Source organism: Podarcis liolepis (genome assembly GCF_965112155.1).
Source record: "Podarcis liolepis genome assembly, chromosome: 14".
NCBI classification, from domain to species: domain Eukaryota; kingdom Metazoa; phylum Chordata; class Lepidosauria; order Squamata; family Lacertidae; genus Podarcis; species Podarcis liolepis.
In genome coordinates, this window is record NC_139569.1 from 43134892 (window position 1) to 43278497 (window position 143606).

Here is a 143606-nt window from a genome sequence, read left to right on the forward strand (position 1 = left end):
CTCGACGGAGCATCATTGCATAGTACATCTTTAGGAGGTGTAATGCAAGCAGCGGGCAACGCGGGGACCATTCTGTCCCCTCCGCGGCTCAAATATAGGAGTGGCTTCACCCCCAGGCAGATCCAGGAGAGGTGGGGTGAGAACGCACCATTGCACCCCATTAGGGGTGCCAACCTGAATAAAATATTGGTGGGGGGAAGGAAGCCCCGCATAATCGATCACAAGATGCGGGGCGCACATACCATTTGGATGGCAATGCCCATCAACTTTGGAGATCTCTTGACCCCTCAAATATTTTATGGGGGGGCCAAGGGACCTCGGCTCCCAGGAATTGGCTGCTATGTACCCCATGCCATCATCTCCGGACTCTCCTTGCAGAAGGGATTTTGGCTGGTGAAGGATGCTCGGCTCCATCCTTTCAGGGCAGGGCGGGTGGGGTGGCAGCGAGCGAGCGTGCATGCATGCACGCATCCCGAGATGGGAGAGATCCGGGGGTCGGGATCGGGATGGGGGGGGTGACGACCGCAGGCTTACCAGCTGCTGCGCCGTTGCCCGCTGCTCCTTGGGCGGACGCACGATTTATCCCGTCCGCCTGCCGGCCTTTCTTTGCAGGGTGCGCTCCTCTCTCGCCCGCGCGCTCCCACCCACCCACCCACCAAAAAAGAGAAAAGCCCACCCCAGAGGGCTGTCAACAGGCAAGGCGCTCCCTCCTTCTCTGCAGCCAAGCCAGGCAAGGCGGTTGCGCAGCCTCCACGCCGCTGCTGAGCACTCTGGGACTCGTAGTTCTTGGGACTCCGACGCATCCCTTGCCTGGCCGGGGTCTGCCCGGTCCAGAACCGCACCTAATGCATTTTTTTGGAAAAAAGGCAATGCAGGAGTCTATTTCTCTATTGCATTTGCACCCCAGCTTTTCCTCCAAGGAGCTGAAGGTGGGTCGCACAGCCATAGGCTGTCAACTTTTCCCTTTTTTGAAGGGAAATTCCCTTATTCCGAATAGGATTCCTTGCAAGAAAAGGGAAAGGTTGACAGTTATGCGCACAGCACAGGCATCTTTCCCCACTCTCCATTTCATCATCACAGCTTCTTTGGAGATCACTTGTAGCCGAGTAAGATTGTCTTCCATAAACAGGGTTTTAACAATGGTCCATAAGTGACTGTGGAGGCCAATTCTGGATCCACACGTCCTTCCACAGTGGGGACATAAGTTTCTGGGCGGGAGTTGATCATAGTGAGAGTTTGCCAAATATGCCTTCCTCTTAGTATGTTTCTCCTTTTTGTCCTGAGTTCCAGTATCTTCAAAACCCACATTACCTTTGATAAAGGCTGTTCTCCAATTGGAGCACTCGCAGGCCAGTGTTTCCCAGTTGTCGGTGTTTATACTATTTTTTTTTAGATTTGCCTGGAGAGAGTCTTTGAACCTCTTTTGTTGACCACCAGCATTACGCTTTCCATTTTTAAGTTTGGAATAGAGTACAGTGTACCTTGGGTTACGGACGCTTCAGATTACAGACGCTTCAGGTTACAGACTCCGCTAACCCAGAAATAGTACCTTGGGTTAGGAACTTTGTTTCAGGATGAGAACAGAAATTGTGCTCTGGCAGCACGGCGGCGGCAGGAGGCCCCATTAGCTAAAGTGGTGCTTCAGGTTAAGAACAGTGTCAGGTTAAGAACAGACCTCCGGAACGAATTAAGTTCTTAACCTGAGGTACCACTGTAGTTGCTTTGGAAGACGATAATCAGGCATCCGCACAACATGACCAGTCCAATGAAGTTGATGTGGAAGAATCATTGCTTCGACACTGGTGATCTTTGCTTCTTCCAGTACACTGGCATTAGTTCGCCTGTCTATCTCACTCTGTGAGATAGGTTGAGGTGGCCAACTTTGTCTGGCTCCCCAAGCTCCTTTGCCTTTGGTAGCTGCATCAAAGGCAGGGCAGGTGTGGGTGTCCACATTGCTACCTCTATATACCTGATGGGCTGGGGAAGTGCACCTAATGGGTTTTTTAATGTTTGTTTTAGTTGTATAGAAAAATCATAGGATTGGAAGGGACCCAAAGAGGTATCTAGTCCAATACCCTGCAATGCAGCAGTATATTTATTTACTTCATTTGCATGACACCTTTTGCTCCAAGGAGTGTACAGGCTTCCTCCCACCTCTCCGTTTCATCCTTATAACAATATAAAAACACCTTGTGAGGTAGGTTAAGGTCAATGGCCCATGGTCATCTGGTTACCTTCCCTGGCTGAGAAGGGATTTGAACCCTTGCCTCCTAGCTCCTAATCTTGACAGTGAATCCCAGGGGCAGCCAACTTGGTGAACTCAGCATGTTGGTAGTCAACAACTCCCATCATCCCTGACCATTGGTCCAGGGCCAGATTAAGGCCTTTAGAGGCCCCAAGCACTGAAAAGATTATGGTACCTCCCCCCCCCCCCGGTATGTAATTCAAAATCAAAACAATAAACCACAACATAAACTTTTAAAATAATAAAACATAGATTTACTGCAACACGTAACAGAATCTGATTTCCTCGCGTTATTTCAATTTGTGTTAACAGGTCAGGATGCCTCCATTTCCACCTATTTGTAGCCTTGCAACTGGGGATTATTTTCCGGTGGTTAGCGGAACAACATTCTGCATATGCTCAGAGGCATGTGCCCAAATTCTGGCACACAAGTTCCGAGGTTGACTCTGATGTTCAGGAGGACGAGGCATGGCTCTCATTGAGCCCATCATGATTCGGGCTGAAGGTCACATTGGGAAATTGCCAGCCCTACTTGGAGCTGCCAGGGCACTCCTGCTAGTAGGGGGTTGGACTAGATGACCCTTTGGGTCCCAATTCTACACTTCTAGAGTTGAACCTGGCGCCTTCTGTGTGCAGAGCAGATGCTCGACTGCTAAGCTATGGCTCTTCCCCTACAGTAAGTCAAAATCCAGACCTCATGCCTACAACATCCAGCCTAATTTTTGTTGCTGTTCCCTTCCCCTCAGTCCCTTGGTTTGTTGCCTGGCAAGAGTTACGGAAAACTCAGAAAGCTTACTCACTCTTTTGTGACATTCTGGTTAGCCCCAATATCAAAGTATTGCCCAACTGTGGGTTTTTGCAGGGGGACGGTGGTTCCTAATGGGGGAACCTATCTTTGAGTTTTAAAACAGAATGTTTAGCAGATCCTTCACTGGGCAGAAGGAACCATAAGCTTAGATCATGTAGATAAATCTCAGTCCTCCTAGCTCCCAGAAGAGTGGTCTCGAGTGGGAGTGGGGCAGATTACTTACAAGTAAGGTTATAACACACTCTTGCACGCATTCAAGGTTAAATTCCCATAAAGCACCGTAGATTTCCCCTGCCTCAGAGAATTTTTGATTGTTAACTTTTTATTATCTCATCATAACCAGAGAACTGGGTCCTTCTGGAGGAATAAAGGTAAAGGTAAAGGGACCCCTGACCATTAGGTCCAGTCGTGGCAGACTCTGGGGTTGTGGCGCTCATCTCGCTTCATTGGCCAAGGGAGCCGGCATACAGCTTCCGGGTCATGTGGCCAGCATGACTAAGCCGCTTCTGGCAAACCAGTGCATCGCACGGAAACACCATTTACCTTCCCGCCGGATTGGTACTTATTTATCTACTTGCACTTTGATGTGCTTTTGAACTGCTAGGTTGGCAGGAGCAGGGATCGAGCAATGGGAGTTCACCCTGTCACAGGGATTCAAACTGCCGACCTTCTGATCGGCAAGTCCTAGGCTCTGTGGTTTAACCCACAGTAATGTTTAATGTCCTAACTCACTGAGACTGAAGGGTGGGGACTGCCTCTCTTCCTCCCTGAACGACACACCTGTCTGTCCCAGCCTTTCCTTGGGGGCAATCTTAGAAATTATCTTGATCACAAGTTCTAATTATAGCAGAGCACCATCCTTCCAGGTTCATGTGGAAGCGCTTGTTAAAGAGGAACGTAACCATAAGCTGCAATCTTGATTCCTAAACTGGAACCACCAGAAAAGCCAGTCTGGTAAGCATCAAAGAAATCTTCCCCTATCATTGATGTATAATGAACCATGCGCTCATTTAATTAAACAGTGTGCCTCTTTGCAGTGACACAATATAGATGACTTAATTATGAGGAAGGAATTGGAACATGTCATCCCAAGATGCTTAGCTCATTTCTGTCACCACCCGTGAATATATGCACTCATCAAAGGACATGCATGTATGGGGCTGGCTCCCCACTCAAAAATGCACTCTTTCAGTGCACCTTATTCCTGATACTGAAACGGCACCAAGATTGTGATTGTGCATCTGTTCACCTAGCAAAGCCATTGAAGTGTTTTTAACATTGTTTGGTTGATATTTTATTTCTCCCAGGCCTTTGGCTAATTAAACAATCAATGGCCTTTTAAACTGGAGGTGGGGGTATTGTGGGGTTTTTTGTTACTATGGTATGTATTTTCTGTACTTGTATATTGTAAAATACCCTGTGATATAATAATAATAATAATAATAATAATAATAATAATAATAATAATAATAATAATAATAATAATTCCCAGGAAGGGTGCAAGTGTACTCCAACAAATGTAGGTTTGCACACTTAGTGGATTAAAACACTGTGTTGATTGCTGTAGTTTAACAAGTCCATCTTTAAAAAGAAACAGACTTTTTGCAGTTAGGAAAGAGATGGGGAAGAAGAAGAAGAAGGAGAGTTTGGATTTGATATCCCGCTTTATCACTACCCTAAGGAGTCTCAAAGCAGCTAACCATCTCCTTTCCCTTCCTCCCCCACAACAAACACTCTGTGAGGTGAGTGGGGCTGAGAGACTTCAAAGAAGTGTGACTGGCCCAAGGTCACACATCAGCTGCATGTGGAGGAGCGGGGAATCGAACCCGGTTCACCAGATTACAAGTCTACTGCTCTTAACCACTACACCACACTGGGGAAATTAATTCAAACATGAAGGATGAGCTAATGATTAATAGGAAGACATCTAAACAACACACAGGCAAATCGGGATGAATGTTCTTTGTTGTATAAGTTCCCACAAATAAATTGGGATGAATGCTCAGCAAAGACCAGGCGTAGTCTAACCTCTGCATAAGCTTTGTGCAAGCAAACCAGGATGAATGCTCAATGACATATGAGGAAGCTGTAGACCTACATCTGCCAAGGCATACTATTATTTTCTCTTTTCCTCTCCCAAGCTCAAGCCATTCTATGATGGGAATTCCAGGTTAGACAAACAGGGCTAGTTCAAGACATGTGGAGGCCAAGGATGAGGTCGTTCCTCCCCACCAACTGCCATAAATAGAAGCCTACTGGATTGACAGCTGACTCTTCAACTTTGTGATATCCTCCACTACACCTGAGAGCAGTAGCCCAGGTAAGGGGATGCTGTCACAGCTCTGTGGAGCAAACACTTCTGTCCTCCTAAAAAGGAAAATGGCCCAGAGATATTGGAAGCAATGGCAAGGATGGGATAGGACTGCTGCTGCACACACACTTATTGTGTCAACCAAACAATTTATTGGATCAATGTGGACTCCTCCCCCCCCCCCATTTACAGAAATCTTAGTCAATTAATCCTATGCAACTTTATTCATCTGTTAAACCTGCACAAATGTGAGTTGACAATTAAAAGTATTGGGGGAAATGACAGGGGGGAACATGTACTGTACTCCACCTTGAGCTCTATGGAGGAATGGTGGGATATAAATCTAGTAAATAAATAAATGGTGGAATGGAGTATTCTGGAAAGGGGTGTGACTTGCTGGCTGGAATGTGAACAGGAACACTGTGCACCGCTGTGTTTTGTTGCAGCAGGTCCCGCTTGTTCCAATTAACAAATCACAGATTCCCTCTTGCAATGTTTCATTGGGCTCTTTACTTGAGTTTCTGCAAAAAGAGCTTCTTTCTGGTCTTTGTTCGTCTTTCTTTCTTTCTCTCTTTCTATTTCTTAAAGACATAAGCACTGCCAACTACTCATCTCTTCTGTGTGTCTTTTAAACATTTTGTGTTTCCCCGAGAGCTGGTACAGTTTAAATTTCTGTTTCATGGTAGATGTCAGAAGTTAGGCTACTCCTCTGAAAAGGAAGTTTTACTATTACTATATATTTTTTTAAAAATCTCCCTTGCTCAAGCATGTAGTTGCAAGTTTGGGAAAAGACTCGCCTTCTAAGGAGCACTGGAGAATTATAATAGACCTCTGCTCAATGGCAGGCATACTCTTGAGCATACAAAAGCCTCTCTTCATCCAAACTATGGGCAGGGTGCCAGAAGTACTCAACTTGGCTTGGTGGCATCTCTCAGCGCCACCCCCCTTCCCGCCTATCACACTCAGAGGAAACTGTCACAGCCATTATACAACTCAAGCAGATCAGTAGCAGAAAACTCCCGGTTTAGCATAGAGGGTGCTTTTCATGGGATGGAACAAAGAGCTCTAAGATAGCATTGTCTTTCATGTGGGACTCTCCCATCCCAAGCCCCCAAGAAGTGGGGAAACGACAATGGACCATATGTATTGTTAAGGCAAGCGGTAAAAGCAAGGCTACGTCATGGAAAAGCCTTGTAAGATTCTGCAGTTTACAAAAACGACATTAGTTGGGCTAATGACACGAAATGCGGCGTATGTGAACTACCCGATGTTCACATGAGGTCTGAGAAAGTGCCAGATCCGATAATAATTGCCACCGAAGCGACAAGTGACACTTTGGCCTTGTTTTCCCTATTAAGAAAGCATATCATTTATTTAGGGGACGCGGGTGGCACTGTGGTCTAAACCACAGAGTCTCTTGGGCTTGCCGATCTGAAGGTCGGCGGTTCAAATCCCTGCAGTGGGGTGAGCTCCCATTGCTCTGTCCCAGCTCCTGCCAACCTAGCAGTTTGAAAGCATGCCAAAAAAAAAGTGCAAGTAGATAAATAGGTACTGCTCTGGCGGGAGGGTAAATGGCGTTTCCGTGCACTGCTCTGGTTTTGGTGTTCCGTTGCGCCAGAAGCAGCTTAGTCATGCTGGCCACATAACCCGGAAAAACTGTCTGTGGACAAACGCCGGCTCTCTCGGCCTGTAAAGTGAGATGAGCGCTGCAACCCCAGAGTCGCCTGCGACTGGATTTAACTGTCAGGGGTCCTTTACCTTTTTTACCTTTATCATTTATTTATTTCCAATTGGGGGGGGGGGGCACTGGTGCATTTTATTCAGGCTTGTAGTCGACCTGACCTTTTCATTGGCCTGATGAAGTTCTGATCAGCAGTTTGAAAGTTATTAAGGTTTTTCCTCCCCATGTTAAGACCTATGGCAAAATAGGTTGTGCCCTGCTGTCTTGGCAATGGACCACCTAGGTATGCAGAACTCTGTTTCCCATGTGATGCTTCTGCTCATTCTGGGCACCATTCTCTATCAAAAATGTAATAGACTCTCCCCTGCATTATGCAGTTCTTAGTACTTTGGGATCAGAGCTTTTCCTTTATGCATCCTTGAACAAGTCTTGCAGGTGTGCCTTCCTGATCATCCTGTGCTTTGATGGCAAATGATATCAAAGGCCGTCCATCTCTGGTCAAACTCTCTCTTGTCCTGCCACCACTATAAACATATTGATTCATGTGCTAAGGTGAGTGATTGCTCAAAACTGAACCTGGTTTGAGAGAGGTAGTAAAAATGATGATCCTGTTTTTGTCCACTGTTGTGGATGGTGGTGGTGTGAACTGAAGTTGGCAGTGCTCTGGGTGGATACAGAAGACCTGGCATTTCAGTGGCAGAGGCATTTCTGACTGTTAAGTCGAAGGTGCTGCTTTATTGCTTTGCTACACGAGTTCCAAAATTTCTGTTTCTAACTTGCAAAGCTAAGCAAAAGGGGTGGGGGATGATGGCTTGCTTCTTTTTAGAGCATAGTATGAGTACTAAGGGACGCGGGTAGCGCTGTGGGTTAAACCACAGAACGTAGGGCTTGCCGATCAGAAGGTCGGCGGTTTGAATCCCCGCGACGGGGTGAGCTCCCGTTGCTCGGTCCCTGCTCCTGCCAACCTAGCAGTTCAAAGTACAAGTAGATAAATAGGTACCGCTCTGGAGGGAAGGTAAATGGCATTTCTGAGTGCTGCTCTGGTTCGCCAGAAGCGGCTTAGTCAAGCTGGCCACATAACCCAGAAGTTGTACGCCGGCTCCCTCGGCCAGTAAAGCAAGATGAGCACCGCAACCCCAGAGTCGGCCACGACTAGACCTAATGGTCAGGTGTCCCTTTACCCTTTACTAAGCTGAAACTATTATTTTTCTTTTCTTTTTTAAATTTTAATTTTTTATTGGAATTTTATTTACAACATAACACAACCCCCAGCCCCCAATACACATTAAACGTGAACATAACATACAGTGAACATAACATACAACAATACAAACAACCAAATAAAAGACTTCCTTTATCCTGTATCTGGCCTCCTTATTTACTTCTTATAAACTGTGTCCTTTATGAATAATTATTAAGATTTTTCTAATTATAACTTAAATATCCACACAGTCTCCTGCAGACATTAATCGAAACAAGTCCAGGTTAGGGCACGGTTTTGTGAAGTATTCTCTGCATTTCCCTCATGCTTTTTGAAACTCTTGTCTAGTGTGATCTCTAATTGCCTCTGTTAATCTAGCCAGTTCAATATATTCTAACAGTTTATCTTGCCATTCCTTTTTTGTTGGCACAGTTTCTTTTTTTCCAGTTTTTAGCAGTTAGGATCCTTGCCGCTCCTGTGGCATAGAGGAATATTTTCTGATCTTCTCTTGCTATGCCTGTGTCCGTTATCCCTAGTAGAAAAGCTTCTGTATTTTTCATAAATTTATACTTAAACATCTTTTTAAGCTCGTCATACACTGTGTTCCAGAAGCTTTTGATTTTTTCACAAGTCCACCAAACAGGTATAAATGTCCCCTCTGTTTTACCACACCTCCTGCACAGATTTGTTTTTCTCTTCTACATTTTAGCTATTTTGGTAGGTGTTAAGTACCATCTATAAAACATCTTGATTAGGTTTTCCCTCAGTACTTCACAGGCTGTAAATTTCCAGTTCTTTCTCCATAGTTCTTCTTCCCATGCTGTTAATTAATGGTTTTCCCAATATCTAAAGCCCACTTGATCATTAGAAACTATTTATTTTTCTTTAAGAAACATGCATGTTGAAATGTATGTTTCCTCCCTGTTCCCCTTATGTCAGCTCAGATAGTCAGTAGAGCATGAGACACTTAATCTCAGGCTCATGAGTTTGAGCTCTAGGTTAGGTAAGTTTCCTGCATTGTGGAGTTGGGACTAGATCAGTGTTTCCCAACCGGTGTTCCGCGGCACACTAGTGTGCCGCGAGACGTTGCCTGGTGTGCCGTGGGAGGGAGGCGGGCGAGTCGGGCGGCGAGAGGCGGGGCGGCGGCGGCGAGGAGAGGCCGCCCAGCGCGGGGCTCTCGCCGTCTGCCTGCCTGGCTGCCTGCGTGGCGCTGACGTCACGGGGCTGTAACATGCCCCACATAGGCACACGCGGGGCGGCGAGCGAGCTCCCTCCCACATCCCATCGCCGCTCGCTTCGGCCGGCCTACTGGGCTGTCGCAGGCGGAAGGCCTGCGCATGCGCGAGGTTTTCGCGCCTTCGGGATTCCCTTCACGCCTTCCTCCTCCCAGGTCCTTGAGAGCGTGGGAAGCGGCAGCGCGAGACCGGCGTTGAGCCTGGTAGGTATTGCGCTTGCCAAGGCAGTCATTTGGGAAATGAAAACTTGCAAAGCAAGCAACCAGTTCAATCTGAAGTACGTGTATGCTTAATATCCTGTATCTGAAACCTGTTCTGCCCCCTCCCCCACACTTGGTGCCATTTTCATCTACACATGCAGCAGAGTAAGTTGACCCAGAATAGTACCAATTCAGATGGCAGATGGGAGAATGACAGTGCTGAATGCTTTCCCATGTAGAACAGTCCCTGCAAATAAAAACCTAGCATATTTGGAAGAGGGATGCTAGCCTAACCATTACCTTCTATGCTGTTACTATTTTTTTATTTTTTTTTACATAAGTAAAAAGTGACCTTTCCCCATCTGGCATGGTGGTGTGCCTCGAGATTTTTTTCATGAAACAAGTGTGCCTTTGCCCAAAAAAGGTTGGGAAACACTGGACTAGATGACTTGCATGGTCTCCCTTCCAACTCTACAATTCTGATTCTATGAACTTTAATTCGGAGAAAGGGCTGTAAAAGTCACTGCTTTGTAGGTTACAAGGGCAAGGGTCCTGTCCCCCCCATCCCTGCCACTCAAAAAACCTTTGTTTACACCCCCACCCCAACCCTGGATGAATTGGTGGGAGAATGTGGAAAAGAAATTACTGGCCTCTGGGTGGAGTCAGTGCCCATGATAAGAGTGTCCATAAGGCCGCTCTGGGTAAGATCTGGAATGGGAGTGTCTGCAGTACCCTAGGTGAGACATGGGTGCTTGAAGGTTGAGTCTTGGATCCAAATTACTGGAAATAAGATATAGTACATCATCTGGAGCATGTTGATATTTTGCATACTACTTTTTAATTTCTGCATCAGGCAGTATTTTCTCTCCCATCTAGTTTTAAGCTGTTAAATTGTTTTATTTTTATTGTTTTATACAAACACATGGATTGTGTGTTTTTTACATATATCGGTTGACGACGTTGTTGTAGTTGCTGCTGCTATTTATTTTGAATTGACCAGATTACACCAACACCTTCCCAGTGTTGGTGAAGAATGCACCCCCCTCTAATCAATTTCATGAAACAATTTATTTTAAAAATAACAATACAGGCACTCAAAATTTGCAGACAAAATGTCAGTATTATTATCATTAATAAATTATGTTATGAATCCGCTTTAGTGGTTTATTTTTAATGGAGCAAGCAAATTATAATATAATATAATATAATATATAATATAATATAATATAATATAATATAATTATATTATAAGTGGAATGCCATTCGGTGGAGTGCGAGACCCTTAATGTCAGGGTCGCGGGTTCGAGCCCCACGTTGTGCAAAAGATTCCTGCATCGCAGGGGGTTGGACTAGATGACCCCCGTGGTCCCTTCCAACGCTACAATTCTATTATTCCTTCTTTGGGGGAATCCCAGGTCTGTATGTGCAACGGAAGATAGGGCGGCGGCGTCATCCCCGGGATTCTCCGCTCCCGCTCCATCCCTCGAGCGAGAGGCATCCGGACTACAGCCCGAATCAATGGCGGACTACGCCTCCCATGATCCCACGCGAGCACCGCCTCGGAGCCCGTCCTGGGAGGGGCGCGCAGGCGCAGGGGCCGGGCGGAGACTCGGCAGCCGCAGCCTTGTACGTTTCCTCTCCTTCTTCGAAAAGGCTGGGAGAAGTTCGCTGCCTGGCTGGGTGAGTCCTCCGGGGGCGACGAGGGTGGTCGGGGCGGGAAGGGCGGGGTGGAACTAGCCGGGCCCGGGTGGGGCTCTTGCATCTGGAGGGAACTTCTGTCATTTTGGCCGCACTTTGGGAAAAGTTGGGGGGAAAGATTCCTGCCTTGCCGGGGTTGGACTGGATGACCGCGGGGGACCCCTTCCAACTGCATAGGAGAGGCGGAAAGAGGAGGGAGCTAGCTGCCGTTGTGGGAAAGCAGGCGTAGCTGCTGCTTCTTATTATTATTTATTATTATTTATTATTTAAAAGGGTGGTATGCACAAGGACAAAGAGTCAGTTGAAGCTTTCTTTTGTGGGAGCAATTTGCTCTGCAGATCCAGCAACGCGGAGTAGGATCCGGAGTCGCTCCACTTCCACACCCGCTTCAGTTCTTCCCCCGTGCCTCCCTTCCCCACAGCTCTTTTCCTCTGCAAACTTGACAAACTCACACCCAGGAAGCTCAACTCCACCCCTTGTCGCATCGTGAATCTTATCCACCCCCCCCTTCTCCGTCTCATCTGCAAGGATTCCCTCTCTCTCTGACTACATGCCGGCTCCCCAACTCAAGGAAACTTCCTTCCTCTCTGTCTCTCTCTCTCTGAGGGGAAGAAAGGGGGAAAAATGTTTTGCAAGTGGGGTTTGGTGTTCTGTTGGATGCTTTTGTCTCCCCAACCCACCTTGGGCTTTTCTGCTCAGGACTGCAGCGTGCAGAGCTTAGGGGGGTGTGTGGTTTTTTGTCACCAATATGATTTCCCCATAAAGAGGACAGATGTGTCACTTTTGTTCCGCAGCTGATTAAAAAATGGCCAAGAGTTTAATGGCAGGTGAGAGAGAGCCTTGTTTTGCCAAGGTGCCTGCCTCCCCTTGGCTGTGGAACATTTTGTACTACGCCCAACATCTTGGTACAAGCGAGTCCTCTTTTGCTTTTCGGTGTTTCCATTCCTGTTGCATGCAACAAAAGATCGCTCTTTGCTTTACATCTGTTCTAGGTGTGCAGGGTGAATGGAAAGGGAATCCTTTCTCACTGAGGTCCAGAGTGAGCAACTTTTAATTTAGACTCTGGACTTGCTAACCTTAATGCCCTTCCTGTTTCCCCAGTGCCGGCTGAGGTGGTAATGTAGGAACTAGGAAGTGACTCACACTATATCTTTGAAACACATTCTTTCCCTCGAAGAATTCTGGGCACTGCAGTTCGCAAAGGGCTGCTGGGAACTGTAATTCTGCGAGGGGTAAACTACAGGGCCCAGAATCCTTTAAGGGAAAGCATGTGCTCCGATTGTGCTTTAAAGGTACGGTGTCTTCATAGCCTTGTTTTGGAACACCTTGTGCAATTGATGCTCCTATATTTCCACCCTATAATGGTCATTGGGATTCCACCAAATTTTCTGGGCACATCTGTAGGCGTGGATTGACATGCCCATCTGGGGGTGTGAGGTTAAAGACGAGGAGCTGTCCCTGCCCCTCTCAAAGAAGTACATTATTTATATTTTTACAGTGGTACCTCGGGTTAAGAACTGGAGGTCTGTTCTTAACCTGAAACTGTTCTTAACCTGAAGCACCACTTTAACTAATGGGGCCTCCTGCTGCCGCTGTGCCGCCGTCGCACGATTTCTGTTCTCACCCTGAAGCAAAGTTCTTAACCCGAGGTACTATTTCTGGGTTAACGGAGTCTGTAACCTGAAGCGTATGTAACCTGAAGCGCACGTAACCCGAGGTACCACAGTATTTCATTTCCCGTTGGGTGGAGGGCTGTCCTACATTCCTGTCAGATTGGCTTTGTGCTGGTATGCTGTTGAAAATGCTTTCAGGAGAGTAGGGTGCTAGAAATGAAAATAGTACCGATGTTCCATGATAATCTGCGTAAAGAAGGTGGTCTTAAAGGGAAATGTGCCGTGGAAGCCCATCATGTATGCCTCGTTGGCACCAGACCTTTCTCAAGCAGCTCACCAGGCTGAGGAAGGCTAGAGGCTCATTGTATGAGGCGACTGAAAAATACAGCAAATAAACAATCCAAGCCTATGGCTAACGGGCCTGTGCTTAAATAAAAGACTGGTCTATCATGGTGGCAGTTAAACAAACAAACAAACAAACATCCTAGAATCATAAAATCATAAAATTCTGGAGTTGGAAGGGACCTTGTGGGTCATCTAATCCAACCCCCTGCAGTGCAGGCTTCTTTTGCCCAAGCCGTGCCTCGAACTCGCAACCCTGAGATTAAGAGTCTCACGCTGTGCTGATGGAGTTGTCATTGGCATCCATTTAGCGGACTAGAAGAGTTCAAAGAATGTCAACAGTGTCTATTGAAGTATTCCCATGTTTGTAAGGTGTTGCTTTCAGAAGTTGGGGTTATATCCAATGCTAGTCCAGACCCCATCCGCACTAAACATTTAAAGCCGTATCATGCTGCTTGAAACAGTCATGGCTTCCTCTAGTCTTGGGAACTGTGGTTTGTTATGGGTGATGAGAGCTGCTAGGAGACCCCGATTCTCCTCACAGAGCTGTAACTCCGAGGGGTTTAACAGTCTGTCCCTCTTCCCAGGGAACTCTGGGGATTGTAGCTCCTTGAGGGGAAAAGGAGTCTCCTAACTCTCAGCACCTTTGACAAACTAAATTTGAAGTGCTGTGACACTCCTTCAAGTGTATTGTACAGATGGGACCAAAGTTAATGAACATGACTAATTTGTGTTTAAGCAGATGACTAACTTACGTCCAGGAATTTCACTGAGCAGAACTTGGTTTGATACAACCTCGAGATCTCCTACTTATCCTTTTCTTCTGCTTGTATTATTGTGCTACAGTTTCAAATGAGGTGTTTTACCTTCCATGGGACTTTTTAAAAAGCTGCACAGGTATGTGTCCGTCCCCCCCAGGTATCTTGACTCAGGAATGCTCACCTGATGTGGTGTGCCTAATAAAATGTTAGGTGTGCGCCGTCACTCTTATTAATGCAAAGCAGTTCCGGTGCTGAGTGGCGTAGCTGAGTAGAAACAGGAAATAAGAGCATTTGAAAGGTATGTTTGGCTTCTAGAAATGGTACTTTGAATGGCAGGGCTCCCTCCTGTCTCTAGGCTCTGTTTGCTATGTAAATGTGTACATACTCGAAATGTTTCCATAATGCTTGGGGCATCTCCTAGACCAGTTTGTTTGCTTTGGCCTCCGGGATATAAAGTTCAGCAGTGGGACGGTTGTGGAAACAAACAGAGCAATTGTCTTTCTTCTTTTAAAGATAAACAAACAGTGGGAAGAGAACGGGGTGGCAGGCAAAGCACCCCAACCTTAGTCCTCGTGATGCTGGGTGTGTCCCTCACGAGACTTTTTTTGAGTGGTGCGTGCTTGGGAAATCTTATAGCAAAAGCAGATGTGAGGAGTTGCGAGCTGATTCCCAAAGGGGACAAGTTGTCGCTGCTGGAGGAAAGGGAAGAGGGAAAAATTGGTTCAGGCCAAAATACAAATTAAAAAATAAATAAATCTCTTTTTTTTATAAAATTTTATTGGTTTTTCACAGTTTTTCTAAACACAGACAATACACAAAACAAACAAACAAACACACAAACAAACATGTATAATTTCATATCCTTTTTTTCTTAAACTTACTTCGCCGACTTCCCCATACCTCCCCTTTCTACATCCCAATTTCCGAACCTATTTCAGCAAATCCTACCCCTTGGTTTTATCAGATTTTCCCTTATTCTTTTCTTTTACTTAATCTTTTATAGCTGTAATCCCTCTTTTTCTAAAACCTCAACATTTTAACATTCATTAATTTTATAATACTTCTTAAGATAAATTTTGAATTTCTTCCAATCTTCATCCGCCGTCTCTTTCCCCTGGTCACGGATTCTGCCAGTCATTTCAGTAAAAAATAAATAAATCTGGCTTGGGATACCTAGAATCGCTGAGTTGAGAGGGAACCATGATCAACCAGAAATATCAGTTAGGCTTACACTCTCCCCCAATCTACTGATAGCTCAGCCCACACCACAGATGTGGCACCTCAAGTTCAGGGACCAAGTGTTTCCCTCAAGCCCTTTCAGCCTGCCCTTTGTGACCAGGGGTCGGCAATCTAAGGCCCATGGGCCACAAGCGGCCCATGGGGGTCGTTTAACTGGCCCATGGACCTCCACCGTCCACTCAGTCGGCTCTTGTGCGCTGGGCTAAACCGACGCGGAGTAGAGCAGGGACTGCCTTCCGCGATGCTGGCCGGCTTCCCATTGGCTGCAGGAAGCTCCTGCAGCCAATGGGAAGCTGCATATGCCTCCTCCTTGCTGGAAGGAGCACAGGAAATAGTGTTTGCGCATGCGTGCGCGCGCACTCCGGGACCGTGAACCGGCCCAAGCTACAAAAACTTTGCCGTTCCCTGTTCGTGACTCTCCCTGGACCTGTCACGCACCTGTTTGCACACTCAGCAAATGTTTTCCCTCTAGCTGGAAGGCATCTCTGAACCCTGATAATACTTCACTTTATTTTATTATTGAAGTTTCCACAGTACAATTAGAAAGAACAAACCAATCTACAAAAAGAAAATAAACCATGGAAAGAAGAAATGGAAAAAGAAACTACAAAATCCTCTTTCACCCCTATATCTTAACTTTCATCCCCTGCAGAGGAAGGTGTGCTCTCCCCTGAGCTCCTCCCTCTCTTGTCACAGTCTCCCACCCTTTGAGATCTTCCCTTACCTGCCTCTCACACGGGGTCCTCAAACTCCTCCTCCTTCATCTGTATACAGTTTTTACCAAAATACGAGAGAGACAACAACAGCAACAAACAAACAACTACCAAGGGAAAGGAAAATAGAGGGGAAAAGGTAGGACGTCCAGCTAGAGCCATCTGTCAGTTGTGTATGCAGTATTTCTTCCAAATCGTCAAATGCTCAATCTAGGTTATTTGATTGTTCCTTCCTTTGCTGGAAGTTGTTTTTTCAGCCTTCTACCCGGTACAGTGGTACCTCGGGTTACATATGCTTCAGGTTACAGACGCTTCAAGTTACACACTCTGCTAACCCAGAAATCATCAAATGCTCAATCTAGGTTATTTGATTGTTCCTTCCTTTGCTGGAAGTTGTTTTTTCAGCCTTCTACCCGGTACAGTGGTACCTCGGGTGACATATGCTTCAGGTTACAGACGCTTCAGGTTACAGACTCCTTTAAGCCAGAAATAGTGCTTCAGGTTAAGAACTTTGCTTGAGGATAAGAACAGAAATCGGGCTCCGGCAGCGCGGCAGCAGCAGGACGCACCATTAGCTAAAGTGGTGCTTCAGGTTAAGAATAGTTTCAGGTTAAGAACGGACCTCTGGAACGAATTAAGTACTTAACTTGAGGTACCACTGTACTGTCCAGTTCGTTTACGAAAGTGTAAAGAAAATTCTCCAGTTACTGTCTTCACCATTATAAAACATTCCCTCTTTATTCTTTTATCTCCTCCAAAAGAGAAGCTGGGGTTTTTAAAATCTGTGTTGGTATATTAACACATAGTAGTTCAGTCGCTTTATGAGCTTCGTTTGCGTCCCAGTCCATTTCCTGTGTCATTTCCATCCGAATATCAGTTCTGTACCTGATAATGCCTTCTGATGGGTGGCTGTGCATAGAAACCAGCCAGCTCTACCAAGATAAAATATCTTCCTTCACCCACTTTTGCCCGAGCCCCCAACCACCACTGGCAGGCATCCCCCAGAAGAGAACATGGCCCCCAGGTTGAAAAGCGTTCCCCATTCCTAGCCTGCGCAAACCAAAATTGAGCAGAGAACAATTGCATTACAACAGGATTAGGCCATCTCCGGGCCTTCCAGTGTTGCTGGACTACAACTTTTTATGGCTCCAGACTACGTAGACCAGCTTCTTGGACCTGGGGAGGGGCAGGGGAGGGTACAAAATGTGTCCGTGTCTGGAATAGAGAGTCGTGAAAGAATGCTGGCAGACTGTGGTTGGAGAGAGGAAATGGAAAATCACTGTGGGTGGGTGGGAAGATGCAATGGAGTGTCCTGGGAAGGGGATGGCTGGCTGGCTGGAAGACTGAACAGGAGAACGTTTTTGCTGAATCCATAAGGCAGATTTTTATGGCACAACTGGAGCAGGGATGTCCGAACTGGTTTCCCGGCTGTTGAAGAGTTAACGCTGCTGCCAATGTGAGGGTTCTCTGGTGAGAAGGTTGGAAATGGTCTGCCTTAAGCAGCTGGAACCTTTTCAAGCCTGTGATTGATGGTGGAAAACTGATAAACTTTGCCTACAAAAGACCCTCCCTTCTCCTGTTGAGGTTCATCCAGAGGCTGATTGGAATAAGAGGTGGACCAAAAATAAGGACCATGTTTTAAGGCTTCTTAGTTCCAAACCAGCTCTTGTTTATTTTCCTCTGATGTCATTTTCTATTTTAAAACTTCAGCAATGGGGCTTTGTTTCGCAAAGATCCTCAGTAAATTTGGAAGCCCTGCCCGCCTTCTAAAGAGAAAACAATTAGGACTCTGTAGCTTTGCAGGTCACTCGTCTCCAGTAACCTCTTTGTAGCCTTGTTAGTGCCTGAGGTCAAGGGGTCCTGAGTGCATGTATTTTGCATGCCTCTACTAAAACATTTATTTAGGTCTTAATTCAGGACAAATAGCAGCAGTTCCGTTGCTGCGGGTAGATAGCTCCAAAGTTTTCAGGCAGGGGACCGAGAAACTCTGGAACATTACTGCCAGTCCAAGTTCACTCTACATGAGTTAGATGGACTAATGACTCAGGCCTGGTATAAGACAAATATGTTTATCTAAAGCAAGTTTCTATCCCTCATCGTTGCAGAGGAAAAACTTGAATATGCTATGCATACAGGCCGCCGTTTGAATCCCTGGTATCTTCAGCTTTTGGATGAAAATCCACAGGTGAATCACATGCTTTTCACGCCAGGGGCCCTAGGTTCGAATCCTGGCATACTTGGTCATTATTCCAGTAGTAGATAGGTAGCCGTGTTGGTCTGCCATAGTCAAAATAAAAAAAATCCTTCCAGTAGCACCTTAAAGACCAACTAAGTTAGTTCTTGGTATGAGCTTTCGTGTGCATGCACACTTCTTCAGATACACTGTGTATCTGAAGAAGTGTGCATGCACACGAAAGCTCATACCAAGAACTAACTTAGTTGGTCTTTAAGGTGCTACTGGAAGGAATTTTTTTATTTTGGTCATTATTATTAGCATTTTCATTGATGCATTGCTTCCCATAGTGTTTTAACAATGAAGTCACTGATGCTAAAAGCACATTAAAAAAAAATATCAAGTCTGGTACAGATAGTACTGTAGGATTTGGAAAGATCACAGAGCCGCTTCCTGGGAAAGTGTAGTTTACTAAGGCTGCTAAGAGATGTTAGGTCACCTCTTTCCCTATCACAGAGGTTCAATTCCTAGAGTGGTTTAACAGTCAGTCCCTTTCTTGCTAAATGTAGGTCCCTGGATTCTTGGGGGTGGGGAAGCCATGACTATTTTTTTATATATATAAATATTTTTATTGGTTTTTGCCATACAAAATTATAAAACATACCACACAATTTATCACCAATACAATCTTATTGGACTTCCATCAGCACCTCTGATAATCCTCCGTCTTAATCACTTCTTATGCATTTCCTAACTTAATATTGCCTTTACATCTCTTAACATATCATCTCTCCTTTTCCATTTTTTACAATATTTCTAATATTAGCCCTCACAGAACTTCTTGTAAACCTACAAACGTAGTCTGATCGTCACAAATACTTTTCAAATAATCCATAAATTTACTCCAGTCTTCGGTAAATTTCTGGTCCCACCGGTTTCGGATCCTTCCTGTTAGTTTGTCAAGTTCCGCATAGTCCATTAATTTCATCCTCCATTCTTCCATCGTTGGTAGTTCTTCTTGCTTCCATTTTTGGGCCAATGGGGAAGCCATGACTAATACAGTGGTACCTTGGGTTAAGTACTTAATTCGTTCCGGAGGTCCGTTCTTAACCCGAAGCACCACTTTAGCTAATGGGGCCTCCTGCTGCTGCCGCGCCGCTGGAGCACGATTTCTGTTCTCATCCTGAAGCAAAGTTCTTAACCTGAAGCACTATTTCTGGGTTAGTGGAGTCTGTAACCTGAAGCGTATGTAACCCGACGTACCACTGTACTGCCTATAGTACAGAGGAGCCCTAAGTTCCTGTAAGAGAACATTGTAAGCAAAGCATCACCTGATCAGGGTTTTTTTGGGGGGAGTGGGGGGTGCTGTTGGCTGCATCTCAGTGTGACATGCATCCTGAACCAGTCTAGCGTTTGCAGTGTGTTCAAACTGCTCAAAATGGGCATCTCATAGGATAGGGGATGCTGACAGACGAGGAGCAAAAATGATGGCAGCACTGATAACCAGATCACATTGTAGCGCAAGAGATGCTGTTATTCCATCTGTTTCCAGATATTAAAAAAAATGGGGTCCATTACTCACTTTGGGACGTTTAGTGATTCTTTGGAATAGAATGATGCAGGTGTAAGATTGTGATGGAGCTCAGAAACAAACTAGGTCCTCCTGTGACAGTTTGGCCAGCTGTACCAATGCTTGATAAGAGAGAATAAGGAGGCCATTGTGCCAGCCTTCCTTTAAAAATAAAATGTTGGCTGTTTGTCTCTAGTCCCCAGCACTCCTATTGGAAAAGGTTCCCTTCTCCTCCCAGAGTATTGTGGTCTGCTCTGATTATAAACAGATTTGCACTACGCTGGGAGAAGGAACAAAAACAGAGCCTAGTGTTGACTTGGCAAATGGATAGGCGGCTTGGCAGTCGGCAGTTCTGTGGTCATTAGCTGCAGGAAACCATTTCCCTTTTAAGATGCTGGCTCACATTGGAATGGGGGTTTGGGAGGTGGGGAGAGGCCCTTCCTCTGATGGGAGCAGCAACTTTTGTTTGCTTTCTAAGCTTTTCTCCCCCACCCCACCCAAAAAACACAACAGGGATGTTGCAATGGCAGCAGTACCACAGTGTTGCAGCGCTCATGGAGAACCACCGTGGCCCAGTGGTTAGTGCATCTGCTTTGCATGCAGAAAGTCCCAGAAATCTGGAGGCAACTGCTATCTGTCAGTCTAGACCAGGGGTCAGCAAACTTTTTCAGCAGGGGGCTGGTCCACTGTCCCTCAGACCTTGTGGGGAGGCAGGACTAGAATTGAGGGGGGGGGGTGAACAAATTCCTATGATCCACAAATAACCCAGAGATGCTTTTTAAATAAAAGGACACATTCTAAAAAACCTGCTCAGAGCTTATGGTGAAAGGCGGGTAATTAATAATAATAATAATAATAATAATAATAATAATAATAATAATATTGCACTCTCCATCCTTCACGAGGCGCACCATTCCAGACTAACCTGGCCCAATTCAATCCCATTTCTAATACAGAATAAAATTTCCATTCCTCCCACAATATCTTATTATATTTCTATCCTTTGCATCCAGGGGGCTTTGGGTGGTTTGGGGGGATTTCCCCCGCTCCCACTGTTATCCTCACAACAATCCTGCGAGGTCGGTCAGTTAGGCTGGGTAAAAGTCACCATGCAGCAGTGTTACTCCTATGCAATCCTGCTGATGTAAACAAGGCTTCCAAGGAACTCTACAAACACCCTCAGTGAGGATTCAGGCCAGGATCCTGGCTCCCCAGCTTGCACCCAGCTCAGAAGCCTGCAAATGGGTGCCTTCCAGTGTGGCATCCTGGAGAGGGAGACAAAGTAAGGTGGCGTGGGACTCGGTGGCGATGTTTAAGTGTATAACCCACTCTCCACGGCCGCAAAGCTTTAAGAAGGTGGTGGGAAGGAATGCAGGGAGATCGAAAGAAATAATTCCGAGTCTCACGAATCTGAAAAAGAGATTGTGTGTTCCTAAGAGAGGAATCACGTGGATGCCTTGACTTTAAACCTGTCGTTCATCTCAGAATCTCCACTGGGTGGAAAGAGGCGATACCTGGCGAACATGGAAGGTGATGAAATGCAAAGCAGGGATGGGCGACCTGTGGCCCTGTGGATAATTAATGTTTGTCTACAGTTCCCTTTAGCCCCGGGCATCATGGTCAGTGGTAAAGGATGATGGGAGCCATAGTCCCAACGGTCATCAAGGTCCCTTGTTGGCTACTTCTGGGTTGAGGTATCTCCAAAGGCAGTAAAGGATTGAGGTTGAATCCTGACAAGGCAGAAGTACTGTTCTTGGGGGACAGGGGGCGGGCGGGTGTGAAGGACTCCCTGGTCCTGAATGGGGTAACTGTGCCCCTGAAGGACCAGGTGTGCAACCGACTCACAACTGTCCATAGAGGCGCAGGTTAAATCCATGTCCAGGGCAGCTGTGTACCAGCTCCATCTGGTGCGCAGGCTGAGACCCTCCCTGCCTGAGGACTGTCTTGCCAGAGTGGTGCATGCTCTGGTTATCTCCCACTTGGACTAATGCAATGCGCTCTATGTGGGGCTACCTTTGAAGGTGACTCAGAAACTGCAATTAATCCAAAGTGCGGCAGCTAGATTGGTGACTGGGAGTGGCCGCCGAGACCATATAACACCGGTCCTGAGAGATCTGCATTGGCTCCCAGTACGTTTCTGAGCACGATTCAAGGTGTTGGTGCTGACCTTTAAAGCCCTAAATGGCCTCGGTCCAGTATACCTGAAGGAGCGTCTCCACCCCCATCGTTCAGCTCGGACACTGAGGTCCAGCTCCGAGGGCCTTCTGGCAGTTCCCTCGCTGTGAGAAGTGAGGTTACGGGGAACCAGGCAGAGGGCCTTCCTGGTAGTGGCGCCCACGCTGTGGAACGCCCTCCCATCAGATGTCAAGGCAATAAGCAACAATTTTACTTTAAAAAGACAACTAAAGGTGGTCCTGGTTAGGGAAGTTTTTAATGTCTGATGCTGTATTGTTTTTAATGTTCGGTTGGAAGCCGCCCAGAGTGGCTGGGGTAAATAAATTGTTGTTGTTGTTGTTGTTGTTGTTGTTGTTGTTATTCTCAGCTGCTGAAGTGACTCTGCCCAACCACACTGGCCATTGGTTCTCCCTAACAGGAAATGCTGTAACAGCTTCCTGTTCAGGTTAGGGTGTTGCCTGAGCAATTATCACTTTGCTTTGACTGGCCATGCTCACAGCTCTTTCTCCCTGCCTAGACCTCTGCTTCCCACTCAACAGCTGTCTCTGGTTTCAGACCTGTTTGTATGCCAGCGCCACTCAAATTCTTGTTTGTATACCTGACACCTTATTTAGAGAGCTGCCGACTTTCACTTTGTATAGAAGTTGGACCGCAGCAGTGTTTTATTTTTGCTGCTAATGGAAAAATAGCAGGATGTGAGTAAGCACATGTCTGTAACATAGATGTTAGGTTAATGCTGATCGTTGGCTTACGTTCTTAACTGGTCCTTGACTTGCAAGCAGATGTCACAATCTTGATATTTCCTGCCCCCTTCCCAAAAAATACAGAATTTACCGGCAACCGACGCAGTTTTTGATATTTACTTTATGTATGATACGCTGATATGAAATCTTACGTTTTGGAGCAAGCGAATGAAAGCTCCGACATTTGATCCCTGGAGTCAAAGAGAACATGGCCCAGTGGGTGACATATTGCCAAGATCAAATAGTTAGGCACTTCCTTTAAAGTAAACAATGACGTTCAAAGAAATCTGTAAGCCGAGCTCTAATGGAATCGAGTAAGAAAGTAGCTTTAGACTTGAGTGAGCAGGGATGTAAGGGAAACTGTGTAATCAAATAAGAGCAAAGTGATAAAATGATGAAATCCTCCCAGATTCACATTCAGGCAATGCCTTCATTAGGCCAATCAAAATACCACAGAATGATTTGCAAACTTTTGAGTTCTCCAGGACTCTTAATCAAGAGTAATTAAAACGGGTGGGATTAGAGCAATGGAGTCTTGCCCGTAGCACTATTAAGTGCTGTTCAAGTTTCAGGTTGTACCTGGGATGTCTGGGGAGGAGAAACACGCAGTGCTGGATCCACCATCTTTGAACATATAATAAATTCCAGGTGTTGTACCCAAACTAAGTCCTACTTGGAGCAGACCCACTGAAATGAATGGGTCTTAGTTAGTTGTGTCCACTCATTTCAGTGGGTCTGTTCCGAGCAGGACTAGCATTGGGGACAAGCACCGCTAGCTGTTACCCAGATTCATCTCCATCCTTAGGTTAAATGCACAGGTTCTTTTGTAGGTGAAAAACAGGAATAAAAAGAAGGCAGGCAGCTTTTAATGAAGCTGGAGGTTATTTACAGCAGGTATGTTGAGTTTTGTTTTGTTTTAAAAAAGTCAAGTGAAGTCAAATTGGGTAACTTATCTATGGTGGTGGTGAGCTTTTGGCCTACCAGATGTTGCAACAGCACCATCAAGCATGACCAATGGCCAGGGAGGATGGGAGTTGTTGTTCAGCAGCGCCTGGCAGGCCAGAGATTCCCCACATCCTGAAATAGATGGAAGGAATATGCTTTCCGAATGAAGACTCCTTGTCTGGTGGCTTAAGATCCCCTTCCTTTAGTTTAGGATCCTGTTTCTGAATGGCTTGAATTCTGCATTCTCCAAGTCACCCCAAAATCAAAGGGATCCATCTTGGCAGATAAGGGAAACTATGATAAAGTGTGCTTGCTCTTGATAGCTGAATTGACTCTTTGGGTTGCAAAGGAAAACAGTGGAAGGGAAAGAGAAGTGTCTACTCCTACTCTGTGTCATGCAAGAAACCACTCCTTGTTTCAGCTGCAGCGAGAAAAGGGTTGTCGTAGAAAAAGATTTGGAACCTGGTGCAGAAAAGAATAAGTGTGTTTATTTCAAATAGGCAACACATTTTATGAAAAAGTTCTTGAGGGCCATAAAAAGAACATGGCTGTATTGTCTACTACTGAGCTGAGGAACATCCCCCCAGATGTGTTTTGGAGACCACATCTAACCCCGAGTTCTCAGCCGTCCATCCTTGTCATAAGGCAGACATGGAGAACCAGTTATCCTACGAGTGCTGTTGGGACTCGGATTCCCATCAGCCACAGCCAGCAAGGCATGTGATCAGGCAGGATGGGAGAAGTAGACCGGCAGCATTGGGAGGCCCATAGATCTCCCCACCTCTCCCTATAAAGGTTTCTAGGATCATAGAAGTGTAGAATGGGAAGGGGCCTCCAGAGTCATCTACTCCAACCTCCTGCCATGCAGAAATCCTTTGCCCAGTGGCCCATGATCCTGAGATTAAGATGCTCTAGTGACTGAGCTGTCTCTGGGGAGTAGTTCATCTCTTCCCTCCCTTGGTTAGCAGTAGAGACTGGTCCTTTTGGACAAAGGGGGGCACTGCTCCACCAACCTCCCTTTGCCCCCAGCCAGCTGCCACCTGCCTGCCATCTTACAGCCAACCTGCCGCCCTCCAAACGTTGGGCTACAACTTCCATCATCCTGGGTATTGGCCATGCTGGCTGTAGCTGATGGCAGTTGAAGTCCAAAACATACAGGAGTTGGGAGAGGCTGATAGAACCAGTAGCTAGCACTGGGATGCAAGCGACTCAGCGGGGGAAATGTTTTGCTGTTTTTGCTGACTCGTGCACCTGTGCTTATGTGTGATCCGCTTTGAATGCAGCCAAGGTTTCCTTTGTGCGCCTTCCAGATTCAGACTGTGAAGGTGACCTTGAGCGGGAACAAAATTAATAAATGGTTTCACAAAGTTTCTGTATGCGCAGCTGACTCCAAGGTCCTGGGATTTGTAACTAGTGTTTGAAGAGTAGATAAATTATCTCCTCCCTGTTTTTGCCTAGTATAGCGTCTCTGGAGTTTCCATTGTTGTTTTAACAATGAAAGTTGTGTACTCAGTTAAGCCAAAGGTTTTCTTCTTCTTCTTCTTAAATGCAGCAGTATGATATGGTAGGGGAAAGGGGTTTGTGCATTTTCTGGGCAATGCATGCCCAGCAATGCAGATAGGCGCTAGATTTTAAACAGAAATCTGAGATGCGACCTGACTTAAACTTGGACAGCAGATCTCAAACTTTACCCTTAAGCTTCCTTAGGGTCATATCTCACTTGACCTTCTGCACTTGAGAGTATGGATGTCTGAATACAAAATGCATGAGCCTCTCAAGCAAAATGTGCACTTCTTGCTGGCGTTTTATCAGTACACAAACAGTATACTACTTTTCCTTGTATATCATCCTGTTCAAATAAACTTACTGCAAAGCAGGATGAACGTAACATCAGTTTGTTGAGTTTTGCATTTATTAGATTTTTAAAAAATAACTTGCTCTTCCTCCCAAAGGATCATTGGATGGCAAAGAACAATCAGTAAAGCAAACAGATCCTAAACAACATGTGAAAATACTTACAAATGGGCACATTTAAATACATGTCTTTAAAGTGCGTGGATTTAAAATATTACGACATCGTAGTTGGGAAGGGATTGGACACCCCCACCTTCTTAATCCCTGGGACAAGTGTCAATAGAATAAGAATAATAACCATAACAATAACGTTGCTGATGAAAACTATTACTCTTTATTTCCCCCCAGTTCTGATTTGAAATTAAAGGGCAAAAGGCAGTAGGCGAGAGAGGAGGCAGAGGTGTGGATTTAAAATAAAACGTAATATGCTGTAAGAGAGCTGTGTTTGGGGTCTCCCCTGGCACTTTCAAGCAGCATTAATAGCAGGTGCATTGATGTGCAGAAGGTGGTGGGAGGGCGCGCGCATGCACACCAGACTATGGAGGTCCTGATTCTCCCCCTGCCCTGGGCCTTGTTTTGCTGCTTGAAGCTGCCCCTCTCAAGCTTCTGTTTGCACCACGAAGCAGAAAGTGCAGATATCAAGCCTGAACCAGCATCTTTCAGGTTCACAGCTTGGGGGATGTAGAGAGGTTTCAGCTAGGACAGTGATGTACAAAGAAAGGTCTAATTGCCTCTCCTAGTGCTGCAGTCCAGATCTAACTTCGGAGGAGGGTACATGGCAGTACAGTGGTGCCTCGCAAGACGAAAAGAATCTGTTCTGTGATTCTCTTCGTCTAGCGGTTTTTTTGTCTTGCGAAGCAAGCCCATTGACAGATTAGCGGATTAGCGCTATTAGCGGCTTTTAGCGGCTTATCTGCTGATCGGATCAGCTGATAAGCGGCTTAGCGGCTTAGAAAAAGGGGGGGGGGAAAGGAAAAAACCAGCAGGAACTCGCAAGACATTGTCGTCTTGCGAAGCAAGCCCATAGGAAATTCGTTTTGCGAAGCACCTCCAAAACGGAAAACTCTTTCGTCTAGCGAGTTTTCCGTCTTGCGAGGCATTCGTCTTGCGGGGCACCACTGTAATTCATCTTTTTAAATAATGATGATGATGCGGAGGTCTAAACAGGTCTTCAGCATCACCTCCTGTAAAGTTGTTGACTGACTCTGAATTTCCTTGTTCAGGTTGTCCTCCCCAGCGGAATGTAGGACCTGAGAAGGTTGATATTTGGGTGGTGCGGCGGCACATTTTTCGGTGCTTGGGTCTCAAGCCATTTAGGGCTTTGCATGCTAGCGCTAACACCTGAATTTGCCCCTGTATCTCACTGGCAGCCAGTGCAGCAGCAGCAGCAATAACAACAACAACAATAATAGGTATTAGTAACAGCAATACGTGAGGGACGCGGGTGGCGCTGTGGGTTAAACCACAGAGCCTAGGACTTGCCGATCAGAAGGTCGGTAGTGCGAATCCTCACAACGGGGTGAGCTCCCGTTGCTCAGTCCCTGCTCCTGCCAACCTAGCAGTTTGAAAGCACGTCAAAGTGCAAGTAGATAAATAGGTACCGCTCCAGCGGGAAGGTAAATGTTGTTTCCGTGTGCTGCTCTGGTTTGCCAGAAGCAGCTTAGTCATGCTAGCTACATGACCCAGAAGCTGTACGCCGGCTCCCTCGGCCAATAAAGCGAGATGAGCGCCGCAACCCCAGAGTCGGTCACAACTGGACCTAATGGTCAGGGGTCCCTTTACCTAACAGCAATACAGGCAATGCTCTTTTTGCACAGGGGTTATGTTCCGGACTCCCTCGCTCATTGGCATAAGAGTGCGCATAAGCCTGCCCGGTTCCGTGCCTGCCACGCCCCCGTTCTGCCCTGTTCCGCCCTTTTTCCTAAAGTATTTATGACGTTTGGGGGCTACTTCTGGGTTAAGCTCATGTGCACCATTTGGATGTGCCTAAATTGCTCCTTGCCTGTAGTTTATATTCTGCCATTGCAGTTGGAACGGCTGCTCTGCACCTTCCTAACTCTCTTGAACTTCCTTCTGTTTGCACACACCGCTACACAGCAAAGTGCCCTTGTTGATGAGTTCTTTGTCCCTCTTTCCACAGTTCCTGTTAAAAGTAAAACCCAGGTTGCCAGCCTTGCTGTACACTTGACAAAGCTGCTTGCCCCCCTCGCAAGCTGAAGCGATGGCTCTCCCCTTCCGAAAAGACTTGGACAAATACAAGGACCTCGATGAGGATGAAATCCTGGGCAAGTTATCGGAAGAGGAGTTGAAACAACTGGAAATGGTCCTGGATGATCTGGATCCAGAGGTGTGTTTTGGGTCAGCGGGACGATTCCCTCTGTTTAAAAAAGTGCTTATCCTGCTTTCTCTTGTACAAACACCATTTACCTTCCTGCCGGAGCGGTACTAATGCTGCAAGAGAGTGCAAAAAACAGTGGCTTGAGACCACAAGAAGCCTGAATGGAATGAGTCCATGTGTTAGTGCTGCTGCACGAACTGCAAGTCCCAATAATAATAATAATAATGATGATGATGATGATTTATTATTTATACCCCACCCATCTGGCTGGGTTTCCCCAGCCACTCTGGGTGGCTTCCAACAAAACACTAAAATACAATAACCTATTAAACATTAAAAGCTTCCCTAAACAGGGCTGCTTTTAGATGTCTTCTAAAAGTTTGGTAGTTATTTTTTCTCTTTGACATCTGGTGGGAGGGCGTTCCACAGGGCGGGTGCCACTACCGAGAAGGCCCTCTGCCTGGTTCCCTGTAACTTGGCTTCTCGCAGGGAGGGAACTGCCAGAAGGCCCTCAGTGCTGGACCTCAGTGTCCGGGCAGAATGATGGAGGTGGAGACGCTCCTTCAGGTATACTGGACCGAGGCCGTTTAGGGCTTTAAAGGTCAGCACCAACGCTTTGAATTGTGCTCAGAAACGTACTGGGAGCCAGTGTAGGTCTTTCAAGATTGGTGTTATATGGTCTCAGTGGCTGCTCCCAGTCACCAGTCTAGCTGCCGCATTCTGGATTAGTTGTAGTTTCCGGGTCACCTTCAAAGGTAGCCCCACATAGAGCACATTGCAGTAGTCCAAGTGGGAGATAACTAGAGCATGTACCACTCTGGTGAGACAGTCTGCAGGCAGGTAGGGTCTCAGCCTGTGTACCAGATGGAGCTGATAAACAGCTGCCCTGGGTACAGAATTGACCTGCGCCTTCATGGACAGCTGTGAGTCCGGAATGACTCCCAGGCTGCGCACCTGGTCCTTCAGGGGCACAGTTACCCCATTTAGGACCAGGGAGTCCTCCACACCTGCCTCCTGTCCCCCAAAAACAGTATTTCTGACTTGTCAGGATTCAGCCTCAATCTGTTAGCCGCCATCCATCCTCCAACCGCCTCCAGACAGTCAGTGACTAGAGTGCAAACATCTTTTCAATGGAAAGCGAATCCTGGGGGAGCCTGGGGCATCTTGGCTGTTGTTGGATTCTCAGCTTCCATCAGCCCCAGGCAGCATGGCCAATGGTCAGGGATAAGTGCCATGTGGACAACCCTGCCAGATCATCTGGTCCAGCATCTCACAGTGGCCAACTAAATGCCTCTGGGAAGTCTTTAAGCAGAGCATGAATTCAACCGTGCTCTCCCCACTTCGTGATTCCCAGCAACCAGTATACAGAAAAGGAGGTAGAGCAGGGTTTCCTAAATTTGGGTATCCAGCTATTTTTTGTACTACAATTCCCATCATCCCCGACCACTGGTCCTGCTAGCTAGGGATGATGGGAGTTGTAGTCCAACAACAGTTTGGCGATACAAGTTTGGGAGAAACTGAAGTACAGCATGGTGAGAGTGACATCTGGATGGCCACATCTGGAATGGCACGTGCCTTGGGTGTGCAGGCGCAATGAATTTTAAGCTATAAACGTTAACAGGTGTGGATTCCAGAGGGAAAAGTCAGCGGATTGTGTGCTGCAACATCATCTCTGGTTCACTCTCCACACGTGGCACTCTTTTCACACCCAGAAATGGCCTGTCCGTGAGCAAGAAATAGGGTGCTCGCAGAATGGATCTGGTTCAGTAGAAAAATGCCAAAATAAAAACAGTTTTGTTTCAGAATAAATCCAGCACAAAATATTATACATGTATGCACATTGCAGCCTAGGACCCTTGTACCTACAGGACCGCCTCTCCTGGTATGTCCCATTGAGGACCTTAAGATCCACAAATAGCAACACCCTAGAGGTCCCAGGCCATAAGGCAGGCAGATTAGCCTCAACCAGAGCCAGGACCTTTCAACACTGGCTACGGCCTGGTGGAGCGCTCTGTCTCATGAGACCAGGGCCCTGCGGGATCTGATTTCTTTCCACAGGGCCTGTAAGACAAAGGTGTTCGGCCTAGCCTTTGACTTTGAACCAGCCTGATCCCCTCCCTCTTTTTCCTTTTCCTTCTGTGATGGAACCCCTATTTGGGGACTTCCCTGGCTTTTCTAGAAGGGATGCGGGTAGCGCTGTGGGTTAAACCACAGAGCCTAGGGCTTGCCGATCAGAAGGTCGGCGGCTCGAATCCCCGTGACGGGTGAGCTCCTGTTGCTCGGTCCCTGCTCCTGCCAACCTAGCAGTTCGAAAGCACACCAGTGCAAGTAGATAAATAGGTACCGCTCCGGCGGGAAGGTAAACGGCATTTCCGTGCGCTGTTCTGGTTCGCCAGAAGTGGCTTAGTCATGCCGTCCACATGACCCAGAAGCTGTACGCCGGCTCCCTCAGCCAATAAAGCAAGATGAGTGCCGCAACCCCAGAGTCGGTCACGACTGGACCTAATGGTCAGGGGTCCCTTTACCTTTACTGGCTTTTCTGGCCCACGTAGGACCAGTCTGGATAGTTGGCCTTCGTGAAGATTTGACGTTTTCTCCCCCCAAGTTTTTGATCTGGGCTTCCACTGAAATGAGGCTGCATTTTAAGTTGTACTTTAACCCTGTTTTTAAGTTGTATTTTGGTCAATTGTTTTTATACGTGATGTTAACCGCCCTGAGCCCGGTCTTGGCCAGGGAGGGCGGGGTATAAATAAAATAAAATTAATTAATTAATTAATTAATATCAGCATCGGGGTGTATCCCAGTTCCTGCCAAGTGGAAGAGAGCCTTACTTCTGTGTGCACAGGGAGGGATCTAAAAGTACTTGCACCAGAAGTAGGATGTGATGAATAAATGCAGATATTATCATTGTGTTAAAACTGTCCTCAAACTTGCAAGTCTCATCCTGTCCCAGGAGATAGGGCTGATGGAAGGAAACATGATAGTGGTGATGGCTGTGCTCCTGAGACAGGATCCAGGAGGATTTGGCCTTTTCGACCCCTTCCTAGATACCTGCGTGTATTTTAGTGCACCGCTTCGGCGGTTTGTTGTTTCTTGACGAATAAGAGTGGTAGAAGTCATGTCGTTTTCGTTTTGCAGAATGCACTGTTGCCCGCGGGGTTCCGGCAAAAGGACCAGACTTCCAAAAAGCCCTCCGGTGCTTTCGACAGGGAGAAACTCCTTTCGTATCTGGAGAAGCAAGCGCTGGAACATAAAGACGTTGAAGATTTTGTCCCGTTCACGGGAGAAAAGAAAGGTAAGGGCGCCTCTCCCCAGCCCCACTGCCACACCAGGCACAATGGTTTGCGCAAACTCGCCCTGAAAACTAACTGACGTGAGTTTACTTCCTCACCTTTCTTCCTTGCTTCTGCTGTAACTGGTAATGCTTGGCTTGGTAGTTGTACGTAAAGATCCAGTTTATTTACTTTTATATTTAAAATAAATTTATTTATTAGGTTTCTCAAATTAAAATTTTACAATCCCGTATCAACATACAATATAAAAACAAGAATCCTCAGAATCTCCTGGACTCCCTCCTCCTCCCCTTTGTGGGTCCTGTTGTTATTCCTTTCCTCCTGCATCTTTTATAATACAGTGGTGCCTCGCAAGACGAAATTAATTCGTTCCGCAAGTCTCTTCGTCTTGCGAGTTTTTCGTCTTGTGATGCACGGTTTCCCATAGGAATGCATTGAAAATCAATTAATGCGTTCCTAGGGAAACCGCCTTCAGACCAGGTCTGGGGACAGTCTGTCCCCGACCTCTTCTGAAGGCTGGGGGGGGGGGGGACAAGGGCTTTTCTTCCCACCCCCAGCATTTTAAAAAACCCCGGGACAGCGGAGGACTTCTCCGCTGTCCGGGGCGATTTAAAAGCCCCTGGGAAGGCAGGCAGGGGGGACAAAGACTTTTGCCCCCCGCCAGCCTTCAGAAGAGGTCCAGGACCTCTTCTGAAGGCGGGGGGGGGGCGAAAGTCTCCCCCCCCCGCCTGCCTTCAAAAGCTGTCGGCGACAGCGGAGAAAGGCGCTGCCTTTCTCCGCTCTCCCGGGAAGGCAGGCGGGGGGGGGGCGAAAGTCTCCCCCCCCCGCCTGCCTTCAAAAGCCGTCCGCGATAGCGGGAAGCGCTTCCCTGCTATGCCGGACTGCTTTTAAAATGCTGGCGGTGGGGAGCAAAGCCTTTCGGCCCCCGCCGGCCTTCCTGGACCTCTTCTGAAGGCCGGAGGGGGGGAAAGGCTTTGCTCCCCACCACCAGCATTTTAAAAGCAGTCCGGCATTCTTCAAGGGACCTTATCTTCTTTCCATCTCTGGGCTAGGAGCATCCGCGCAGCCATACTCACGTATGTAAATAGTATTTTCTGCTCCCTTGGGATTTCAGCACCTAGAAGTCCTTTAAAAAAAGGCTTCTGGGTTTTGTTTTTAGAAAAAGTTATTTTAAACATTTGTAAAGATCCAGTTTAAACCTTATAGCCCCATCTGTCTTCCGAGGAATGAGACAGAGAGGAAGTTGTGTGTGTGTGTGTGTGTGTGTGTGTGTGTGTGTTGACTCCTTCACATGTATGAACTGGGCCTCGGATGTGCACTTGCCTGTGTGAATCTGAGGTCCTCGGAAAATTCTGCTTTTCAGTATCAAAGCGTAGAGGGCTGCTTCTCCCAAATGAATAGAGCACTCCCCTGCCCCTGTCGTAAGCGGTTGCTAAAACTTGAAAGCCTCACCCTGTCCCAGCTGTTGGCGAACATACAATGAGCCACTGTTGCTGGTGGAGAGGGCTGATGCAAGAAAACTTTCTTTCGCGGAATGACATTTGGATAGAAAATACAGATTTCATCCACGTAACAATGGGAGCTTTGTGGCAAAAAGCATTGTGACTATCAAGAAGGCATGCAAACAATCGTTGTCTGCTGCAAGCATACAGCTCGAGGACCCAGAAGGGTTGGGGAATTGATTCCCTACTTCAGAGGTGGTGAGCTTGGGCCAAGCGGGAGTCCTAAATTGACCTGCAAGCCTGTTTTCCTGAAGACACACCCACCTTTCCTCTCTCTCTCTCTCTATATATATATATGCCGTCAGGTGTAAGCAGTGCCACATGTATGTATAAGCTAAACAAGCTATAGCTTAGGGCCCTACTCTCTTGGGGGTCCCCCAAAAAATGTAAAGGAAAAAAATCCTGGATGTACATTTCCAAAATAAAAAAATTCCTTCCAGTAGCACCTTAAAGACCAACTAAGTTAGTTCTTGGTATGAGCTTTCGTGTGCATGCACACTTCTTCAGATACACTTCTTCAGATACATTTCCAAAATATAAGATAAGTTCAACAATCACTTTGATAAAATACATTTTGTTATGTGCAAATGGCTTTAGATACCTAATAGGTCCATAAAGTACCATATAGCATATATTCAACACAAAGAACAGCGGCAATTTGTTGTTGACAAAGGACAGCTGGACATATAAAGGGCCCCATTACTTTCAGTAGCTCAGGGCCTCATCAAACCTAAATCCGGCCCTGGGTGTAAGGCAGATAAAGATGCGACTCCTTTCCAGAAGCAGGCTTTGCAGGCACCGCTTATCATCTGTCCCTTTGCTTGTGTGGCTTGAGTTCACATCACTGCTGGTAAAGGAAGTGTGGTTTTGCAGCTGACTGTCAGCGCTTGCAAACCGTTCTTCGTTTGCCCACATGATTTGATTCATCTGATTTCACCTGCCTGAGAACCCCAAGCCTTTGTGGCTTGAAGTCTACTTGGCCAGTTTTTCTGGCTTCCTATGCTACCTTAGGGACATGGATGGCGCTGTGGGTCAAACCAACACAGCCTAGGACTTGCCAATCAGAAGGTCGGCGGTTTGATTCCCCGCGACGGCGTGCGCTCCCGTTGCTCGGTCCCTGCTCCTGCCAACCTAGCAGTTCGAAAGCACGTCAAAGTGCAAGTAGATAAATAGGTACCGCTCCAGCGGGAAGGTAAACGGCGTTTCTGTGTGCTGCTCTGGTTCGCCAGAAGTGGCTTAGTTATGCTGGCCACACGACCCAGAAGCTGTCTGCGGACAAATGCCAGCTCCCTCGGCCTATAGAACGAGATGAGTGGCGCAACCCCAGAGTCGTCCGCAACTGGACCTAACGGTCAGGGGTCCCTTTACTTTTAGAATAGAAATCACCCATGGACATCCACAGGGCAATGCAGTGCATTTTGCATTGATTGCCTTGTTTCGCAACCCAGGATTGCTCAGCTGCAAGCCAGTCTGTTGTAAGCCAGAATCTAGGCAGTGGGTTCCTAGACTTTTCCCCTGCACAGCCCAGTCGAAAACTGCTGAGGGTCATGAAGAACCACTTAATGATTCTTGCCTGTTGTAGCAAATGTAATGCACTGTGCTAGATGCTATATGATTCTCTATTGCCTCTGTTATTTTGGATCTGTTGTATTTTATTGCAATACAATTCCATATAATTCAATTAGCTACCAGATGTTGTGTTTGATTTTTGGCACAGGTTTTTTTCCCCCTTGCACAAGTATGTGAAATAAGTTGATTGAGCTGATTGTGTTTATATTCTGCCTTTTCTCCAAGGACCTCAAGGTGGTTTCCCCTCCCCTCAGTTAATCCCCACAGCAACCCTGTGAGGAAGGTTAGACTGAGAAGCCGTGACTGGGCCCAAGGTCACCCAATGAGTGTCATGGCTGATTGGGGATTTGAACTCTCCCAGGTCCTAGCCCAACATTCTAACCACTGCACCACAACGGCTCTCTATGATTTCTGATGCATAAATGCATCATGTTCATCTTAGCCTTGATTTCATTCAGCTTTTTGTATCAGAGCTGGAGTCTACCAGTGCTTGGAAAACCATAGTTTTCCCACCCTGGTTTGTACACACTTCAGTGATACTCAGCACACATAACCATTCTGACACACTTATGCCAAGCTGTTGGGTGTGGAAGTGTTTTGATTTGTGCATTCCTGCCCCCCCCCCAAAAAAAATCACTCCACCGTGTGATCTCCTCCTTAACTAAATGTTCCCAGATTGTCAGCAGAAACACTCCTGTGGCCCTTGCAAAGTCAAGTGCAGATGTGTCCTTTCGACAACGTTTGTGTTGGTGTGTGTCGGGCAAGAGGAATCTCGAAAAGCTCTCACTTGGCTCCCTGCCTGTATAGTTATGTCATTGTTTCCAAAGGCTGTGCAGAGTTTTGCCCTCACAGTGACTGAACAATGAGCTTGAGTTTTGAGCGTATTTGCTCATTACCTGGAAAGGAATCTTGGAAGTTTTCTCAGAACAGAAATAAGGGTGGGTCTGCACAAGACGAGACTCGCTGCGAGCTCCAGTGAGACCAAGTTTGCATTTGTGTGACGGTCTTTTTTGTTGTTGTTGATTGCACGAGGGAGCAGCTAAACTGTGGCATTGATCGCACAGCAGTGTTTAAATTTGGGTCGGTTATGGGGACTCCCTCAGCCTCAGCCAACACAGCCAATGGTCTATGGGGAGTTGACGTCCCGTCACTCTCACACTCCTTATCTTTGAGTACTTCAAAAGTTCTTCAGAGCTGTGTGAGAAAGTTTCTGTCTGTGTGCTTTGGCCAAAGTGCACCCCTGGAGCTGCAATGGAAGGGGAATAGCACAAACTGTGCTCTGCTCCAGTGGCTCAGGACCGCCATACCTCAAGGACCACCTCTTTCCATATGAACCTACCTGGACCCTGAGATCACCTTCTGAAGGCCTTCTTCGTGTGCCGCCTCCTTGAGAGGTCCGGAGGGTGGCAACACGAGAACGGGGCCTTCTCTGCAGTGGCTCCCCATTGTGGAATGCTCTCTCCCTGGAGAAGTTCGCCTGGCACCTTCATTATACGCCTTTAGGTGCCAGGCAAACGTTCCTTTTTAACCAGGCCTTTGGTTGATCTGTTTGACATCCTGTGCCCTTTTAAAATGTGACTCTTTTCTTTGGGGGTGTTATTGGGTTGTTGTTTTTATTCCAATTATATATGTTGTGATCTTTTCTGTGAACTGCCCCGAGACCTCCAGGTATAGGGTGGTATAAAGGTAAAAGGTAAAGGGACCCCTGACCATTAGGTCCAGTCGTGGCCGACTCTGGGGTTGCGGCGCTCATCTCGCTTTATTGGCCGAGGGAGCCGGCGTACAGCTTCCGGGTCATGTGGCCAGCATGACTAAGCCGCTTCTGGTGAACCGGAGCAGCACACGGAAACACCATTTACCTTCCCGCCGGAGCGGTACCGATTTATCTACTTGCACTTTGACGTGCTTTCGAACTGCTAGGTTGGCAGGAGCAGGGACCGAGCAACGGGAGCTCACTCCGTCGCGGGGATTCAAACCACCGACCTTCTGATCGGCAAGTCCTAGGCTCTGTGGTTTAACCCTCAGCGCCACCCGCACCCCTTATACAGTGGTATATAAACTCAGAAAATAAAAAGAAGGCCATTGCCTGGCCGTCCAGGCTTCCTCTGTCACAAGTATGCTATTATTCATAGTCTACCTCCACTCTCAGAGGCGGTGTTGAACTACAGGTAGATGGCTTGGACCAGCAGGGCTTTCCTTTACATTCTCAAAGGGGTACGTTTATGGCTGTTCTGCAGAGTCTGCCAAGGGAATCCAGGTTAGGTGCTCACAGTGAATTTTGGACAGTACCCATTTTGTGCTTTTCATAGAGATTTCATTGCCTCTGTAGTGTTGCAGCCTTTGCAGAACCCAGAATGCTTTGCAGCTGTGGGAGACGGCTGAGCCGCCTCAGTTCTTAACGTGCAGCTCTGCAGTGCTAGGTTTAATAATGGAAACAAATGGACAGGAAAGGCACAAGAATGGGAACTGGCAGCTTTTCCCCTGGAAAAAAACCAGGAGGGAGGTGCTTTTCCCCAGTTGTGCGCTTGCCGTGTTGCCGAGGGGGGTGGCAGCTTGCGCGTTTTCGGCAGATTGCCTCAGAGCCCTCTTTTGTGAAGCCAATTCTGTTTTTAATAACTGGGTTCTTTTCCTGTTGCATACCATGAAGAATAATGCTAATCAGAAGGAACAGAAATGCAATTGTGAAGGCTATAGCAGGCAGAGAAAAGTAAAAGAGAGAAGGCAGCATGTAATGTGTATCCATTGCTTTCAGCTTTTTCAGACTTGCTATATAATTGGGGAGCATTCATAACTCTGTTGTAGAGCATTGTCCTTGTGTGCAGAAACTCCCAAATTCAGTCCTAAGCATGGGAGACTGTAATGGCCACTAACTTGGAAGGCTTCAAAAGAGGGTGAGAGAATTTCTTAGAGGGGAAGGCTGTCAACGGCTGCTAGCTGTGATGTTCTACCTCAGAGGTCAGCAACCTTTTTCAGCTGTGGGCTGGTCTACCGTCCCTCAGACCATGTGGTGGGCCGGACTACAGTGGTACATTGGGTTCCATACGCTTCAGGTTACAGACTCCGCTAACCCAGAAATAGTACCTCAGGTTAAGAACTTTGCTTCAGGATGAGAACAGAAATTGCGCGGCGGCGGCAGCGGAAGGCCCCTTTAGCTAAAGTCATGCTTCAGGTTAAGAACTGTTTCAGGTTATGAACGGACCTCCAGAGCGAATTAAGTTCTTAAACCAACGTACCACTGTATATGAAGAAAGCAGCTCTCAATTAGTTGTGATAAATCTTCTGTCTCCCATTTTGGTTCTGAAAACTTTTGGTTCATAGGATTGGACCCATTGTCAGGCCTATTTGGAGCACACCCATTGCAATTAATAGGCACAACTGGCTATTGTCCGTTGATTTCAGTGTGCTTACCCTTAAGGTAGGATTTAATAGGCTGCAACGTACAGGCCGTATTGTACATGGTGTCTTGGAGGCCTTGCAGAATCAAGTTCAATATCAGTCGTATTTTTTTTGACATGGACCTCTAAAGACTATAAAACGAGTCCAGGGCAAAAGTGGGTCTTGAGTCATCCCATCAGATCTACGTCCAAGTTTTCTGTGCCGTGAAACTCCGACCCTTTAGTCTTCCATTGCTTGTAATATTGCTAAGATGGATTCCAGACATATTTGATTCCCCCCACCCCGTTTCGTTTCCTTTTATCTTGAAGATCAGAGTTGGCTCTTGCCAAGACTTGTGACAACGTGAAAGTGAATTCAAGGAAAACGGAACCAGATGGTGATGAGCTGGAAAGGGAGGCTTGACACTGTTTGGCGAGATTCACTTTTCAGCAAAAGATGCTCCCCTTTCTTGCTTCGTTATTATGCCTGTATCCCAGCCTTTCTCAGCCTTGGGTCCACAGATGTTGTTGGACAACAACTCCCATCATTCCTGACCACTCGTCCTGCAAGCTAGGGATAATGGGAGTTGTAGTCCAACAACAGCTACAGACCCAAGATTGAGAAAGGCTGCTGTATCTTGTTCTCTGTCTTGTTTTTTTTTTTAATATACAGAATCCACAACGTAAAATAAAAGCACTTGGTCCAAGTAAAATGGCTAGGAGAAGGAGAAATTACTTATCTATGTTTACTTATAAGATTTCTGGCCTGCCCTCCATATGGTGTCAGGACGGGTTGTAGCACGGTAACCATACAGTAATTTTAAAAAATTAGAACTATTTTAAAAAGTCAAATTGTTCCAGCCAAGTTGATGATGAAGAATAAGATGATGATGATAATTATATGTCACTCATCTGACTGAGTTGCCCCAGCCACTCTGGGTGGCTTCCTACAAATTAAAAACATGAATAAGTATCAAACATACAGTGGTGCCTCGCAAGACGAAAAGAATCCGTTCTGTGATTCTCTTCGTCTAGCAGTTTTTTCGTCTTGCGAAGCAAGCCCATTGAAGGATTAGCGGATTAGCGCTATTAGCGGCTTTTAGCGGCTTATCTGCTGATCGGATCAGCTGATAAGCAGCTTAGCGGCTTAGAAAAAAGGGGGGAGGGGAAAAAACCAGCAGGAACTCGCAAGACATTGTCGTCTTGCGAAGCAAGCCCATAGGAAATTCGTTTTGCGAAGCACCTCCAAAACGGAAAACTCTTTCATCTAGCGAGTTTTGCGTCTTGCGAGGCATTCGTCTTGCGGGGCACCACTGTATTAAGTGTAGATTCATCAAAAAGGATTGGTCCCACAAAACAAAATACCTTAACTCTCAAGTAAATAAATAAGTGTTTCTTCAGCTTATAGGGGAATATGCAGTGAAGATGCCTCTGTGAAGAGGGATTTCTACAAATTAGGGGCTGCCACAGAGAAAACCCTTTCCCATACCGCCATTCCTCACACTTATGGGAGTGGTGGAACTACTGACAGAGCCCCCTCTGATGACCTTGACACCCAAGAGGGTCTCTAGGGGTGGAGACAGGCTTTCAGAACCTTCTGGAGTCTCCTTCAGGGTCTGCAGAAGCCCTCAGAATCACAGCTTTTTCTGGGATCTGAAAGCCAAGAAGGGATGGAGCAGAGTATTGGTCCCATAGCAAGGGAGTCCCGTAATCTCAGTGCCTGGGTTGCCACTCTCTGTATCTCAGATGGTGGGCAAACACAGAGTAAGAGCCCTGACTATGGTCTGGAGGTATGGTCCAGTTTGCTCCAGAGCAGTGTCCTACAACTCCCATCATCATGGCAACTGGGCCTGATGGGAATTGGAGTTTGAAGCTCCTGGTATTATTATTATTATTATTATTATTATTATTATTATTATTATATTTATTAAAGTTTCATAAACAATCAAAAACTTCAAAATTTAAACATAGAGTACAAAAACCAAAAAAAGCTACAAAAATGAGAAAATACAAAACAAAACACACAGCGGTACACAATAAAGAACAGTTAACAGAATAGAAAAAGAAAAAAAAGAAGAAGAAAAAACACCAAAAAAACACAACAGAAAAATGATTAGTATTTTCATATCATATACTTCATTCACTAGTTTCTTGACCTCCTCACACCTCCCTTTTTGTATTCCAGTTCAGATATTTAGTTCAGCAAATCCTTACCCTCTATCATTTATCCTTACTCAACATCTTAACCTATAATAAATATATATTTTCCACCATTATCAATCCATATTTACATATTCTTACTGATCTTTTAACCAACACCACATGTTTTCATTCCAACGTCCCTTTAACACTCATTAATTTTACAGTATTTCTGTAGATAGTCTTTAAATTTTTTCCATTCTTCTTCCACCGCCTCTTCTCCCTGGTCTCGGATTCTGCCAGTCATTGCTGCCAATTCCATGTACTCTATCACCTTCATCTGCCATTCTTCCAGAGTGGGTAGATCTTGTGTCTTCCAATACTTTGCGATGAGTATTCTTGCTGCTGTTGTAGCATACTGAAGCTCTTGTTTCGATAGCTCATTGGTAGAATATGTGCTTTGCATGCAGACGGTTCAAGGCTTCATTCGACAGTAATGGGGATCAGGTAGCAGGGCGAAGGGAAAGAAGACCCTTTCTGCCAGGAGAGCTGTTGCCAGTCAGAGTCTGCGATATTAGGCTGGATGGGCATTAGTCTGAGCTGACTTAAGGCTTCTTCCTTAGGTTCTTGCACATCTCTCAATCCTCTAGCTCAAGGGTAGGGAAACTTCGGCCCTCCAGATGTTGCTGAACTACAGCTCCCATCGCCATTGACCATGCTTGCTGGGGATGATGGAAGTTGTAGTTCAGCAACGTTTGGAGAGCCAAAGGTTGCCCACCCCTCCTCTGGGTTTTCCTGTTGTACAGGTTGGTTGCATCTATGTGCATTCACAACTTTCTCATACGGAACACATATATTCAGCTCCTGTGTTTGCTCTCAGAGGAAGCAGCAAATTGGGATAGGAGGAGTGCCATCTACTGAATTACTCACAATGCCTTAGCAGAGAAATATTTCACGTACTGCTGTCAGGCATCCATCAGAGAGATGTCTGAAGCACCATTTCCAGCAGCCTTTCCCAACCTGACGTCCTGGAATTTGACAACCCATCAGCCCCCATCAAGCCTGGCTGTGCCAACCTGGTGCCATCAGGCATCCATACAGAACATCTGGCAAATGCTGATTTCAGCTTTTGCCTGCAATTTAAAGTGGGCCGGAAATCACTCAGACGCATTGCAATCAAAAGACTGAAGCCAATCATGTTGTCGGATTACTGAGCTACTCACTGATCTCTATCTCGAGGTAATAGCTGAATTTTTATGTTCAATTTGGCAAATGCAGTCTATATCAAACTGGCAGACAGGCTGACATGTTTGTTGTGGAGTGCAGCCTTTATGATGCACGGTAACGGTGATCATGATCTAGGCCAAGATCCAAGGAAATACCTTTGGGGTAGTTCCTGAGGGCTTGGATATGCTCATTAGGTGCTGTGATTAGAATTATAGAATCGTAGAGTTGGAAGGGACCATGAGGGTCATCTAGACCAACCCCCTGCAACACAGGGATCTTTTGCCCAACATGAGACTCGAACCCACAACCCTGAGATTAGGAGTCTTGTACTTTACTGACTGAGCTATCCCAGTAATTTAAATAGATAAATAAAGCCATTTTTGAGTGGCAGGTGCCCATGCTGTATATTAGTAGTGGGGAATCTCTGGCCTGGGGTGGGGGTGTTTAATGTGACCCTCTAGGCTTCTCTGTATGTGCCCTTGGGACTCTCTCAGAGCCACACACGCTCCTCATTCTTTCATCCTCCTTTAGCGCCTACCCTCCAACATTCCTCTGATGAAAATAGGGACGTCCTATTCAATAATAAGGGACGCGGGTGGTGCTGTGGGTTAAACCACAGAGCCTAGGACTTGCTGATCAGAAGGTCGGCGGTTCGAATCCCCACGACAGGGTGAGCTCCCGTTGCTCGGTCTCTGCTCCTGCCAACCTAGCAGTTCGAAAGCACGAACTGCAAGTAGATAAATAGGTACCGTTCCAGCGGGAAGGTAAACGGCATTTCCATGCACTGCTCTGGTTCGCCAGAATTGGCTTAGTCATGCTGGCCACATGACCCGGAAGCTGTACGCCGGCTCCCTCGGCCAATAAAGCGAGATGAGCACCGCAACCCCAGAGTCGGCCACGACTGGACCTAATGGTCAGGGGTCCCTTTGCCTTTACCTTATTCAATAATAATCATTACAATAATTTTGTTGTTTGTATCCTTCCCATTAGGCTGGGTCGCCACAGCCACTCTGGGTGGCTTCCAGCACATATAAAACATAACAAAACAAAACATCAAACATTAAAAACTTCCCTACAGAGGGCTGCCTTCAGATGTCTTCTAAAAGCCGAATACAGTGGTGCCTCGCAAGACGAAAAGAATCCGTTCTGTGATTCTCTTCGTCTAGCGGTTTTTTCGTCTTGCGAAGCAAGCCCATTGACGGATTAGCGCTATTAGCGGCTTTTAGCGGCTTTTAGCGGCTTATCTGCTGATCAGATCAGCTGATAAGCGGCTTAGCGGCTTAGAAAAAGGGGGGAGGGGGAAAAACCAGCAGGAACTCGCAAGACATTGTCGTCTTGCGAAGCAAGCCCATAGGAAATTCGTTTTGCGAAGCACCTCCAAAATGGAAAACTCTTTCATCTAGCGAGTTTTCTGTCTTGCGAGGCATTCGTCTTGCGGGGCACCACTGTACTTGTTTATTTCCTTGCCATCTGATGGGAGGGCGTTCCACAAGGCGGGCGCCACTACCAAGAAGGCCCTCTGCCTGGTTCCCTGTAACCTTGCGTCTCTCAGTTAGGGAACCGCCAGAAGGCCCTGCATGCTATATCTCAGTGTCTGGGCTGAGTGATGGGGGTGGAGACACTCCAGGTATACAGGACTGAGGCATTACCCCTTTAGCGATGTGGTTTGGTTTGGTGAGTACAGTGGTACCTTGGATTAAGAACTTAATTCGTTCCGGAGGTCTGTTCTTAACCTGAAACTGTTCTTAACCTGAAGCACCACTTTAGCTAATGGGGCCTCCTGCTGCTGCTGCTGCGCCGTCGCTGCACAATTTCTGTTCTCATCCTGAAGCAAAGTTCTTAACCCAAGGTAATATTTCTGGGTTGGCGGAGTCTGTAACTTGAAGCGTCTGTAACCTGAGGTACCACTGTATTGACTTTGTAAGCTACTGATCATCATGCAATGTGATTTCAGGATCCTGCAAGGTTGTCGAAAGCTGAGCACTGATAATATCCTAAAACGACTGTCCTCCTCTTTTGAACAGGGAAAGTATTTATTCCAAAGCCAAAGCCAGTACAGTCTTACACAGAAGAAAAAGTGAGTCTTGATCCGGAACTGGAGGAAGCATTGACAAGTGCTACAGACACTGAACTATGTGACATTGCAGGTTGGTTGGTGTGTATGTGTGCGTTGAGTTTGATTTAGCTTTTCTAAAAGCATGCTCCTGCATATAAGTATTCTTAAGGCTTCTTCCTACAGCCGGGATGGGAAGCCACAAATGGTTGGACTACAACTCCCATCATCCCTAACCATCCGCCATGTTGGCTGGGGCTGGTGGGAGTGGGGAGTCCCAACAATATCAGGAGAGCTACAGGTTCCAATCTCTGGCATAGATGATGATGGTGTGAGCCATATCTCAGAAGCAGTGCATGCATGTTAGTGGCGCTGTACAAGGAGTCATAAGAATGACTGGTCTTTGGGAAATTCTGCTGCAGATTCATGTTTTGGTCACATTAAGTTCCCAGCTGCAAAACCTAACTGCTGTTTCTCCTTTCTCCTGAACAGCTATCCTGGGAATGCACAACTTGATAAGCAACTCTCAGTTTTGCGATATTGTGGGAAGTAGCAACGGTGTCGCCAATGAAAGTTTCTCAAGTGAGTTTCATGCTGAAAGTCCAGAAATGCAACATTGTGGGTTCGACTGAAAGTGAGCCTCGCTGAGATGGGTTTCCCAATGCAATTGAGCACTTGCAGACACACGGTGGATTACCTATGTTTGCCATTTTTATTTTTATTTTAAAGTGTCCTAAGCTATTGTCCTGGACAAGGCAGCAGCTTAATAGGATTCCTTCGGAGTGCCAAGGCTACTCTGTTGTGAGAGGTGACTTGGTGGGTCTTTTATGCCTTTGTTAAGGAGGTCCAAGAGACTCTTCTCGTCATAATATTCCTGTGAGGCTTAATTGCACAGTTTTATGCCCCATCTGCACAACAACAACTATTTATTATTTATATCCTGCCCATCTGGCTGGGTTTCCCCAGCCACCCTGGGCGGCTCCCAACAGAATTTTAATAATAATAATAAATTAAAGTGATAAAACATTAACATTGGTCCAAGGAGCATCTTTAAAAACTGGGCATGTGGTGCGGACATGAATCTTCAGGGTGTCTCCCCTCTTTCCCATGACTTTATCTTCTGCACAACAGCGGCACATTGTGCCATTGGGGTAGAAAACTGAAAAGGTCCAGAAAGTCAGTCAATCCATCTGAACAGCTTTCAAGACAAGACAAGAACAGAAGAAGGGATCTGAATGGCTGCTAACTGGTCCAACTGACTGGGCTTTCATCCAGGGATCCTTTCAAAGAACTCACCTGGCCTCCTAGGAAACAAAACATTCCCCGGGATTCCACAGCTGTAAGGCGGCTGAGGCAGAGGCAGTAGGCAGACGCAAGTCCCACCGCTGCCATTTCAGGCAGACGGAACCTGCAGGCAGCTAAGCCACCATGTCACTCCTAAAATGTTTCGTGAGCCCTTTAAAAAAAATAAAATCGTTTTGTCCCGTCCGCCCAGTGATGACCTGGGGCGGGGCACCCCCTTCCTCCGCCACTGTGCCTCCCATCTTTCCCATGACTTTACCTTCTACACCACCAGTGGCACAAAGATCTTCAGAACCAAAAAGGTCCAGAAAGTCAGTCAAACAACTTCCAAGACCACAAAAGAAGAATCACTGCTTTATGGGCTACTAACTGATCCAACTGTCTTTCAACTGACCCAGGGATTCTTTCAAGCAACTCACCTGGTTTCCTAGGAAACAAAACATTCCCCAGGATTCCACAGCTGGTTGTGAGGTCAGAGCCTGGCCAAGAACTGGAGCCAATGGGCTCTGGGCTCTAGGAACGCTCTCTCTGCCAGGCCCAGGGCACCACTGGGCAACTTCAGGAAGCTGCCCAACGTCTGACCCTCCTTCTTTCCCTCAGAGAATCCTGGGCACTGAAGTTTACCTCTCACAGAGTTACAATTCCCAGCAACTGAACAAGAACAAGAATAAGAATAGTTTACTTATACCCTGCCCATCAGGCTGGGTTTCCCCAGCCACTCTGGGCGGCTCCCAACAGAACATTAAAACACAATAAAACAGGCTTCCTCAACCTTGGCCCTCCAGATGTTTTTGGCCTACAACTCACATGATCCCTAGCTAGCAAGACCAGTGATCAGGGATGATGGGAATTGTAGTCTCAAAAACATCTGGAGGGCCGAGGTTTAAAAAGCCTGGAATAAAACATCAAACATTTAAAAACTTTCCTAAACAAGGCAGCCTTCAGATGTCTTCTAAAAGACATCTTCAGATGTCTTCTAAAACTATCTTCAGCCTTCAGATGTCTTCTAAAACTATCTAACTTCTAAAAGTTAGATGATAGTTTTATTTCTTTCACATCGGATGGGAGGGCGTTCCACAGGGCAGGCACCACTACCGAGAAGGCCCTCTGCCTGGTTCCCTCAACCTCACCTCTCGCAGTGAGGGAACCACCAGAAGGCCCTGATTTCTAGATCTCAGTGTCCGGGCTGAACAATGGGGGTGGAAACGCTCCTTCAGGGATATTGGGCTGAGACCATTTAGGGCTTTAAAGGTCAGCACCGACACTGGTTTTTTTCCAATCACCCCTCCCTCCCACAAACACTATACATTTAAAGCAGTGTCATACCACTTTACATAGTCATGGCTTCCCCACCACAATGCAACAGAGCTCATCATGATTTAACAGTCAGTCCTTCTTTCCAGGGAACTCTCCTCAAGATCCTTTCTGCTGGAGGAAGGATTTTTTGGGAGCGCCAACCCATTGGCGGCCCAACACAATACTCATAAAGGGATGTAATGATTTGTTTGTATGGCTGTATCAGACTCATTCAGAGCAGACCCCCTAATTTCAGCTGGTCTACTCTTGAGTACAATTTTGTGGGATACAACCTGTAATCTATCTTTTTACCATTCCAGATTTTTCATTTAAAGTTCTCCCAATATCAGTAACACATGACATCTTGAGGAAGCGGTGGGGCATTGTAAAGAATTTTGTTTTCCAGTGAAGGGTTTCCATTACTATTATTATTAAAATTTATATACCGTCCTATATCCACAGGTCTCAGGGCGGTTCACAAGATAAAATCACAATATTAAAACACAAAGTACATAATCAAAATAAAAACATGAACGACTCAATAACCTCCCACAAATAGTCAGAGAAGGAAAATTTAAAACACACACACAGTATTTGTAATAAAACATATAAAAATAAGCAACCATCCGATACCATCATGGAGTAAATTAAAAGATCAATGTAACTGTCTTTCAAATTAAAACATTTTAAACATTAGTTTTTTACAATTAAATTGGAATAGAATTGAGTTTCCTTCTGCATTGCATTGGCATGGGCTCTGGCAATATATTTTTTAAAGAACTCAAGATATGGGAGGTTGTGCTGTGTACTTTGGTTTATCCCTATGTTTCCATACTACAGACTTCTCCCTGTGGAATTTTGTTGATGGTAGTTGACAGTTTGCCCTGACAAAAAAATGTTGCAACACCTGAACCTGCATTTTAAAACTAGTACCGGCACCGTTTGGGTGTGTGATTGAAAAATTCAGTGTTCGTGTTTCTCACATTCCCTGTCTCTCGATTCAGATGTGGTCAAAGGCGAAAAGATGATGCCCGTCTTCAATGAGCCACCAAATCCCACAAACGTAGAGGAGAGTTTGCAAAGGATTAAAGAGAACGATTCGCGCCTTGTTGAAGTCAACTTGAACAACATAAAGGTAACTGTGAAGCATACAGAGAACAGCAGGGATGGAAAGCCAGTGGCTCTCCAGATGTTACTGGACTACAGCTCCCATGATCCCTGACTCAACCATGTTGGCCAAGGCTGATGAGAGTCCAACAGCATCCGGCGGGGTACAGGTGCCTGTTCCTGGAGTCCAGAAATGTAGCTTTCAAAATGACTGGCATTTCTGTGTCCATGGCAATGTGGCTCCAGTGTTTTATGATGGCAAATAGTGTGCTTAACTTACTACAATGCAAATTGTTATTTAATTAGTCGTACCTTGGATTCCGTTCGACTTCCGAAACCAAATTGCGGCTTCTGATTGGCTGCAGGAAGTTCCTGCAACCAATCAGAAGCTGCGGAATACTCGTCGGATGTTTGAGTTCCAAAAGAACATTTGCAAACCGGAACAATCACTTCCGGGTTCGCGGCATTTGGGAGCCAAAGCGTACGAGTTCCAGGGCATTTGGGATCCAAGGTACGACTGTATTGTTTTTATTTTGGTTTCTTGATCTGTGGATATTTACAGTGGCACTTGCTGTCCTTGCTGAGAGTTTTTAGGAAATCCCTGTTCCCAGAGTTCCCTGGATTCACTGTGAACCACTCTGGGAATTTTAGCTCTCTCAAAGGGAAAAGGAACCCCGTAACAACTCTCAGCACCCTTAACAAAACTACAGCTCCCAAGATTACTTGCTGGAGGCCATGACTGTTTAAAGTGGTATGATACTGCTTTAAATGTTTAGGTCAGGTGGGGCATGTATCTGCCCACCCACTTTCCTCCCTCGTGAAAATAGACCGAGGGCCCCACTGCTCCCAAGTTGAAGGAAGGAGGGAACTGCCGTCATAATATTAATTGTGTCTTATTCTCTTTTAATTTTGATTGAAGAACATTCCCATTCCAACACTGAAAGAATTTGCCAAGGCATTGGAAACAAATACTTACGTGAAGAGCTTCAGCCTTGCGGCTACTCGGAGCAACGACCCTGTTGCTGTCGTAAGTGAGATTCCAGGGTTCGCTAATCTAGGGTGTTGTCTTGACACGAGGTACTCAAAACAATTGAGTTAAGGTAAAAGGTGGTGCATGAGGGAGAGATGCTTTCAAAACCTGTCGTGCTTTGGATAAGCTCAGACTAAGGCTGATGCTAGGGGTCTCATTCTGGTGCAAGAGCCAGAGGACATAGTCAGAAGGGTCAGGGGCACGACAGGGTTGCTTTATTGATGATAGTTTAGATATTATTGTAACTGTTGAGTGGATTTCTGTTTAACTTTTACATGTTGATATTATTATTTTATACTATTCCAATGATTGTTGAGTGTTACTTTTTTGATGGAGGTTGCCTATTTTAAAGTTATGGTTTATTATCACATTTTTGTATTGCATTAGATTGTTATAAGATGTACATTTTTTGTTTCTTCAGCTTGTAAACCGCCTTGAGTATTGTAAGATAGAAAGGCGGTATACAAATGAAAAATGATAATGAGGGGGAGATGAGGCAAGACTAGTCCCTTCAGCAGCTTTTCACAATAATGAGTTGTTCAAACTGAGAAATTGACTTGGATGTTTGGGTTTTTATAGGGCCTGGTGGGCTCTGATTGGCCAGGGGTTGGTCAGCTGACAGTGTTCCGGTAGTTTCTGAAGCCTAGGTGATACTGTTGCGCTGGAGAATTTAGCCAGGTTTGCAGGATGAGGCAAGACTGAAAGCGTTGTAAGATGTTGGTGGAAGGGAAGTTCTTGAACCAGGACACTGTCACTCTCATCGCCTTTTGGGTATTGACCATTATGGTGTAGGCTTTCATTCATGCCTGACATGGTCGCACTCTGCTTTGGTTTTCCATATGGGCTGATTTCATTGACACCTCTTTGTATTTCAAGGCTTTTGCCGACATGCTGAGGGTGAACAAAACACTGAAGAGTCTAAACATTGAATCCAACTTCGTCACCGGTGTGGGCATATTGGCATTGGTCGAAGCTCTCAAAGAGAATGAAACCCTGACCGAAATAAAGATCGATAACCAGGTAACGTCAGCTGCTTCTTATGCAAAGTTAACTGTCAAAGTGCAGGCTAGCCAGGATCCAAAGCTTTGCTGTGAAAAATAAATAAATCTAGTTTGGTGGGGGTGAGGCTGAAGGTTGAGCTATTGGTCCACCTCTCAAATGACACTGTTTGGTGGAAGCTGTAACTGCATAGATTCTGCATTCAGACCTTCTACCGAACACTCAGAGGGCTGAGAGATTGAAAGTGAGAGCCTGTTGGCCGCATTACACATTTCAAATGTCTCTTCTCAGCCTGAATGTTGTAGTGGGACAAATTAGGCAAATTTATTCTTCAGAGGAGTGATGCCTTTGGAGTAATTAATCCTTTCCTGAAGCATTTTTTAAATTAAAAAATTCCTTCCAGTAGCACCTTAGAGACCAACTAAGTTTGTTATTGGTATGAGCTTTCATGTGCATACACACTTATTCAGATTCTTCGTGCATGCACACGAAAGCTCATACCAAGAACAAACTTAGTTGGTCTCTAAGGTGCTACTGGAAGGAATTTTTTTTATTTTGTTTCGACTACAGCAGACCAACACGGCTAACTACCTGTAACATATTTTAATCTACAGCATGAATTTAACTCTCCCTCACTTGGTTCTGTGTTGGTCTTGAACAGCCGCCTTCCAATGACAGTAATTGCCCTGTAACTTTAATTGCTGAGACTAAAAATAGCTGTGTTTGGGTTTTTTTAATGTTAGCTACTACTTACATACTAGTTATTAAACAAATAAGTTTTGACAGTTGAGACAGGGATGTTGAGGTTATTGTTTTTAACATGCGGTTTGCAATCTCTGCACACACGTAGTCCATATTTGTCCTGTGCTTACAATTTTTTTTTTTTTTAATAATTAGATATGCTCTGATATCTTATATTTTACAAAATGGTCTGTCAGTTCTTCTCTCTGTGCATTTGGACACCTCTTAAGATACCGTAGCCAAATACGCACGATGGTTTCTGAAAGCTGGTTTTCACCTATGTTTGGATAAAACTGAGTAACATTCTGAATCAAGATGACAGACTGAACCTTTCAAAATGGCACTGACTTCTTAAAATCACTGGAGTTTTTATTAGTTTCTTAAAATTCCCAAGCAGTGTCAGTTCATAGAATGATAGAATTGGAAGGGACCCAAGGGTCATCTAGTCCAACCTTCTGCAGTGCAAGAATCTCAGCTAAAGCATCCATGACATATGGCCATCCAATATCTGCTGAAAAACCTCCTAGGAAGAAGAGTCCACCACCTCTCATGAGAATCTATTCTACTGCCAAGCAGCTCTTAACTGTCAGTTGCGAGGCTGCCAGTGCAGGATCAAAGCATTAATAAGCATCATCATCATAGAATCATAGAGTTGGAAGAGGCCACAAGGGCCATCGAGTCCAACCCCCTGCCAAGCAGGAAACACCATCAGAGCACTCCTGACATATGGTTGTCAAGCCTCTGCTTAAAGACCTCCAAAGAAGGAGACTCCACCACACTCCTTGGCAGCAAATTCCACTGTCGAACAGCTCTTACTGTCAGGAAGTTCTTCCTAATGTTTAGGTGGAATCTTCTTTCTTGTAGTTTGGCTCCATTGCTCCGTGTCCGCTTCTCTGGAGCAGCAGAAAACTACCTTTCTCCCTCCTCTATGTGACATCCTTTTATATATTTGAACATGGCTATCATATCACCCCTTAACCTCCTCTTCTCCAGGCTAAACATGCCCAGCTCCCTTAGCCGTTCCTCATAAGGCATCGTTTAATAATTTTATTTTTACTGTATCTGACTCTTAATGAAAGCAGGAGACTATTTGCCTCGAGGTTTAATTTGGTGCCTGAAAGTTTAATCGTTTCTGAATTCGAAACATAACTCCTCTTACCTGAGAGATGGGAGAGAGCGTCGCCACATATGCCGTGCTGTGCCTTACTCTTGTAGAGTCAAATCACCCATCTCCGTGTTCCCACTACTGATCTAAAAATCCCAAGGTGCTTAGGAGACTTTATTTTGGGCAAGCCTGGACCGACGTTGGCTGATTTCCCAATGCTTTGCTGATTCCACCAGAGGCAGCAGTTGGGGACCCCTGTAGAAACGGAGATGGTGAACATGCTTGAGGAGAACACAAAGATCCTCAAGTTCGGATATCACTTCACGCAGCAGGGACCGCGAGCCAGAGCAGCGGATGCAATTACGAAAAACAACGATTTGGGTAAGGCGTTTTCTGCCGCAGAATGAGCAGGCCTCAGTCCCACTGAGCGTGGTGGCAGCTACCTGGCATAATTTGTGTAAGAATGTGTCTGTAAGGAAAATTCAGCTCCTCCAGCTGGTATGCTCCCCCTACACATTGATTCCTCTTCAAGAGCCTCGTTGGATCAGGCCTAAGGCCTGTCTCAGGAGTGGGGAACCTCAAACTAAATGCAGCCCCCTAGCTTGCTCTTATCTTGCCTCCTGGTGCTTTTGCCTGACTGGAAAGTGTCCTTCAGCTCTGATCATTCATCTTACTTTACTGGATGAAGGTGGGTGTGAAACTGCTGGATTTGTATAATTGGAATACAGTGGTGCCTCGCAAGACGAAAAGAATCCGTTCTGTGATTCTCTTCGTCTAGCGGTTTTTTCGTCTTGCGAAGCAAGCCCATTGACGGATTAGCGGATTAGCGCTATTAGCGGCTTTTAGCGGCTTATCGGCTGATCGGATCAGCTGATAAGCGGCTTAGCGGCTTAGAAAAGGGGGGGGGGAGGAAAAAACCCCAGCAGGAACTCGCAAGACATTTTCGTCTTGCAAAGCAAGCCCATAGGAGATTCGTTTTGTGAAGCACCTCCAAAATGGAAAACTCTTTCGTCTAGCGAGTTTTCCGTCTTGCGAGGCATTCGTCTTGCGGGGCACCACTGTATAACCTGCCGAACAAAGGTTAATAGTCACGTGCATTGCTCCATCCTTCAGGTGCCTTAGGACCCCACATACTACTCGTGTGTAGTCCTCAGAAGGTTGCCTGCTGTGGAATGTGGCCTTCTGCCTGCAAAATGTTCCCCACCTCTGGCCTATTTAATCCCGCATCTAGTTTCTCATCATGGCCAACCAGATTGATTTACTTAGTCAAGGGATAATAATAATAATAATATATTCTGCCCTTCATCCAAAGACCCCAAGGCATTCACAACAGAAAAATACAAAAAGCGAACACAAAATACAGTGGTACTTCGGTTCTCGAACGTCTGCATTGACGAACGTTTCGGAACCTGAACACAGAAAACCCAGAAGTAAATGCTTCCATTTTCGAACACACCTCAGAAGTTAAACAGCTTCCTCTGCGTGTTTTTCAATTTTCTCTCTTTTTTAAAAAAACAATGCTTTATTAGTTAACAAAATAAATACAGTTAACAAGCAGTAATGCAGTTCTTGTTACTTGTACAACGAGCACAGGAAGAGCATAAAATAATACAAAAAAAAAATTCAATCATGTAGTGAGAATTAACTACATGTAACCCTAAATGCTGTTTGTTACTGTACGAATGAAATATGATTGTCGTATTTAAATTCCAGGGTTGGTTGTTTTCAATTTTCTCAATGCAATTTGCAGACTGCCCTTTGCGCCTCGATTTTTGAACGTTATGGAAGTCAAACGGTTTTCCGGAACAGATTATGTTCGAGAACCGAGGTACCACTGTATGTAATAAAACAGAACTGAACAAGTAATGCCTCCTTCCACAAAATGCTGCTATTTAACTGTAAAGTTTTCCAGAGTGGCTCCCCTGAGACTTATAACAAACCCAAGGGAAGAGGAATTGGAGGGAATGGGGAGGAAAGCAAGCAGGTTTAACCACAAGTGTCCTGGGTAGTAGATGCTGCCCATTGGGAGTGGCAGGGCCAAAGGCCAAACAGTCTGTTGTGCCTGAGCCACTGACAGGGAGAGCCAACCCCATTCTATTTTTGGCCCCATCCTCTTCCCCACTGAGTTCTACAAAGGGCAGCACTGACCAGCTGTTTATAAATAGGAAGGTGGTTGGGTAGAGAGCTGGCTGAGCGCATTTTGCAATGCGAGAACCCATGACCCTGTACTGAGATGAAGTGTCTCATGCTCTACTGACTGAGCTTAAGAGTTGCTTCAACAGCTACTAACAAAGAGTACAGTGGTACCTCGGGTTAAGTACTTAATTCGTTCTGGAAGTCCGTTCTTAACCTGAAGCACCACTTTAGCTAATGGGGCCTCCCGCTGCCGCCGCACCGCCGGAGCACGATTTCTGTTCTCATCCTGAAGCAAAGTTCTTAACCCGAGGTACTATTTCTGGAGTGCCTGTAACCCGAAGTACCACTGTACATGCAAAGCACCTGTGGGATGAAGAGCAAAAGGCATCCTCAACACTGCAGGAAAAGACTCTAGGCTTCTAAGGAAATATAACTTGGCCTCTTCTTAATTTCATTTTCAAAAAGCCGCTCAGCACATTGTAAACTTTCCTGTTTTCCATCACTGCCCCAAATTCCAGCTGTGATATGTCATTGCTGGATGGTCTTATCTTTTCTCATCTATTTATATCTTGCTTTTTTATTTTTTATTTTGATTTCCTAGTCTGGCGTATAGGAGTAAAAATGTCATCAAATGCCCTTTCATCTCTTCAGCCCTGAAGCTTCTGAGACAGGATATTGCAAACGCCCAATTGGGTACTGAACACTGCAAGAGAAACTCTCTTAAAATCTCTCCTTGTCTCTGTATGAGTCTCCTAACAGCTCTTTGTGTGTGCACTGTTGTTCCATGTTTCCATCACACTCTTCTGCATGCTTTTTTTCATTTCATGAAGGCTCTGGAATTCCTTTCTAATAGCATGATTAATTAGGGAGGCCTAAATGAAATCCTGTATAATTCTGTTCTTGAGGCTGTTTCATGCAGCAATGGGTTGCAATATATAGTGTCGTAATGGCTCAGAGCTGATTGGGCTCAAAAGTGTAGGGCGTGGAATAAAGAAAAATACAAAATAAATGTAACAAGTGGAATTTTCCACTTGCATGTCAACACATTTGGGTGCTGCTGTTAACAAGGTGGTTGTTAAAAGATTTCACTTCCTTTGGGATACCCCTCCTTGATCCAGTTAAATAAAATCAACATTGGACTAAGTTCTAGTGTAATTCCCATAATTCATGTTATATTCACCACCAAAAATACGTTGTTATTACGTATTTATTACCCACCCTTTACCCTAAGGTCTTAGGGCAGGTTACAGCAATTAAAACACAATGTTAAAAACAGTTCAAACCATCTTGCAAACACAGATTGAGGTGGGTCCTAAATATATATCAAAAGCCAGGGTGAAGATGTGTGTTTGGTATATACTGAAAGCTGTACAATGGGGAAGCTTGGGGCACCCTTTTTGGGAGAGAATTTCACAATTTTGGGGCTGCCACAGAGAAGGCCATCTTCCGAGCCGCCTCCGCCCCAAGTTTCTGAGGATGGGAAAACAACCAATAGGGTCTCCTCTGTCAATCTTAACACCCAAAGTGGTCTGTAGGGCTTTAAACACTAACATGGGCACCTTGAATTAGGCCTGGAAATAAATTCTGCAACCAGTGCACTTGTATTAAAACACGTTAGGTAAGATCTAAACAGAACCACTAGCAGTAATCTATCTGGCCACTGCATTTTGGACCAGTGGAGGTTTCCAAGTCATCTCCAAAGTGAAACGTGTTCCAAAAATCCAATCTTTTGGGAGCCAGTGTGGTGTAGTGGTTAAGAGCGGTAGTCTCGTAATCTGGGGAACCGGGTTCGCGTCTCCGCTCCTCCACATGCAGCTGCTGGGTGACCTTGGGCCAGTCACACTTCTTTGAAGTCTCTCAGCCCCACTCACCTCACAGAGTGTTTGTTCTGGGGGAGGAAGGTAAAGGAGATTGTTAGCCGCTTTCCTGAAGGGGAGTGAAAGGCGGGATATCAAATCCAAACTCTTCTTCTTCTCTTCTTTTTGGCGTTTTGTTCTTTCCCAGTTCGGGCGTACTGGGCCATGTGCTCAGAGGCTGCTTTTTCCTTAATTCTTTGGGCCCAGCTACACTACGATAATGGCTTATCATTGCCTTTAAGTCGGGGACGGGGGCACATTTGTTCCACAAACCTAACTGGACCCACACAGGTCCTGTGAGGCTGTTTCCCACAAATGCTCTCTCCCGATGTCCCATAACATCACTCGCAATTGTGCTTGCTGCCTCCACCAATCAGCTGCGCAAGCCAACTGGGATCAACTGCGCCATTGCGTTCCGCATTGGTTAAAATGAAGGGCTTTTAAAAAACATGAATTGCCTGTGCAGGATGTCCAGGAGGATCCTAGTATAAGCGGGCTTCAACAACTCTTTACCTTCTTCTGCTTTCCCTAGGCCTGCAAGTTGTGGAATCAAACCAGCAGCTGCAGTTAAAAGGCACAGATATGTAGTTAATGTCTTACGTGGTATATAAGTTTCATTAAATTAATAAGTGCGTCTGTGCCTCTCAGCTGCTGTTTTGCACTCCAGTGGGTTCTAGAAAAAGCAAATTGGATTCTTCAAAGCCTAGGTCTGCCTGTGCCAATGGAGGGAGCTTCTTAGTTACCGATTCTTGCAAAAAATGAGTTTTCGGTACATTTAAACTTAGAAGTTTTGAGTAACTGTTTCCTTTCAAAATACAGGGCTGATACATTTTTTTCCCCTCCTTGCTTAATATACATGTTCAGTAACCTTCTGAAAATATTTACAAGACTGTTTGGACTCTCTCCACTGTTGACTTGATGGACTAACGTGTTTTCTTAACCTAACAAAAAGGCCAGAGAATTGTGTGTGCAAAATTGACCAGTTAAATCTTTGGCTTAGCAAATTAACTGTTTTGGAATGAATATTTCCCTGCCTGGTTTGAAAAAACAAAACGAGGTTTGCAGTAGGAGACCTCCTTGAACTGTTCCATAATATGCTGTGTTTTTAATATCTTACCAATTCAGGTCAACATGACCTGCTTGCTAAAAATTGAGTTTTCGTGCTGGGCTTCTGTACAACAAAGACTCCAGACCCGTTTTAAAAAGTGCTGAATAACATCAAGTATCTTTGCTATGCAGGCAAAAGGCACAGGAAGAGTAATTGCAGCAACAGCTCCGCAGTCCCAATGCGCTGCAGCACAGATGTGGTTTGTTTTGTTAACCACATCATATACCCACTGCCATATTACAAGCTGTTCTTCAGGTTCGCTGGGGCTTTTAAAATTTGGCTTGCTGGATGGTGAGAATGGACCATCCATCAGTCATGGATGCTTTGGAATGACATGGGATGTGGCTTGGAGCAGCGCAGTGGGAGAGAAAGGGATAGGTGGAATGCGAGATAATAATAATAATAATTTTTTATTTATTCCCCGCCCTCCCCAGCCAAGACCGGGCTCAGGGCGGCTAACAACCAATAATAAAAACAAGCTGATTAAAATACAATTTAAAAGATTAAGATACAACATTAAAACATTAGGATGCGGCCTCTTCACAGGAGGAGAAATGAAAAAGAAAGAGGGGGAGGGAATCAAACTGATTCTAAGCCAAAGGCCAGGTGGAACAACTCTGTCTTACAGGCCCTGTGGAAAGAAATCAGATCCTGCAGGGCCCTGGTCTCATGAGGCAGAGCGTTCCACCAGGCCGGAGCCAGTGTTGAAAAGGCCCTGGCTCTGGTTGAGGCTAATCTAACTTCCTTAGGGCCCGGGACCTCTAGGGTGTTGCTATATATGGACCTTAAGGTCCTCCGTGGGACATACCGGGAGAGGCGGTCCCATAGATACAAGGGTCCTAGGCTGTGAAGGACTTTAAAGGTCAAAACCAGCACCGTAAATCTGACCCTGTACTCCACCGAGAGCCAATGCAGCTGGAAAAGCACTGGCTGAATATGCTCCCATGGCAGAGACCCCGTGAGGAGCCTCGCTGCAGCATTCTGCACCCACTGGAGTTTCTGGGACAGCTTCAAGGGCAGCCCCGCGTAGAGCGAATTACAGTAGTCAAGCCTGGAGGTGACCATCGCATGAATCACTGTGGCCAGGTCGGGGCGGGAAAGGTAAGGGACCAACTGCTTGATGCGGCGAAGGTGGAAAAATGTCGCCTCGGCTGTTGTTGTAACCTGTGCCTCCATGGAAAGGGAGGCGTCAGGGATTACACCCAAACTCTTAACGGAAGGCAATGGCACTAATTCGGCCCCCGCAAGAGAAGGGAGTTGGTCCCTCATCCCCAACCATCCTGACCCAGCCAGAGGACCTCTGTCTTTGAAGGATTTAGTTTCAATCGGCTCCCACGGAACCATCCAGCCACAGCTTCCAAACATCTGGTCAGTGTGTCCAGGGCTGAGTCGGTATGGCCATCCATCAGCAGATAGAGCTGAGTGTCATCAGCATATTGGGGATGGGGACTAGTTGTGTGTCTTTGTGCTCACTCAAGGGAACTTTGGATTCAACCCATAATAAACAAAGGAAAATTTTAAAAATCGCTAAAGGGTAGGAGAATTCAGTCATGGCCACCATTTTTAATGTGTATGATAGATGCTGCAATTAGTCCTCCTAGTTCTTGGCTGTTAATAGACGTCATTCCAGTAACTGAAACATGATAGCCTTACACCAGCGTTGTCTCATGTCTTGTTTCTCTTCCCCCACCTCTGTGGGCACAGTTCGCAAAAGAAGAGTGGAAGGAGACCATCAATAAACCTTAGCGGCTTCCAGATGTGTGTGGCATGGAGAATTTGGAGCTCCTCCAGGTGCATCTGCTGAGATGGTTTCTTCGGCATCCTCAAGATTACTTCTTACCTGGGTAGAAGGGAAAAGACTGGAATCGCCATTCCTCCTGTTGTCGGGTGTTCTGTTTTTGTGTGTCTGTGTTGTAAATGTATATTTGTATGCGTGTTATCCAACACATGTCTGTTCAAAGCCCTGTAACTACATCTGCCCAAGATCAGTTCTTGAACAGCCTTTTATTTCAGAACTTGGGTGTGTGTCTTCCACAAAGATAAGTACCAATTCTATCATCTGCGGAGTATCTTCATGACATGCAGTCAAGGATCGGCAGACGGTTTTTGACCCGCAGGGAGGAAGTTTTCAGGCAGGAAACCCGGAGTCCTTATTTAAAATACGGACTCCATATTTTTAGAAAACAAATGTTTCGGGTGGGGTGGGGGTGGGGGAGAGAAAGAGACCCTTCCAAGAAAAAACAAAGGGCTTTGACCACTTACTTCAACTTTGTATGTGATGCGGATAAATCACTGCTGCCGCAGTTACTCCTTTGGTTCTTAACGTGCTTTGACCATGTAGAATGCTTTCTTGATATGGAGATTTAAGCTTGAAACTTCTTTTTATAAGAGATGATTATCCCGCTTTTAAGGGCTGCTTCTACTCTCTTACCTCATTGGAGGTAAGTGAAGCCGACAGAAATGGAGATTGGTATTTTAAGCCCACGGCCTTTGCAATATCTGGTGTTCGGTTGGCGTCCTTTTCTGTCAACTTACAGAACATGACGTTTCGGCACCTTTGTTCTGTTATGTCTGAACTGGATGTATTTATGGACCTTTTGGTGTTTTTGTTTCATCCGCGTCGTGTCGAGTTATATTCCTTGGAACCTCTCTCTGTGTGTGAGTATATATATATATATGTGTGTGTCTGCGCGCACGTACACACACACACACACACACACATATACTTCAGTGGCAGCATGCCAAACCTACACAAACGGCATCTGAGTCCTAGCACAGCATCAAGTAGCAGTCTGCTGGTATGCTGTTTTGTATAGGCCAAAACACATGGCAGCCAGGTTTTATGCTCTTTGGCTGTGAGTTCTGACCAGTGTGACATGGCACGTTTTTAGAAACTTCAGGCTTCCTGTACTTACCAGCACCCACAGACAGCTGCTGCGGCCTTGCAGCCTCTGAGCACCTCAACAGGGCCCACGTTCACCGATGCCTCCCACGGGCCACCATTTCAAATTACCCACAATGCCCCAGGGCAGCCAACGGAGCATCACTTGGGCATTGTGAGGAATTAAAATGGCTTCCAGTTGGGCGCCACCACTTTTAGTTTCCCACAATGCTGTGGGGCCATACATTGACTGCTCTGAGGTGCTGTGGGGATTTTTTAATGGCGGCTTCTCAGTTGTCCAACCTTGCCACTAGGGGTTCGCTGACTTAAAATACCAAGTGGTATTTTACTAAGGGCCTTACTCTGCTACATCTATCACGTGCATAGGAAATTTTGTATTCTTTCACAGTTCTGGTGCAGCTGGCAAGGAAAATCCACAGTTTTCAAACATCTGTTAATAACAACACATACTTTTAACCTTACAACAGCTACAACTAACAGGATGGTTTTGTGACCTGAGCTTGGTTCCCACTGTGAAATAAGGACCGTTTTAATGCCACTATGTTAATGCCTGCAGCTGACTTACATCTCCAGTTTCATGTGGTACGGGGAATAATCATGCATGTTGGACAAAACCCACCAGGCTTCTCCTATGCAAACCATGATAAAAGTCAATGGAGCACAAGCAGTAGTAGTATATGGAATCGGATTCACAGAGTATACGCCAGGTTCATTTTTTAGTTCAGGGTTCTATCTTCAGAAAAACTAGGAAACAACTCTGGTCAGGTTCACTCTTGTTTTTCCTTCATTTTTCTGACATCTTTTGGCTCTTGGATTTGTTGAGTGCAAAACTAAATGGCACAGAGCAGAGCATCAGGCCAGGATGAAAGCATTTTGATTAAAGTTGCCCAACTCTGATGTGCTGTTTTTTACATCATTGTCTCTTTGAATATGGACCATAACGGCAAACATTTTACCTTGAAGGAAGTTGTGTTGAAATCAGTGATACGTTTTTCCGAGTTGGTGCACTGAGAATACCAAAGCTAAAGTTGTGTGTTTCTGTAGGGGAGTCATCCTAAAACAGGTGTCTTCCAGATGTTAGGACTAAAACTCCCATCATCCACAATAGTGAAGGGCTGATGGGAGTTGTAGTACATACTCCCTGGCGGGTGCTATAGGGCAGAGGTGGGGGGTTTTGTTCGTTTTTGCATTGTATGCAAAGACTGCGTTAAAGAAACCATATGTTTGTTCCTATTGGCACTTAGGTATGTAAAACAGAAACTTGCATTTTTAAAAACAATTTTGGGAAACAAATCCAAATCTCTTTTCTCACTTGCAAAGCTTTAAAACAGTCCCAACAACAAGAAAAGAATGGGGGGGGGGTAGTTGCCTCCGTATAAACATAAGCATTTTAAAAGTTTCAGTCTGTAAATACGATGCACCTATTTAGAAGATAGTGTAGATTTGTTCTGAAAAATCAAAGATTAAGTAGCTTTCTCTCCCCCTTATTTTTTCCTCTTTTGACAAAATGCCTGTCAGGTTTACAGCCTGCCAGGCAGCTGATACACCCAGTTTAGGGTTTTTTTGGGGGGAGGGCCTTCCAAAACAGCCTGCTTCAGACATATGGAGAGCCACAAAACAGGAATGGCTTTTTATAAGAGAGCTGAGACTGCAAACTGGCAGGCTTTTTTTAGAGGTGTTCCCCCCCCCCCTTAAAGAATGAACTCAAATCATCTGCATATTGAGACTGCAGCCCTGCACTTACTTGGGTACTTGGCTCACACGAGCCACAGTGCATGGGCAGGAATGCTCCACGGGTGTTTTTCAACAAGTGGTGCTATACTAAGTTGACCAGAACATAATAAATACTTGTACAGTATTGCACTGTCTGAAACTCGAGGGATGGGGTGCAGAAAGCACTGCTACTGCATGACCTCCATTCAATTCAATAGGGTTGCATGGGAGTTTGCCTACATCACATTAGGATCAAGAGGTGTTGTGGAGTGGATGGTTTTCCATTTCTGTAGTGCCTAATACAATATAAAAGTTGTCAAAACACACACACACACAGAGTAAATGTTTCTCTGTTTTTCTGTTACAGGGAGGGTTCTGTATTATTAACTGAGCTGGTTTCCTGTTTGTCAGATCAGGTGCAGAGTTCATTGGTGCCTCGATGACCGTCAGAAAATGTTCAATTAAAAGATGAAGGAAGGCAGTCAAGTGTGAAGCTCTCTTGTGCTTCGGACCAGGAGTGGTCAGTGGGGTGCCCTGTAGATGCTTTGGGCAGCACCTCCCATTGATGGCCGTTGACCATACAAGATGACCGTTGACCACCCTGGCTGGAGGTGGCAGGAGTTAAGAAGCACCTGGAGAGAATCACTTTGGCTCCCCTTGGCCCAGATGAACCATCAGTATTATGGTGATATGAGCATTTAGCAGCACCTAAATTTAGAGTTCTGTGTGAGCTGGTAGCTAGCCTGAGAGAGTCCAGTGATCATTGTCCTAGTGGAGTAGAAGCAGACATCATTTTAAGGCCAAGCAATCTATGAGTAGAGAAAAGAGGCAGGGAATTTGGTCTAAGCCATCAAATTGTCCTTTTGAGATAGGACTTCTGAGGATACTTCAACTCTTTCTAGTTCTGTATGCATTCCTGTTTCTACTCCTTGGAACGTAAAGCTTTCTGAGTTGCACACTATAATACAGTGCAATTGTCTGACTTTTCATACTTCACTCCGGTTCACTAAGCTTACTGTTAAGGGCACATATCATGAAAGTCTACATACAACGATGGTTCAGAAATGACTGTAGAACTGGGCCATTTCCCGAAAAGGTGAAGGTTTTGTGCATTTTTAGTCTTAATGGTTCTTGCTGAGGTGAGAGACTGCTTTATGTTTTAAAATATATGCACTTACCCTTTTTTAAAACAACAACAAACAACCCTTGGCTTTAGGCTCCACTTATCTTGAACAGAATGTCTTCATACTATATGACAAAATACTGTGTTTCCACTTAATACTGTTTACAAATGTTATCTTCTCTTACTATTTTTGATACAGATAATACTGTTTGTAAGCTATAAACTTTCTCGAATCTTTGGGCAAAGTTTCTGTGGGGGAAAAACATGAATGGGAATATATAGGAATGCCAGCGCTGTATGCTGCTGTTATTGTAATAAAAATATCCAAATGATTTTTTCAAAGTATTATTACAAGGTGGTTTTTCTCCCGCTTTAAGTAGGTTTATTGTTTCATGTGATTCGGAAGGCATTCCTTTATATCAGAAACTGAGGTCCAAGTAAGGAAGAAAGAAAGAAATTGAGGTCCATGGTCTGCATCTCTGTATTTCCCAAGTAGTCACTGCAGTGGTTTTCTCACCCTGAAATATACATGTCACTCTGGTGACCAACTTGGTTCAGTTGGGGATTGGATGGGTCAAAAAAGAAGCACATAGACCTTGTGGATCATCTTGCGTTCCAACCCCACTACCGCTTTGTTATTAAATTGCTAAGGGAGATATTCAGCATCTATAAAGTCAGACAAAACTTTCATAACCAACCATTGGGATTCCCCTTCCTCACCATGCAGAAAGAAGACATACATTCAAATCTCTCTCCCTTAGCTTGCATTAGCCTGCACCCAGCTCCTTGACATACGGTTGCCATATTTCAAAGAGTGAAAATCCAGACAGAAAAGTTGTTGAGCTTTGCCCAAAGTTGTTTATGGAAAATTGGCACTGCCGACATGGGCTGCCATACATATTTTCCCAGATAACTACAAATTTGCACCCGGACAATGCTAGAGACAGCAGTATTCCGTATATGTCTGGGAAATTCTGGACAGATGGCAACCCGATCTTGATAGGCTTCATTATCACATCCTTGTCTCTGTGGCGTCCAGAGGAAGGCTAATAGGCAACTGCCTTCAAGCCACAGATTTGCAATATCTTCACATAATCTAAAATGAAACACCACGTGAAAGCTAGCAGACAACAACAGTTAAGGATCACCCCAGCTAGATCCCAGAGAGCTCTCTTCTAGCTTAGTGTACTCCAGTGGAATTTTCCAATGTTAAATGCTTCAGCAGTACACACACAGGCATTTCTCCATTGCAGTGTACAATTAAACAATTATATTTCACACGTTCTCAGGTAGCACAGACAAGGCTGAATTTAAGCTACTGAAGGTAATGGGGCCCTTTATATGTCCAGCTGTCCTTTGTCAACAACAAATTGCCGCTGTTTTTTGTGTTGAATATATGCTATATGGTCATTTATGGACCTAATAGGCATCTAAAGCCATTTGCACATAACAAATAAGAGCCTACACAACACAAAACACTGTTGTTGTATGTAGGTTTTATTTTATTTGTTTTTTATCTTATATTTTGGAAATGTACATCCAGTTTTTTCCCCCTTTAATTTTTTTGGGGGGCCACCAAGAGAGTGGGGCCATAAGCTTATAGCTTGTTTAAAGTATAGGGACCCCTGACCATTAGGTCCAGTTGTGACCAACTCTGGGGTTGCGGCGCTCATCTCGCTCTACTGGCCAAGGGAGCCGGGATATAGCTTCCGGGTCATGTGGCCAGCATGACTAAGCCACTTCTGGCGAACCAGAGCAGCGCACGGAAACGCCGTTTACCTTCCTGCTGGGGCGGTACCTATTTATCTACTTGCACTTTGACGTGCTTTCGAACTGCTAGGTTGGCAGGAGCAGGGACCGAGCAACGGGAGCTCACCCCGTCGTGGGGATTCGAACCGCCGACCTTCTGATTGGCAAGTCCTAGGCTCTGTGGTTTAGACCACAGCGCCACCCGCAAATTTATGGACCTAATTGGTATCTAAAGCCATTTGCACATAGCAAATAAGAGCCTATGCAACACAAAACACTGTTGCTGTATGTAGGTTTTATTCGGTTTTTTATCTTATATTTTGGGATGTACATCCAGGTTTTTTTCCCCTTTAAATTTTTTTTGGGCCCTAATCTTATAGCTTGTTTAGCTTATACATAAATCCGGCACTGCCTAAGGCTCATGTAGTCTGCCTAAGGCTCTTGCAATGCAGGAATCCTGCCCATAGCCATCCCTGGGTAGGCTCGAACGACCAGCCTCCGGTTAACAGCCAGACGCCCTCACCCACTGCAGCACAGAAGGATTTTTATCGCAATAGAGATTGAGATGACTCTGCTATTTTCTATCTCTATGCGAATCACTACCGCCCGCCCACGCGGACACTTCCGGTTTAACGCATTTGGATACTGTATAGGTTTTCATTTTAAACCGGAAGTGCAGGCCCTGCGCCACTCTATCTTCTGTCATCTTCTATTGTAAATCTAGGCACGACTCCTCCTCCCCACAGTCGCAACTGTTTTACGTCACGAGAAGGCGCCCTCTTCCGCTAGCCCTGCCGCCGGGTCCTCTGAGGTGGCCTGAGGAAATTAGGCTTCCCCTCGCCATGGCGGACATGGAGGAGCTGTTCGGCAGCGATGCTGACACCGAGCCGGAGCAAAAAGGTAACGGGGGAGGGGAGACACGGACGCCGGGGGGGGCATATCGAATTGTGTCACGCATGCGCGGAAGAAGGCCTTGGCTTTTAACCTCTCCCCCCCCCCCCGCCTTTTGATTCCTCTGAAATTCTCTCCTTGTTTTCTTGTTCGCGCCCAGAGCTCAGCCCCAAGCCTCGTTTTGGTACCAGAGTGCACGAGAGGCGGACATGCAGAACAAGAGTTCCTCTGAGCATGAGCAAAGTGCCATGCAGAAAAGAGTTCCTCTGAGCATGAGCAAAGTGCCATGCAGAAAAAGAGTTCCTCTGAGCATGAGCAAAGTGCCATGCAGAAAAAGAGTTCCTCTGAACATGAGCAAAGTGTCATGCAGAAAAAGAGTTCCTCTGAACATGAGCAAAGTGTCATGCAGAAAAAGAAAAAATTCCTTCCAGTAGCACCTTAAAGACCAACTAAGTTAGTTCTTGGTATGAGCTTTCGTGTGCATGCACACTTCTTCAGATACACAGTGTGTATCTGAAGAAGTGTGCATGCACACGAAAGCTCATACCAAGAACTAACTTAGTTGGTCTTTAAGGTGCTACTGGAAGGAATTTTTTATTTTGACTATGGCAGACCAACACGGCTACCTATCTATGCAGAAAAAGAGTTCCTCTGAACATGAGCAAAGTGCCATGCAGAAAAAGAGTTCCTCTGAACATGAGGAAAGTGTCATGCAGAAAAAGAGTTCCTCTGAACATGAGCAAAGTGTCATGCAGAAAAAGAGTTCCTCTGAACATGAGCATAGTGCCATATTTGCAACACAGCTGGGATGAGGTGGGAGAAGGGGACTGGATGCTTCCAAGTTGCTCCCAGGTGTTTCCCACCCCTGCCCCGTTTTTTATTCTTGCAACTCTGTGAGGGAGGGCTAGGCTGACAGTGAGCGATGGGTTGAATCCCACCTGAGTGGCTCTTCCCCAGATTTACCTGCAATCAGATTTCAGTTGTCCCCCCCCCCTTTCCCAGTTTCATTTTTTCATCCTTCTGGAATTTGGGGCTTGTGAGACTGCTTCCAGGCACCGCTGGGTCTGAAACATCAAAACTCGCAATATGTGAATGGGGCAAGTGCAAAGGAAGGCACGGTTTCTGTACCTTTTAACAGCTGCGTGACAACGGGGGGAACTTTTCTCGTGCTTTTGTCACAAGCTATGGTTACTATAATCCAGTGTTTCTCAAACTTGGGTCCCCAACTGTTGTTGAGCTACAACTCCCATCATGCCTAGCTAGCAGGACCAAGGGTCAGGGCTGATGGGATTTGCAGTCCAGCAACAGCTGGGGACTGAAGTTTGAGAAACACTGCAATCCTTATGTGCCGCTGTTAAAGGTACAATACAGTCGTACCTTGGAAGTCGAATCCGTTTGACTCCAAAACAGAAGCCAAAGCTCGGCTTCTGATTGGCTTCAGGAAGCTCCTGCAGCCAATTGGAAGCCATGGAAGCCACTTAGGACATTAGGGTTCCAAAGACTGTTTGCAAACTGGAACACTCACTTCCGGGTTTGCGGCAATCGGGAGCCAAAACATCTGAGTACCAAGGCCTTCGGGATCCAAGGTACGACTGTAATTTCCTTTTCATTGGGTCACAATGTTGTGGTCTCTGTCTGTTCATTCGTCTCCATCCCCCTTCTCACCCATGCACATCTATTCTGAAATTCTTCCTCATTTTAGGTACCCTGCAAGAACATCTTAAACAATGCTGCTAGCGTATATTGTTTTACATAGTGGTTTGCTGTGGGTTTTTTTCTCGGACCACAGGAGACTGGTGTACTCCATGACGCACTTGTGGACCTTGAACCAGGTTTTCTCAGAAACAGATGTGTGTGTCTTCCTACTCTTTCAAATCTGGTGATGAAAATTTTTGGGCAGACCCACCATCTATTAAACTAGAGGCCACTATCAAACAAGGGATTTTTATTGTGGTGATCTCCAAGCTGTATAGTACTTGGTTCTGTGCACTGCATCTAAGGTCTTGGTGTCTTTTAAAGAAGAAAGAAAGAAGAAGAAAACAGGCAAGGGAGACCTTTTTTTAGACAGGCTGTTTAGGGTTCGATGTGTGGTGGTTGTCATATTGGCAAGCAGAGTGGTGCAGTGCAAGATAAAAAATGTAATTTCTGCCCAAATGCAAATATCATTAAGTCACCCGTCCTCAGACTGATTCCCTACAGGTGTTTTTTACTACAACTATTGTCAGCCCTCGCCAGCACCAAAATGCTGTGACTGTGTCGGTTGTTGTCGAGTCAGTCTATAGCATCCTCATAAATAAAGCCTCAAAAGTTACTAGTCAATAACAGTAATTGCCAGTTTACCTATCTGTCGCATTCTGATGCCAGTCATACGTGGCTTTAAAGCTGGGGATAAGCCAGCTTGGATAATATTTTTCTTATGTGGTCACCTGGTGGTGATTCTTGCTTTGCACAGATGACCAGGAGAGCTGCTATTTATGGGCCAGTTCATAGCAGTGTTTCTGAAACAATGGCATAATGGAACTAAATAGCAGCGCCTTAAATATTGTTTTATTTATTTATAAAAATATTTATACACTATACGGTAAAAAGAAAAATACCCAAGTAGTTTACAGCAATAATACATACAACATACAATAAAAATCACATTAAAAAAGTTAAAATGGACGTTAATTAACCATTGTGGAAAGATGCAGTCTTAATTGCCTGTATAGAGAATTTAAAGTTGACAATTTAAAAGTGACGCTCCAGCAGGTGATCTTAGTGATCAAGCTGGGATATAAGGGTTCAGGCTATCCTGTTTTTACTTCAATCTCCCAGGACATTCTATACAAGATCTTAAAGTAGCTGTCTTACTGCAAAAGAATTTTAGAAATACACTTGAAAGAGAAGTTGCTGAATTACAACTCATTACCAAACTAAAAACTATGGAGAGACCTGGTCTGAACAGAGATATTGGATTCATGTCCCATTATACATGATAAAGCTAATTTTGGTCATCTGTCCCTTTAAAAATCCCTTGTTCTTCCCTGTGGAACCAACAGCCGTAACAGCCATCAGCAGTTATAAGGTTGAAGCGACCTCTGCTTCGGAGTATCTGACAAAGTGTGTATTACACATGAAAGCTCATACCTTGAAAGCTTATATTTAGTTGATCTTAAAGGTGCCACTGGAATTATTAAAAAAATATTTTTTCATCTTTCATCTTGTTATTTATTATGACTATGACAGATCAATACAGCTATCCACCTGAACCTGCTTTTACTGTTTTGCCCATTTTCAGTCAACATTTGCTTTATTTCTGTATAGTACTTCAGTCAGGATTGTTGCTGGGCTACTACTTAATTATGATTTTTCACTGCTGTCAGTGTTTTCAGCAAAGTGACTAGTTCTTCGAATTGCATATATCTGATGGATTTGCTTCCTTCTGACTAGGTGAACATAAATACAGTGGTACCTCTGGTTACGTACTTAATTCGTTCCGGAGGTCCGTTCTTAACCTGAAACTGTTCTTAACCTGAAGCACCACTTTAGCTAATGGGGGCCTCCCGCTGCTGCTGCACTGCCACCGCGTGATTTCTCTTCTCATCCTGAAGCAAAGTTTTTAACCCGAGGTACTATTTCTGGGTAGCAAAGTCTGTAACCTGAAGCGTATGTAACCCGAGGTACCACTGTAAAATGGTATTGGTCAGTTGATTTTTATATATGTTATCTGACCCTTTCCCTCTTGCTAACATTGTCCTTTTATGTTTGTTTGGTTTTCACAGATTCTGATTCTGGGTCAGATTCAGACTCTGACCAGGAGCCTGTTGGCTCCATCAGTAATATTTCTGGTAGTGAGAGTGACAGAGATGACGACCGAGAGGCTTTGCAACCCAGTAACAAAGAATTGTTTGGTGACGACAGCGAGGATGATGGCGCCTCTCACCATAGTGGCAGCGATAACCGGTCTGAGCGATCCTACAATCGCTCGGAAGGCTCTGGGCATTCTGAACATGAGGATAATGACCAGTCAGATATGGACCAGCACAGTGGCTCTGAAGCTGCTCACGAGGAGGATGAGGATGAAGAGGATCACAGGTCAGATGAAGGCAGCCACCACTCTGAGGCAGAAGGCTCTGACAAAGCACACTCTGAGGATGAAAAGTGGGAAAGGGAAGACAGAAGTGATCAGTCAGACGATGAGGAGAAGCTCCAGAACTCGGATGACGAAGAAAGGCCACAGCACTTGGATGATGATGAGAAGAACTCGGACGACGAGGAGAGACCTCTGGCTTCTGATGACAAAGAGAGGCTGCAGAACTCTGACGAGGAGAAAATGCACAACTCAGATGATGACGAAGAGAGGCTACAGGTTTCTGATGAAGAGGAAAGACCCCAAAACTCTGATGAGGAGAATATGCAGAACTCGGATGATGACTACGAAAGGCTGCAGCATTCAGATGAGGAAAAGATGCAGAACTCGGACGAAGAGAGGCCCCAGCATTCCGATGATGAAGAGCGAAGGCTCTCGGAGGATGAAGAAGAGCATGAACATAAATCGGGTATGGAAAATTGAGGGTGCAAATGTCTAGACACAGGGCTGGGGAAACCTTAGGTCTGGAGGACTCTTGGGCAAGATTCTTTCCCAGCCTTCTACATGCAAAGCATGTGCTCTACCACTGAGCTTTGGCTTAGTACTCATATCTTGAAGGCTACGGTTACTCTTTTTCATCCACCCCAAATCAACAAGTCTAGCACAATCCATCTTTAGTTTGCAGAGCAGTTGTCCCTTTAGAATATCTCTTGGAATTTGGGTTTAATAGTTGCTCACACTTTTTTTCCACTTACCTTTTTATAAAAAAATTAAACTCCCCCAAAATTTCAGGATGGGTTGTAATGTTTTGGGGGGTTTGTTTGTTTTTCACTGTGAACCTTTGATAGCAGTAAGGCTGAAAAATTTGCTGAATGCCTACCCAGGGAGCTTCAAGGCCAATTAGGGATTTGAGTATCTTCCATTTATATATGCCCACTGCATTGCTCGGTCATTTTTATTTTAGCACCCGTGTGGTTTCATCAACAGTACTGGTACGAATGCCATTCTTCAAAGTGACATTTCTCCGCTGTGTTTCATTCAGGGTGTCTGGATTGTGTAATATATTAATGGAAATACATTAATGGAAATATATACAGTATAATAATAAAAAGTTATGAGGGGGCTTCAAGATTGATATTTGCTTTTGCAGAATCGGCAAGAGGCAGTGACAGTGATGAAGAAGTCATGCAAACGAAGCGTAAGAAACAAATTGCATCGGATTCTGAAATGGATAGTGATGTGGAAGGACAAAAAGGTAAGCAGCCCCGCTTCCTGTCATCTGGGAGTAAAAAAACCAAAAACCAAAACTCATCTGAGCAGTTTGCAGTGCCAAGCTCCCCTTCACATCCTCCACTGCAATCGATCAAAAGTTGTCACCGCAACAGTTTATTTAAGCAACTGTTTAACAACAAATCTACATGTTTGATTATTTTCGCGGTAGCTCTGACTTCAGTATTTTGGGTCATCTCTTGTCACTTGCTTTAGAGCAGGGGTGTAGAACCTGTAGACCTCCAGATACTGTTGGACTCCCATCACCCCCCAGCCAGCAGGCCAGTGGCCAGGGATTAAGGGGGTTTTAGCCCCAACAGCAGCTGGAAGTCCACATTTCCCCTGTCCCTGTTTTATAGGGTTCAAAGGAGGTCAAGTGCTTCAGTGGGAAAGTTCCTATAAACCAGGATTGGCTTCATGTTGCTCCATGGACTGGATCTGGCACCTGAGACAATTTCATCTGGTCTAGAGCTACCTAATACTTACTTATCCCCCCCCCAAAAATACTATTATTTACGGATTTTTTTTCACCCTTCATCATAAGGTCCCAGGGTGGGTTACAACAAAATAAATGTACATTGTTAGAATGAGTTAAAACAGTTTACACTGGCTTTCATTACACTTGCAAGTTATAACACTACAGAAATACAAAATTAAAATTGGGTATAAAAATTTAGAATTACAATATTAAAACCAAGTTGAACAATTTGCAATAATCCAACCCCAGGTACCTAGTGTTAACAATGTTTGGCTCCCTCTCCTGGAAACCAATTTTAGTATCTGTGCTGCCAAAGTGAGCACCCTCTCCTGGTATCCTTCTGTGGTGCATATAATTTTCTAGGTCTCATTGTAAGAGCAGTTTAGGAGATAAGGTCAATTTTTGCCAGACCAGTTCAGAATGGACCACCCTTAAGTTTCAAAAGAAAATCCCCAGGCATCTGAAGCACGCCACTAAATACCTAGAAGGGTTTACGTCATTGATAAGCCAGGGTGGGAGTTTTTTTAGAAATAAAACAAGGGCAAGGCATACAGAGCAAAGTCTCAAAACCAAAAGATACATACCTGCTACTGAAATGACAAAGATTCTTGTGGCACCTTAAAGACTAAGAAGTAAGAAACTTGCTTCCGGTCTAGCTACACGTTCCTTATCACTAAAGTCATTTAAAGCAATGTTCTTCAACCTTGGGTCCCCATTTGACTACAACTCCCATCATGCCCTCTCCATTGACCACACTGGCTGATAACGATGGGTCCTGCGCAGCAACAGGTGGGGACCCCCAAGGTGGAATAACTCTCATTTAAAGGACAGGTCATCTTTATGACTGGGTGGGCAGGCTTAGCTGAGATCACCTAGTTTCGCTGTAAAGGGAATTGGGGTTGCTTGTGCGTAGAGGGTGCGGATGCTCTAGGCAACGTTCCCTGGCTAAACCTTTCCCTGGCTGGACAGCCTTTACTCCGTGGCTGTGTCAGTCACTGGCAGAATCCGTCAGTGGGCGTATCCTGAACTTCTTCCAACATAAAAACACCTTGACACCAAGTCTCCGGCTAGACTCCCTGCGCGGAAGTCTTCTGCGCAGAGTGGGCATGGCCAGCGGAGGTCCTGGACTCTCCCCTCTGGTCTCTGTGGAAGAGTCCTGGAGCCCTCTCTCCGAAGTCCTTCCCTGCTCCCCTTCCTCCCAGGTGTCACGCTGATTTCCTTCCCCAAGGGAAGTGTTTTCTCTCCCTCTGCTGGTCCCTTCTCCCGCATCGTCGGAGAGCCTTACCTCCACTCTTGGCTCCGATGGCAGTTCCCTGACATTCGCTCTCACTCCCTCTCTGACACTCTCTCGGTTTCTGTGACTCTTTGCCCCGGAGATCTAACTGTCTTCTCCCAACTGACAAAGTTCCAACTGCCAGAGAACTGGCTTCTTTAGATGCACACCTCACGTCCATCTGCCAAGTCTACCTGATAACTTTGTTACACCTTCCCACAGGCCAGTTGTAGGAAGAAGGTTTCTGTGTAGGGCAAAGGAGTCCAGCTGGAGCAGGAGGCTCTGAGAAAGTCTTTGCCTGCCTCCCTCTCTCCAGGTATGCTGGAGGGCAAACTTGGTAGTTAGTTTTTTGTTTTTTTAAAATGCTTTGTTTTTGTTTGTAAGGAAGGGATAAACAAGGATGTAAGGCACGTTGTCAGAAAAGTGACTTTAACACATATGATAAAGAAATAACAATTTAATAATGAGTGGTTTACATGAAATAATATAAAACTTTACATGAAATAATATAAAATACTCATAAGAACATGCCAATAAAACCAACAGATTTTAAAAAGAAGTCAATGTAATAAAATTATCAAAATATTAAGATTAAAAAGAGGGGGAATGCTTGATTTCCCCACCCTTTTAAATAAATCCTCACAACAGCCCTGTCTGAGAGGAGAAAAGAATCAGAATTAGAAGAATCTTTATTTGCATCAGCCAGTAGCTGTAGCAAGAAAGTAAAATGTGCTGAAGATAGAGGTAAAAACTTAACTATAGAAAATACATTTAGGGGGTTTACATCAATAATCAAATAATAGATCTTTTCTAATTGCCCCCGCTAAAAACCTTGCACTTTTTGCTGTCACCTGATCATCTTGATCTGCTAAAAGAAAGGACACAGTAGGAATGGTTGAGCAACCCGGCATGGACAGTAATAAAGGGGTCATAACCTCAGTCCTCAAATCTTTATAAAGAGTGCAAGCCAGAAGCACATGAGCCACTGACTCAATACTGCCATCTCCATAGGGACATAACCATTTTTCCAGTGGCATTTTTTGAAATCGACCCTCAAGTACAGCCAAAGGCAGTATATTCAATCTTGCAAAAGTGAAAGCTTGTCTGTATTTTGGAATTGTCAAATTTTGCATATAGGGTGTGCCAAAGTGTCAAAATGACTAGGTGGAAAATAGTCACACCAAGCCTCATAAGCTTTATGGCTGGCTGGGAGTTCAAATGTCATTCTCCGCTTGCCACCCTCTCGAGCCGCATCCTGAGCATTTAAAGCACTATTGTGCCACTTTAACCGTCATGACTTCCCACAAAGTATCCTAGGAACTGCAAATTGTCAGAGGTTCTGAGAATTGTCAGGAGACCCCCATTCCCCTCACAGAGCTGCAATTTGCAGAGTGGTTTAACAACCAGTCTCTCGTCACAGGGAACGCCAGGTATAAACCAGCCCTCTACATTCAACGAAGAATCTGAAGAAGTGTGCATGCAAAAATAATAAATAAATAAATAAATTTTATTTATATCCCGCCCTCCCCAGCCGAAGCTGGGCTCAGGGCGGCTAACAACAATCAAATAATCAAACAGTCAAATAGTCACACAATCTAAAAATATTTCATTATAAAAATTAATTAAAATCAAATTGATGGCAACCAATTAAGCAAAATTCTGTGCAGGTTGCCAGAGGAGGGAGTCAGGCTGCGCCCTGACCAAAGGCCTGGCGGAACAACTCTGTCTTGCAGGCCCTGTGGAAAGATGTCAGGTCCTGCAGGGCCCTAGTCTCTTGTGACAGAGCATTCCACCAGATTGGAGCCGCAGCCGAGAAGGCCCTGGCTCTAGTTGAGGCCAGCCTAACCTCTCTGAGGCCTGGGACCTTGAGGATGTTATTATTTGCAGACCGTAGGTTTCTCTGTGGGGCATACCAGGAGAGGCGGTCCCATAGGTACGGGGGTCCTAGGCCGTATAGGGCTTTAAAGGTTAAAACCAGCACCTTAAACCTGATCCTGTACTCCACCGGGAGCCAGTGCACATGAAAGCTCATACCAAGAACAAACTTAGTTGGTCTCTAAGGTGCTACTGGACAATTTTATTTTATTTTTAATATATATTTTTATGCCCCTTGTAGAGTATATTTTCTATAAATAAGGTGTCTCTTGAAAACAAAGCCAGTCCTTCCCCACCTCCAGTTTCCAACCTTCTAAGTATGATTTCTGTTTCTTATTTTCTGGGCAAGGTAACAAAGATGCAATGGATCTGTTTGGAGGAGCAGATGACATATCTTCGGGGAGCGATGGGGAAGACAAGCCCCCAACTCCAGGGCAACCTATTGTAAGTACCTTTGTTGGTCTGTTAGGTCCTGTTTTCGCATCAGTGTTGGATTTAACCTGACAACTTGACCACTAATATTTTAATGCTTACATGTATGTTAAGATTTGTATTCTCAAATTGCATTAGGAAAAAGTGGGATAATGATTTGTGATCCTTTTAGAAGGGGTTGCAGATAAGTGTATTCCATTCGGGACGTTTCAAAGTTGAAGGTCTCTTCCCCCCTCTCTCCTGATGCCAGGATTGGGGAACTTTAGGTCCTCCGGAAGTTCCTGAACTACAACTCCCATCAGCCCCAGCAAGCACGGTCAACGGCTGGATATGATGGGAGTTGTGGTTCAGCAACATCTGAAGGGCCAAAAGTTCCCCACGCTTGCCTTACGCTGATGTCCTGAGCAGGCATAATGTTGATAAAATGTATGTTCTCTGTATGGTTAAATCACACATATGCATAAATGGAAGTGATGGAATTATATTTACATTTCCTAATTGATTTTCTCTCCCCTCCCCACTGAATAGGACGAGAATGGATTGAACGAGGATCAGCAGGAGGAGGAACCTATTCCTGAAACGCGGATAGAAGTCGAAATTCCTAAAGTCAACACAGACTTGGGAAATGACTTATATTTTGTGAAGCTTCCCAACTTCCTCAGTGTGGAGCCCAGGTAAAAGTCACAGGCTCAGTCTGAGAAACAAGTGTTCCAGGGTCTTAAAAAACAAAAACAGAAAACCAATCTGTAGTGCTATCCACAGATGAGTTGCAACTATAGTGGTACCTCAGGTTACATACGCTTCAGGTTACATACGCTTCAGGTTACATACACTTCAGGTAACAGACTCCGCTAACCCAGAAATAGCACTTCAGGTTAAGAACTTTGCTTCAGGATGAGAACAGAAATTGTGCTCCGGTGGCATGGCGGCAGTAGGAGGCCCCATTAGCTAAAGTGGTGCTTCAGCTTAAGAACAGTTTCAGGTTAAGAATGGACCTCCAGAACGAATTAAGTACTTAACCCGAGGTACCACTGTATGTAAAAAAACACAAGTCCTCCCCCTCCTTTAGTCAGGAAACATTCGTAAATAGGTTTTTTACAAAAAATAATAATGCTAACACGTTAATTCTGTGTTTGGTTTTATTATAAACCATCTTTATTATAAGGAAGAAAGGGAGACTATAAGCAGTTTAAATAAACAGAATTGTACTAGGGAAACTCAGGTGTGACTTTGAAACCCTCTGTCTTGGTAGAAGATAGTAACTGAGGGTTGTATTTAATGTAGTGCGAAGTGAAAGTCACTTAGCAGTGCACTTGTTCCACTGGCGAAATGTTTTGCACCAGAAGAAGGTTGTTGCACAATAGAATGCACAAGCAAGCTGCTTGTGATGTTGTTGTACAATGTGCAAACCTTAAGGACATAGGAAGCTGCCTTATACTGAGTCACACCTTGGTCCACCTAGATCAGCACTGTTTACACTGGCTGGCAGTGGCTCTCCAGGGTGTCCCGTGTGTGTTGCTGCCAACCCAAGTTGGAGATGCCAGGGACTGAACTTGGAACCTTCTGCATGCAAGGCAGATCTTCTACAGCCCTTCTCCAATATTCATTCACCTTCTCTGTTCTCTCTCCCACCCCCTACCATGTGTACAAAGGAACTGCGGCCACAAACCCATAACTGGGTTTTTGTGTGAGAATTCCAGTCCTGGTACCAAATTGTTTTGCAAGGAAAGGATGACATCCATGGTAACCGATATCCTGGTTTATTACAGGCCTTTTGATCCACAGTATTATGAGGATGAATTTGAAGATGAGGAGATGCTGGATGAAGAAGGTAGAACAAGGTTAAAACTGAAGGTACCGTATACCTTAAATTCTGCCTCCACGCAACATGCAAACACTCCTTGCTATGTCTTGGAACACAATCCTGTCAAGCCTCATGCTTTGGATCAGGGCTGGGGAACCAGCCGTTGTTGGACTCCTATCTCCCTTGAACCCCAGTCTGCATGGCCAATCGTCAGGGAGCGCTGTGATCCAGCTGAATTGGGAGGGCCAGTGGTTCCCCATTCCTTCTTTAAACATTGAGAGCTTGTGTAGCCTAGTTCTGAGAGATGGAGCAATGCACCCTGAAGTCCCCAGCTCAGATCCACTGATGCGGTGAAGTCCCATCAAATCCTAAAGATGGAAGGGGAAGCTTTTAGGTAATCTATTCCAACCCCTGCTCAATTCAGGAAACCCACAACTTGAGCATTTCCAACAGGCAGCCGCCCAGACTCTTCTCAAAACTCAGAGAGGCCGGGCAATTGGTTTCATGGTCCAACTGCTGTTTCCATCAAGACGTTTCTCATAACATTCAGCTGAAAGGTACCCTACTGTAACTGATGCCCATTAGATTAAATGGGCTTAAGTTACAGGAGGGTTCAGATGAAGCTGAGCATTGCAAGAAACTTCTTCCCAGGAAGAGCAGCGAGTAGGTGGCCCTAAGCAAGCCTTCTCCACCCACCCCAGCCAATTGTGGGTCCCCATCTGCAATAGGGGGACAAGAATACTGACCCACCTTACAACGCCATTGTTAGGAAAACATCCATCGCTTTGGGAAGTGATTTGTAAATGAAATAAATAAATGATGATGACCACGATAACTTATGTGAAGTTCTTGAAAGTGATCAAATTACTATTTAAACACAAAATATGACGTTCTATGGAACATCAATAGGGCTGACTCTAGAGCACCACCATAGTATATGCACGATAACATTCTCTGTGCCAGTTAGAACACCTGGGGTTTCTTCCTTGGTTTTTGTTTATTTATATCTCTGTCAATGTACAATGGTACCTTGGTTCCCGAACGGCTTAGTTGTTGAACAAATCGGCTGCCGAACACAACAAACCCAGCAGTAAGTGTTCCAGTTTGCAAACATTTTTCAGAAGCCGATTGTCCAACACGGCTTCCATGGCTTCCGATTGGGTGCACGAAGCTCCTGCAGCCAATCAGAAGCTGCGTCTTGGTTTTTGAACTGTTTTGGGAGTCAAACAGACTCCCAGAATGGATTAAGTTCGGGAACCAAGGTACCAGTGTACATGGATTATTACTTTTCAGCATAACAGGGAGGGAGATAGGTTACTTCCTGAAGGAGCTTACTTTCTAAAATGGGGCACATGGGAAGCAACAGTGGGAGTGGAGAGGAATGGAGAGGAGAGAAAGTTAATTTCAGGTTTGCATGCATGTTATATGTGAGGACTAACATGTTACGCTAAAGTTTTAGCAGAAAAGGTCTGAGCTTGCAGTGGTGGCCTCTCCTCCCCGCCCCCCTGCTTAATCCCTCATGGTACACTGAGCTGCTCATTGATTCACAATACTAATGCATTAAGCCAGTTAATATTTAAACATGAATTCAGCAATTCAGAATACCAGTGTATGACATTCCCACCAGCATTATTCCCCCACTCCCCACACTCTATTTCTTGCAAGCGTTGTGACATTTCTCTCAAGAAATACCTCCTGCAACTTTGTGTCCCCACAGGTGGAGAACACGATACGCTGGCGAACTCGCCGAGATGAAGAAGGGAGCGAGGTTCGAGAAAGCAACGCGCGGATAGTCAAATGGTCTGATGGGAGGTCAGTTTGTGCCTGATCCTGCTTGACCCATGCTTCTGAACTGTAGAAAGAAACATGTTGTGTAGCATAGAGTTCTATCTCGGGTCTCGTTTCACCCAGTTGTTATTATTATTATTCTGTTTTCTGAGTTGAGTGAAATAGGGCACGCATCCATGAAGGAGCTGAGTCTTCCTGCAAGGAAACATGCGGCCAGCTTTTAAGCAATTCAGTTCCTTACCTGGGACAGAGCTCTGCCCTATCCCTTCATTCAGCCTCATTGCATCTCACCTTTCTGGACGCCTTTCATTTTATTTATTTAAATATGTATATACCGCTGTTTGTATTGCAGCTGCTTTTGTTGCTATGATCCAGGCTGAATGAGCTGCCCCACTAAAGGTCAGAAAAGCTACCAAGGTAGCTCAAAATAACTACTGCCTCCCACCCTCTTTGGAACAGAGAAGGTTCCAGTGGTAGACACCTTGGTGGAAGTGCTGCTCAATGGCCGATGTCGCTACCCATATAAAAACCCACAGGGAGAGGAAGGTGCAAGGTGCCGTCAGTGAATCTTAAGAAGCCCATATCCCTCTCCTTTGCCATTTCCAATTCTGTTAGGGCATCCGTGTTATGGCAGGAGAGCCTGGAGGCAGTAGGCAAGAATACATAGAAAAACATATCCATACGGCACGTTAAAGAAAGCTGACAATAAACACGATAAAAGACAGGCTAGGAACAGAACCAAGGAGAGCATAATTATAGATTGGGAGAATTAGCAAGTTTCACACAGGCACTGCCAAATTCTGTAACACCTGTAAAAATAAATAAATCCATGATGTAAGGAGTCGTCAGAATTTTGTGGGATAACTTTCTTCGCTGCTCTGTAAACAGATAATAACATCCTATATCTAGTTTGCTTGTATCAACTGGGCGCCTCCCATTAAACAGAAAAATAACTCAAAGGCTGCTGCTCCAATAAGGCTTCCTGCCTAAGTAAAACGGGAGCAAGGAAAGGAGGCTGGAGAAAGAGGATAAAGCTGAGACAGAATGGCAGAGTTCACGATCTGGGCATCACGGGCCTGTAAATACATCAGTCGAAGTATTCAGTTGGCTTAATGTACTTGTATGAGCAAAGCAAATAAGGTTCTTGGCTTGTGTGCTAATCGAAGCTATCCTCCTTCCTTTTGAAGCATGTCACTACATTTGGGGAATGAAGTGTTCGATGTGTACAAAGCACCATTGCAGGGGGATCACAACCATCTCTTCATCAGGCAAGGAACAGGTCTTCAGGGGCAAGCTGTCTTCAAAACAAAGCTAACCTTCAGGTAAGCATGTGGATCCCATTGAGTTGAAAATATTTACAAGTAATAGCATCACAGTGAATGTGAAAGAGGATACAAGGTGGTTTGCCTAATTATTTCCAAGGGGGGTAGCCATGTTGAAGCAAGAACATTGAAACTTGCCTCATCTACAGGCATTAATTAACTGATCAGCGTCAGGATGTTTAGATTATTCTCATCAGTGCTGCTGTGGTCACTGACGATTTTGCATACCTTTTAAACTTTAACATAATGCTCAGAATCTACTTCTATGCCCTCTTAATTTCACTTCTTACAATTCCCACCCACCCTCAACCCTATCTATCTATCTATCTATCTATCTATCTATCTATCTATCTATCTATCTATCATCTCTCTTTCTCTCTCTCTCTGTGTCTACCTTCCAATTCAGGAAAATATGTAATGCATCGAATGATGTGAACTCTAGTCTTCAGAAGCTTATGTTATACTCAATATGTTAGTCTTTAATGTGCCACAAAACTCTTGAATCGTTTTATTATGGTCACTGTTGTCTATGGCCTATAGCAGGTAGCTGCATTCAGAATTAGCCAGGCACATTTTGCACCTGGCTATCAGCCACTTGCGACCAAGTGAAGATGCCTGGGCGCCAGGATGGCACCTGACTTCACCATCTGACTGGCTGGTGGACACTAGTGTTTGTTGGTTTTTTGTTGCCATGCTATGGCGCGAGTCAGATTTTCGCTGGAGCTGAGAATATACACAATTCATTTTCAGCTTTGTGATCTTGTTTTAAAAAATATATGCATCCAAACATTCTGTTAGAGTGCCTGTAACCGAGCTTTAAGGGGCCATATGCCGAATAGCTTTTATATCTCAGTTTCTAACAGTGTCAGGTAGGGAACCTCCGGCCCAGGAGCCAAATCAGCTGAAGGCCTGGCTTCAAGAGAGCGCTGCACAGCCAAAGGCCTGGCAGTCAGCTGGAATCAGTTGTGCTAGGAGTTCCTCTTTAGGAAGTACCTGATGCAACCACTTTCTCAAAAGAGAGAAAATTGCTGAAATTTAAAATGGAGATTTTGTTCTTTCCAGGGATACGAAGTGCTTTCTCTGCAGAGGGAGAAATGTTCTACCTTTAGGAGCATTTCCCCCTCTGCAGAGATTTCAAAGGGGCTCCCTGTAACTGAGAATCAGCTGATCATTGCGTACAGGGAGCCTCTTTGAAGGCAACCTCCTAGTGTCCGGGCATTGAAAAGGCTACTTTGAAGGAGGTTGCTGCAACCCACAAGATCGTCTTGGCTACAGGTTGGCATAGCGTGTTGTGTGAATCAGCTCAGTCACATGTAATTGTTTTCTCAAACCTGCAGTTCCCTGAAAGAAGTGCTTTTTAACCCAGTAACAATTTTACCGCAGGCCTCACTCAACAGACAGTGCCACACACAGAAAGATGACTCTCTCGCTCGCAGACAGATGTTCCAAGACACAAAAAATTCGTATTTTGCCCATGGCTGGCCGTGATCCAGAGTCCCAACGAACAGAAATGATTAAGGTATAGTTTTGGGGTGGGGTAGCTGGAATCAAAATTTGCCTTCTAAGCCATTATTAAATTTGTCCCTTATATGCAAATCTTAAAATATTGTTTGTATGCGTGACTCAGCAGCATCTTTAGACTTGCTGCCCTCAATGCATCTAGCCTCTTGCTCGGCAGGAGTCTGAATTGCCATAGAAAACAACCTTACCTACCTTGGCATCTCTGTGGGTGGCCAGGGGGCTTTTTTGAGCCTGCAAACAGTTGAAAAGGGGGAGCAGAAAAGAACAAGCGGGGAGGAGCAGAAGAGATAAGAGTAACTTCCTATTTGCCATATCCTGCAGAACTCAGCATTGAAATCTGGCAATCAGTCTTTATAAACCATTTTATGGTATCACCAGCACTGCTAGGTAAAATGGGCAGTGCCTCGCTGCTATGTTGCCAGTGGACTAAAACACATTCCCCCCCCCCCATTTGGTGAAATGGTGGAGCTGAGTTGGGAGCCAAGTTAATATAAACAGGTAAAGGAGCCCTGACAGTTAAGTCCAGTCGCAAATGACTCTGGGGTTGTGGCACTCATCTCCCTTTACTGGCCAAGGGAGCCAACGTTTTGTCCACAGATGGTTTTTCCGGGTCATGTGGCCAGCATGACTAAGCCGCTTCTGGCGAAACCAGAGCAGCACACAGAAACGCCATTTACCTTCCCGCCTGAGTGGTACCTATTTATCTACTTGCACTTTGATGTGCTTTCAAACTGCTAGGTTGGCAGGAGCTGGGACAGAGCAACGAGAGCTCATCCTGTCACGGGGATTTGAACCGCCTACCTTCCAGTCGGCAAGCCCTAGGCTCAGTGGTTTAGACCACAGCACTACCCGTGTCTGAAGCAATTTAGTCTGAAGTTAATTTAGTCTGAAGCAAAACAAAAACCTTACTTGGATCCTTCTTCCTCCCTCTCTAACCTATTGATCAAGCTGTGTAATCCAGGCCAGAGCAAGTCATGAAACAGAGCCCATGAAACCTGTGCCACATTGCTCTGCTTCACCATGTAGCAGAAAAAGAACCTGGAATAAAAGTAGAACTAGACTTAACTGCTGCAAGAATGCCAAAGCCTCATCTGCATTGGCATTCCACCGGCTTCTGAAGATGCACCTGTTTACACAGGGACTTCCACGATCTTGACCTGTTTTAATGTTTTGTTTAATAGGATTGTTTTATTGGGTATTTTAATTATGGATGCTTCTATTCTAATATTCGTGTAACTGGTGTACTTTGAAAACCACTTCGAATTCTGCTTGGGCAATAAGAGGAGTGTAAATTAGTGGTGAGTGATGTGCAGGGCAATACACAGTCTGAGCCCTGTTTTGAGAAATCCTTGGCACACCCTTATGTTGTTGCCATTTCCCCCGGCAGAAAGAGGAGGAGAGGCTGCGAGCTTCCATTCGCAGGGAGTCCCAGCAGAGGAGAATGCGAGAGAAGCAGCACCAGCGGGGACTGAGCGCTAGCTACTTGGAGCCTGACCGCTACGATGAAGAAGACGAAGGAGAAGAAGCCATCAGCCTGGCAGCAATTAAAAACAGATATAAAGGCGGAATAAGAGGTATGGTCGGCTTAGCGCAGATTCCTGGATTTATCTGGTTTTAAGCCCAGGGTGCTGCTTTGGGCTTATCACACAAAGGAAAAGTGGAGCATTAATACCTAAGAGGAGGATGGCGGGAAATCCTTTTGGAAATAATATGGGATTATTTTGTTTGATTCGTTTTGCAATGGCCAGTCATGACAAGCAAATAAAGAACGCTGATAGTGCTTCATGGAGGGAAAGGATTGTCACTTCTAAGCGGCCAGTTTCTAAGTTACGGTCAGTTTTTGTAGATTAGCTCTTGAAAAGAAATGCATATATATATATATTTCCCTTTCAGAGGAGCGTGCTAGGATTTATTCTTCAGACAGCGATGAAGGCTCAGATGAAGATAAAACGCAGAGATTACTGAAAGCGAAGAAACTCAACAGTGACGAGGTGAGAGAAATGGTGAAGGGGTCTATTTTGAGTGGTTCAGGTGTTTATTTATTCATTCATTCATTCATTCATTCATTCATACCCCGCCCATCTGGCAGGGTTTCCCCAGCCACTCTGGGCAGCTTCCAACAGAACACTAAAATACAATAACCTATTAAACGTTAAAAGCTTCCCTAAACAGGGCTGCCTTCAGATGTCTTCTAAAAGTTTGGTAATTATTTTTCTCTTTGACATCTGGTGGGAGGGCGCTCCACAGGGCGGGTGCCACTACCGAGAAGGCCCTCTGCCTGGTTCCCTGTAAATTGGCCTCTCGCAGCGAGGGAATCGCCAGAAGGCCCTCGGCACTGGGCCTCAGTGTCCAGGCAGAACGATGGAGGTGGAGACGCTTCTTCGGGTATACTGAACCGAGGCCGTTTAGGGCTTTAAAGGTCAGCACCAACACTTTGAATTGTGCTCAGAAACGTACAGGGAGCCAGTGTAGGTCTTTCAAGACCGGTGTTATATGGTCTCAGTGGCTGCTCCCAGTCACCAGTCTAGCTGCCGCATTCTGGATTAGTTGTAGTTTCCGGGTCACCTTCAAAAGTAGCCCCACATAGAGTGCATTGCAGTAGTCCAAGTGGGAGATAACCAGAGCATGCACCACTCTGGCGAGACAGTTTGCAGGCAGGGAAGGTCTCAGCCTGCGTACCAGATGGAGCAGATAAACAGCTGCCCTGGACACAGAATTGACCTGCGCCTCCATGGACAGCTGTGAGTACAGAATGACTCCCAGGCTTACTATAATTTGTTTGAAGTATAGACCACTCTGTACCTTGGGGTGGAGAACCAAGGGCCCTCCAGAGGTTGTTGGACTCCAGCTCCCAGAATCCCCAGCTATCGAGGCCAAAGGTCAGGGATGGTGATATCCTACAACATCTGTCTCTGCTGTACATGCTAGTTTGAAATGCCAAAGACTAGTCAAGCTCTCTTACCTTGGACTTCTTCTATGACCTGATGTTTCTTGAGACTTGTCATACTCTTTTCTTTTCTTTTTACTGTTTTACCCAGAATGCTCTGACTTTAATGTCATTTTAAAACCAGTGTAGTGCAGTGGCTTACAGTGTTGGACTGGAACTTTGGAGTCAGGGCTCAACTTCTTGAGGGTAATGTACTGAGATAAAAAGTTGCATCACAAAGCCTGCTAGCATCCTTCAGGCTTGCACAGATTCTAGTCTGAAAACATTGTTGTCTCTTAAGATCATAACTGGAAAGCATCTGTTGAATGCTGTAATTTTAGACGCCTGCATGTTTTTACTTAAGTGGCTCAGTATCCCACATGCCCAAAGAGGCTTTGGTCTTGTGTTTCAAAAGTGGTTGGTGACATGGCATTGAAGAAGGGAGCCTCCAATCAAAGAAAAGCCTTCTCCAAGCCTTCTCCAATCAAAGGGATTCTACAAGTGGAATTCTGTCTGGTGCCACAAATTTCTCATTTCTGTGAAAGACAACGAAACCATGACTTCTGCTTACTTCCCGCCCCCCCGCCCCCCATTTTAAAAGCAATTTAGTTCGCTAACATTCAACTTCACCACATGGTGGCGCTTAAGCATTAAAAAAAGTAGTTAAGAGAGTAGCACATCTGCATGGACCACAAATTATGGGCTGCACAGACTTGTACTTTGGTATTCATCTCATTGCAACCATTTTCCTGCCCTTGCTCTCCAAAAATGATCCAGAGGATCACTCTCTTTGCGCTAGTGAGTTCAGCAGAACTTCTCAGAAAGAGGTGAAGAAGTGAATTAGGGTAGAAGTCCAAAAGAAGAATTCTGTACTGCATTGAGATCAGTTGACGTGCATTGTGGGTGGGTGGGGGGGGGGGAACCTTGGCTGAATTCAATCTGTAGAGGTTCATCATTATTTAGGAGGTCAGGCTTATTAAAGTCAGCATTTAATTTGTGCCTAGACCAGAGGTGGGAACTGTTGTGAGCCTGCAGGCTGCAATTCTCTTCTGGACCACATGCTGGTGGTGGGCGGAGCCAGAGGCAAAAGTGGGAGGGGCAATGCATGGAAAGTTTATCTTGAATGGTGGGCTAGTTTCCACACACACACTCACACCCTGCACATGAGATTCCTCGTCCCTGACCCAGACCAAGCAGCCCCACAGGCAAGGAAGCATTTTCGGCATCCCCTCAATTTGTCTCCCTTTTAAATGCCTTCTTTTTTATTGTGGTCATATCATTTCATGACATGGAGTCTCAGTTTGCATGCATGAATTCAACTCTTATTTGTCCATGCCTTATGAACTGTTTGCACTATTTGTTTCAGCTTCTGAGTAGATGGTTGAATCAGCCGCCCTTGACCCAGGAGCCACTCCTGCTCCCCCCCTCAAAATAAATTCTAGTACCCCAGGCACTTCCCTGAATCCGGACCCATGTTGAATGGGTGTCCTAGGTTCCATTATGTTAAGCTTTATAGGGAAAAATGAATCAAGTAATTGGGTTCATTAATAAAAAACGCAAGTAATTTTCCAGTTGGTAGAAAGCTGTTGAAATTCTACTTCACTGCGAGAGACACACACATTATGGATTACTTCATTAAAATAACCACCAGCCTCTTTTGAAGCATGTGTTGCAGAGGCTGACTTTGAAATTCTCAAGGACTTCATTTTGATCTTTGATTTGCACAAAACCTGGATGTGTGTTAATAGTCAGGGAGTAGAGGATTGCAATTAGCTTTCACCCAAAGTCCCAAATCACCCAGTAGCACTTCTGGCTTCTTATAGCTGAAGGAAAAATATTAAACTTGAATGCATTTGGGTCAGTTTTGTTTTTTTGCGGGTAGGTGGTGCCATTTGCTGAAGTATTTTGTACTAGGATACATGATCTTCTCTGGGGGGAAAAAGAGAAATCTTTAAGCTCATCACTGTTAATGCATTCTGTCTTAAAATGGGAAGCGGTTTCATTGTAAATTAGAACAGGATACTTACCTGAAAATTAAGAGCAAATTATAATTATCACATTGTTTGCTTTTTCCCCAGATTTTGCACACAGTCTATGTTTTGGCAAAACAAACAAGATGCATTACCTTTTGCTAACAACAAGTAATTAGCTGAGATCTAGGCTGAAATCATAACTACTGTAATATGCCCATCAGGCAGGGCCAGAGTCTCTGGGTGACGTAAGGCTGCCACTGAAAAGGGCATCACTGTGTTGAGTTCACACCTTCTGTGATGTGTAGTGACACTCCTGCCTTGACATTATGAAACCATGTGAATTCCCACAACAATGAATGGTGCCTAGTTTGGGGGACTTGCAGTAGATTTTATGCAGGGAGCATTCGGATACTTGCTTCCTGTCCCTTCTTTGCCCCAATGAAACTGCAATCCTAAAAACATTAGGTTGCATCCGGTGCTATTCACACGACAGGCTTTGCTTGTGCAGTTGATCTGCAGACCCCTGGGCACCCTCAAAGTCTGCTCCAGAGGGTTGGGAAACCCTCCAAAGCAAATTTGGGGGGAACACAGATGCCAGCAACAAATGGCTTGTATCCATCTCTCTTGAGAGGCAATGGAAGAGTGTGCCATGGCGGGGCAGGGGGTGTCAAACCGCTGGAAGGTCACAGTGCCTGCTGTGACTGTAGAGATGGGAGAGGCATGTTTTACTGCAGGTGGCGATGTCCTGTTTCATTGGGACAGGTGGACCATGGCATTTCTTCTCTCTGCGCTCCTCCCAGCCGTCATTTTTCCTCTGGTCACCGCTATGGATTCATGACCTGACTGTCACCAGGCACCTGCGAGGAATTCCCACACGGCAGGGTTGATTTTGCCAGCCTTCGTGTCATGTTTGCAGACATTTTCGTAATGCAGAGTTGGTCTGCCAGTGGGCCTGTTGCCTGAAGCCAGTTCCCCGTGGAGCGCATCCTCGGGGATCCTGCCGTCTTCCGTTCTGTGCACATGACCAAGCCAGTGTAGTCGTCTCTGAGACAAGTGTGTGAACAAGCTGGGAATGTGGGCTGGTTTGAGATTCTGTTGCTGTGTTATGCCCCAAATCTTTCTGGCACAGCATATATGGAAGGCCTTGAGTTGTCACTCCTGGTGGGTTTAGCTCTGGGGAATTTAACTTTTGAGTAAACGTGATTCGGGTACTGTTGATGTGCCTGTTTTTTTCAGCTGTCCTCTGTCCTGTTTGCATCTTTAGATAGCCAAGTGTAAACAGTTGCAAGATTCATTCTTCCTTAGCCCAACCTCTGTTTCCATAGGCTCTTTTCCCTCTAAATTGTATTTCAATCAATTGTTTTTATACCTGGTGTTAGCCTCCCTGAGCCCGTCTCGGCTGGGGAGGGCGGGGTATAAATTATTATTATTATTATTATTATTATTATTATTATTATTATTATTATTATTATTATTATTAAATGTTGCCTCTATTAACCAAGGAGGGAGCATCATTTTCTTTGGGAGCATTAAATGCCTTTTTCTTAGTGCGTGGATGATCCATATTGCAGTTTTAGTCACTTAAACCTAGAGAAATGCTCATTTTGGCTTAAAATCGATCTGCTTTCCTGTAGGAGGGTGAGCCATCTGGTAAAAGAAAAGCAGAAGACGATGAGAAGGCAAGCAAGAAGCACAAGAAGTACGTGATCAGTGATGAGGAAGACGAGGACGAGGACGCATAATGCAAGCCTGAAAGTCTACAAGACTCGTGTAAATATATATAATGACTGCACTGTTCTTTTTGCAGCCAGGATGTAAGTAAACCTAATGAGGATTTTTATTTTATTTTTACAAAAGAAACTTGCATTCAGATCTGTAGTCTTAAAATGAATAAAGATTTTTGTTGGACCCTTTTAAATTTCTTTTCTTTCAAAAGGTGATTGCTGTGTTCCGCTGGAATATGTTGCGGCAGATTTGTTTTAGATCTGTACCCATTTCATCGTCAAACACTGTGCTCTGCAAATGCTAGGTTGTTGCTGGATCGTTGAGTTTTATGAAGCTGGAACGAAATGTTACGGGTCACATCTTGCCACCAAAAGAAGCAGCGATCCAGCATCTCCTCTTCCCCCTTGTAATCTTCAGTAGGGTAAAGTGTGTGGCATGATGCCATCGCGCCATAAGATTCCCTTCCCCTTCCTTAACCTGCTGGCTGCTGCTCGTAGGGGCAGGAAAACTTGCAACTTGCTGCTGCTGTATCATATGTTTTGCATATCTACAGTGGAGAAGAAGGGGAGGTAGAGATGCGAAGCTGCTGATTTGGGTGGCAGGCATAACACGTACCACCCTTGGTGCAGATAAAACAGGCACATGTGCAAGCATGTGCACACATGCACACAAACGTATATACAAGCGCATACATACACACACACACACAAATCCGAATTAAATAAGTCACAAGCTACTATGCCTACAGGGTATGTGGGTGGCTTATAGATTCTGCTTCCTTATGGCAGGCCCCTGTCCCTGGTGAAGAAGTGATTAAAGTTTAGCACTTTAAAAAATAGCTACATTAATCAAATGGCTGGATCCTGTATTACACACACTCACACGAGTGGGTGTTGTGTAGGTGGTCAGTTGTGTCTTACTAGACCTGGGGAGACCTGGGTTCCTCTTCCTGTTTAGCTAGCCACGAAGACCTTTGGTTGCTGATCACCACTGGTCTAGATATATAAACAGACCAAAATAAGATAGAATTTGTTCAAAAATAGGACACATGTTGGGTTTAAATGTGAGTTCTGGTCTAGAAGGATGAAAGGCTGCTGCTATGAAGAAAACTTTGCTTGGTCTTGCAGGCAAAAGAACCTCAATCCACGTTCACACCATACAGCACAGTCATGGCTTCCCCCAGATAATTATGGGAGCTGTAGTTTGTTAAAAGTGCTAAGAGTTGTTGGGAGACCCCTATTCTCCTCAGAGAGCTAGAATTTCCAGAGTTTCTGGTGAAGCGGGATTTATTGTTAAACCACTGGGAATTGTAGCTCTATAAGGGGACCACGGATCTCAGCACACTTAAACTACAGCTCCCAGAATTCTTTGCGGGGAAAGCCATGAATCTGTAAAGTGGTATCGTCTTGTTGTAAATATTTGGTGAGGACGTGGCCTCAGTTTATCACGGAGATTCCCATTTAAGGCCCGTCCCTCTCTGTCCATACAAAAATTTTCAGCTCCTTCAACTCCATCATCTCTAGGCCACATCATGGTCACCTCCATGACCATGGACCCCCTTCCTGCTTGGCAGGGGGTTGGACTCGATGGCCCTTGTGGTCTCTTCCAACTCTATGATTCTATGATTCTATGACTTTTCTTGAGATTTTCACCATCCCATGTAAGCCTCCCCAAATCTTTGTTTCCACCTGTTGCCTGTTTTTCCTTTATTCCACACACACCCCCAGCTGCATCAAAGCTGGGTGGTTCCACATACCTTATTTCCTTTAGTTTTGGGGGGAAATATATGCCAACCTAGCAGTTTGAAAGCACGTCAAAGTGCAAGTAGATAAATAGGTACCACTCCAACGGGAAGGTAAACAGCATTTCCATGCGCTGCTCTGGTTCATCGAAGCGGCTTATTCATGCTGGCCACATGACCCGGAAGCTGTTCGCTGGCTCCCTCGGCCAATAAAGCGAGATGAGCGCCGCAACCCCAGAGTCGGCCACGACTGGACCTAATGGTCAGGGGTCCCTTTACCTATATTGTTAATTTACTTGTGATCAGTTGACACCTGAGAAGCTCTCCTTATGACGTTCCTCTGTGTAATTGTAACGCCGTCTAATAAAATTCATGCGTTTTCCACTAGGGTTTTATTCCCCCCTCCCTCAAAAATAATGCTGCTTTATAACTTGCTGGAATTTTGACCTGTTAATCTTCTTAGCAGTGTGACATCAGCAGAGGCATTGATCCCCTTAGTGAGGTTACTTAGGTATTACTTTGGTCTTTTCACATAACAGAAGCCAGCTCAGAAGAGGCTGATGCTTCATTATGTAATATAGATTTAACGTAGCCTTTTTGCTTTGTCGTAGAGCAACCCCAGCACATATCCGTGTTGAAATTCTGCTGGGAGTGTGGGGGGGAAGCTCTTGACCTCAGTGGAATATTACAGTTGCTCTGCGCACTTGATTGGCCGTCAGAGTGCTTCAGTTTTTCCTATGTTCTCTCAGGATTTTAACTTTGAATAACGTTTTCTTGTACGTTTTGTTTGTGTATGTTCACAGGACACTGTTCAACCTATGCAGGACAATTGGAAATTTTCGGTTTCTCAAACCCTTGAACTCTGGTTACTGTGATTTCAGTAGACATTTCCCACACACTTTCAGGACAGTGAGGACTTCGCTCTCTCCCGTTTTTGTTTACACTCTGACTGTCACGACAGGGCGTACTGTGCCTAACAGCAAAACTCTATACTTATTTTAGATTCATAGAATACACTCTTAATTTTTCTCCCTAGAGCCATCAGTTCTAGACGACTGCCACTAGAGGAAAAAAACAAATTACAGTCGTACCTTGGATCCTGAACGCTTTGCAAGACGAACCGTTTGGCTCCCAAATGCTGCAAAGTGAGTGTTCCGGTTTGCGACGTTCTTTGGAACCCAAATGTCCGACGTGGGTTCCGCAGCTTCCGATTGGCTGCAGGAGCTTTCTGCAGCCAACCGGAAGCCGTGCCTTGGTTTCTGAACGTTTTGGAAGATGAAAGGACTTCCAGAACAGATTCCGTTTGACTTAAGAGGTACGACTGTACTGTAAGTTTTTAAAAATCCTTTGTCCTCTTTAACACCTCCCAACCGCCATTTCTAAATTGAGATTGTCAGTACTTTGGGTGCAGAGACCCACTTTTTCTATGCAGTGCTCCCTAAAGCAGTGCAGACACGGAGGGGTCTGTAACCATAATAACAGAAGATGGTGGTAACAGCAGCACCCAAAGGACCCGGGAGTCACCCACACGTGTCTTCCTTTTATTTGCATCTGTCCGTGTATTCCAATGTTTGCCAACTGTGACTCAGAAGAAAAAGAAAACAGAACCAGCTCTTGCCTAATCACCTGGATGCAATACTTACAACAGGTGAGGCTATATTAATATGGCACAACATATCAAAGTGATGCTGAATCTGCTACTTACTCTCTGTTTCTGGTATACAGGTAAGCTCCCAAGCGCATTAGAAGCCAGACACTCTCTAGCCCCAAGGAATCAATGGCCTCCACTTTTACTTTTTTCAAATTCAAGTGCACCACTTTCTCCTCTCTGCTTTCCTCCTGTTTTTCTCAGGGCATCTCGTCACTGCAGACATATTGGTTTAATACCCATTATTTTGCCCTTAAAGGATCCCTGACAATTGTACAGGCCGTGTGTGTATGTGTGTAGTTGTAAGGATCTTCCAAAGCAGGGTTTTCCACACCTACGCTAAACTTATTGACCGGTTCATCGCAAGCCCTGACAGTTGACTTAGGACTCAGCTACATTAGTTTTAAAAAAGCGTTTTGAATGCGTTATAAACATGCAACACCAGATATGCGCTGGAAAGTTAAAAAAAAAACATGCAATTTTCTATAGCATTTTCTTCTTTTGTTATAACAATTTAATTTCTGACTTACTTATTGCATTCCCCCCCCCCATATGAAGAGCTACCCATAGTAGCAAACCATTATAACATCGCAGTGTTCCTTCCCTCCCCAAATCTTTCTCCTTTCTCTCTCTTTTTAAAAATAAAATAAAATAGACAAATCTGCCAGTGGTGTGTTTCCATCAGTTGAAAACTGCAGTGTTAACATTGTTTAGCTTTTCTTAAAAAACATAAAATACAATTGTTAATAAAAATACACGAAGATGACTTACAGTTGCTTACACAAAACACATCGGTAAATCAGTGAATCTGAGGTTCTTTTTAAGTGGCAGCAAATTAGGAATGCAAAGGTAGCAATAGGTTCTGATTATTACAGATTTAATCCTGCTCCAATTTTAAGCATCACAATAAATTGAATCGACTGCTGCATGCACAATTGAAAACAAAAGTGCCATCCTGTGTCTCGCAATTGCGTAGGCCCTGATTTTACACTTTGATGATGATGATAATGATAGTAAATGTAAACTAGTATATGTAAAATATGGACAAGTTTGGGGGGGCACCCCTATGTTTGCATAAAGGTGGATCATAGTGATACCTTCCACTCATGTGTCCTTTTTTGCCATTTCTGTAATTTCATAAATTTCACACACTGCTTGTTGGGGGAGGGGCACTCAAAGCAGTTTAGAAAAAGGATAATACAATACAATTATCAATAAGAATTAGGGGCAATAATTTCATAGAATTGTAGAAGAGACACTGAGGGTTATCTAGCCCAACCCCCTGCAACGCAGGAATCTCAGCATCTATGACGGATGGCCATCCAACCTCTGCTTAAACGCCTCCAAGGAAAGAGAATAGAATAGAATAGAATAGATTCTTTATTGTCATTACACAAGTGCAACATTGCACAAAGTGCAACGAAATTGGATGCCATCCCTTAAAACAACAAAAGCAAAACAACAACAACAACCAAACAAACCACATTCCAGCCACACCCACACCACACCCATCAAACTCCCAGGTCACACTATCGAGTTACAGCATTCAAAAAGGCCACAGCTCTTGGATAGAAACTGTTTTTCAGTCTATTTGTCTTTGACTTGATGCTTCTATATCTCCTGCCAGAAGGCAGTAGTGCAAACAGACCGTGTCCCGGGTGAGATGAATCCTGCAGGATGTTATTTGCTTTCCTAAGACCGTACAGTTCTTCCAAAGATGGGAGAGGATGACCAATAATCCTTTGGGCTGTGGTTATGACCTTCTGGAGCACCTTCCTCTCCCTAGCTGTACAACTGGAGAACCAAGCACAAATACAGTATGTAAGAATGCTCTCTATGGAGCCTCGGTAGAAGGACACCAGCAGTCTCTCACTCAGATTGTTCTTCTTTAAAAGTCTGAGGAAATAAATTCTCTGCTGGGCCTTCTTCACCAGAGCAGTGGTATGTGCGCTCCAAGTCATGCCCTGATCGATAGCTACTCCCAAAAACCTGAATTCCGCCACCCTCTCCACCCGTTCCCCGTTGATATACAAGGGCTGAATGTCCGCCTTTTTTTCCCTGTAATCCACCACCAATTCCTTGGTCTTAGCCGTATTAAGAGCCAGATTGTTCTCTCCACACCAAACACAGAGCCGCTCCACCTCATCCCGATAGGTGGACTCATCCCCTCCTGAAATGAGCCCTACCACCGTAGTGTCATCAGCAAACTTGATGATTTTGTTGCTGGAATAGATGGCTGTACAGTCATACGTATAGAGAGTGTAGAGCAGGGGACTCAACACACAACCCTGTGGTGAGCCGGTGTTAAGGCTAAGGGCTGTGGACATTTTTCTCTCCAAGGAAAGAGAGTCCACCCCTTAACTTTTGAAAAGTTAAAATAACAATAAACTCAAACAGATTAGGGGGGCCACTGGGGCGCATTGGAAGATGGCTGACAATAACATCTCTCTGACCCACACGAGGTAATTAAGAGGCTGTGATGGGAGTAAACAGCCTCCCTGCCCCCCCCCAGGGAATGGGGGGGGGGACTTCCCTTGCCTGCTGTGCCCATATATACCACCCCCGAACTTGAGGGGGTGGGGGCACTAGGCAGAAAGCCCTTGTGTGGATTTCGGCTCTCCTGGACGCTGTCTCTGATTCGCGCCACTAGCTGCAGCAACTTCAAAAGAAACTATTAGGAAGAAGCGAATGCACATATTTCAAGGAAGAATGGGGAGTAAAGACTGCTAATTGAAGGGATCTCTGAGAAAGAAGACGGGTCAGATAAACAGAAATATATCATGAGAAGACACACCAAGGCTCGGTATGTCGGCAACGGGACTGGATGGAGGGGGGACTTTCCTTTCTTCTATGTGATTAACCAATAATCCCCCCCACAAGTCAGAAATGCCGCTTAAATGACCTAAACTGGAAGATTTAAGACTGTGTGGAGATAATTTCTAACCAAAAGCACGTTTTAAGGAGATCGTGGAAAAGTACAAGAGCTTTGGGATGACGCAGTAAAAAACAGTGTCGCCATTTTGGCAAGTTCTGTCGAAAGATTTATGTCTGGGAGGAGGAATGCATTTGTTTTCATATTGCGGGCGAACTTCCTCAGAGGACTAAAGAAGGCGACAGATTTGTGAAGCTTAATGATGGAAAGAGCGCTTTTATGTATGGATGATATATGGAAACCATCTCGATGTGGTTATTGGACGAACGGAAAAATCCACACAGGATTATAATTTGTGTTTACCTTCTTAAGGAGATTATCAGAAGAGATCACAAAGAAAAAAGAAAAATATATGAAAATAACAAGATGAGATGTGGGAACAGCAAGATAGGACTGGATAGAATTGTGAACATTATTTGGACAGATTTGTGGACATTAATGCAGCAGCAAGAAGATGATTGGAATCCCCTTCGGAACTTGAAATATGGGTACCCCCAACAAAAATTTAAAATTCGGCTTTGTAATTCGGAATTTATGTGATGTGATGTGATGTGATGTGATTTGATTTGATTTGATTTGATTTGATTGGTCGGTTAATAAAAATTATTTTAAAAAACTAAACAGATTAAAACTCGCATCCACTTTCTTTGAAGAGGCCTTGCCTGACATCAATTGGCGGGGAGTTCCGCAGTTTAGGTGCTAACTACGCTAAAAGATTGAATTCTAGCAAATGCAAAATGGGTGATGTGTGGCACCTGTGTCTAGATAATGTGCCTTTAAAATGAAGTTGCCTAGCCACGGCCGAGGAAATAAACAGTGGAATAATCTGGAGAGTTTAAAAGAGGCTCTGGCTGCTGCTACCGCCGTTGCTTGGCAGAGAACTTACTCTAAGACTCGATCAATCATTTTTCCATCTCTTTCTCTCTCTCGCCTCGAGTGGCAGGAGCTTCTAACTGTTGCTTTCTTTCCCTAATCCCTGGCGGAAGGGCCAAGGAACATGTTTTCCTAGTTTATTCCAGGCCACATTTCTTCACACTTGCCTGAACATGAAAAGCTTACAGAAAGCTGCAGACCAGTCTTGGTCAGTAGGGTAGCGATCGCCTGCGTTTGCCAGCGCTTGGGCGTTCTGAACACTTATGTAAGCTGAGCTGGTGTGGGGGGAGAAAGTCCCTTTTCTCTCAAAGTATTTGGCTTGCCTGGTTTATAGCAGGTAATCGTTTTATAGCTTCAGCGAATGCTTGCTTGCGATGGAACCTTGCGCATTGCAGGTGATTCTGGGGTGCACTGTAGGGTGCCCAGTCAGTTCGTTCATGGCACTGGGTTGTAGCCCGTGAAACTCTCCCATCTGCACAAAGGCTTCTGCTTGTACAGCCGAATTTCTCCTCCCTCTGAGCACCACCCAGATCTGTTCTGGGGGTTCCCCAACCTTCTGGAGCAGATTTGGGGAGCAGGCTTGCAGGGGGAGGAGAAGGGGAAGCTCAGGTAGAAGTTGTAGTGTAAACAGGATGTCTTTGTCGAATGCGACCCAATGGACCCTAATGCCTATTCTTTTCAGCGGATCTTCTTTGAGCAGGACTTCTCTCTCTCCTTTCCCTTTCCCTGCTTTTTTTGATAAAGTTTTATTAACACTTTTCAGAATACAATAGGACCCACCTACCTATGGGACCCACGTAGGACCCACGTACCTACGGGACCGCCTCTCCTGGTATGCCCCGCGGAGGACCTTAAGGTCTACAAATAACAACACTTTGGAGGTCCTGAGCCTCAAGGAGGTTAGATTGGTTTCAACTAGGGCCAGGGCCTTTTCAGTACTGGCCCCGATGTGGTGGAATGCACTGTCACAAGAGACCAGGGCCCTGCAGGACTTGACATCTTTCCGCAGGGCCTGCAAGACAGAGCTGTTCCACCAGGCCTTTGGTTTGGACTTGGTCTGACCCTAATGTTTCCTTCCCCTTATGGTCTTGATTTATCGGCTACTTTAAAGTGAGGCTGCATTTCAAATAGCATTTTAACCTGTATTTTAAATTGGTTTCTCCTCCCCCCTCTCTTTCCCCCCTATTACGCTTTTACTGTGATTTTATTGGTGTTAGCCTCCCTGAGCCCAGCTCTGGCTGGGGAGAGTGGGGTATAAATAAATTTATTATTATTATTATTATTATTATTATTATTATTATTATTATTATTATTTTATAAAAGACAAGCTAATTGACACAAAGAATCATAAAAAAGAAAAGGAAAAAGATAGAAGAATCCAGGGATCGTCCCTAACAATAAATCTTAACTTTTGTCCCATACAGAGTGTCTTCCCAGCTCTCACCTGGGAGCCTCTCTCTCATCTCCGGCCTTCTGCACTGAGAGATCTCCCCTTCCCTGTCTCTCACACAGGGTCTGTACATCCGCTTCATCTGCTTGCAATTCTTACCCAAATACAGTAAGATAAAATGATAATAGAAATGGTAATAGAATACCAAGGTTAGGAAGATAAGAATAATAACAAAACAGAGAGAGAGAGAGAAAGATTTATAGAAGTGACTTCCAACTATCCATCCATTCTCTGAGCAGGAGTTAACATGGGAGACAACCCACTATTCAGCCTTCGAATGAGCTGGGGGAGTGACTTCACATTGGATGGAGGAAAGACATTGAAGGTAGGGCTTGATGGGTTTCCACATGTGTTTATAAGTCCAGCCCACTTCATGCATAGGTCCGTCTCAGGGGCGGGTGCTTATTTTTTTAAAAAAATGCATTATTTATTAATGCTTTTCATTCTGAAATACACACCTTCATATGCATTTTGTCCTAGAGCGTGCATTTTTGGTACACGTTTTGGTATGCATTTTGGAGCCAACGATGATATTGTGAAATTTGGAGAAGGATAACAACTGCATTCCAATCCATGCATTTGTTCAGGAAGGACAAATCGGTTCAGTTTGCTTTAAAAATACAGACGGAACAAAATCCTTGAGCATCCCTAGGTGGAGTACATGTTTTGCATGCAAACGAGTGCCCTCGTTCAGTCGCTATCTGTTAAGGATGAATGAAGGGAGAGGAGCTGGGGTTGTATGCCAGTAAGTCCTGGGCAGTGTTGACCAAGTGAAATTAAAATCTAGGTTAGTTGAGTCCTTTAATTTAAGTGGGTCTAATCTAAGTAGGACACGGGGGGGCGCTGTGGGTTAAACCACAGAGCCTAGGGCTTGCCGATCAGAAGGTCAGCGGTTCGAATCCCCGTGACGGGGTGAGCTCCCGTTGCTCGGTCCCTGCTCCTGCCAACCTAGCAGTTCGAAAGCACGTCCAAGTGAAAGTAGATAAATAGGTACCACTTCAGCGGGAAGGTAAACGGCGTTTCCGTGCGCTGCTCTGGTTCGCCAGAAGCGGCTTAGTCATGCTGGCCACATGACCCGGAAGCTGTACGCCGGCTCCCTCGGCCAGTAAAGCGAGATGAGCGCTGCAGCCCCAGAGTCGGTCACGACTGGACCTAATGGTCAGGGGTCCCTTTACCTTTAATCTAAGTAGGACTAACAGAGGAGTAGCGTATGATAGAGCATAGAATCATAGAGTTGCAAGGGACCCTGAGTATCATCTAGTCCAACCCCAGCAATCCAGGAATATGCAGCTGTCCCATACAGGGATCAAACCTGCAACCTTGGCATTATCAGCACCATACTCTAGTCTAACCAACTGAGCTATCCAGGTGGATGGATTAGTTCACATTTAAAGGTAAATCTATCAACTTTGCACTTTTGGACATGAGAACTGAAACACAGCCACTCTTCAAAATTCACCGTCACCCAACTTTAGCAATCTAGTTCTCCAACCAACCATTGTTTACCAAAAATGCATGTATTATGGGAAAGGGTGCATGGAAATGAATGTAGTAGTGAAAATAACATACAAAAATGCATCACATTAAGAAAATTGCTTGTAAAAATGTGTACGTTAGTCAAAACTGCATACAAAAATGTGTTTATTTGCAGAAATTTGACCAAAACACTGATGAGTTTCCATGAGGATGATGATGATGATGATGATGATAATAATAATAATAATAATAATAATAATAATAATAATAATAATAATTGTGAATTGCTGCAGAAATCCTGGGCAACTGAAATCATGACTGGAAAAATGAGAAACTGAGAAAACTGAAACTGATTGATCCTTCCATCCCTGTATTGGACACAATCTCCTAATGCAGGATTTTGAAGTGACAAGAAACCAGTGTAGGGATTCCCTCAAGATGTGCATTTGCCCAGAAGGCCTGTCAGGTGATTGTACAAAGGTGATGCACCTTGATGGGACAGAGGATGGCTGGGGGTATCATATCAGAAGTTCCAACAGCATTGTTTTCGATAAGAAAAATCAAGGTAACTTCCTTAAAGTGAAGAAATCTGCACTTTGTCCAAGACATTTGGATGGCAGAACATCCTATCTAAATTAAAGCATAATGATTAGCCATCTATGATGCTTTCTGCAGTGATAAGATAAAAAGTCTCCAGGAAGCTTATTTGCTTAAGGCTGCTGGAGTATTTAATCTCCGAGCCCCACTGAATCGGGTTGAATTTCAGCGCCAGACAAGTTCAACGCTCCCTCTATCTTGGCATCTTGGTCCCAACCATGCGATGCTTGCCATTAAGAAGTGTACAAAGGTGCCATTTTCCTCCCTGTATTGTTCAGATTCCGATGGGTCATGTTGCGTTTTGAACAAGGAGTTGTGCGTCTTTGGAGAAAGAAAGGCGCTGACAAGCCAACTTAACTATGGCAATTCTCTCCGCCTCCCCCTGCCCTGCCCAGCTTCCCTGTCCCCCTCCCCCTTTGTATGATCGCTTGGGATGGGAGAAAAAGAGAAAATGCCAAAGCAAAACTGACTCTGGGCAGCTCAGCTGCATGAATTCCAGGTCGTCAACCTGAAATATACTCAGAGTCGCAAAGTGATTTCATGCTCTTTATTCAGCTCATAGTGGTGAGGAGGAATGAATGAAAGTCCCCTCAAAGTATCTGCTTTATATACATTATTTACACGATGGGCTGCACGTGATTGGCTAATTCCGGAATTCTCCTGTAGGCCAATCAGGTTGTGGATTCACTTCTATCTGGAGCTGGATTGGGTGGCTCCTGCCGACCAATCATACTGCTGCATTGTTCTAGGACCAATCAGACTGCTGCATTTTGGAGCCTATTGTTCTAGGACCAATCAGACTGCTGCAGTTTGGATCCTATTCAACTCAGTACATAACACAACCCAATAAGGATGTTTTCCAGTTCCGCACAAGCAAGTGGGCCTTTTGTAGAGCTGAAAAAGACACTAGCGAATCTTTCAACTCACAGGATCTCTGTACTGATGTGAGCAATTGGGGAAAGATTGGATGACATGTTCTAACACACTGGTTTTTCTTTTTTTAAAAAACATATTTTTATTGATTTTTCCATTTTTCATTACACAAACCCATAACTTAAAGCATTGCTCAAACAAAGCAGCAACCTCCTTCCCTCCCTCTTTCTGACTTCCAAACATCTTTTACAAATTCTTCACATTTCTATAGCCACTTTTTTACCTAATATCTTCTTTTGACATTCACCTCCTTATATGTAAATCAGCTCCTTATTTTCACATTACCAAACATTTCAACTCAAACCTACAAACGTTTTCAAATGTTTACAGTTTTCTTTCACATAAAATACAGTTTTCCACCTGTATGTGGTTTTCTTTAAATGAGCAAACCTGGTGTTCCTCAGAAGCCTACTGGAGTTGGAGAACAGCCTTTACCAAAGGTGTCATGGGCTTTGAAGACACCCGAACTCAGGACGAAAGGGAGAAATATGCTAAGAGGAAGGCACGCTTGACAAATCCACACCATGATCAACTCCCACCTGGAAACCAATGTCCCCACTGTGGAAGGACGTGTGGATCCAGAATTGGCCTCCACAGTCACTTACGGACTCATTGTTAAAACCGTGTTTATGGAAGACAATCTTACTCAGCTACGAGTGATCGCCAAAGAAGAAAGAAGAAGACTGGAGATTCCTCCATGAGATCACTAATGGCAGGTGAGTTTTCCTGAAAGTCAGCCTGCCTGCCACTATTGATCTTCCCCATTGGGCCGCAAGACTGTGGAGGACTTAGGTGTGCTCTAGAGGAAGCATGGGCTGACTTCAGGCATGTGGGAATGGCTATTCTTAATCATGAAAACCATAGAATTGTAGAGTTGGAAGGGATTCCAAGGGTTATATAGTCCAACCTCCTGGTGCAAAGCAGCTGAAAATCAGGCATGAGACAGTGGCAGAGTCGGTTACCTGCAGCCCAAGTAGATCTCTGTCAGTGTGGTACATTATTACATGAGCACTGCTCCACAGCATTTGATATTTTCATTCACATATATTCATTCAAAATAAGATGGGTTCATGAAACAATTCTATATTCTCCCACCATGCTGACGAAGATCTACAAAACAGCAGTCAATATCCGGAATCTCTGTTCAGTGTTGGACATTGTATTTGCTGAACACACAAAGCTTCACAGCTTATCTTTCATCGTACAGTTTGGTACCTCCCTTCATGGACCAAGCATCTGATGTGATATAAAACAGCTTTCCATTTTCTTAAGTGTTTCTGTTCTTAATTGATATTGGCACATAATGACGCTCATTTCCAAGCTGGGGGCTTTTGTAAAAGCACCTTTTGGCAGATCATAATTTTAAATCTCCACACACACACCCCGCACAGGAAATAGGACCAAATGTTTCCTTGAAAACATTCAACTGAATGTTGAGAGGGCTTAAGCAGACCTGATCTCATGAGATTCCTAAAGCTTGCGTGACTTTTTTCTTTTTTTTTGTCATTCAGAAGGTGTGCGTTCTTCGGAAACCGCTGAGGCTGTTTTCAAAATAGGTTTTAATTGAACCCATTTTCCTTTTTCTCTCCTGTAACTGGGCCACAGATAACTCTGCATTACCGGGAGAATGTAGAAAGTTAATTGCACAGCAATTTCAGGTTATGCATACTTTCCAAGGGCTTTAATTTAATTGTTGCAAATTAGACTTCGAAGCCACATGAGGCATTGCTCAATTTCAGGTTTGAGATTAAGCCTCCATGAAAATAGCATTTGGGGAGGGGGAAGGTCAGTCTAGACATACATAAATCCTGCAGCACGATTCACTAAAAATGTAAACCTTTGTAAGTATATCAACAGTCAAGTGGGGTGTACGTGACTGGGCAGAAGGGGCAATAAACGCTTTTTCAGCCAGCGAGAAAGATCAATGAAAATAACAGTATCCCTTTTCTTGGGCTTACAAAATAAAAAGACACAGCAGAAAAGGAAAAAGGGATGGGGAGGGAAGAGGAAAGAGGAAAGAAAGCAAACTAGGGTGTCAATCCTTAATGTTTCAAGGTTCTTATAACAACTAGATTAGATGGAAATGGACTGCTCCTTATTAAACAATCACAAAAACAGGTGTGGGTGGATTCCTGAGAAATATCCTGAGTGATTGCGATGTATCTGGAAATTGTGAATCTTACAGGGTGAGTCTTTGGCTTCTTGCCACTCCAATTGCAGCAGGTGGAGTTGATACCCCCAATCCCACCAATCTCCTGCTCTACCTTGCACTGCAGGTGGAGCTGACAGCCTCTGGAAGGCGAAAGAGGGTCGCAGGCCGGCTGTTGGGAAGTTAGAAAACTTGCTTCTGTCTCACATGATTACAAATCGGCTTGGCCTTGCTCCACATGGGAAAGGCTTGTTCTGAACAGCGAGAGAGGGGAGCTTGTTTAAAATGGCCCAGATAGGGTTTAACTTGCTCATATCTGATCTAACAATAGAACATTATGTTCAGAGTACAGAGAGAAAGTGTGCAGGGACTCTCAGTGTATCGTAATGGGCGGCAGCAGAACAGGGAAGGTTTCTGCGGCAAACACACAGCACCTTTTCGGTCTGATTTCTATTTTTAAGCAGTACTGGCAAACCAAAAACCCATTAAAAACTCTTCTTCAAATAGGAACTTCTGGCAGTAAGTTGCTTTTCTGCCCCAACTGCTTAGACTTGCCACTGTGGCAGGATATCCTGGAGGCATCTTGACTCTGCAATATCTCACCTGTGATCAAGACCTGATGTTTGCTAGAGCTTTTCATTGCTGTCATGTCCCAAAGCATCAGAAAACGAAAATGGAAATCTACAGTCGGGATTTTGCAGAGTGGGGTGGTGCAGTTATTGCTGCATTCTGAATTTGGGGAGCAGGGATCATGTACTATTCCATATGAAAACAAACATATAGGTTCTAGATTAGGTTTTTCACTTATAGGCAAAGATTTGTAGGTGCAGAGAGTGTGGGTTTTTTTGAAATGAAGAGCTTTTCGACACCCAATTCCCCCCAAACCTCTGCTTGCTGCTTTTGATGTCCTACTTTTCAGCTCAAGATGCTGAAGTCAGGGATCTTGAACTAGAGAACATCTCCTTTATTCAGGTACAGCTGCTCAAAGCTGACCTAGCCATTTTGCAGCTAATAATAATAATTTAGAAAATAACCCTAGCTGCTGGAAGTGGTGGATTTTTATTTTATTTTATTTTATTTTTTGTTTCAACTCGAGTGCCCTTGTCTTTGATCCCTGAATGACAAAAAGGCTTGAACCCAGGAAATATTGGAATCCTCAGTGACTGGGGTTTTGATTCAGTTTGTTTGTCCGTTCCGTCAAATGGCCTTAATTCCCCCTCTCACCGGGTTGGATTGAAGAAAAATGTTTTATGCAATCAGTTATTCAAGCTTTAAAATGTAAGCCTTTGCTGAGCACAGGGCTAATCCTTTGGCCAATATATACATAGTTTGGCTTGGCTGCTTTCATGTGGGATTTTCTCAGGCTCCATTTATGTAACAGTTGGAAAAGCTGAATGAAAATAACAAGGGTTATGTAGTAATCTTAGTGAAAGCAAAGGCTAAGCCAGACAAATTAAAAGGGATTTTTATTTTATTTTTATTGAACAAAATATATTCGGGTTTTAAAAGGATGCTTTCTTGTCTTGTGAATGAATTGATGTTTGGCTGACCATCCAAACATGGAGAGCCAGTGTGGTGTAGTGGTTAAGAGCGGTAGTCTTGTAATCTGGTGAACCGGGTTCGCGTCTCCGCTCCTCCACATGCAGCTGCTGGGTTGTTGGAATTCTGCCTGGGTCAGAGGAGTGTGCCACAGCGTAGGCACCGGCAGATATTCCTGTCGACCTCCCCGCGTCTCCACTCTGCTGATAAGCAGGCGAGGTCCCGGCGATTCTTCTCAGATGTGTGAGAGGAACACACCGTTCTTCATCTCTCCCCTTTGGTGTCCCCCAGGGAGGGTGAAGAAGCAGACAGAAAACTATTTACATCTTTTATTTCTGTCTCTCATATCAGTACAGAGAAACACGTCTGCACTCGACAACAGCAAGAAGAAACTCCACCCATGTACTTCCAGTACGGGTCATATGACACACACACTGAGCTAACATCCGGTGCTCAGTACAGAATGGACTGCCCCTTTGTTCCCATGGCAACAGTCACAAACATCCTGTCTGGCTTTCCAGCCACAAGCAGCTGACTGAGCTGCTGGAGCCTTTGCTTGCTGCAGCATTGGTGCTTTATGGTAACATGGGTGACCTTGGGCTAGTCATACTTCTCTGAAGTCTCTCAGCCCCACTAACCTTGCAGAGTGTTTGTTGTGGGGGAGGAAGGGAAAGGAGAATGTTAGCCGCTTTGAGACTCCTGAAGGGAAGTGAAAGGCGGGATATCAAATCCAACTCCTCTTCTTCTTCTTCTTCTTCTTCTTCTTCTTCTTCTTCTTCTTCTTCTTCTTCTTCTTCTTCTTCTTCTTCCTTGTCTGACCTTCTCTCTTTCAATACCGACCTGACATTACAGGGAAAGAAACAGGCAAATGATACAAATCCTAATTCTATTTGGACCAATCCCTGAGTCCAATCTTTTGATGGCTAAGCTTCATTTGCTTGAATAATAGAGGCCGTATCTGCACCATACATTTAAAGCAGTATTATATCACATGAACAGTCAAAACATATTGGGAACTGTTGCTTGCTAAGGGAGCTGAGAGTTGTTAGGAGACCGCTGTTTTCCTCCTGGAGCTACAATATCCGAGTTCCCTGGGAAGAGGGATTGATTTACTCTCAAAACCCTTAAACTACAGTTCCCATGATTCTCTGGGCGAAGCCATGACTGTTCGGAGCACAATGCTTCAAATGCCTAGTGCAGATGGTGTCAAAGAGTCAACCCCTTTGCAAGAGAGCAGGGGAAGAAAATCAGAGCAAATTGGCTGCACCCATCAGACCTCCTTGGTCGCCACCCATGCAACCTTACTGGGAAAGCTCAGAGGGAGAAGATCTGGACCCAGGCTCCTAGTGGTGGGCAACAGGCTGCACCCCAGAGGAGGAAATGAGCTGGGAGCTACTGGAGGCTGGGAGCATGATGAATGATGAAGATCAAGAAACAGACACAGAGCACAGAGCAGAGACAGGAATCCATAGGAACTCCTTGGCCACAGGCCACCCCCACTAGGTTCAGGCGTTACTAATCATTATTGGTGTTATGTACTGAAGTTCTCACCCTGGGCCAGCAGGGGGATACTGTAGATAGTTATGCAAATAAAGGATCAAAAGTGACGTTCAGTGATTGGATAGTTTTAGAAAATTGTTACAGTTACGTTGTTCTGGAGCTCTATATAAGCAGGCTGACTGAACCCTTCAGTTCAGTTCTGTTCTGGCCTGTGAATAAACAAGAGCTGTTTGAAGAATCGCTGCGTCGTCTAATATGTTCACCCACAACTTAACAATTGGCCTCCACCCTAGGGAGAAACACAGAAAAAGACTTTTCTTGATCTTAGGGAGCAGGCAGAATGGAATCCTTCGGGTACCCTGAAACCAAGCTATTGGGGTCTTTTAAAGGTATTCACTGATATTTTGACTAATGTCAGTATCAGAGAAGGCACTCGTGGAAGACTGCCAGGGAATACTTATCTGAGCAGGAAGCGCTGGAAGCCAATATATATCTCTATTCTGCACTGAGATTTTCTTGCCCCCTCTGTCGCAGATGAATAGAGTCTTGGAAAGAGAACGATGACCCCCTGTTGCGGAACAGGCTTCCTGGTGAAACTTGCATAACACCTGTCGCGCCGCGAGGTTATTTCAGTGCCAAGGGCTGCTTTTGTTCTCCGCAGACATTTTAACTGTGAGGCTTTTTAAAGTCTCTGTTGATTGGTATTTAAGATGCTCTGCTTTCGTTACAGATCTTGTTTAGCTGCATGAATTTTATTATCCTTGTTTTGTTTCGTTGTGTCTCTATTTTTATTGTGAAGGAGACCTGGGGAAGCTTGTTTTATGGGTGGGGTAGAAATAACTGAAAAATAAGGGAACAAAAAGCTCCACTCAGAGAAGTAGCCACTGTAATTCTCTAAAGTCACGCTGCTCGTTTAGTCCAATGGGTGAGCAGATCACTCTTGTGATCCAAGTATTGTCTATATGCTTCTCTGAATTCTGCAAGGCAGTTCTCCGGCCAAGCAATGTGTAGAAAAATACATATATGGGTGAAAGCAGCATGCAAAAATCCATTATAGGAGAGGGGTTTTTTTTGTAAAAATTGTGTATGCAGTGGTACCTCAGGTTAAGTAGAGCCAGTGTGGTGTAGTGGTTAAGAGCGGTAGACTCGTAATCTGGTGAACCAGGTTCGCGTCTCCGCTCCTCCACCTGCAGCTGCTGGGTGACCTTGGGCTAGTCACACTTCTCTGAAGTCTCTCAGCCCCGCTCACCTCACAGAGTGTTTGTTCTGGGGGAGGAAGGGAAAAGAGAATGTTAGCCGCTTTGAGACTCCTTCGGGTAGTGATAAAGCGGGATATCAAATCCAAACTCTTCTTCTTCTTAAGTACTTAATTCGTTCCGGAGGTCCGTACTTAACCTGAAACTGTTCTTAACCTGAAGCACCACTTTAGCTAATGGGGCTTCCTGCTGCTGCCACGCCGCCGGAGCACGATTTCTGTTCTCATCCTGAAGCAAAGTGCTTAACCTGAAGCACTATTTCTGGGTTAGCGGAGTCTGTGACTTGAAGCGTATGTAACCTGAAGCGTATGTAACTCGAGGTACCACTGTATTGGGCAATGTTGCACACAAAATGTGTATATGAGGAGATGCTGGTTTTCATGAGGGCATTAAAAAAACAAATCACAAACTGATGTTGAAATGTGAAGAACAGAACTTAATATTGGAGAAATGAGATTCCCTGCCTTTGAGTTGTGCTGCTGCCGCCTTGTGGGCTATCTTTAAGAGAAGAGACGGCTAAGGACTAAACCCTGCACAAATCTGGAATAGATTTCCTAAGATGGTTGGGTGGCGCCTGGTACGCCTCTTTCTGGCAACTCCTGCAGCCAAGCTGGTGCCAAACGTATCGCTCTTCTTTCCTTTTGACCACATCAAGGGAAGTAATAGTGCCACTGTATTCTGCTCTGGTCAGACCTCACCTGGAGTACTGTGTCCAGTTCTGGGCACCACAGTTCAAGAAGGACACTGACAAACTGGAACGTGTCCAGAGGAGGGCAACCAAAATGGTCAAAGGCCTGGAAACGATGCCTTATGAGGAACGGCTAAGGGAGCTGGGCATGTTTAGCCTGGAGAAGAGGAGGTTAAGGGGTGATATGATAGCCATGTTCAAATATATAAAAGGATGTCACATAGAGGAGGGAGAAAGGTTGTTTTCTGCTGCTCCAGAGAAGCGGACACGGAGCAATGGATCCAAACTACAAGAAAGAAGATTCCACCTAAACATTAGGAAGAACTTCCTGACAGTAAGAGCTGTTCGACAGTGGAATTTGCTGCCAAGGAGTGTGGTGGAGTCTCCTGCTTTGGAGGTCTTTAAGCAGAGGCTTGACAACCATATGTCAGGAGTGCTCTGATGGTGTTTCCTGCTGGCAGGGGTTGGACTCGATGGCCCTTGTGGTCTCTTCCAACTCTATGATTCTATGATCAGCGAAGCCGAGAGGGGAGCCTTGTTGTCTGGGCTGCCTCCGGACACACTGCCCAGGTTTGTGCCCCAAGGAGGTCACTTCAGTGTAGCTAATGCAGCAGTTTGACTTCACCCTTGGAGGTGCACTCCATTGTCTCTCGAGACAGATGGATGCCAACAACCGTTGAGTCACTTGGGGGTGCTGGTTGGCTGGTTAAGCCTCTATGACTGCTCCCATTCTTCTGAATCCATTCCGATTTCCCAACTTGGAAGCCTGGGCAGCTCCCTTTGGAACGCAACCGAAATGCAAATCTAACCCACTTGGAAATGCACACCTTGCTTAGTAGGTCAGTCCTTTGAAGCTTGTTTCCTAAGCTGCTTCCACCAGCCCAATTCTGCGAGTCATCATTCCGAGGCTGCAGGATTGGTTGGATGGGGCCAACTCTATCTCTAGCCTCCATCCCTGAGAATGTGTTTGTTTTCCACTGTGGGTGGAATCCCTGCCAACTCTCTGAATATTGTTTTCCAATCCTTAATCTGTTTTTCCCCCGTAGGCGAAACTGACTTGTGTTCCTCTCTCCCCAGGACTTCTTGATTGCTCAGCATTTGATCTCCTCTTGCCCTGCCCTCAGATTCACTCCTCTTCTTAGATCATAAAGCAAATATGTCAAGATAAAAGGGGCAGTGTTACATACGACTGCAGCAGCAAGAATTTGGGGCTGGGGACAAGGGTGGTGGGTTTCCTTAAGCAGGTAACTATCTTGTGATACTGACCGCACTGGTTTTTGATGTTTTCAGGCCCTCTTCGAGGTGATGGTTACAGGCTGGCCACATAGGCCAGGCATCCCCAACCTTCGGCCCTCCAGATGTTTTGGACTACAATTCCCATCATCCATGACCACTCGTCCTGTTAGCTAGGGATCATGGGAGTTGTAGGCCAAAACATCTTGAAGGCCGCAGGTTGGGGATGCCTGTTATAGGCATTACCAAGAAAAGACAAAATGGTTTACCGAAAAGGAGAGCGCTAATTTGCATAAAATCTCCATACAATAGATTAAAATAATTACTGCATTTTAAATAAGGGGTGAAGAACCTGTGGCGCTCTAAATGTTTCTATTCTACATTTCCTACCATTCCCGAACATTGGCCACGCTGGCTGGGTCTGAATGGGAGATAGAGTCCTGCATACGATTTATGCGCATACATTTTGGATGTGATTTAAGTGGGCACACTGTATTAGAGTATCGCAGAAGACCATTGTGATTTCAATGAGCTGGGTTTTTTGTGATATACAACAATGCCCTCGGAATCCATTTATTGAGAACTGAGCAGCATGCTCAGTGGCCACCGAGTGCTGATTTTTGAGGGAGTCATGGAAATTGGATGTGGGGGTGGAATGGAATATCCTGTATAATATCCTGCATAAAAGGTAAAGGGACCCCTGACCATTAGGTCCAGTCGTGACCGACTCTGGGGTTGCAGTGCTCATCTCGCTTTATTGGCCAGCTTCCAGGTCATGTGGCCAGCCTAACTAAGCCACTTCTGGCGAACCAGAGCAGCGCACAGAAATGCCGTTTACCTTCCCACCGGAGCGGTACCTATTTATCTGCTTGCACTTGACTTGCTTTCGAACTGCTAGGTTGACAGGAGGAGGGACCGAGCAACGGGAGCTCTCTCCGTCGTGGGGATTCGAACCGCTGACCTTCCAATCAGCAAGCCCAAGAGGCTCAGTGGTTCAGACCACAGCGCCACCCGCATATCCTGAATAGGAGCACTCCACAAAGTAACCTTTCATTGCAGGTACCACTTGAGTATCTCAAAAGATCTGTTATCCCTGATTCCCTTGTCTCCATCCATATCCTGCTCTGCTCCCAAGAAGCTCAGCACATGGTAGATGGATTTACCCAAATCTATCCTAGCAACCTTGGGAGTTTGGCTGGGGTGAGATTTAGTGAGTGAGAAAGGCCATGGCTCTGTAGAACATCTGCCTTGCATGCAGAAGTTCCTAATTTCAATCCGCAGCATCTACAGGTAGGGCTGGGGAAGAACCCTTTCTGAAAACCTGAAATGCTGCTGCCAGCCAGTGGAGACAGTACTGATCTAGATGGACCAATTACCGTATTTTTCGCTCTATAGGACACACCTTTTCCCCTCCAAAAATGAAGGGGAAATGTGTGTGTGTCCTATGGGGCGAATGCAGGCTCCTTGGCTTCAGCGATAGCAATGCAAAGCCTCTGAAGCCTGCGCTCCGGAAGCTTTGCGTTGCTTTCGCAGAAGCCAGGAGAGTCTGGTCTTTGAGGCTGGCGGTGGGGGAAAGCAGCGCTTCCCCCCACCGCCAGCCCCACAAGCTCGGGGGGCAGCGGGAAGGCGCGGGACGCCTTTGCACTGCTCCCCGATCTGGTTTTGAGGCTGGCGGTGGGGGAAAGCAGGGGAATTCCTCCATCTCGTAGAAAAGCCCGCAGGAGCCGCGCAGCCTTTAAAGAGCGCGCCGCTTTTGGGGGCTTTTCCCCGAGGAGGGAGAAGGGACTGACTGGCCGAGTCAGTCCCTTCTCCCTCCTGTGGGCTTTTGCAGGAGGTGGGGGAATTCCCCTACCTCCCGCAATAGCAGGGAGAAGGTCTGGGAGAAGCGGACAGGCTGCGTGCAGCCTGTCCACTGCTCCCAGAGCTGGTGGGGGAGGGGGAATCATATTTTTTTCCTTGATTTCCCCCTCTGAAAACTAGGTGCGCCCTATGGTCAGGTGCACCCTATAGAGCGAAAAATATGGTAGTCTGACTCTGTAGAAGGCTGCTTCCTGCATTCCTTATGTCGTCTCCAAGTAAACTCTAAGTTGTGGGAATTTTAACCACTGCTGCTCACTCTTAGTTGCCAGCATCCTGGATTCATTTCTCCACATTTCCTGGAACCTGTATTTTAATTTTTAGCTCTTTGTCACATAGACGGGCTAATATAGATTCCTAACCAGCCTTTGAACTTGCAGTGTTCTTTAATAAAAAATAAAAAACCCCAGAGGCCTATCTCCTGGGACTTACAGATTTGGATATTCTGCTAAAAATGAAGGGTATCTTTTTATATGCCACGGCGGCAGCAAGAGTTCTTATCACGGCAAAATGGAAGAGTATTGAAATTCCCTCTATACATGAATGGATCCAAAAGCTGACAGAATATGCCGAATTAGATGCTCTATCAGAAAAAAATAAAGAATAAATCAAAACAGGAATTTGTCTGAAAATGGGAGGTTTTCAAAGAATATTTGAAATATAAATATAGTAGTTTAAACTCTGTTGCAGCATTCGAGGAACTTCAGTAACAGATGCAAGTTTGACATAAGAGTTAAGATATATTAAGAAAAAGTTAAATTATGATAAAAGTGTGTATTGGCAATAAGTAATATGAATTTTAAATAAGGAATAGATGGGAGGTCGGGTCTATAGTGTTAAGACCAACTTATGTTTTACTGTTTGTTAAGAAAATTTGGTGTTTATTGTTATTCCTGTGTGTAATTCTGTATCTGTGTTTTCTCTTTTTTTCCATTTCTTTCTGTATCAATAAAAAATGAACTTGCAGTGTTCAGTCGTATAGTGGGAAAAGAAACAGGTGAGTGGGTCAGGTGAGTAATGACATCATTTTGCAGAATTCCACGGTGATTGATGGCTCCTCCTTGATCTGTCAAATGAATGTGATGATAATGAGGCTTTCAAGTCTGTTTGTGGCAAATTAGCATAGTGGAGGTCAGAGAACGACAGAAACAATGAGAGACGGGGAAATTCTTTCATTTTCTTTGATGGGTGTCTGACTTCACAGAACATTTATTTGCAAGGTCATTTGCATTTCTCAAGTTTGTACTTCAGCTGGCTGAAAATCTTTTCCTAAAGCTTGGTGTGTTTTACAAGTGGAATATCTCCAGCCAGAACAGAAGAAAGTGCCACAGAGGTTAACGGAGTCTACTCCCAGGAAACTAGGCATGAGATTGTGGTCATTCTTATCCTAACGCACTGGGTCAGGCACCCCCAAACTTGGCCCTTCAGCTGTTTTGGAACTACAACTCCCATCATCCCTAGCTAACAGGACCAGTGGTCAGGGATGATGGGAATTGTAATCCCAAAACAGCTGGAGGGCCGAGTTTGGGGATGCCTGCACTGGGTATTTGAGGAGATTTCACCCCTCCCATATCCAAGAATCTGCTGATGTTCTCTGCTGATTCCCCAGAGAGGAGGGGCGGTTTCTGCTCTCTACTTATTCCGCTCCAGCCTCACATCAAAGTGTCGGGGAGAGAGAGAGACTGAGTGTTAGAGAGAGATCGTGTGTATAGATAAGGTTGCTGCTAAGAGCAGCTGCAGACACTCAGTGCAGTTCAGCATTTTTCATTTAGACCTCATTTAGCTCTGTATATAGTTGTGTATTATAGTTGTACAGTGGTGCCTTGCAAGACGAAAAGAATCCGTTCTGTGATTCTCTTCGTCTAGTGGTTTTTTCGTCTTGCGAAGCAAGCCCATTGACGGATTAGCAGATTAGCGCTATTAGCGGCTTTTAGCGGCTTATCTGCTGATCAGATCAGCTGATAAGCGGCTTAGCGGCTTAGAAAAAAGGGGGGGAACCCCGCAGGAACTCGCAAGGCATTGTCGTCTTGCGAAGCAAGCCCATAGGAAATTTGTTTTGCGAAGCACCTCCAAAACGGAAAACCCTTTCGTCTAGCGGGTTTTCCGTCTTGCGAGGCATTCGTCTTGCGGGGCACCACTGTAGATAGAATAAAGAAGATATTCTACAGAGCTGCTCTCCGAGTCGTTTATGCTCAGCTGTACTCTGCTATATTCTGCTGTGCAATGACTGTCTTCTAGAAGTGAGTTCGGTGCTCACAGTTCTGAGCTGTGAGTCCACAGCACTTTGACCTGTTCCTGCAGAAGGTGGTCTCTGGAAGTGCTACCCAGCTCGCCTAGCCCAGTCAGTGCTGAAGTGGATGAGTCCAGTCGGTGGCACTGGCTCAAGGGTGATGCTGACAGTATTATGATATGTATTACTTCTCTTTGGCAGGGTGTGTATGTATAATGACGGACAGTCAGAAATGGATGAACATAGCTGCCTGCATTTGTGTATTCTCCTTGGGGACATGACAACAGGAGCTGTCACGGTGAGCTCCTGCGTTTCAGCATTTGCCACGACACCTCTGGCAGCGTTCCTCTCTGCGTCTAAACTGGGACCTTTGAATCAGTTGATGTCAGCAGCTGGAGTCATGCCTTGTTGCACATGAGAAGGAGGGAAGGCAGCCAGTAGCTTCTGAGAGGTGAAGGCAGCTTCCATCTGCATGAGCAACCTGGCATCGCCCCAGATCAGTATCTGTCAAGGGCAGGTTTCATAGTCTTTGCTGAGGCTGAGGAAAAACTTGGGTGGAGGAGAGAGAGGTGGAGAGTTCCGTATAAACCATTTTAAACAAAAGACCAACGTTTCCCTGCTATGGCGGGGATAGAGAACTGGACACAAGACACTAAAGGTTTCACAAAGACAAAGAACGTTCTGCCTTCCCTAATCTCATAATCAGGGCCGGCCCACCCATGAGGTAAGGCGAGAAGACCGCCTCGGGTGGCAGAATCCACAGGGGCAGCAGATCCAACCTCTAAGAAATGCATTTCCCACTGATGTTGCCGCTGCCGCGATGACAGTGACGGCTGTGATGTGCTCCTTGGAGGACAGATCTGTCTGCTGCTCAGCAGATCCTACTGGAGTCCAGGGGCAGAGGGAAGAAGAAGAAGAAGAAGAAGAAGAAGAAGAAGAAGAAGAAGAAGAAGAAGAAGAGGAGGAGGAGGAGGAGGAGGAGGAGGAGGAGGAGGAGTTTGGATTTGATATTCCGCTTTATCACTACCCTAAGGAGTCTCAAAGCAGCTAACAATCTCCTTTTCCCTTCCTCCCCCACAACAAACACTCTGTGAGGTGAGTGGGGCTGAGAGACTTCAAAGAAGTGTGACTAGCCCAAGGTCACCCAGCAGCTGCATGTGGAGGAGTGGAGAAGCGAACCCGGTTCCCCAGATTATGAGTCTACCACTCTTAACCACTACACCTTATTGGCACACAGGCAACCAAAAGCAAACTTGTGGGGTCTCCTGGGGTCCAGGGGCAGAGGAAGGAGGTGGTGGGGGCGTTCCACTCTGGGTGTCATCACTGAGGGGGGTGACATTCGGCGTGCTGCCTTCCCGCGGCTCCCAAGCCTCCCCCGAGCCATCAGGGGAAGGGACAGAGTTGCACCGCTTTGCCGGCGGCCTTCCCCCCTTCCCCCTTTGTTTTGACAGTTCAGGGGAGCCTTGGGAGTCGCGGGGGGCGTGCCATTGCCCTCCACTTCCGGGCTGCTTCTTGGGAGGGAGGCCTCCCCCCCTGCTGTCAAAAGGAAGAGGGAAGGGAGGAAGGCTGCTGGTAAAGTGGCACGGCTCCCCACCCACCCAGGAAGCAGCATGCCATGGGCAGATCACTCCACACCCCCCATGGGCAGCTCGCTCCCTGGGAAACTCGCCGCGGTGCCCCCCTGGGATATTCATCCTCCCCCCCATGGCCCTGCCCCTGGGTGCACAGCATGTGCACCACTCCGGGTGCCAGAGCAGCTAGCTCTGCCTCTGCTGGGTTCTACACCTTCCCGGCATAATTCAGAGTGGATCCCTTCCTAGTCCCGCTGCAGCAGCCTTTGATTCCCACTTCAACCGTCTGGGGAGGTTGATTTGATTCTGTCCCTTGTTCCCGGTGTAGATCTTCGCTCTTCCTTCCCTGGTGGTGGGGACGGGTGCCATTTTGTGGATCGCCTGAGCTGCCAAAGTGTTTTGGGCCAGCCCTGCTCATAATGCTGGATGCCCAAAGATGTTGAATGATGGGAGATTCGGGACGGACAGAATACTGAAGAGGCATCCATCCTATTCTTGTGACTCATTTGTTTTCACTGCTTTTAATACTGAACCTTAAGTTATGTTAGCCTGCTCTGGAATCTGCTGGTAATGGGTGGGTAATAACTTAGACAACAACGTTCTGCCTTGTTTCTTTCTGAATCCCTAAAAAAACAAGATAGATGGTGTTTTGAACTGGCGGATACCAGCCCAGAGTGGTAGCTCTCAGGTGGCTTTATTTATTCATACTTAAGCACTGCTGCTAGTGGATGTCATTAACCCAGATGAGGTCAATTGACAGAAATGTCACATTTCCCACTGCAGCTGATCTTGTTTTCCTATCTACACCTCTCCACCCCAATCTTGCCTACACCAGTAACAAAGGTCATGCTGTGACTGAATGAGGTAAGTAGGCGTCCTATTTTCTGAACTCAACCCCTTGCTAAAAAATAGGGAAAGGACCTTGGGTGATTGTTCAGGCATGAGCTTGGAATACAGACAGGGATGTTGCTATATACTTAAAAGTCTCAGGGCAGACTATTGAAAGAACAGCAGCAGGGATCATTCAGTTAATATCCTAATGGTTAATTCTGTTGACAGCCAACCAAGGAGCTGTGGCCTAGCCATAGCTGTCAAGTGTCCCTTATTTGAAGGGACAGTCCCTTATTCCAGCGCCATGTCCCGCTGCTGTCCCTTATTGATAGATGTCCCTTAAATGTCCCTTAAATTTCAAAGGAAGCAGCTCCTCTCCCTCCCTCCCTGCCGGCCAGGAAGGAGGGAGGCTCCAACTGTGTTGCTTGGCTGTGTTGCTCACCCAATAAGAAGTCTAAGAACGACTGGGGGGTGGAGCTTGCATGCCTTGTGTGTGGCTAGTTAATGCAAGCTGAGGGGTTTTTTTGAATGCTGGACGCCATTTTGTTGCACGTGCTGCTGCAAACTTTGCAGTGCAAAGCCAGGCTGGGGAGCCATCTTAAGTTGAGGCTGCATAGGCCTTGTGGTGCATGTGATTCAGATTCTATTCAGTTGAACCTCTGGTTACAAAGTTAGTTGGACAGTGTTCTCGAAGCTACTGCAGGAGGACAGGAAGACTGGAGTGCCTGGAACCGGTGAGCCTGCTGGTTGCTTATTTTCAAGGCTGCTGGTCCCTTATTTTCAAATCTGTAAGTTGACAGCTATGGGCCTAGTTAGAATGCCATGAGCCTTGCAGAGGTAACTCATACTCTGATTGGCTGTGCACATGTCAGTGGTGGGTGGAGCCAGGAGCAAAAGTGGGTGGAGCAACAAATGTAAATTTTACCTCTGTATAGCAGGCTGGTTTCTACACAGACTTTCATACCCTCTCCATCTCGGCCACGTAGGAGGCAATATCAGGGTGTAAGGACACATTCCAGCTAGGCTGAAACCCTCAAGGTGGTTGTGCGGCTGGGCCAATGTGGAGAGCGGATGTGATCTGGGGAGAGTCCCAATGGCCAGATAGGTGTGGAGGATAGCCTCAGATCTCAGGTTCACCTGAGGTAGGCTTTGGTCTCATCCAGCTTGTGCTCAAAGCTTTCTCTTTTTTTAATGGATAAAGAACTGAAGATTGATTGACAGTTTCTCCAAACAACTGCTTTCAGGATTTAAGAGAGGGAAAGGATAATTGCCACGCCTAATCTCTAGAAATATGCCAAGAATAATGAAGTCACAGAAACAAACGAATGCCTTAAAGCAAACTGCACGGGAAAATAACTTTCCAGGCAAAAACTCAGATGCTCAGTGCAACAGAAAGTTGTCATGTGGCTTGCTGCTGCCACACCAGAAAGCAATCGGGCACGTTAGTGTAGATGCACATGGAGACAAAACCTGTGGTCTTTGCTAGGAGTGGTGTCTGGGCAATGACTAAGAGTTACCCCATCAGCTATTCTTCCGCCCCCTGCAGATTAAGTTTTCATTTGTTGTTGTTTTCAATCTGCAAGGGATAAATGAATTTAGCAGGGTGTGTGCCCTTTAAATATCAAGTGGAGTTGAAAGGTTTGTTTGCATGCAAGAGGGATGAACTTTTGACATTAAGGAAGCTTTGTGTGGTAATGGCCAGGTGAATCGCTTTGAGGTACCAGCTGCTCCCTCCAGCTTTCCAGAGTGCAGCTTTTGAAACTGATCAACAGTCCATTGAATGAATGAAAGAGAGAGAGAGAGAGAGAGAGAGAGAGAGAGAGAGAGAGAGAGAGAGAATCCTCTAGTTGAAGGGGCCTCAAAGGCTACCTAGTCATTTGTGCTTATATCTTCATTTTTATGCATAAAGGTAAAGTTAAAGGGACCCCTGACCATTAGGTCCAGTCGTGGCCGACTCAGGGGTTGCAGCGCTCATCTCGCTTTACTGGCCAAGGGAGCCAGCGTACAGCTTCCGGGTCATGTGGCCAGCATGACTGAGCCGCTTCTGGCGAACCAGAGCAGCACACGGAAACGCCGTTTACCTTCCCACCGGAGTGGTACCTATTTATCTACTTGCACCTTGACGTGCTTTCAAACTGCTAGGTTGGCAGGAGCAGGGACCGAAGAACGGGAAATCACCCCGTCGCAGGGATTCGAACTGCCGACATTCTGATTGGCAAGTCCTAGGCTCTGTGGTTTAACCCACAGCGTCACCCGTGTCCCTTTTTTTTTTTTTTTAAATGCATGCTTCCCCCTAATACATGCTTTTTTTGTAAACATGGGGTAGGGGGAGAACCACCCTGCAAAAATCAGTAAGTGTGACTTTTGAAGGATGGTTCTGTGTCGGATCTCATATTGTTTCTGAAAGTGTGGATTAGATAGTCACCTTTAAAGGTCTACTGAATCAACCCCTCGGATCCTTAAATGTGACCATTCATTCATTCATTTTAATAACCAGTTTGGCTCTCACACCAACCCCTGTTGGACTTCTGACTCTTCTCTCCTGTTTCTTTGAGAATGTCTTTTTTGATCCATCTTTGCAGTATCAACGGACTTCCTTCCTGCCACTTCATTTCCTGACTACTTCGACTAATGTACTTGCCCGCAGCATGGTTTTGGAAACGGACCAGCTGGCTTAATTTTAGAACTTCTTCAGTGGGTAAAGTAAAGCTGACGCTTTGATTAGCTGAGAAATGTTTGCATGTCCACATCTCACACCCGCTATTGTGTTCACAAAAAGGCAACGTTAAGTCCAGCCACTGAAGTCAATTCGGGAGCATTTCCCCAAGCCTTCCTGCTTCTATTTGTGTGTATCCCTGAGAACCCTTGCAATTTCTCTTTTTCTCAGGAATGGGTGGCTCTCTCAGCTTTGGTTCCTTGCAGTTTCTCCCCCCCCCCAGTCTTAAAATAGGTGCTTCGTGCTTCCTCATCGGCCTGCATTCCTAAAAATTCATTAACATTTTAGTGAAAATTTATCCTAACCCAGTGGCATAGCATGGGTTGCAAGAGCCCAGGGCTGTGCAAAGGGGAGGGAGGGAGGGAAATGGACAGAATGCACAAGCGCATTCAACTGCCTAATGGCTTCAGTGTCACCCAGGAGATAGCAGTCACAGAGATAAGAAAATAAGAGTAGTTCTGTTGTATGGAGAGGTCACTTCCTGGCACGCATGGAGAAGCTGTTTTCAATGAAGCCCGGCAATGGAAATGTATTGAGGTAGCATCAGATGTTGATATCTGGGCCCCTAACAATTTTGCACCCATAGCAGCCACCCTTGTGCCCCCCATGCTATGCCATTGTTCTAACATACACATTAGTAAGCAATTTTGTATAATATACTCATTTTTTACAAAGCAATTTTGCCTAATATAACACCTTTTATGTATTTTATACATCGTTCTAAAAATATATATTATGCGTTTTAATGCACACTTTACCTCAGCAGATGCATTTTTGTACATGTTGCTTGGTTGCAGAACTGCATTGCAAAATTCGGTGACATGCGACTTTTGAAGGGTTGGCTGTGTTTCAGTTTGGGGATGTGCAATTCAGGTGGGTTCTGTTAAGTCGTGGGTTGACATAGCAGCCGGCACAGCGATTTCTTCAAGTAGCTCTTTATTATGGCAAGCTGGAATAGAACTGACTGCGAACAGCTCAGCCGGCCTGTATTTATAAGCAGCCGGCTGTCAACATTGTAACCACAACAGCCCAGAGTTCCCGCCTAAAATAACTGCCGCGGACCTGAGTGAAAACTATCTACAGACCTGAGTGAAAACTATATACAGTATCCCCCTGTTGGCCCAGGGTGAAACTACACTACATAACACCCCTCCCCACCGAGATAAGGCGTTAGTTACAATCGTAATGGTTTCCTTATATACAGCACTACGCGTAATGGTTCAATTAAGCACAAAAGCATATCGGTTACATTTCCCATACTTAGACCAACAGTGATACCTGTCCAACAACATAGTCCTTTAAATAAGTTGGGCGCTTGGAAACTCTGCCAGACCGCCGGGGACTGGTAGCCAAGTCCGGAGGGCCACACAGTTCTCGCTGAGGCTGTGGTGCGACCCTAGGTGGCGTTGGAACCAACTCCCCTGGATCCGCTGCTGTGGGTGGAGCCTCCTCAAGTGGAGTGGTCTGAGTCTGTTCTGAAACGGCTTGGTTCGGCTCCACGCTGGCAGTTTGCGAGGGAGGTGTAGGTGGGGCCTCGCCATCTGTACGTGTCTCTTCTGGAGCCGCAAACGCAGTTGGGGGCACCTCGGTAGTGTCCAAGTCCCCAACCCTGCGCCTAAGCTGGTCTATGTGCCGTCGCCACAAGCGTCCGTCTTCGAGTGCCACCTGGTACGAGCGAGGTCCAGTGACTCCCACTACTGTGGCTGGCACCCAAGGGATGTCCCCCACATAGTTCCGGGCAAAGACCTGGTTTCCTGGGACAAGTGACCGTGGTGCGTTGGCACAGCCTGGGGGTTCAGCCACGGCAAAGTCTGGGTGTAGCCGGTCGAGCGGTGACCTGAGGCGGCGGCCCATAAGCAGTTCAGCAGGACTCCTCCCTGTGGCCGCATGAGGGGTGATGTGTTGCACGAACAAGTATTCGGCGACCCGCTCATGCCAGTCTCCCCGGTCCAGGCGCGCCAGTGCCTCTTTTGTTGAGCGCACCATTCTTTCCGCTTGCCCGTTGCTGGATGGATGAAAGGGTGCCGTTAGGGCATGGCGGATGCCCAGTCCCAAAAGATACCGCTCAAACGTGCCTGACGTGAACTGCGGTCCGTTGTCAGAGACAAGGACATCAGGACACCCATGTGTTGCAAACAGGCCTCGCAGCACCCGGATGACAGCTTCGGTAGTGGTGGAGGGCATCAGGGCGACCTCCAGCCATTTGGAATAGGCGTCCACCACTACCATAAAGGTCCGGCCGTGAAAGGGGCCAGCCAGATCGATGTGCACCCTCGACCAGGGTGTCTTTGGCGTCTCCCAGGTGTGTCCCTTAGCTGCCGGTGGTGCAGGCCTCGACTCCTGGCACGCTTGACAGGCGGACACCCAGGCAGTGATGGCATCGTCCATATTAGGCCACCAGACGTAACACCGAGCCAACGCCTTCATTTTGACAATTCCCGGGTGGCCAACGTGCAGAGCCTCCAGGACGCGCTGACGGAGTCCCTGGGGAATCACGACGCGGTCTCCCCACAGCAGGCAGCCGCGATGAGCTGAGAGTTCATGTTGTCTGGTTGCGAAGGGCTGGAACTCCGATGCAAAAGGCCCTTGTGGCCACCCCCTCCACACCCAGTTGAGCACCCGGCTGATGGTGCGATCCTGGGCAGATGTGGAGGCCACAGTGGCAGCCGATACAGGCGCTGCCGGAAGATCCTCAATCAGAAGGAGCGATGAAGCTGGAGCCGGGTCTTCCACAAATGCTGGAAGAGGGCAACGGCTGAGGGCGTCGGCATGGCCCATCGATTTCCCCGGGCGATGGATGAGCCGGTAGTGGTAGGCAGCCAGGAAAACAGTCCATCGCAGCATGCGTGGTGAGAGGACCGGTGGAGTTGGACGATCACCGGCGAGGAGGCCCAGGAGTGGCTTGTGGTCAGTGATGAGGTCAAAAGTCCTGCCATAGAGGTATTCATGGAACCTCTTCACTCCAGCCACAAGTGCCAATGCCTCCTTGTCGAGCTGGCTGTAATTCCGTTCCGTCGGAGATAGTGTCCTGGAAAAGTAGGCGAGCGGTGCTTCTCTTCCATCTGGAAAACGGTGACTAAGGACAGCACCGATGCCAAAAGGTGAGGCGTCGCAGGCAAGGACCAGCGGCCTGGATTCACTGTACTGTACCAGCACACTGTCTGAAGAAAGGAGAGCCTTGACCGCGTTGAAGGCCGCCGTCTCCCGATGACCCCAGGCCCAAGGCGTCTTAGTGCTAAGGAGTCGGTGAAGAGGCTCAGCCACTGTGGCTTTGTGGGGCAGGAACATGTTATAAAAGTTCAGCAGCCCCAGGAATGCCTGCAACTCCGTTTTGTTCTTTGGGGTGGGGGCCTGCTGGATAGCGCGGATCTTGGATGTGGTTGGATGAAGACCGGAGGCATCGATAAGATAGCCCAGGAACTCTACCTGTGGAACGGCGATCTGGCACTTCTCCCTCTTTACCTTGAGCCCGGCCTCCTGGAACCTGGTCAGCACGGCACGGAGGCGCTCGAACAGCTGCTGGTGTGAGTCTGCAGACACCAAGACGTCATCAAAATATGGTACCACGCCCGGAAACCCTTGCAGGAGACGCTCCATAAGGCTTTGGAAGATGCCAGGAGCCACACTCACCCCGAACTGCAACCGGCGGCAACGGAATGCCCCCCGGTGGGTGACGATCGTCTGGGCTTCAGCAGTGGCATCATCGACTGGCAGTTGTTGATAGGCTTGGGCAAGGTCCAGCTTAGCGAAGACCTTACCCTCACCCAGGGAATGCAGCAGGTGTTGGACAACAGGAACCGGATAAGCGTGCTGCTGAAGTGCCTTGTTGATCGTGCACTTGTAGTCAGCGCAGATTCTCACCGACCCATCCGGCTTGACAGGCGTGACGATGGGGGTTTCCCACTTTGCGTGGTCAACCGGCTCCAAAACTCCTTGGGCGATCAGTTTGTCCAGTTGTTCATCCACCTTAGCCTTGAGAGCAAAGGGAACCCGGCGTGGCTTTAGCTTGATGGGGGCGACTTGTGGATCAAGGCTAAAGGAGATGGGCGTACCTGTATATTGGCCCAAGGTGCCGTCAAAAACCTCGGCAAAGTCTTTGACCAGACCCTCAGTCTCTGTGTTAGAGATGCAGTTGATGCCGGTGACTTCCAGGCCGAGGGCATCAAACCAGTCTAGCCCTAGGAGGCTTGGCCGCTGACCTTCGACCACCACCAACCGGAGCAGGCCCGAAAAATCCTTGAAGGCGATCCGGAACCGGCCAACGCCTACCACGGGAATGTCGTTTCCCTGGTAGTCTCTCAGGTGTACGCGGTGAGAGTCGAGTTGCCTTTTGGACACTCTGGGTACCAGTCTTTTGATGGTGCTCCATGACACGATGGACAGGGCAGACCCGGTGTCGATCTCCATGTCACATGGAGCTCCTTCAATGAGCACCGTGACGTTCAGCTTGCGTCGCGTAGGCGAGTCGGTTTGGCCAATCGTGGTTCCAGACGGGCAGCGGCAGTTGGTGAGAGCGAAACAACTTTCCTTGGCAGACTGGAGTGAAGACTTGGACTTGCGAGTCGATGAAGGGGGGGTGTCAGACGGAGCCGATCGGCAGACCTTAGCGATGTGGCCCCTTCTGGAACACTTCCTACAGATGGCGTCTCTGAATCGACACTTGGCACGGGAATGGTTGCCTCCGCAGCCAGCACATTCCGGTTGGCCCTTGGACTTCTGTTGGAACTTCCTGCGCTCCCGCTTTGTCTGGTGCACGTCATCGTCTTCACTGGAGGATGCCTCCTCACTGCTGGCCTCTTCATGATGCACCGGAACTGGCTCCCTAGCAAGACGCGGGCTGCTGGACTTGCGGATCTCCTGGGCGGAGCGTTCAGCAGCTTCTGAGGCCACAGCCTCCTCAACGGCTTTCTGTAGCGTGAGGTCTGGCTTGGCTAGGAGGCGCCGTTGCAGATGGATGTCCCGGACCCCGCAGACGATTCGATCCATCAGGGCATCGTCTAAGTCTCGGAACTCACAGTGCATTGCAGCCTGTCGCAGGGCGGTGGTGTAGTTGTTGATTGACTCCCCCTCTGCCTGGTTCCGGTGGTAGAACGCATGGCGGGCAGCAATCTTGGACGGCTTTGGTGCGTAGTGGTTGCGGAGCTTCTCTTGGATCGTGTCCCATGGTGTTGCCTGGACTGCTTCAGGCGCAACCAACGCTCAGGCCGTCTCAAACACCTCAGGCCCACAGAGGCTGAGGAATAGGCCCCGCTTCCGATCCTTTGATACTGCTGTCAGCTCGTTGGCTTGGAGGTAGCAGTCGAACCGAGCGAGGTAGGAGTCCCATGATTCAGAGGCTGGCGCAAACGGCGGTAGAGGCACAAGTGAAGCCATGATTCCGATGCCGGCGTGAAGGGCAATGGATGGAACACAGTGCTCTAGCCAGAACAGTCAGCTCTGAATTGGTTCTGCCCAGTGATTTCGCTCAGTGATTTCGCTCTGTGATTCAGCTCAGTGATTCAGCTCAGTTCAGAGGCTGGCCGCATCTGGCTGTGCTCTGATGTCCATCAATCCCATCCTCGTCGCCAGTGTTAAGTCGTGGGTGGACATAGCAGCCGGCACAGCGATTTCTTCAAGTAGCTCTTTATTATGGCAAGCTGGAATAGAACTGACTGCGAACAGCTCAGCCGGCCTGTATTTATAGGCAGCCGGCTGTCAACATTGTAACCACAACAGCCCAGAGTTCCCGCCTAAAATAACTGCCGCGGACCTGAGTGAAAACTATCTACAGACCTGAGTGAAAACTATATACAGTATCCCCCTATTGGCCCAGGGTGAAACTACACTACATAACAGGTTCACCTTGACATGGAAACGGAATAGCATTTCTCTGCCTTCCCACCCCCTGCTCCTCTCTCCATCTTGCTCCTGCACTTCTCTTTCCTGTGAACATGCTCTTCGTGTAATTAGTGGTTCTCAAACTTTTTGCTGCCTGCGCTGCTTGAAAACTGCTGAGGGTCTTGGGGGACAACTTAATCATTTTTTATTCCCCGCAGTAATTGTAATACGTGGTGCTAAATTCTGTATTATTTTTAATTGTGTTTTTGCAGACACACCACGGGCCTCCCCTCCTCCCTTTTCCCCCGACCTCAAGATGCCTATGACAAAAGTGTCTCTCACTAAATGTAAACAAAGTGTGAAAAAGACTCAGTAACTGAAAGTAGAGGTGATAGGTGTACCTTTCCCTGTTTATCTATTTGTTCTGTAACACACACAAAAAACCTTTAATAAAAACTTTTTTTTCTAAGTGCAATAATAATAATATTGGCCTATTCTAACCTATGGTTGGCAATCAGGTATGCTGTGGTACATGCTCAGTATGAGCCTGTGTTGCCTAGCAACAGGTTCACCTCCAGAGGCTTCCTGTTTAGAGTAGTAAAATAAGGCCTCTGTGAGGGAAATGAGGCCTGGTTAGTAGTTCCCTGGGTTAGAGCATGGTACCTATGAGCCCAAAGTCACAGTTTCAATTCCTGTATGGGCCAAGAGGGCCCCCCTTTTCTTTGTCACCCTATTCATCCCCACCAACTAAAAAAAAAAAATATGGGGGGGACACAAATAAAGGGCAATTTTTACAAAGGTGATTTTGAAAATCCCTTGAGCGGATGCACAATTAACCAAAGACCCATCGGCACCATACATTTAAAGCAGTATCATGCCGCCTTAAACGGCTACAGCTTCCTCCAAAGAATCAAATACAGTGGTGCCCCACAAGACAAATGCCTCGCAAGACGGAAAACCCGCTAGACGAAAGAGTTTTCCGTTTTGGAGGTGCTTCGCAAAACGAATTTCCTATGGGCTTGCTTCGCAAGACGACAATGTCTTGTGAGTTCCTGCTGGGTTTTTTTCCTCCCCCCCTTTTCTAAGCCGCTAAGCCGCTTATCAGCTGATCCGATCAGCAGATAAGCCGCTAAAAGCCACTAAAAGCCGCTAATAGCGCTAATAGCGCTAATCCGTCAATGGGCTTGCTTCGCAAGATGAAAAAACCTCTAGACGAAGAGAATCACAGAACGGATTCTTTTCGTCTTGCGAGGCACCACTGTACAGTCGTACCTCGGGTTGAATGTGCTTCAGGTTGAGCGCATTCGAGTTGCGCTCCACAGCAACCCGGAAGTAATGGAGTGCATTACTTCTGGGCTTCACCGCTCGTGCATGCGCAGACGCTCAAAATGACGTCACACGCATGCGCGGAAGTGGCAAAACGTGACCCATGCAGATGCGCCGTCGCGACTTATGATGGGTTCAGGGTGCGAACGGGGCTCCGGAACGGATCCCGTTCGCATCCCGCGGTACCACTGTTGCTACAATTCTCAGAAAGTCATAGGTTCTCTCCCCAAAATGAGAGGAACTGTAGTTTGTTAAGGGTGCTGAGAGTTGTTAGGAGACCCCATCCCCTTGCAATTCCCAGAGTTCTCTGGAAAGGGGGATTTGGCACTTTGACAACTAGGCATCTGCGAGGGGAACATGCCTCTCCCAGCAACTCTGCACAGCAGTGGCGTAGCGTGGGGGGTGCAGGGGGGGCCGGCCGCACTGGGCGCAACATCTGGTGGGGCGCTCGCACTCGCAGCTCTCTGCCCCTATCTGGCTCACTCACTCTCTCTCACTGCAGTGCTGGCTGTGCGAATCCGATCCGAGCCGCTGGGTCGCCGCCCACTGTGGAGGGGGGGTGCCAGGCGTGCGGTGCGGAGAGAGAGCGAGGGACTATCTGGGGGAGGGACAGTGCAGCGGCCGCCCAGCGCAGCGCTGAGCGCGGGAGAGAACCAGACCAGACCAGGCAGCAGCAAGAAGAAGCTGGCAGCGGCGGCAGGTTAGGGGTTAGGGGGCGCAAATTACTTGCCTTGCCCCGGGTTAGGGGGCGCAAATTACTTGCCTTGCCCCGGGTGCTGACAACCCACGCTACGCCGCTGCTGCACAGGAGGGTATTCAACATCAGATGCTGCTTTAACAGCACTTTCTCTCATTGGTGGCGCGAATTGTTGTGACGAGGGGATTTACTTCCTAGTGTTCCCCATATGTCAAGGTGGGCAGGAGCCCCTAGTGCCTTGTTCACAGTCATGTTGAGAAGATGGGGTTTTTTTTGGCAGGCACCGTTTGTCACGGAGACTTGAGAAATGCAGCATCTGCTGGAATTTTCTCCTCTGCGCAACTGTGAAAGCAGTAATTCCCAAAGCTGTGCCGGAAGACAGCTAGGGTAGCAGTGAAGAAACAAGTCGCAGCGTGGAGTGCTTCTGACAGGATGCCAGCTAGCCTATTTCCAGGATACTCCATTCCCTAGGGTGCCATTTCTCTCTCCAGCGCAGGGGTCGGCAAACTTTTTCAGCAGGGGTCCAGTCCACTGTCCCTCAGAACTTGTGGGGGGCCAGACTATATTTTGAAGAAAAAAATGAACAAATTCCCACAAGTAACCCAGAGATGCATTTTATATAAAAGGACACAGCATTCCATGCAAGAGCACCAGGCAGGCCCCACAAATAACCCAGAGATGCATTTTAAATAAAAGGACACATTCTACTTAGGTAACTTGTCTATACGCCCATCCTGTATTTTTATACTAGTGTCCAAAAAATGTATTTCTTGCATAGATTGGTTCATTGTTAGATTGATGGTATTTGAAGAAGTGTGCATGCACCCCAAAGCTCATACCAAAAACAAACTTAGTTGGTCTGTAAGGTGCTGCGGGTGGGTTAAACCACAGAACCTAGGACTTGCCGATCAGAAGGTAGGCGGTTTGAATCCCCGTGACGGGGTGAGCTCCCGTTGCTCAGTCCCTGCTCCTGCCAACCTAGCAGTTCGAAAATACGTCAAACTGCAAGTAGATAAATAGGTACAGCTCCAGCGTGAAGGTAAATGGCGTTTCCGTGTGCTGCTCTGGTTCGCCAGAAGCGGCTTAGTCATGCCGGCCACATGACCCAGAAGTTGTACGTCGGCTCCCTCGGCCAATAAAGCGAGATGAGCGCCGCAATCCCAGAGCTGGCCACGACTGGACCTAATGGTCAGGGGTCCCTTTATCTTTACCTTTAAGGTGCTACTGGAAGGAATTTTTGTTTCTTTGTTTGTTTCGACCACGGCAGACCAACACGGCTACCTACCTGTACTTAAGTAAGCCACCCCACCCCACGACTCTCCCCTCCTTTCTCCACACCACCAGACAAGCCCCAGTGGCTGCTTTCCTGTGTCTTGCAAGCAGCAGCGGCTGGCAGCGGGGGGACAATGGGCAGCACGTGAAAGGGCTCCGGAGAGGGGCTGGCAGCAACAAAGCCCAGCCCCCTTCTTTCGGCTCTAGGCAGGGTGGGTGGAGGGAGGGAGAAGGCGCCGCCGAACGCATGCCCTGGCGCAGCCTGAACGACCAGATCCATGCCGATCCATGCTGATTCCCAGACCGTCCACGGGCCGGATCCAGCCCCTGGGTCTTAGTTTGCCTACCCATGCTCTAGCGCAGGGGTCAGCAAACTTTTTCAGCAGGGGGCCAGTCCACTATCCCTCAGACCTTGTGGTGGGCCAGACTGTATTTTTGGGGGAAAATATGAACAAATTCCTATGTCCCACAAATAACCCGGAGATGCATTTTAAATAAAAGCACACATTCTACTCATGTAAAAACACCAGGCAACCCCCCACAAATAAGCCAGAGGTGCATTTTAAATAAAAGGACACATGCTTCTCATGTAAAAACACGCTGATTCCCAGACCGTCTGCAGGCCAGATTTAGAAGGTGATTGGGCCAGATCCGGGCCTTAGTTTGCCTACCCATGCTCTAGTGTGTGTGTGTGTGTGTCTCCCTCACATGCCAGTCACTCTCCAACAGTCAGTATTCTGCACCCCGTGAGCGTATTCGGTCCTCAACAGGCTGTCCCGCTCATGAAGCAGGTCTAGCACTGTGGCAGGACCCTGATGATGATCACCATGCAGCTTGCCGTCTGGCACTGGTGCTCTGGGCTTGTCAGAGGTTGTGACAGAGTGCTGGGCCTTCAGTGGACATGTGGCAATGCGCATCATGTGCGCGATTGGAGGAGGTCAACGGTTGGAAAGGCCGGCCATTGGGAGCCTCCTCTGTTCCAGAACTATCTGGTAGTCCATTCTGGAAAAGAGGATGCTGGCCTTTGGTCTAATCCTGTTGGGATTTTCTTCTTTCATGTTCACCTTGGAGCACTTAAAAGGGTTTCCAGATCAAATGGGTGCTGTTTGAAGACAGTCTTGATCCTGGATAACTCTTTTCTGCCTGCTCCCACCCCAAAGTAAGCCCAGATAATAATAACAGTGGGCTGAAATGTGAGCTGCCGTCTCTAGAAAACACCGAGGGGGAAGAAGCCATTCGTTGTTCTAATAGAAGACAGGAAGTGCTTCATCACATGTATAATTTATGCTTGACTATGCTAGACACCAAGTATCCGTTATACCAGGCGGAGTAATTTCCTGTTTGTTTCTCCCTATGATCAATTATCTTCAGCCAACCTTCCAGTCACAACAGGGGAGTATTATTAATTTATTTAAGAGAATTTTGACATTGTGGCAAGCTTTATTTCCTTGCCTTCCATTAATGCCAGTGATGACTGGAGGGATTCCTTTGAGCTGGCTAAACTAATAATAATAATAATAATAATAATAATAATAATAATAATAATAATAATAATAATATAAATTTTATTATTTATATCCCGCCCATCTGACTGGGTTTCCCCAGCCACTCTGGGCGACTTACAGCATATAAACACAGTAAAACATCCGGGGTTGCCTTCAGATCTCTTCTAAAAGTTGTGTACAGTGGTGCCTCGCAAGACGAAAAGAATCCGTTCTGTGATTCTCTTCGTCTAGCGGTTTTTTCGTCTTGCAAAGCAAGCCCATTGACGGATTAGCGGATTAGCGCTATTAGCGCTATTAGCGGCTTTTAACGGCTTATCTGCTGATCGGATCAGCTGATAAGCGGCTTAGCGGCTTAGAAAAAAGGGGGGAGGGGGGGAACCCGCAGGAACTCGCAAGACATTGTCGTCTTGCGAAGCAAGCCCATAGGAGATTCGTTTTGTGAAGCACCTCCAAAACGGAAAACTCTTTCGTCTAGCGAGTTTTCCGTCTTGCGAGGCATTCGTCTTGCGAGGCACCACTGTAGTTCTTTTTCTCGTTGACATCTGAAGGCATTCCACAGGGCGGGTGCCACTGCCAAGAAGGCCCTCTGCCTGGTTCCCTGTAACTTCGCTTTTTGCAGTGAGGGAACCAGCAGAAGACCCTCGAAGGAGGACCTCAGTGTCCGGGCTGAAGGATGGTGGCAGAGACACTCCTTCAGGTCTACTGGGCCGAGGCCGTTTAGGGCTTTAAAGGTCAGCAAAAGCACTTTGAATTGTGCTCGGAGAAGTACCGGGAGCCAGCTAAGATCCTTTAGCACCAGTGTTATATGGTTCCTTTAAATTTTTTTTTTTGGGGGGGGCTCAAAAGATTGGGGCCCTAAGCTATAGCTTGTTTAGCTTATACATAAATCCGGCACTGGTTTTGCATTTCTCATTTTGAATGCCATCCTTTAAAAAAATGTGAAAGTGCCTTGAGGGCTTGGGGAGAAAAGAAGTATAGAAATAATAAAATGAATGATGTGCACGATTCCTCGTGCCAGGTTTTCACAAGGTCATGTCTCTTCCTATTGGATAGGGAAGGAGGCGGCCTGGGCAGGCAAGACGCCAGCAAGTCAGCTAGCAGCATGCCCTCTGCCCAGTCACATGTCCAAACCTACCCTGGACTCTTCCTTTTTAATTCAGTAACAGCAAACACTGTCTGTTGCAACGCCTGGTGCCTCATAAATAGCTCACTCTAGTGTGCAGGCAGAAGAGCAAAAAGAAAACACAGAAAGCCACACGTATGTCGTCACTGCCTGGGAGCAACACACGTCAGCGTGTTTGAACAAATATATCACTCCCATCTGACCAAAAGGCCAACAATTGAGTGTAACTCTTTTCATCCTGCTTCGCTTTGTTTCCAGGCAGATGGCAAAGATGGATGGCAGCAGGTTTTGTAGAATTTGTAGCAGGGGTAGCCAGTGATGTTCTCCACATGTTGGACTGCAACTCTAGGGATGAGTGAATCTATCAATTTCTGTTTGTCTCCCTTTCTCATTTTTTCCAGTATTATGGTAATGTGCAGAACTGAACTTATCAGTTTGCATTGGGAAAAAAAAATCCTCATGAAAATTCTTCGGCATTTTAGTGTAATCTCAATGTGCACATGCAATTTTGCCTAATGTGCAGATTTTTTGCAGTCATTTTCTTTAATATAATGCATTTATTTATATTATTTTCAGAAATATATGCATTTATATGCACACTTTATTCTAGTATATCCATTTATGTACATGTTACTTGACCAGAGAACTCGACTGCCAAATTTGGAGAAGTGTGACATTTGAAGGTTGGCTGTTGTTTCAGTTCACCTAATGTTTCAGAAAGTGCTTCTGAACAGGATTTTATTCAGATTTCACTCCCATTACTATGTAGGGATGTAAATATTTTGTCAGTTTTGTCACAATGTTAAGGAAAGGTCTTTCTACCAGTTCATTGTTCTTGCATTTCTCAAAATAAATCACAATTCAATCCATGTTGTCCGTCCCCCCGTCCCCAATGACAGGTCTTTACATTAATAATGTTATCATGCTTTCTGCTTTGGGCCTGTTGGAGGAATGTTGGAGGGTATTAAGTGTCGTTGAATTCAAGGTAGGTAATTATAGGATTGCCAAAGATCTAGGCTTTCTCTCTAGATTTTCTGTAAGTGTGTGCAAACCAGTGACTTTCAAGTAAACAGACTAAGGCTGCATTCCTAACCTACTTAACTGGGAGTAAAGGTAAAGGTAAAGGGACCCCTGACCAGTAGGTCCAGTCGTGACCGACTCTGGGGTTGCAGTGCTCATCTCGCTTTATTGGCCGAGGGAGCCAGCGTACAGCTTCCGGGTCATGTGGACAGCATGACTAAGCCACTTCTGGTGAACCAGAGCAGTGCACGGAAACGCTGTTTACCTTCCCGCTGGAGTGGTACCTATTTATCTACTTTCACTTGGACGTGCTTTCGAACTGCTAGGTTGGCAGGAGCAGGGACTGTGCAACGGGAGTTCACCCCGTCGCGGGGATTCGAACCACCAACCTTCTGATCGGCAAGTCCTAGGCTCTGTGGTTTAACTGACAGCGCCACCCACGTCCCTGGGAGTAAGCGCCATCAAATTCAATGGCACTTACTTCTGAGTAGACACATTTAGGAACCTGTCCCACTAAGACTCCCTCGTCAAAGTTTTGGCCCTACAGTGGGGTGTATTTATGAAATCTGGGCTCCACTTCAGGCAGCAACATGTCTTGGGCTGATTAGTCACAATAGCTAAACAAAGCCTTCATTTTCAACCCTACTACATCTCCAAACACAAGATGCTGGGGGACAATGGTAAAAGAGGACTATTTCCTCATTCCCTGGTCTGAACCAGCTGGATTTTTGTCCACTACACAGCTGTTAAGAGCTCCCATCAAGAAAAGAAATGGCAGCCCTATATTGCAAATGCCATTGATTATTTTATTCTTTGTCCCATATTGACTATGTTCCAACCAGCTCGACTTAGGCAACCTTGAAATGTCCCTTCCTTGGCACAGAAGGTTTGCTCTGTTTTCAGCTTCTCAGGCAGTTTGAATTAAAAACAACAAAAGGACCCGGAGTGTGAAAAAGAAAAAGAAATACATGCACTTCAAGTGAATTCAGGGCTCTCTGATGAATTGCTGCAGGAAGAGGCAAAGGACTTACTAAGCAAACTGTGTGCCAGAGCTGTTCCGTAAGGAGAAAGAGGGAATATGACTCAAGAACAGCCACTCCTTGGTTTCCTCTACTTGATTGAGTGAATCCGTTTAATCAGCACAAATAAAGGCTTTGGGGGAAAGAATGATGCAAAGTTAGCAACCAACAGTACTTGAAACTAGGTGCTTCAAATCCATAATAATTACCATACTTTTCCGTTGATACGGAAGGGGGGGGCATGTCTTCTTCACCTCCTTCTTCACTACAATATATCCATTTATTTCCAATTGTCAATGTCAAAAGGGACTAAAATCTATAAAAATTCATAGAAAATCAACGTGCCAATTTGCTCAATTTCTCTAGGACCCCATGACACCTCTCCCATCCTCCATAATCCCTCAAGCAAGGTGTCAAGACCCTAATCCGGTCAAATTGCTCTGCCAAGCCCTTCCTCCGGGCGATGCCAGGTGACAGACTATGCATACATGGACCATTGTCTTCTCAGGATGTGCTTATCTGCGCATATCTCCAGCTCTGCATATTCCCCCCTCCCTCCTCCATATGTTAATCCAGTGTAACCCAACCTCTTCCTAATGTATTCGTGATGTAATCTGTGTAACCCAACCTCTTCTTAATGTATTCATGATGTAACTGGGATGTATTTTGCACTGTATTCTGGGACATGGAGGGAAATTTCAAAAGTTCATGTCACCCCTTTCTCGCTGTTCAATCTCGCCTTGAACCTGTTGCGCAATAAACTTGGATCTTCTGCAGTTTGCTCCTGTCCGGCTGAGCTCATTTTCTTCCGCAGGGACCCGTGGACCTAGTCTGACGAGCTGGGTGGCAGAGTAGCCCCGCACCCAGATTTTTCCGTAACACCGTGTATAAGACTAGGGTGGTGTTTTTTTTTACTCTAAAATAATGTTCAAAATCATGGCTCATCTTATACATGGAGCCATCTCCCCCCTTTTCTTGAATTGGAGTCCCCCCAAATAGGGGGCATCTTATAGAAGGAAAAATACGTTATTTGGGGGGGGGGGGGGTTCCTGCAACAGACAGAACCACTGCTTTTTGAAGCCCCTCTGCAGCTCCAGTGTTTTGTATTGTATTTTTTTGTCACTCATTATTTGCTGAAATGAGCAAGTAAATAGGTCTCTGTTATTTGCAAGAGTCTTTTCTCATCCTCTGGCCTTTAGAGTATCTTTCCAGGCAGTCAATCAGTTTCTTGTGCAGTAGTTTCCAAACTGTTTGGCTGAGGCACATTAATGGGCCACAAAGGAACTGCCAGCGTGAGAGCGCTGCTTGGCCTTAATTAATTGAAGTCTCCTGGGAGCCCAGAGTAACTTTATGCAGAAGTGTCTACCTGCTACTGTCTCTGTTCCCCTCCCCTTCCACACAACCACACACATACACAACCACAGGTATATGTCTCCTGGGCTGGATCTAGACACATCAAGGAAGCGTTTCACTTAAACGCGTTGCAAACTTTGTGGTGGAATCTACACACACATTAAAAAAAAAAGTTCTGAAAATGCTTTTCTTAAAAGCGATTTTTTAAAATACATTGAATTTTCCATAAGGCTCAACCATCGCCATCTAGTGTCACATTGTATATTGCACTTAAAACCCACTTCAAACGGTTTTTTTGCAGCTGGGGTCACAGTGTTAGAATGCGTAAACAATGCATATAAAGCGCTTTTTCTTTGCCAGTGTAGCTGAGTCCCTGCTGTGCAATACATTAACAAACTGTATTGAACGTTAATATTTTGCTGTTAAACTTTTGCTACATTTTAAAGTGCACTGTGGATGAAGCTAACCTGCTTTTCTTGAGCCTTGCTCTGTTGGTAGAGCATGAGACTCTTAATCTCAAGCTTTTTGGGTTTGAGCTCCACATTGGGTAAAAGATTCCTGCATTTCCGGGGGTTGGACTAGATCAGGGGTCACCAAACTAAGGCCCGCGGGCCAGATAAGGCCTGAGGGACTCGTTTATCCGGCCCATGGCGACCCCCCGCCGCCCGCTCTTACCAGCGTTGCACTGCGCGGCTGCCCACTTCTGGGTCGGAGGAGCACCGGAAATAGCTTGTGCGCATGCGCAAGTGTTATTTGCACATGCACAAGTGTTATTTCCAGTGCACATCCGGGTTGGAGGAGGCCCTTGCACATGCACACAAGCTATTTCCAGTGCTCCTCTTACCCGGTAGTGTGCAGGAAATAGCGTGTGCGCACATGTATGGGTATGTGCTCCCTCACCCTCCGGCCTGGGGTGCAGTAAGTTTGCTGACCCCTGAGCTAGATGACCCTTGTGGTGCCTTGCATCTCTACAGCTCTATGATACTCTATGATTCTTATTGATCACTCCCTCTAATAGCAAACACAGGTGGTGAGTGCCAGTAGAAATGGAGCCAAATCCTGAGAAATCAGGGAGAGGTGCTACCATTTAACTTGAGGAAACTGTGGTTTGTGTAAGTCCTAAAATGAATGAATGAATGGAACAAACCAGAATGGGAGAACAGCCTGATGGAGACTGAGTATGCTTGGAAGCTGTGGAATGTTAAATGCCAGGTCATATTATTTGCAGAAATATATGCATATATCTTGTATAGGCATTTTTTAGATGTTACTTGGCTGGAGACCTGCATTGCAGTGTTCCAATAAGTGTGAGTGTCAAAGGATGGCTGTGTTTTGGTTCTCATCTTGTTTTGGAAAGTACAAATTAGGTTGCTTTGCCTTTAAGCACAAACTGAGTCAAATTTCTCCCCAATTCCTACCCTTCCCTACCACATACACCAGGGTCCACGCCTGCAATTAACTATAAGACTCTGTTCCTGCAGTTGCTAATTGTTTGTGTTGTATCTCATTTCTTTTCCTCTCTTTTTCCCCTTTTTAATAAATCAAGGAACATTATCATCTTTTCTCCAGCTTGCTGACATGCTCTCCCTGCAGAAATTCCCTCTTCAACACCGCTATTAAATGTTCAGGCCTTCCTTTTTTGCAGCTGATCAGCTCATCCTCCCTCCATTGCCCTGGTGCTTCCCCCTCCTTGCGATGGATTTCCTTGAGCACCTGAGAAAGTCACGTTGCACTTAACAGCTTCATGTGCTCCCGGAGAGGGCTCCTAGGCACGCCAGGCTGCTACATGCCTGGTAAGCAAACACAGCCCTGTGAAACGTGATGCTCGACGGCAGACTTTGGCTGAAAAGTGTTGCTCTTTTAATGAAGCAAGCAGCGGCTTGTGTTTAATGGCTTTTGCAGCAAGGGCTGCCTTTGAGGGGTGTGGGGATTGGCTCAGATCCCTTCATGGGTGTGCGGGCTGGCAGGGTGGAACGATTAAATTGGGCTAGCTTGGGGCAGGAAGGATTCTGTGCCTTATTGCAAACACTTGAACTATCCTTGTTTACTAGGGCAGTTCTGTTTCCTGGCACGTTTAATTGACTGATGGTACTTGTATACTGCTTTTCATGGGGACATAGGAAGTGGCTTTGAACTGTCTGAAGGCTCCTCCAGATGGCCTGTTGATTGATCATAAATCCTGATTTGCTTGCACAAAGCTTACTCAGAGGTTCGATGATGCTCAGTTTTCATCAAACACTCATTTTGATTTGTGTGTGAGGTGGCTATATGGGATCACCAGCCTCATATAACCAACATGCTTAAGTTTAATTAATGCACAAAGAGGTTAATACCATAGAGTGAGCTGCCCTTCCCAGCTTAGCTATGTCCATGGAAGGAAATGGGTAACCAAGCCAATTCTTCTCCCCCAGTCTACCTGATGAACTCAATGTGTGAAGAGGCTAAGCTAGTTGCTTTAGTTTACCCACATGACTCTCACAAGCCACTCTTGAGTTCCTATTCCAAGTTCCTTAAGCCAAGTTTTATTGCCTGTGCAACCTCTTATGAATGCTGTTTGGAAAAGCACATTAATCTGACCTTTGGAGAGTTTGTAAGTAAACCATTTTTAACTTGCCAAATGTGTTGTCCTTCTCTAAGCTAGGGGAAGTGGGGAACTTTGGAAGGAACTTAGAAGTGCATATTTTGAAGATCTAACAGCCTATATTTCCACGCTTTACTGCATATTTTGTTATTTTAAATTGCTGCTTGGGTTCTCTCGCCAAAGAGTACTTGCCCCACACTTTGATCTTGACATCCATGAAGTCTCCTTTTATACCTATTTTTTTCCACTTGAACCAACAAGTCATACAATGAGCATTCATCCGGATTGACTTGTGGGGTGTTCACACGGCTTCCTGCTAGTCATTCATGCACCCCGCTCTTTTCAGTCCATCTCCCTATCACCTTCCAAAACTGCAAGATGTCTGATGGCATTGGGAGCACCAGACATGGAGCCCCAATGTAACAAGCACTTTGGCCTGAAGATGCACAGAGTTATACAGTACATGCTGTGAATCTGCAACCGTCTGTCAATTTCCTTTAGCTAACTCTCCTTTTAGACAGTCCTTTAAAGTGCTAGACCACCAGCAAACACTGCACTTGGAGAAGACAGACTGTGTTATGCTAGGGTTGCCATATTTCAAACAGTGAAAATTCGGACAGAAAGTTCATAGAATCATAGAATCATAGAGTTGGAAGAGACCACAAGGGCCATCGAGTCCAACCCCCTGCCAAGCAGGAAACACCATCAGAGCACTCCTGACATATGGTTGTCAAGCCTCTGCTTAAAGACCTCCAGAGAAGGAGACTCCATCACACTCCTTGGCAGCAAATTCCACTGTCGAACAGCTCTTACTGTCAGGAAGTTCTTCCTAATGTTTAGGTGGAATCTTCTTTCTTGTAGTTTGGATCCATTGCTCCGTGTCCGCTTCTCTGGAGCAGCAGAAAACAACCTTTCCCCCTCCTCTATGTGACATCCTTTTATATATTTGAACATGGCTATCATATCACCCCTTAACCTCCTCTTCTCCAGGCTAAACATGCCCAGCTCCCTTAGCCGTTCCTCATAAGGCATCGTTTCCAGGCCTTTGACCATTTTGGTTGCCCTCCTCTGGACACGTTCCAGTTTGTCAGTGTCCTTCTTGAATTGTGGTGCCCAGAAGTTGACCTTTTGTTTCTCCCCCGGCAAAAACAGCAACCCTAGGATTGCGCTAGTGGCTACCCATTGTGTGTGTGCCCCCCATACTTTGTGGGCAAACAGTAAGTTTGCAATTTATGGCACACAATCAACTTGTTTTCCTTTTAAAAAATATTTTCCTTTTATCAGCTGTGCTGATTTAAGTTCCGTGTTTATGATAAATATAGGACTTTTGCCCTGGGCAACAACAGCAATGTTACTTACCTGCTGAGCAGTTTAATTAAAAGTTTGCGGGCATAATATCTGCCGTTTTCACAAGAAGTGACACTTAAAATGGGGGTTTGCATTTCCTAAACCTGTACATGGAATTAAAAACTATACTGAATACAACGTGGGTTGTAATTAATTAGTTGATTAGAATTGTGGCTCTCTTGTGTTAACAATATTCACAAAAGGTATTCTTAGCATCATTTGTTTGCTTTTAAAACATTCTTTGGCCTTGTCAGAAGCAATGAGCAAAGATCCTGAACCAACAGATCTGCAAGAAGTAATGTTGTTAGTCGTAGTTGCAAAGAGTTAAAAGTGGAGGGAAACCAGATAATTAAAAAAAATCAAATAAAGCTGAAATGATAGATAAAATCTTGACCCAGCCCAGACAGAACTGTATTCATTACATTTCTTTTATATCTCATCCTATCCTAAGGGCTCAGGGTGGGTAGCAGATCCAGTTATCTACTGCACTGGTGGTTTAGTGGCTAGAGCACTGAGCTGGGATCTGGGAGACCTGGGTTCAAATCTCGAGTCAGCCATGAGGCCTTGGGGCCAGTTCACCGTCTCCCAGCCTGATTCATGTCACAAAGTGTTTGTGAGGTGCAGGGGTGGGGGATTATGTACTCCACCTTGAAGAGGGACGCGGGTTGCGCTGTGGTTTAAACCACAGAGCCTCTTGGGCTTGCCAATCAGAAGGTTGGCGGTTCAAATCCCCATGATGGGGTGAGCTCCCATAGCTCTATCCCAGCTCCTGCCAACCTAGCAGTTCGAAAGTACACCAGTGCAAGTAGATAAATAGGTACCACTGCAGCGGGAAGGTAAACGGCGTTTCCGTGCGCTCTGGTTTCCGTCACGGTGTCCCATTGTGCCAGAAGCGGTTTAGTCCTGCTGTCCACATGACCTGGAAAGCTGTCTGTGGAAAATGCCGGTTCCCTTGGCCTGAAAGCGAGATGAGCACTGCAACGCCAGCCTTTGACTGGACTTAATTGTCCAGGGGTCATTTACCTTTTTACCTTTACTCCACCTTGAACTCATTGGAGTTCTATATAGTCATCATGACCCCTAGATACAAAATCTATGGATGCTGATGCTGCCCACCTTTCAGCCTGAAGCACCCCAAGCCCAGCAGCCAATGCACCTGTGTCACCAAGTCTCCAGGTGTTGTAGTCTTTGCTCAACACTGCAAGTCACTAAATCGAGCAAATCACAGGTGAGTTGACTTGCCTGGAATCCACCTACCATGGTGCTTTATCTTTCCCCTCAGATGCCCAGAGCTCTTAGTAACCAGGACAATAAGCGCCAGTATGAGACTGGCACCCTTTGAACACCTTTCAACTACAATGAGACTAATGAATAGGTCATTAGCCAGTCCCATGAGCTTGGAGCGCCAGTCCTACACTGCATCCTTGCCACACGCAGCTTATTAATGAGTCTTCTATAACTCTTGTTTACTTCTGCAGCAGGGACACACACTGCTCTCCTGCCCAGCGCGGCAGCCCTGGAACAATAATCAATCAAAGTTCAGCATATATTTAGCAGAGGCTGCAATACACAGGAGCCGCTGCCAGGCGTCTTTGTCTTATTCCAGAGATGGGCAATCATCTCGTATATCCCCATCGCCAAAATGTGATTCGGCCTGGTCCCATGGCCAAACCAAATCGAGGTATGGTGAATTACAGTTTGCTCACAGTCTCACAGGCAGGGAAGTGGAAGACTGAAACCAAGCAACGAGGTTCAGTACTTGTTTCAAAATAAATGTTGTTGTGGCGTATCTCACGTGTGATTTGGAAAGGCAAGGGTGCAACCTCCTAACATTTCACAGATAAGAATCGAGATACGCCTGCAGCACTCCTATTCTCACAGCAGGGATGGGGGAGAAATTGCATTCAGTTTGCACTTAAAGGCAAAACCTAACTAGTTTGCATGTTCCAAAATGGAATACCAACAGGAACGCAGCTGTCCTTTGAAATCTGCACTTCTCTGAATTTTCCAATGCCCCAGACAAATGTTGTTGTTTAGTCGTTTAGTTGTGTCTGACTCTTCGTGACCCCATGGACCAGAGCACGCCAGGCACTTCTGTCTTCCACTGCCCCCCGCAGTTTGGTCAAACTCATGTTTGTAACTTTGAGAACACTGTCCAACCTTCTCATCCTCTGTCATACCCTTCTCCTTGTGCCCTCAATCTTTCCCAACATCAGGGTCTTTTCCAGGGAGACTTCTCTTCTTATGAGGTGGCCAAAGTATTGGAGCCTCATCTTAAGGATCTGTCCTTCCAGTGAGCACTCAGGGCTGATTTCCTTCAGAATGGAGAGGTTTGATCTTCTTGCAGTCCGTGGGACTCAAGAGTCTCCTCCAGCACCTCCATCCCCTTCATGGATCACTGCCTTGCCATGGTGAAGGGGCTTGAATAACTCAGAGAAGCTATGAGCCATGTCGTGCAGGGTCACCCAAGATGGACAGGTCATAGTGGAGAATTTTGACCGTGATCCACCTGGAGCAGGAACCGGCAAGCCACTCCAGTATCCCTGCCAAGAAAACTCCATGGACAAAGACAACAGGCCCCAGACAAATAACTTGTCCTAAATCCTGGAGCTATGCATTTCAAGATCCCCACCATTCACTACATCACTGGCAGTGTGGAAAAATGGGGGACCCATGACTTCCAAGTGATCAATACAGCTCCCCACCTTCTCAGAGATTCTAGTTGTATAGCAGGTATAACATCCTATGAGGCACTGTATGTATTCTTTTTCTACAAGCTTGCCCTTCCTTTTTTACTTCCTGTACTTCCTGCAGTTCATGATTGCTGCCTCTGAATACCTGGTGTTAGGAGTTTGCAGGTGCCCCAATCCCTGGATCCAGCAAGTGTTAAAATATAAGCCCAGGCTATCTTCCTGTGGAGGTGATCACCTGGGTGATGGGCCATTAGGAGAACAAAGGAAAGAGGGCTGTGTACCAGGCAAAAAAAATGGGTGGAACCTCTCCTTCAACTCTTAGATAACTTGAAGGACAAAGCCTGAGTTTTAGAGCAAAGTTTGCTGTGATGTGACCTGATAGTAAAGCAGCAAGCAGAGAGAGCGAGAGAGCCATGCTGGATCTCTGCTTGAATCCAAGACTCCGGCTAGGAGAGAAACTAGACCCTTTAGTGGTGTTGATGCTCCATCGAAGGCTCAGGTTGTGTAAATGAACCATATACCATGAAGACACCACAGTCTCCACCATGACTCATTTCCCATCGGAAACATGAACCCTGGGTAAGCACCCGGGATCTCACACCGCTCAGAGATTAGGGTGGTGTGCAACACCTGGGAATCACAGGTGGGGAGAGCACTGCTGTACTCAGGTCCTGCATGTTAGCTCCTCATGACACCTGGCTTGAGAGCAGTACATGTGAAAAGGATCTAGGAGTCTTGGTTGACCACAAACTTGACATGAGCCAACAGTGTGACGTGGCAGCTAAAAAAGCCAATGCAATTCTGGGCTGCATCAATAGGAGCATAGCATCTAGATCAAGGGAAGTAATAGTGGCACTGTATTCTGCTCTGGTCAGACCTCACCTGGAGTACTGTGTCCAGTTCTGGGCACCACAGTTCAAGAAGGACACTGACAAACTGGAACGTGTCCAGAGGAGGGCAACCAAAATGGTCAAAGGCCTGGAAACGATGCCTTATGAGGAACGGCTAAGGGAGCTGGGCATGTTTAGCCTGGAGAAGAGGAGGTTAAGGGGTGATATGATAGCCATGTTCAAATATATAAAAGGATGTCACATAGAGGAGGGAGAAAGGTTGTTTTCTGCTGCTCCAGAGAAGCGGACACGGAGCAATGGATCCAAACTACAAGAAAGAAGATTCCACCTAAACATTAGGAAGAACTTCCTGACAGTAAGAGCTGTTCGACAGAGGAATTTGCTGCCAAGGAGTGTGGTGGAGTCTCCTCCTTTGGAGGTCTTTAAGCAGAGGCTTGACAACCATATGTCAGGAGTGCTCTGATGGTGTTTCCTGCTTGGCAGGGGGTTGGACTCGATGGCCCTTGTGGTCTCTTCCAACTCTATGATTCTATGATTCTATGATTCATAGGCATCTAGTTGGCCACTGTGAGAACAGGACACTGGATTAGATGTGTCTTTGGCCTGATCAGTGGTGGAGCATATGCCCGCGCTGCCCAGGGTGGGCGCGCTCCCAAGGGGGGCGGGGCACGGAGGGTGTCCTCCCAGGCGCAGGATAGCCACTCGGGTGCATGGAGCGGCACATGTACCCTGCAGCCGGGGGCAGAGTGAGCCGCCCACAGGGGCAAAGCAAGCCGCTGATGGCGGACATTCTGCGTGCTGCCCACCTGCAACTCCTAAGCCTCCCCTGGCTGTCAAAATGAAGGGGGAAGCCGCTGGCAAAGTGGCGCAGCTCCCCCTTCCCCCGATGGCTTGGGGTAGGCTTGGGAGTCACGGGCGGGCGGTGTGCCAAATGTCACCCCCTCAGCAAAGGCACCCGGGGCGCTCCACCACCCCCCCCACACACCACCCTTCCTCTACCCCTGGGCCTGATCCAGCAAGGCTCTTCCTTATGCGTCTCTTTATTTTTTTTTTTATTTTGCCAGCTCCTCTAGAATCCCTTGCTTTCCCCCTTAAAGCAGCATCTTCTTTTACAAAAGTGCCATCCTGTCTTCACAACAGTATGGACAGGACTTGTATGGACAAGCATTTCCAGTTTAATGGCCCATCCATATCTCAGCATAATGCAAATTGCAGACTCCTTATGCCTCCTTTATTTCCCCCTCCTCCGTCCACGTGGCCTTCCTTTTCAACTCCTGCTGCCCCACACTTTCTCCTCCCTAAATCCAGATATTCCCTGTGCAATGGATGCAACTTTCCTGTTTGGATTTGCGGGGGAGAGAAAGAGTGGGACAAGTTTCTCCTTAAATATGGCAATCCATTGACATGGTGGACAGGTAGCAAACGTAAGGGGGCAGCCCAAACCCTCTGTGGTTCAGTCATTTGACATCGCAAATGTACACTACTAGCCAAAACCGGGGGAACCTTTAGGAAAATATGTATTTGGCTATACTTTTTGATATAATAAAGATACTTAAACACAGTTTGTTGCATTATATTCTGCATTAAGTTATCTTTCTAATGATATATAACTTTATGGTAATATTCAAAAAGTGATGTTATAAACAGACAAACCTTAGAAACACAACTTTTCCTAAAGGTTTCCACTTAATTTTGGCCGCTTATGTATACACACTGGCATAGTGCTTTTGGCAGGAGAGGAGGGAGAAATCTTCTCTCGTGCTCGTTTGCTTACCAAAGCAAGTTAAGAGATGTAAAACAAACTATTTTATTTTTTTATTGAAACTCCAGGCTGTTCTGCAGAGAAACTGGAACTGCAGTGCTCTGATCTGTATTCTGCTCACCTCTGAGACATACGTCATCGACACACAAAAACTCCCAGCTATGCTGAGCTTGCAGAGCTGATACAGTGGGCAGCCAATGCTGAATCAGAGAGGAATGTAAGCAGTTTTTTCCATGTCGTACCCTGGCCAGATTTACCCGGGAACTAGTGTAGCTGCAGTTTCCCTGCAAAAAAGCTCTAGGTAGCCCATCTTCTTTCACTGTGACTGCTGCTATTCTGTGGAACCCCCATTCGGATCTGACCAGAGACCACTAACCCCCCAAACCGTGGGCTCCTGTGATATGATTGTCCTAAGGAAAGTATCTAATTTCAAGAGAAGTGGATCTCCTGCTGTTTCTCTACCTCTGGCAGAGAGTGAAGCTGGCAACAACCTGAGACTGGAGTGGTTTCTAGCAGAGAGGCAGGACAGGGGACCTGGCTGGTCAGTTGCTAAGCAGCTGTAAACCAAATACAGAAAGTCATTGTGCACATTCCCTCTGCCTCGGGCTGAGTTAAACATTATTTCAGACAAGTGGGACCTGTAATAAAAGACTGCAGCATAGGGTGCCCTTGTCCATCAGCTGTGCACCCCCCCCCATTATTTCCCTATGAGTAGCTCGCTCACGCTTATCTGGGAGGGGTGAGATGAGATGAGGCCATAGTGAGATTGGGGTTCAGTGTCTCATACCCAGAAACTTCTAACTCAGGCGAGTCTGGCACCCACAAACTCATAACACAATATTTACTTGCAGATAGGTAGCCGTGTTGCTCTGCCATAGTCAAAATAAAAAAATTCCTTCCAGTAGCACCTTTAAGACCAACTAAGTTAGTTCTTGGTATGAGCTTTCGTGTGCATGCACACTTCTTCAGATACACTGAAACAGAAGTTGCCAGATCCTTCTATATAGTGAGAAGGTGGGGAGGGGTATTACTCAGAAGGGTGGTGGGAATGGGAGATTGGCAGATAGCTGAGATGAGCCTGTTGATGACTCTTAACGACTGCAATAGGTCTTACAGGAAAAGGCAAGGGGTGAGAAGGTGAAAAATGGCTTAGTCATGTATAATGAGATAAGAATCCAATGTCTTTGTGGAGAGACCTGGTCTCTCCAGTGTATCTGAAGAAGTGTGCATGCACACGAAAGCTCATACCAAGAACTAACTTAATTGGTCTTTAAGGTGCTACTGGAAGGAATTTTTTTATTTTTAATATTTACTTGGTAAGTTTTCAACACAACAGTCACCTCAGGGATGGATTTTTTAAAAAAATATGTTTGTGCCATTTTGAATAAATGGTATCTGTCCAATGTGCAGTCTTGTATCACAGAACTACAATTCTCAGTGTGGTTTAACAGACAATCCCCCTTCTCAGGGAGCTGGGAACTGTAGCACTGTGAGGGGAATGGGACCTTCTAGCACAGGGGTCAGCAAACCTTTTCAGTAGGTGGCTGGTCCACTGTCCCTCAGACCTTGTGGGGGGCTGGACTATATTGGGGGGGGTGAATGAATTCCTATGCCCCACAAATAACCCAGAGATGCATTTTAAATAAAAGGACACATTCTGCTCATGTAAAAACACGCTGATTCCCGGACCGTCCACGGGCCGGATGTAGAAGGTGATTGGGCCGGATCCGGCCCCCGGGCCTTAGTTTGCCTACCCATGTTCTAACAACTCTCAGCCCCCTTAACAGACTACAGTTCCCAATATTCTCTGCAGGAAGCCATGACTATTTAAAGTGGTATAATACTGCTTAAAATGTGTAGTGCAGACAGGACCATTCTTAAACCTGAATTACAGTGTCTCTGGAAGTGTCTTCAGTATTGTGCACAGCTAAGAAGGAAGAGAGATAAGTACACACGGCCTCATCCAAATAAAACAACGAGGAGTATTTACACAGACTTCTGAGTCAAACAAGTTCAGCTCTGACTCGGCTTCTAAGATCAAAAGACACCAGGCAATGTGAACTGCCCCATTCGTCTAAATTTAAAACACAATAATTTGCCAAAAAGTATAGTCCGGCTGAACACAGCGTTTTCATAAAACATCTTAAGATGAAGATTCCATCTTACTCGCGTGTGTGATTCCCACATGAAGAAAACAAGGACTAGGCACCTGAAACTGGCAACAGGATTTGGCCTTTCCTTCATAAAACCAACAGATTTTTCATTCTTGCCATAAATCGCCACTTCTCCCACAGCAAAGGTTGAAAGAAATACCAGGCTGACTTTTTCTGTAGTGACAGTTGGTATTTCAAGGAGAGGGGGGGAGAAAAAGTATGAGAGAGTACTGCAAGTGGTGGGATCCTTTAGTGAAAAGTTTAGAAATCACGAAATTGAAATACTTTCAGAGGAATGGAGATCATATAACAATAAGGGAACCATTGTATTGAGTTTGTCCGTAAGTTGAATGCAAAGTTCCACGCAATGTAGGATTTAATGTTTGCATAGAATATAAGCGCATAACGGTCATGTCAGACTAAAGGCCCATGTAATCTAGCATTCTGTTTCTCAACCAGATGCCTCTGGGAAGCCCACAAGATATTAGTTTTCTCCTGTTATTTGCCCACATATGGAAACACACAGAGAAACTGGTACTGGCTGCTTCTGATGCATACATGTTCCACTGATTGATAGTTGCTAAAAGCCATTGAAGTGGTCTGAACTATTAAGGTAAAGGTAAAGGAGCCCTGGACGGTTAAGTCCAGTCAGAGGCAACTATGGGGTTGCAGCACTCATTTCGCTTTCAGGCCAAGGGAGTCAGCGTTTGTCCACAGACAGCTTTCCGGGTCATGCGGGCAGCAGGACTAAACCGCTTCTAGCACAACAAAATACCATGACTGTTAAGTTGTGGGTGAACATATCAGACGACACAGCGATTCTTCAAACAGCTCTTGTTTATTCACAGGCCCAGAACAGAACTGGGCTGAAGGGTTCAGCCAACCTGCTTATATAGAGCTCAGCTACAAAGCAACAGTAACAACTTTCTGTAACTATCCAATCACTGAACATCACTTTCAATTCCTTATTTGCATATGTGGACCTGAGTGAAAACTCTCTACAGTATCCCCCTGCTGGCCCAGGGTGAGAACTTCAGTACATAACAACGACAGAAGCCAGAGTGCACGGAAACGCAGTTTACCTTCCCACCACAGTGGTACCTCTTTATCTACTTGCGCTGGTGTGCTTTCGAACTGCTAGGTTGGCAGAAGCTGGGACAGAGCAATGGGAGCTCACCCCATCGCGGGGATTCGAACCGCCAAGCTTCCGATCAGCAAGCCCGATCGGCAAGGTCCGTGGTCTAGACCACAGACATGGGGAAATGCAGGAAGATGGCTTCACCCACGAAAAATGACCATAGCTGTCGACATAATCCAGTAAATATTCTTGTTCTTGGCATGAAATCTTT

General features: G+C 46.0%; 3 protein-coding genes and 1 long non-coding RNA gene across 8 annotated transcripts in view; 2 read left to right on the forward strand and 2 right to left on the reverse strand.

The window, feature by feature from the left end:
- The window catches only part of LOC310693600 (tropomodulin-2), a 59675-nt gene extending 58935 nt beyond the window's left edge, over window positions 1-740 (reverse strand). For all 4 annotated transcript variants that reach the window (XM_083475977.1, XM_083475975.1, XM_083475974.1 and 1 more), the window contains exon 1: window positions 535-740. The gene's annotated coding sequence lies outside the window, so the exon portion shown is untranslated. The remainder of the gene's footprint in view (window positions 1-534) is intronic.
- A 10502-nt stretch (window positions 741-11242) lies between these two features.
- Window positions 11243-61765, forward strand: LOC310693598 (tropomodulin-3). 2 transcript variants are annotated; one of them, XM_083475972.1, is made up of 11 exons: window positions 11272-12876; window positions 13106-14231; window positions 27648-27854; window positions 30984-31140; window positions 42974-43096; window positions 43495-43584; window positions 46605-46735; window positions 47627-47734; window positions 48614-48757; window positions 50819-50963; window positions 57387-61765. In XM_083475972.1, the coding sequence occupies exons 3-11, from the start codon at window positions 27729-27731 to the stop codon at window positions 57419-57421; spliced, it is 1059 nt and encodes a 352-aa protein (XP_083332098.1). In that variant the 5' UTR covers window positions 11272-12876; window positions 13106-14231; window positions 27648-27728; the 3' UTR covers window positions 57422-61765. The 2 variants fall into 2 exon arrangements, with proteins under 2 accessions (XP_083332097.1, XP_083332098.1); XM_083475971.1 differs by lacking the exon at window positions 13106-14231 and having other exon boundaries at window positions 11243-11361.
- Window positions 25823-26285, reverse strand: LOC310693819. Its single transcript, XR_014519392.1, has 2 exons — window positions 26158-26285; window positions 25823-25946 (listed from the first exon to the last, which is right to left on the reverse strand). It is a non-coding gene; the product is annotated as an uncharacterized lncRNA (long non-coding RNA).
- A 2065-nt stretch (window positions 61766-63830) lies between the features above and the next one.
- Window positions 63831-86711, forward strand: LEO1 (LEO1 homolog, Paf1/RNA polymerase II complex component). The gene is made up of 12 exons (XM_083475771.1): window positions 63831-64069; window positions 67825-68601; window positions 69283-69387; window positions 73377-73471; window positions 73988-74133; window positions 75229-75313; window positions 76981-77075; window positions 78239-78373; window positions 79757-79892; window positions 81282-81468; window positions 81788-81885; window positions 86428-86711. The coding sequence occupies exons 1-12, from the start codon at window positions 64012-64014 to the stop codon at window positions 86533-86535; spliced, it is 2025 nt and encodes a 674-aa protein (XP_083331897.1). The 5' UTR covers window positions 63831-64011; the 3' UTR covers window positions 86536-86711.
- The last annotated feature ends 56895 nt before the right edge of the window (window positions 86712-143606 follow it).

Bases quoted from the DNA above. Each gene is read 5' to 3' on its own strand.
- LOC310693598 (XM_083475971.1), top strand. From the start codon at position 27,729: ATGGCTCTCCCCTTCCGAAAAGACTTGGACAAATACAAGGACCTCGAT. The intron at 43,585-46,604 runs GTGAGTTTCATG...CTCTCGATTCAG, and splicing joins CGCCAATGAAAGTTTCTCAA to ATGTGGTCAAAGGCGAAAAG. The intron at 48,758-50,818 runs GTAACGTCAGCT...TGATTCCACCAG, and splicing joins AAATAAAGATCGATAACCAG to AGGCAGCAGTTGGGGACCCC.
- LEO1 (XM_083475771.1), top strand. From the start codon at position 64,012: ATGGCGGACATGGAGGAGCTGTTCGGCAGCGATGCTGACACCGAGCCG. The intron at 64,070-67,824 runs GTAACGGGGGAG...TGGTTTTCACAG, and splicing joins CACCGAGCCGGAGCAAAAAG to ATTCTGATTCTGGGTCAGAT. The intron at 75,314-76,980 runs GTACCGTATACC...GTGTCCCCACAG, and splicing joins GAACAAGGTTAAAACTGAAG to GTGGAGAACACGATACGCTG.